This window comes from Myotis daubentonii, chromosome 5, assembly GCF_963259705.1.
Source record: "Myotis daubentonii chromosome 5, mMyoDau2.1, whole genome shotgun sequence".
NCBI lineage: Eukaryota > Metazoa > Chordata > Mammalia > Chiroptera > Vespertilionidae > Myotis > Myotis daubentonii.
Window position 1 is genome coordinate 108,841,016 of NC_081844.1, and position 111,170 is coordinate 108,952,185.

Consider the following 111,170-nt stretch of genomic DNA (forward strand, 5'->3'; position numbering starts at 1 on the left):
AGGACTTGGTTTTCTTGGAGTAAATCTCTATGTCCAGAGGAAAATGAATACCCTGCATTTAAGGTTTGCTGCTGCTGTTAGCTGCAGGGGGGCAGCTTTAGCCAGGCGAGCTTTCCCTGGATCGTTGCTTCTAAGCAATTCTTTACAATCCCGAGATCTTCAGTTTTCATAACTTTAAAGTCACTTTTTTTAGTTTCAGGGCACACAGTTTGCCTGTTACAGAACCATTTATTGTCTTAGAAACCTTATGAGTAAATAGGTTTTGTATTTTCATTCTGTTTTGGTAATGGAGTCAAATGTCATGAAGTGTTTGCCTAAAGACCGCGCCTTTTGCCCAGCTGGGTGTGTCTCAGCCTTTGGATATCCACCCAGGAATCAACAGGTCACCGGTTTGGCCCTAACCGGTTTGGCTCAGTGGATACAGCGTCGGCCTGCGGACTCAAGGGTCCCAGATTCAATTCCAGTCAAGGGCATGTACCTTGGTTGCAGGCACATCCCCAGTAGGGAGTGTGCAGGAGGCAGCTAATCAATGTTTCTCACTCATTGATGCTTCTAACTCTCTATTCCTCTCCCTTCCTCTCTGTAGAAAATCAATAAAATATATTTTTTTAAAAAAAGTGGTCACTGGTTTAATTCCTGGTCAGAGCATATGCCCAGGTTGCCCCGGGCTGCGGGCTTAATCCCCAGTAGGGGGTGTGCAGAAGGCAGCCAATGATGATTCTCTCTCATCATTGATGTTTCTATCTCTCCCTCTCCCATCCTCTCTAAAATCAATAAAAAATATTTTGTTTTTAAAAAGGACCTCACCCTTTAAGTGCCCAGAGTGAAACTGGAAGTAGAGATCTAGAGTAATCTAGTATTATAAGAAACTAGGGGCCCGGTGCACGAAATTCGTGCACTGGGTGTGTGTGTGGGGGGGGAGTGTCCCTCAGCCCAGCCTGCCCCCTCTCACATACTGAGAGCCCTCAGGCGTTGACCCCCATCACCCTCCGATCGCAGGATCGGCCCCTTGCCCAGGCCTGACGCCTCTGGTCTAGGCGTCCGGCCCGGGCAGCGGGGACCCGCAGCTGCAGCGGCCCCGCGATCGTGGGCTCCGCTTTAGGCCCAGGCAAGGGACCCGTAGCTCCCGGGACTGCCAGTTTCGACCGTGTCCGGCTCCCATCGTTGGCTCCACCCCTACTTCCTGCTATCACTGGCCAGGGCGGCAAAGGCGCCTGATTCTCTGATCATGGCTGGGGGGCAGGGCAAAGGCCCCCCAGCTCTTAGCTCCCCCCTGGGTTTCTGATCACTGTCAGTGGCAGGGGGCTTCTTCCTGCTTTCCCTTTCGCCTCCCTGCATTGTGCCTACATATGCAAATTAACCGCCATCTTGTTGGCAGTTAACTGTCAATCTTAGTTGGCAGTTAATTTGCATATAGCCCTGATTAGCCAATGAAAAGGGTAGCTCGTACGCCAATTACCATTTTTCTCTTTTATTAGTGTTGATAGTACCCTTGTCATTGTTGAAAAGGAATAGTGCTATGTTATGCTTCCATTTACTGTTAAATTGCATGGATAGGAGACACACCCCCAGCACCTGTGAAGACCATGCTGCAGAGGCCAACCCAAACCAGGTGTGTTGGGGGAGAGAACGCTGTGGTACCTACTGGGCGGAGCACAGGTGCCTTGGGAATTCCACACTTAGCTCTAGAGCAGCGGTTCTCGGCCTGTGGGTCGCGACCCCTTTGGTGGTCGAACGACCCTTTCACAGGGGTCACCTAAGACCATCCTGCATTATCAGATATTTACATGACGATTCATAACAGTAGCAACATTATAGTTATGAAGTGGCAACGAAAATAATTTTATGGTTGGGTCACAGCATGAGGAACTGTATTTAAAGGGCCTGAAGGTTGAGAACCACTGCTCTAGAGGGCGAGCCCCACTGGGATGGGTAGTTTGGGAAAGTACCTAGGAGTCATTTCTCTTAGATGCACTGCTCTCCCAACAAGGGCAGAGCTGACCAATACTATGGAATGGGCCAGAGCGACTCCTGACCAAACAGGTTCCGCCAGCTTTGGAGGCAGCTGTTCCCAGCTCAGCACAGAGGGGGGGCAAGGGGTCGCCTTGATGCCGAGCACCCACAGTGCACCAAGCTGTGTCCTGAGCTCCCTGCACAGACTCTGACACCTCACAGACATCGGAGCCTCTAACTGACCGGGGACGAGGCGCATGTTCAACCCAGGCTCCCAGAGCCGAGTGGGGAGCCCAGGCTCTTACACAGGCTGACCCCTAAGCTTGTGCTGCTCTTACTCAGGTTTCCCCAGGCGTCACTTCTATCGAAACGAAGCTGTCCAACCCAGTGGCTTCTCCGGAAAGGCTGGCTCTTCTTGCAAGGCCTCCCACCGGCACCTTTTTTTGGCCACCTGTCTCTCTACCTTCTCTATTGACCAGACTGTAAAGAAGCAGGAAATGTCACTCCAAGACGGACTGAACTGGCCAGGGCACGGACTGGTATTTGTAAGCAGCCAATGGCCAGCAGCTTTTCAGAGTTATCCTTAGTGGGCAATGTGTTAACTTGGCTTTATTTCTTTATGCTCACATTTTTAAAAGTCCACACAAACAAAACAAAACAGCTCAATAAAAAAGATCAGTTACCTGCCAACCTTTATTCAGGAAGTGAGAGTTACTCTGAAACAGTGCTTCAAACGGCGAGGCACCCCAGGCTTTTGTTCTGCCGTGTGCGGGTGCTGCCCGAGTCCCGCACTCCCACGTAGGCAGCCTGTTTATTAAGGTGTCATTCTGGTTGGCACAACATGGTGGTCACATCTCAGCTGGCTTTATTTTTACTTGGGCAGTGGCTAGAGAACGCAGGTACTTCATCAATCAGGCGGCGTGCTGGGGTCCTAGGCCAAGGTCTAAGTGCTGTGCTGTCCGTGGTCAAGCCCCCCCTGGGGTCTGGATTACATGCACGAAAGCCTTCGAGATCCCCCACCCGTCCCCAGTCAGGCAGCAAACAGTCTGCTCCACTAATGACAGAATTTCCTCCCCTTCCCCAGAATCTTCTGAGGAGGATGAAAACAGAAACTAAATCCAGACGAGGATGCTGGAAAGAGATACTGATACACAAAGGCAAACCCATGAGGCAGGGGGGAAGCGAGATGAGAGGTAAAGACAGGAGGTTAAACCATGCCGTCACAGCCAACTGAGAAAGCTGCTAAGAGACACATCGGATAAAAACAAAACCCACCCAGCTCCCTTCCTCCACAAGGTATTGTAATGCAGCAAACCTGTGACACTCCTCTTGTAGTAAGTACTGTTAGTATTCAGTACTTTAACAGTCATGGTGCATTCATATGCTTTTGCATAAATCAAAAAGAAACAGCAATCAACCCACTGGCAAAATCAGGATTAAAAAGTCCAATTTTTCCACAAAATACAGAAAGTTTCAGATTATTAAGTGGACAATAAGTGTTTGCAGCCCTGTATAGAGCTTTGGTTACCAAATGAAAAACAAAAAATAATCCTGACACAGGATGTTCCAAAAGCCTAATTCATGAAAAAGAGACAATTTATTCTATGTTTAATAAAATTTTTATTAAGGTGGTAACACAAGATAAATCATGCAGGAGCTCAGTAAAAACAAAAAATTAATATAAGGAATGGTAATTGGTGCTGCCAATTAAAAAATATGTCAATCATTTTACTATCCAAAGTGATTTGAAGAAGTTGGAATCTGAGCATGGACATGGTTGCAGCAATCTTGCGGACTGTAAACTAAAGTGATAGGTGACTCCTTGTGTTCTGGTCCTCAGAGGAGTTGAGTCATAGATCCAAAATCATCAGCAATATCCCTCGCATCCTGCACTCAGATGGCAGCCCAGAACCCCTGCCCACCGAGTCCTTTGACACCCAGGGGACAGTCTCAAACCGACACTTCTTAGCAGGGGAGGGGAGCAGGCACCTTTGGTGACTCTCAAATGAGACTCCGTCCACATTCAGAATCTTAACATCTGTGATGATGAAAACCATAGACTTGCATGTCATCCTTACCAGCCTTAAATGTAGTGTTGTGATGTCCAAGGGAGGGTTTTCATATCCGGTGGAAGAAATTTGAACAGATACACCAAATTGAACATAGTGTCTCAGATTTCAAACAAATATGACTCATCTTTTGGCAAAAATAAATATAGTGGAATGCAAGTTTGATAGATGAAAGAATATATAACCTACCAACTGTCAAGGAGTACGATTTCATTGCAGACACAAAGAATCAAAAGTTTCAAAGAATTTTTTAAAAAAAGAAGTTTGCACTATTTCTCACAAAATCTTCACTTTTGGAACTACCCCAATAGAAGCTACACACTGAATTTATTAATACAGCATTAAGTTTCTTTGTGTAAAAAAATCTTTGTACAGAGTAATAAAAAAAGATAAGGCAAGATGCATTAAACAGAAACCTTCTGGTTCTTTTCCTCTGGTTCTTCCAGAGCCACTGATGACTATCTGCAACGAGAGTGAAGTTTCTGATTTTCCGTGCGAGCATCTTGTGCCTTTGCTGTGGTAAGGGTTCTGTCCGAGCCCCTGAAGGACAGGTGCTGGTGATGGTCTGTGGCACTTACGCTGGCAGGCTGAGCTTCTTTCCCTTGAGCACTGGAATTGAGAGAGGAAACAAGATTACTGGCACTGACATGCTTGCGCTTTCCTTCCTCCCCTTCCCAGAGGTCAAGATACCACATAATCAGGTTCAAGGAAATAAGCTTTTGGCAACCAACAGGCATTGGATTTTGGTGTCAATAAACAAAGCCCGCTCAACTATGAAAATGTCATGCACACATATACTGGAATTTTCATGTACCTGGATGCCATAGCAATGACAGTTAAGAAATACAGAACTGACTGAAATTGTTGCTACATTAACAGCAGTTGTTATCATGACTTTCTTCCCTAATCAACATATATTAAGATGTAACTGTCACTATGCCTATAAAATTTGGACGTTAAAAAAGGGATAAGCCTGGCCGGTGTGGTTCAGTGGTTGAAGTCAAGCCAGGAAACTGAACTCAAGATACATGCCCGGGTTGAGGACTAATCCCCAGTAAGGGGGGCCTGCCAGAGGCAGCCAATCGATGGCTGATATGCATTGATGTTTCACTCTCTCTCTCTCTCTCTCCTCTTCCCTTCATCTCTCTCTAAAATCAATAAAAACATATTTAACAAAAAAGGGGGGGATAAGATACATATGCCCTGGTATCAGCAATAACACCACCACTAGGAACTTACTGTATAGTAACAGTTCTTAGCCTGGGGTCTACAGCTGGGTTCAGAGGCTCCTGAACCCCCTAAAACTATATGCATAAATATGCATACGCATTTTTTTCCTGAGCAAGGACGATAGCTTTCACCTGATTTTTGTGAAGGTCACATTCCTCCATTCACATAAATGCAAAAATGTACATATATAAGGATGCTGACTTAAGCACTGGATTTTAATAGCAGCAAAATAGCAGTGATAGTGTGAATATCCATGAACTGGCTGAGTTAAGGAAATTATGGTAATACACATAATGTTGAAAATCACATAGATTCTATTTACTGACATGAACAACTGTGAATGGGGAAAAGGCAGATTAGGTGTAGTTAACCATGTGTCTGTGTATACGCACAGAGAGATCTGGAATTCCATTTACTGAAACAGTAACAAAGATCTCTGAGTGGTAGGATTTCAGGCGACTGTTTTCAGAATTATTAGTTCTGACTGAATTTTTGACAATGAAAATAAGCCATTGTAAAAAATACAGCTACAGCCAAAAGAAGAAAGACTCAAAACCGGATCCAGAATGGAACTGGACAGTCCGTCAAATGCTTTTCCGCAGCCAGTTCTGCTCATCAAGCTAGTGCCAGAGCAAAAGCGTGCGGCTCGGGGCGCTGAAGGGACAGGCGGGCCCAGCGGCGTACCTTTTGTGATGTACAAGTAGAAGAAGTCGCAGTAGAGGATGGTCTGGACAACGCCGGCCACCACAGCGATGAGGTCAAAGAAGCCCTCAAAGTAGAAGCGCCAGATCCAGTTGACGAGATAGAGCGCCCGGTAGAGGCCCAGGAAGAACAGGTAGTGGGTGGTGATGGTCTCCGCCTCCCCGGTCTTGCTGATCATGAAGAGCTGCGGGAGGATGGCCACGGACTCCAGGTAGATGGAGAAGGTCCACAGAATCTGAGGGAAAGCACAGGCTTTCAGCACTAGCGCCCGCCATGGGGTCACAGGAAACACCTGGCTTCCCTGTGAAGAGCACAGGAAGCGGGAGTCTGGCGCCTGAGCCCAGGACAGAGCAGCTGAGCGATTTCCTGTCACAGACCCTCCCAATGACAAGCTGGGTCACCCTGGACACCTCTACCTCTTTGAATGCTCATCACCTCGTCTCTCCAGCGTCGCATTCTTCCCTGTACAAATCTCCGTGAATCATCACAGAGGATGTTTCTCCTGGGTAAGCTTGTCCCAGTCTGAATCTAGGGTCCCGAGTCAACCCTGCTTTCTGCCAGGGTGGACCACACTGATAACCAGGCCCCTTCCACTCCCTCACTGCCAATGTTCCTCCCCAACTGGTCTCCTTTCCAGACTATCCAACGAGTCTATTTTTCTTTTCTTTTTTTAAATATATTCTATTGATTTTTCACAGAGAGGAAGAGAGAGGAATAGAGAGTTAGAAACATCGATGAGAGAGAAACATCGATCAGCTGCCTCCTGCACACCCCCCACTGGGGATGTGCCCGCAACCAAGGCACATGCCCTTGACCGGAATCGAACCCGGGACCCTTGAGTCCACAGGCCGACGCTCCATCCACTGAGCCAAACCGATCAAGGCTATTTTTCTTAATTTTTAGGCTTTTTGGTGGGGTTACACCAAAGGAGGAAAGAAATTGGAGTTGTTATCATGCAAACTCTGCCCAACATGGTACTTTATTCATGCTGACGGCAGGACTCGGGAGCAGTCCTTGGAGTGATCACCAGCCCAGGCCTCCAGCACCCACCAGAGAACCAGGAGCAGCGCAGTAACTGAATCCCAGGTGCTGAGGGAAGGACTCGGCACTGAGGGGCAGCCACACCTCACAGTGCCAGGGCACCATGCACACCACTTCTAAAGTGGAGGAACATAGCAGCAGTGCTGCTTAGGGGTCACAGACAGAATCGACGTGTACATTCAGGGAAAACAAAGCTGGCTAGAGTGGGGAGAAGATCCTGTTCAGCAAACACGCAGACAGGCAGAGCACCGTGTCTGGTACCACAGCAGCCGAGTTCATGTTCTAAAGGGGTCAGGCAATAACCTGTCAGCTGACACCCAACTACCTGCGGCTTAACTTCTGCCCACCATGTATGTACACCAAATAGTTTCTGTTGCACCAGAAGCTTGCCAAACTGAAAAAGCACACCAAAACAAAGCAGCCCACATTATCTACAAACAGGCCTATTTCCCTGGGGAGCCAGACGTGAGCACTAAATAACCTCTTAACTAACCTCAAGAGGAGAGAAATCATGATTGACTAGAAACGAGAGTCCTCCCACAGGGACCACCAGGAACTCCACTCGGAAGGTATCGTGGTTTCCGTCGTAAGTTGCCTTAAACTTCATGTAGATCAGGTACACTGTGGCATAGGAGCAGGCAATGTAGATGACCTAAAGCAAAAGAAAAACACCAGGTCATCAATGCATCCAACTCCCTTGGTTTTCTAGTCATTCATACACACACACACACACACACTAGAGGCAGGGTGCATGAAATTCGTCCATGGTAGGGGGCGTGTCCCTCAGCCCAGCCTGCACCCTCAGGACAGACGGACATCCCTCGCACTCCGGGACGCTGCATGCACCAGTGACCATACTTTTCATACAGGTGAAAGGCATCTTGCTGTTGTATGGACAGCTACACTTTTTTGCCCTGATTATAAAAAGGAGTACGTAACATGATCCTTCTGAGGCAGCAGTACCATTTTCCCCGTCTTATGGGTGGAAAAACTGAAGCAGAGAAGTTTAAGTAATTGGCTTTGTCACAGTTATGTGTCAGAATCAGGGCTGACCACAAAATGTGCAAGTCCGAGTCCATGCATGTCATCACTGCATCATCCTGTTTTTTCAGTGTTAGAGCAGCCTTGCCAGGTTTTAATTTTTAAATTTAAGAGACTGTTCCCAATATATAGGGTAGGGTCCCTAGGCCTGGCCGGCGATCAGGGCTGATCTGTGGGGCGATAGGCGAGCGATACAATGGAGCCCCCCCCCCCCACTTGCCTTGGCTGGAGGCCTGGCACTGCCTGCTCGCCAACCCCACCCCCTGCCATCCCCACCCCCCACTCGCTCCTGCTGATCGCCTCCCTCTGTGCGTCTGCCCCCTGGTGGTCAGTGTACATCATAGTGACCAGTCAGTCCACCATTTGTTCAGCTGTTCGGTTGATTTGCATATTAGGCTTTTATTATATAGGATTGTTTCAATTTAAAAATTTAAATATAGCCCAGCCAGTGTGGCTACATTTGTTGAGTGTGGTCCCATGCACCAAGAGGCTACAGGTTCAATTCCCATCAGGGCACATGCCTGGTTTGCTGGCTTGGTGATTCTCCCTCATTGATATTTCTCTCCCTCTCCCTTTTTTTCTCTATAAAATCAATAAAAACATATTTTTAAAAATTTAAGTATAGTAAAAATCACTTTGGGGGGTGTATATAGTCCTATGAGTCATATACCCACCACCATAATAAAAAAACAGATCAGTACTGTCACCCCACAAAATTCCCTCATGCTGCCCCTCAGTGGTTAAGCCTTCCCCCCAGGCCTGACCTCTGGCAATCTCTGATCTGTCTTGGTCTCTGTAGTTTTGAGTTTTCTAGAATGCTGCAAAAATGGAATCATACAATATGCTGACTTTAAGACCAGCTTCTTTCAGTTAGCATTATGCATCTGAGATCCATCCATGTTGTTGGTATATTAATAAAACAAGTGACTCCTTTCTGCTGTTCAGTAGCAGTGGCAGCCTACTGTGTGAGTTACCAGTCTGTTCATCCACTCACCAGTTAAGGACAGGTGGACTGTTTCCAGCTTGGGGGATAAAAGCTGCTATAAACATTTGTGTACAGGCTTTTGTGTGATTTTTCATTTCTCTTGGGTAAATACCTAGGAATGGGATTGCTGGATCGTATCTTAAATATAAGTGTGAAATGCCAGAGAATGTATTTTTTTTTAATATTTTATTGATTTTTTTACAGAGAGGAAGGGAGAGGGATAGAGAGTTAGAAACATCGATGAGAGAGAAACATCGATCAGCTGCCTCCTGCACACTCCCCACTGGGTATGTGCCCACAACCAAGGTATATGCCCTTGACCAGAATCGAACCTGGGACTCTTGAGTCCACAGGGTGACGCTCTATCCATTGAGCCAAACCGGTTAGGGCCAGAGAATGTATTTTTAATACCATTTTGAACTATTAGAATGTAGCTTAAGAAAAAAAAAAAGCAATATCAATGCAGTTCAAAACCAATGTACTTTCTTTCAGCATCATGATATTTCTTAGTACTGCTTTTTAAAGATAAATTAATGTAACTCATCTTAAACTTTATAAAATGATGGTTTTTACTTAAATTATGTTACTTTAACACTGAACTTCAGATTGTTGCTATGAGACTTTGGTAACCTAACAAAACCAAAACCGAAAGTAAGTGTAGGCAGTAAAACACTGCTGCCTAGGATAGAAAGTGATTTCACCTGCATAGCAGTATAGCTGTTCAAGGTTTATAATTATGTAATACTAGGGGCCCCGATGCACGAAATTCATGCAAGACTAAGCCTTCCTTCCCCCAGCTGCCAGCACTGGCTTCCCTCTGGCACCCGGGACCTGGGCTTCCCTTCGGGCGCGGGCAGGCACCCGGGAACCGGGCTTCCCTCACAGCCCTGGCTTCGTCAGGAAGGTCATCCGGAAGGGCGTCCAGAAGGATGTCTGGTCTAATTAGCATGTTATGCTTTTATTATTATAGATGTTTCTGCACATTCATCCAACCCAAAAAACACCATATATTCATCCAACCCAAAAGAAAAGTCTGACATTCTGAAATGACACCAATTTTCAGACACCAGAATTTTAGGCTCAGAAACCAAATAGCAGATTTAGCCTGTGAGTAAAGACAACTGGATACCAGCTACTCCTCAGGAAGAGCACCTTGCACAACTTAATTAGGGGCAGCATTTGGGCAAATGATTTAACAGGACAATGAAAGCAATCATCAAGACCTTTTGTTTTGCTTCAAAACAAAACGAAAACATTAAACTGTCCCTGGCACCTCATCACGAGTTGTATTTGCAAATAGTAAGGTATTAAAATTGTTGATCATACCCATCCAAACACCAAAGAACTACCAAAGAAAAATCAAGGTTAATCTTATACTGTTGGAGTTTTCTCCACACACAAATATATGTATACATGTATATGAATAACATAATCTACATGTATAAACAAAATCAATGTACACAGAGTCCCCACCAGAACATCTGGCCGAGGAACACGTTGCCAGGGTTCCCGGCCAGCATCCAGGCTATGGCCTGACCAGGTTATGTCCATAAGGGAGAGCAGCCGCTGGGGAGAGCAGCCCCTTTTTCTCTACTCATCAGTGCTTTGGCGTTTAAAGTAAAAAGCTATGAGCACATAAAACTCGACTGTACTCGTCTGATTCTTAGGATGTGCTTGGAAAGTAGAACCAAGCAGGATTCTCCTGAAGGCTAGGTACCCTGAGGGGGAGGGAGGAGGGTTCTCGCTCACACACTTCTAATACCTGCAGTTTTAACTTGCATGGACAAGCAGGGACACAGGCATTTGTAAGTAAGCCAATTTCCTAAGGACTAAGCTCCCATCACTTAGTAATAAAGAATGGAATGATTACAGGCAGCTCAAATTTGCTTTTTAGTAAAGATGACAGACTCAAATATTGCTCTGTCTGCTTTGACCTGTGCTTATTAAAATGCTTTCGGACACAAAGTGTTGGGGAGTTGTTTCAAATACCACACCAAGCCCTAGCCGGTTTGGCTCAGTCTCGGCCTGAGGACTGAAGGGTCCTGGATTCAATTCCGGTCAAGGGCCTGTACCTCAGTTGCAGGCTTGATCCCCAGCCCTGGCCAGGGCTTGTGTGGAGGCAACCAATCGATGTGTCTCTCTCACATCCATGTTTCTCTCTGTCTCTCCCCTTCCCTTCCACCCTCTCTAAAAATTAATGGAAAAATATCCTCAGGTGAGGATTAACAAAAATAACAACAAAAAACCCAAAACATAAATACTACACCAATAAGCTTCAGCTTAAACATTACTTTCTTGGCTGTGCCAATAATCAAATGCCTACAACAGTGCCTGGCACACACACACTCACTAAGCACTTGAATAAATGAATGAATGAAATTAGACTCCTTTTCACATCCTGAGAGCCCCCTACTTTTCCTCCATAGTACCCATCACAAATCACAGCCATTCATTTAGCACTGGGATGACTGTCTACTCCAGTGGTCGCCAATCAGTGGTCCGCGGACCACTGGTAGTATGTGAGGTCCAAAAGGTTGGCGACCGCTGGTTTAAAGAAACCTTTGCTACAGTTCTCGGAGAGAATCTGCTGGTCTTGATTCACTGGCGTGGGCAGTAAGTGCCCCCGGTAGTGCCCAGAGCAGAAACATAGGCTAAAAAAAAGAAAGAAACCTTTGGAGCAGTGGTCGCCAACCGGTGGTCTGCAGACCACTGGTGATCCGTGAGGTCCAAAAGGTTGGCGAGCGCTGGTCTACTCTCCCCACCAGATCATGACTTGCTTCCTGCCCTGTCCTCAGTGCTAGGGAAATGCCCAACCCTGCAGGCAATCTGTTAGTATGAGTTCAATACTGCTTCTCCTAGTGTGGAGTGTGAGCCACCAGTGCTACACAGAATGTTAGGTATATGTAAACATTTTGTGTTTTAAGAGTTATACATTTGTTTTAATGTGAATTGGGGAAAATATACAGACACTAAAGGTAGCACCGATACTAATGTTGAGGATAAGTCAAAAGGTTTAAATACATATTTAGTAAATTATGGCACAGACATCATTTAAGCTTGGCAAAAATAATAAAGATGGCACATACAGCAAAAGCTTATGAAACATGGACTTAGTGGGGGAAATAAAAGTGGTAGAGGGTTAACGTAGTCCCTCAGGAGCAAAATAAGGCATTGCAGCGAGTAGCCTGTGCTTTCATTCCTTGTCCTGAACCGACTTGCTGGGTTTCCCAGGAATCTAATTTCCCTCTGCTTAAAAACATAAAAGTTACTCTCTCTCTCTCTCTCTCTCTCTCTCTCTCTCTCTCTCTCTCTTTTCCTAAAGAGTAATTTATTGATTTTTAGAGAGAAAGGAAAGAAGAGGGGGAGAGAGAGAAACATTGATGTGAGAGCACATCATCAATCAACTGCCTCCTGCACACCCCCTACCAGTGATGGAGCCTGCAACCCAGGCATGTGCCCTTGACCAGGAATCAAACTGGCAACATCTTGGAGATGATGCCCAACCAACTGAGCCAACTGGCCAGGGCTTACCCCTCTTTCTTGTAGGATTATCAAGAGCATTAGAAATTTGTCATACTCAAGGAACTTAAGATTTAAAAATTTCTAAGTTCAAAACATTTAATTAAATAGATACTGCTCTGAAATGGAAAAAATAATATACTCAGTGATGTTTCCATAGGTCTGTGAATTATGGATGAAATACAATCCACTGGATGCCATACCTACCTTCATAGATGTGTTATATAGTGAAATGAATGAAGTAAAAAGATCCAGGTATCGAGTTGTGAAGACCAGTGCAAAGAGAAGCTGGCTTTTTCCGGAAATACCTAAAGAAATGGAAGGGAAGTGTTAGAAAAGCCCGAAGAGCTCTGATGCATGTAGGTGACTGTGCGGAAAGCAGATCTGGAGAATGGGACACCAGGGGCCAAAGGCTAACGTCTGGGATGACTAAATAAATGAGATTTCCCTTTTCTTTCCCTTCACGTTCTTGAACATGCTCCTCTGGGGAGGTTCTAGCAACTGTTGTCTTAGTATGATGGGGCGACTCAGGAAAGTGTCTTAATTAGGCCAGAGCCAACATACCAGGGTGCACATTGTCCAAATGAACATTTATTTCTCTAATATGTCACTTTAGGTAGGACCAGATTTATTTCAAAAAGTCTGTTATTTAGTGTTGTAACTTTTCTGTCACCTTTAGCACCTCTCTTTCCATTAGGAAACAGGACCTCGTGGTGACAAATCTTTCAAGGATGGAGCTAGCCTCTCTGGTTGAGGCGACAAGGAACACTGCTTCACGTAAGAGTCTGACCATCAGCCCCCTGGTATGGCCTCCAAGGCCACTTCTTTTGTGAGGGCAGCACTTACTTCGACACATTACAATGTTTTAAAACTCCATCCCTTAGATTCATCGTACAACCAACCTCACACTCACACAGCCAGTCTTCCAAAGCAGCAGTCTTTTTTTTTTTTTTTTTAACCCCGTGAAACTGTTTCCACCTCCTACCACCACCCCACCTCCAGAGTACGGCTGTGGTACAGCTGGAGTCAGCTGGGGAAGTCCGCGTCACACACACAGCATACACTGGGCTTCTCCGATATCTACATTTGGCCAGATATTTGTGATGAAGGACGTGCACTAAGGGATTCCGATGTTGAAGACTGAGTGAATTAATTAAGGAAACAGAACCCATCCACCCTCATCAACACTGCAAACCTCACACCATTAGACTTATTTGAGCATGTGCAGATATGTTACTGCACACAAATTAGTAATACACCTACAGAATGTAAAATTCACGTTTTTAAAATCCTTGCCCAAGGATAGGTTTATTGATTTTAGAGACAGAGGGAGAAAGAGAGAGAAACATCAATTTGGTTGCCTCCTGCATGCGTCCCAACCGGGATTGAACCTGCAGCCTAGGTATGTGTCCTGACAGGGAATCACGCCCACAACCCCAACCAACTGAGCCACCTATCCAGGGCAAAATCTCATGTTAAAAAATAGTATTTTACCGAACAATTTTGCAGCTTGTTGAAATTAAATGCCTGGATCTAAGGATGTTACTTTCTATGTTTGAATAACTGCAGTTCTAGCCTATTCACAAAAACACCTAAATAGAAATGAATCCAGACCCATCAATAGTAACCAACCTCAAGGCTAAGAGTGGAGCTACAGACAGTAAGACTGCTCTTTTTGGCTTTTTCTCCCAGAAATGAGAAACTTTATTTTCCTACTAAAGTTCAATGTTCCAAAGGAGAGGAGAACCAACAACGCTGCCGCTGACGCAGAATATGAGAGAAGACAAGATGGGAAGGGGGAGAACAGGGGCTTCGTGATTCACATTTGGTGTTTGTTGGAGTCTTGAAAGATAAATGTTAGTGAACTTCCTATATGGTTCACTCCAATATTTTAAATAAAAAAATTATAGGATACATATGGGCACATTTTGCTGCAAAATGTTTATTCAAATGGAAAAAAGCCATTCAGACTTGAAATTTTGTCCTCCAGTTTCAACATTCCTACACTAAAAACCAGGGACTGTCATGTTGCTTTTTCCCACTCCCCTTTGCAACCCAACTTACTATCACTTCCTCTGGAAGTCATCTTTGAAGACCCACTCCTCAGTGCTGTTTATTACATAATGGGAACTGCTTCATGCCAGCTGCTACCCCAGCTCCTATTACAGTACTTATCAAATACAGGGTGATGACCTGGTCACCTGTCTCCCCTCTCCTCTGAGCCCCTACTAGACACGGACATCTTCAAAGGCCCAGGATGTGCCTTGTTCCATTTGGTATTATCTGTGTTGGGCACTAAGCCCGACACACAGCAGGCTAAGGAAATATTTGCTAAACCAATGAACAAATAGACAAAAGAAAATGGAATTCATTTTACTTTCATGTCATGGAGTAAATTCTCATTCTGTGGTATTTTGGGGTAATACTTCCAAAGAGTTTCTAAGTGATACTGTCTCTGTGACCGTAAATAGGCAATATGCTCTGGGCTCTGCCCTAATTTACTGCCACCCAGAGGGTGGGAGAGCCTCCTGAGCAGAGCATGGGGCAGAGACAGGGACGGGCAGCATGTGGCCTGGAGCTGGTCCCGCTGTGCAGAATCCAAGCAGGAACTGCTTCTGTGGAATTTGAGGACACTCACACAGTTCTCCTTTATTCTTTCTGGCCTGGGATCCTGATTAGGAAGTAGCAGCTTTGTATTTATTAGGTACAACAAACATCTTTATAATTATATAGTTTATTCACACACATTACAATTTTTGTTGTTCAGATTCCCTAGAATTGCTGGGATAAAATGTTTGCAACTTGAAGTGTGGCACACTGTCGAACTCCCCCTAGAAAGGCTGTGCCACCTTACACATTCACTAACACTGGATGAGAGTCCCCTTTATTTCACACCCTGCCTACATTAGATGTTGTCAACCCTGCCTTTCCCTTCTGTGAACTGCCAACTTTGTCCATTTTTCTAGGAGGTTTTTTTTTTAATTGTAGGAGTATCTTACGGGTTTTAATCCTCTGTCACTTTGATATCTTGCAGATTATTTCCCTCAGTTCACTGTCTTTTAACTTTGATGATATTATGAATAAGTTAATCTGGGGAGACGTATCTTCTTGCTTCCTCACCAGCCTGATTGGTCCCATCCAGAAGTAGGGTTTGAACGTACATTCAGGTCATCTTCTATGTCCATCAGCAAAGTCCTATACCTTTCTTCATAGAGGTTTTATACACTGCTTGTTGGGAAGTCAGGGATCCTTCCCCATATCCTTCCTACAACTTCACATTCACAGGATTGACTGCTTATATGGCTTAATACCCTGTATTTTTATCTTTAAATATATATATGTATGTACACACATCTATACTAGTATATTATTTCAACTAAATTGCAGCTTTCTTGAGCAGAAACTTTGATAGCTACAAGCTGCTGCTCTGAGTTGTGTCCCGGGTGCCTTGCACATAGTGGGTGGTCAATAAATGTTTAAGAGCAATGAATACTCAAGAGACTGGCTGGGAATGTGAGGCAAAAGCTTCTAGAAGTACTCAATGACAACAATAAAAGATGAGGTGTTTCCCATTTACTTCAAAAATAAACGGAGATTATGAGAAACGCAGGGACTCAGTACATTCCTGGCATGTTTGGTAGGATGAAAAGTCTACAACCCACAATCAAAGCAGTAGGTGGAGGAGGGCAGGGAGAGGCCAGGGGAGGATGGCTGGGGCACGTGGATCTCAGAAGGATTCCACTAATAATTTAAGTAAAACAGACACAGGACTACGAATAACTGTCAGCCTACAGGAAAATGTAGCTACAGACCCAGGCTTGTTCTCCGGAGGCTATGCCGGTCAGTGTTTAGGACAAGAATAAAGTGATAACTTGAGCAAACTGTGGATCCAGTTGCAACGATTGTTCAGGAATATGAGAAACCCACATTTCATGGGGGCACCCCTCTGTAATGACCATGGCAGACACAGACAAGGACAAGCCAATTCAAACAGACCTAGACCAAGATCTAAGATAGGTCCTTTTAACAGCTGCTCTCCAATTAGCCGGTCAGGAAAACAATCGCCCACTTCCTTACTAGCCTGCCTCATCCCTTACCTAAGAGAAAACACCCTCTGGTCTGTAACTGCAGGCATGTTCACAACAGGTGCCAAATTCCTAAAGTGAGCCCCAATACCAGTATTTTCAAAGTGAGAAACACAACCTGGATGTGCATGTCTCCTATTCCAGTTATTTGAGAAACTCATATCAAATTCTTACTCTTTCAAAAGTCTCTAAACAACTTTTATAATTTAGGATGGAAAAACCAAGCAGCTAGTCAAATTTAGCATTTAATTCTGAAAAAATAATCCTCACAATTTTGATTTTTAAAAGGTTAGGAAATCTTAAGTATAAGAACTAAAATGATCCTAAGTCCGACAAGGAAAATAGTTTAATAAGGCCCTATAACTACAGGCTTAACTGTAGGAATACTTGACAAACACACACGAATGGAACTCACCTATTTATCTCCCTAATTATTTTGGCTGAAATATTTTATATTTTCCTAAATGCTCCTAAATCTCCCAAATGAAAATAGTGAATATTAAAAACAAACAAAAGAACAAACTCATTTTTTCTTTATTACTCAAGGTTCCCTTAAGAATTTCCTAGCCCTGGCCAGTTTGGCTCAGTGGATAGTGTTGGCCTTCGGACTGAAGGGTCCCGGGTTTGATTCTGATCAAGGGCACATACCTTGGTTGCAGGCTCCTCCCCAGCCTGGGCCCTGATCAGGGCGCATGTGAGAGGCAACCAATCGATGTCTCTCTCCTATCTTTTTCACATGATGTTTCTCTCTGTCTCTCCCCCTCCCTTCCTAAAAATCAATGGAAAAATGTCCTCGGGTGGATTAAAACAGAATTTTCTATCTGGGGTTGTCCAACATCTTAGTTTACATACACGTTTAGGAGACATCATGCTTCAACTTCATGACTTGACAGAGGCAGGGATTCTGAGAAACATGTGAAAGAAAATGAAGAGACTCATCCAAAAAATTTGGAGTAAAAATAAAGATTAAAAGTAACATTTGCTGGGTGTGTGTGGGAGGGGTGTGCAAAACGGGAGGTGTTCTAAAGGTAGAAATTTCCAGTCACAAGGTAAGTAAGTCCCAGAGTGTAATGCACAGCACAGTGTCTATAGTTAACAAAACTGTGTTGTGTATCTGAAAGTTGCTAAGACAGCAGATCTTAAAAGTTCTCATCACAAGAAAAAAAAACTGTAACTACCTGTGGTGGGTGATGTTAACTAAACTTACTGTGATAATTACTTTGCAAAATACACATATATCAAATGTTGTACACAAAAAACTAACACAATATGTCAATTACATCTCAAAAAGCAGGAAAAATAATTTTCTGAGTGCAATGAAAAATGACCTAAGTAACTGGTCTGGCATCAAACATTTACACTGAAATGACTTAGGACAAAATACACAGATATTTCAAAATCCTTAATTGCGTGTTACCGATTGCCCGTTTTAATCTTGGCTCTACCACTGAGTGTCTCACCTCCCTAGACTCAGGTCCTCCTCCACAGAACGGAAGCAATAGCACCTGCGTCAGAAGGTTATTTTAAGCCTTAAACTTTAAGTAAACCAGACACAGCACTACTTTAAGGCTTAAAGCCTTAGGTGGTTCTCAACCTTCCTGATGCCGGGACCCTCTAATACACTTCCTCATGTTGTGGTGACCCCCAACCATAAAATTATTTTCGTTGCTGCTTCATAACTGTAATGTTGCTACTGTTATGAATCGTCATGTACATATCTGATATGCAGGATGTATTTTCATTGTTACAAATTGAACTTCATTAAAGCATAGTGATGAATCACAAAAACAATATGTAATTATAGATGTGTTTTCCAATGGTCTTAGGCGACCCCTGTGAAAGGGTCGTTCGACCCCCAAGGGGGTCCCGACCCACAGGTTGAGAACCGCTGCTTTAAGGCTGCAGGGATGAGCCACCTAAGGCACTCAGCTCACCGCCCAGCAGGCAAGTGCTCAAGTGTCCGCCCTCACAGCGATTACTCTGCTGTCATCGGAAATCACACAGCGGAGCCCCTCGGAACTACGCACAAATGGAGAGATCACCTCCAGCCTGGCACACTGGCTTCGGGACGCGGACTTTGTCACATCCATCTGGATCGCTCAAAGGTCTTTTTGGTGTTTGCTGACTTCCTGGATCTCAGCCTTGCTCCCGGGAGAGAGGTGAGGCCCGAGGACAGCGATCAAACGTGGGAGGTGACTTTAGATGGGGACATCTTTTAGGAATCAATCCGGTAAATGGAATCTCCGCCACCCGGGTCCTTGAGGACTCCGTCTTTTACTGCCTCCGCGACATTTAAGTTCTAGAAACCATCAAAAGTGACTTCACGGAGGCCGTGGCGCCAAAAGCAAGCACCAAGTAATGTAAAAAGCGGCCATTGTGGAACGTTTGGGGCTGGGAAAGCGCCGGAGACCCGTCGAGAAGGGCTGTCTCTGCCCCGGCACCGCAGGGGGTGGGCACCGGGAGGGAGCCGCCAACTCCCTCGTGACGTGGAGCGAGGATCCCAGCGACCACAGCGACCCGGGCGGCCCCCAAGCCCGTCATTAGATGGAGGCGCTCGGAGTCTGACAAACGAGTCCATTCCTCAAAGCGGCAGGAATGCCCCCCAAGAAAGGCGTGGGGGCCTCCCCCTCCCAGGCCAGGCCGGACCCGACCCCCGCGCCCAGAAGCCGGCCCTCCCGGGGGCAGGGTGCGGGGCCGGGTGACCTCCCTCCACGCCCGCGCCCGCACCGACCCGGCTGCCACGTCAGGCCCCGCCGGCCGCGGTCCTGCCCATCCTCCTCCCGCCCGTCCCAGGGACTCGCGGGGTCCCCGCACCTCGGGACGCCCGCCCAGGCCCCCGGAGAGGCGCCCCTAGAAACCGGGGGCGACGGACACGCCTGCCGGACTCCCCCCGCCCCACCCGCCAAACTTTTCAGGCAGAACAGGGACGCGCGCGGCCGGGGTTGACGCCTCCTCCGCCCCGAAGGCTGGGGTTCAAGTTCGGGAGCGGACCCGGCGGGGAGCGGGGCCCGGCACCACGCCGCCCGCCCCGGCCGCAGCGCCCACCGAGAGGGGTCGCAGGCCGCCCGGGGTCCGCCGCCCGCCAGGCCGGCCGAGGGGGGCGTGTCGGGCCGGCGTCGGCCCCGCGAGCCGTGGGGCGGCCGAGGTCGGCGGGTCCTCCGGGGCACCCGGCCCCGCGCCCGAGCCTGCCCGGGGCCTCGCCCGCCGCTCACCGGCGCAGGAGCGCGTCTTCCAGATCTTCAGCAGCAGGATGACGATGGCCGCCAGGTGGGACAGGTCCCCGGTCAGCCGGAAGATGTTCATGGCGGCGGCGGTCGGCGCGGCGCCCGGGGGCTCGGCGGCTCAGGCGGCGGCGGCGGCCCCTGAGAGGAAGCGGCGAAGATGGCGAGAGCGGGCGCGACGTGGCCGGGGACGTGGCCAAACTGCCGGCGCGCGCGCGGGGCAGCCTGGGAAAGCCGGCCGCCGCCAGGCCCCGCCCCGGCCCCGGCCCTTAAAGGGGACGCTCCGGAACGCGGGCCGGGCGGGGAGCACCCGCTCCCGGACTCGCGGCGGAGGACCTCGGCTTCTCGCCAACTCCCCGCTGCTGGGTTTCCGGCTTCTCCTCGGGTGCCAGCGATTTCCTTTAATTTTTGAAATGACACTCCCCTGTGAGCGATTTTCCCCTCCCGCTTATAGTAAGAGCTCTCAGGCTTACTGTATGAGAAAGTGTAACCACGGTTCTCAACCTGTGGGTCGCGACCCCTTTGGCGGTCGAACGACCCTTTCACAGGGGTCTCCTAAGACCATCCTGCATATCAGATATTTACATGACGATTTATAACAGTAGCAACATGACAGTTATGAAGTAGCAACGAAAATAATTTTATGGTTGGGTCACAACATAAGAAACTGTATTTAAAGGGCCAGAAGGTTGAGAACCACAATAAAAATGAATCCGTGGTGGCATCACAGAGGGTAAGGCCGATTTTGTGGGTGTCTGGGGAGGGAATCGCCAGCTCACTTAAGAGGAGGTCTGAAGGTTTTATCATTCTGGGGATCCCTTTGAGAAAGAGTGCAAAGTTAGGTAGAAAAGTGAACAACTCTGCAGGATGAGAGACTAAATCACAAGAAATTACCAATGGAATGAAGCTGACAAACAGAATCTCCTGCATAATTTGCGGGGTCCCCCCCCCGTGCAGAAACGTGGGGTCCCCGGGGGGAAAGCATGGGGAAATGCTGTTAAAGAGACTAAAATATAAGCTTTCCCCTGTCTTGCGGTCTCTCCCAACTTGGGGTGTTTCCTGTTTGCTATTTACTGCCATTCATTCTAAGTAAAGAAAAACTATCTAAATTGTGATGGTGAATTTTACTGTTTGTCTGTATATCCGGCAATGTCAGTTTCGAAATCAAGGATCAGAGCGTTCACTACGGAAGCGGGATCCCTGAGAGCACACAATCCGTACGGCCTGGCTTGTCCTTGGATGTCCGCGGACCCGGCTGGAAGAGATGGACACAGGACAGATGCCCGAAGGTCGGAAGGAGAAGAGGGGCCCCCCAGGTGCAGTGCAGGCCGAGGGAGCACACCGGTGGGTGTGGGGATCCCGGGTGGGCCAGCGCTGTTGCTCCAGGGAGCCCGGGCCCGCCGTGGACTTGGGTGGAGTATGCAGGGGGCCTGGTAGCTGCTGGTTCCCTCTCCCTCCAGCTGGCCTTGCTGGGGCGAGGCATCTCCTCTGTCCACACCACCACCTCAACCCCTGGCAGCGGGCACCCTCAAAGGTATGACCGACTCGGTGCCAGGATGTCCCTGGATCAGGGATGGGTGAGAGTCTTGACCACCCAACAGTGGGGTGGCCACTGCCATGCCCTGCTCATATAGGCCACAGGGCACACACGGCCAACCAGACCCCTGCCACACCTACACCCAGGCCCCCACCTCAGTGGAAGATGGCAGTGGTCACTGGGCAGGAGCAGAGAGAAGGAGGCCGGGTTGCCAGGGAGACAGGAGAGCCGAGAACCCATCCTGATGAGGCGAGAAGGCGGCAACAGTAGAACCACGCAGGGGCCACAGCTCTGTAACCCACTCTATTGTCTCACTGGACGTCACATGCAAAACACAAATTCAAAGATTAAACTATTAAGAATTTGAAGACGGTGACCCTAGAGCTTTAAGCCTTGAGTGTGGGGCCCTCTGTCCCTGAGAAAGTGGTCGCTTACCATGAAGCCAGACCTGCTGACAGATGCCACAAACAGCACAGAAGCCAGAAAATAACACAGTACTTTTATTTGTTTTTAAACACTGATATCATTTATTTAAAATACTAGAGGCCTGGTGCACGAAATCCATGCACGGGTAGGATCCCTAGGTCTGGCCAGTGATCAGGGCTGATCTGTGGGGCAACCGGTAGGGAGATGGGGACCCCCCCCCCACTGCTGGCACCTACCTTGGCTGGCCTGAGGCCTGTGGGCTGGGGGCAGCTCCTGCATTGAGCATCTGCTCCCTGGTGGTCAGTATGTATCATAGCCACCGGTTGTTACCCCCCTCATTCTACCGTTCGGTCAATTTGCATATTAGGCTTTTATTATATAGGATTTACTCCAAGAAATATACATATTAAAAAAATAAGGAAATTACAGCACTAAACCAGGCACCTTCGCCAAAATCACAGCCTCTTATTAGATTCCACTTCACTCTAAGCCTCTTCCAAATTCTCCGTCCTGGGCTGAAGACATGGCATGCGCCCCGAGGGTCAGTGCCAAGCACGCTCAGCGTGAGGCACCTTGTCCCTCTGTCTTGGAGTGCAGGCCCGTCCTTGTTCTACAGGGGTTTCCCCATCAGGAAGTTCATTTTAAACCTAAGCCAAAGGAGCGACTGTGGGCGAAGAGAGGACAGTCTTCACTGCGGGTACATCGCTTTCCTGTTCCAGCTCCCGGCAAGGGACTCTAGAATCCACCGGCTGGCGGTGGCTTCAGTTTAGTCCCTTGGATGATCAAAACCCTGCTTGGCCAAGGGCAGCTCCTGCAACAGCCGGGACCCAGGTCCCACTCCCACCGCTACCTCTGTGACTGCACGGCTCAAGGGAGGCCATGTGGGGCCAAGCAGCACAGGCACCTCACCCCGTTCCAGGAAAGACACTTGCCCAGGGAAACAGGTTCCCACATGGAAGCTTGAGTGAGAGACGGCGGTGTTGGGTGATTTGGACAAATCAGGCTAGTTTGGCGGAAGCTGTGACGTGCCCGAAGCGCCTCCGCTGGACTGCTGACGGCCACAGGCCAGCAGAGATGAGCGCGCAGTCAGACCGGCTCTTGGAAACCGGCCGGCCTCTGGCGCAAGGCCTCACGGTGCTTTTATTAATTGACCACCTCGCACACATACGAAATACTCTTGTTTCCTACAGTTTTGTCCCTGCACACTCTTTGGTCACCTCTTCACGTGATACTGATTGTGTGTGTGTGTGTGTCTGTGTATTGGGATTAACAGCTTTAATAATTCAGAACATTGTGATTTTCCCAGTTGTGTTGAGATCCAATGATATTGGCTTCAGGGCTGCAGCATAGTGACTCGATACTTGTATGGTGAGCGTGTGTCCCGGCGCCACGGGCTTGCCGGCTCCCCGGGACAGTCTTCCCCTCAGCGTGAGAAGGCCCTGCCCAAATGCACCCTGTCTGCTCCACCTGGGATCCCTCATGACTCAGCAGTTCAGCTCCTGAGTTGGCATTGGCAGCATCCGTTGACACAGCATTTTTCAGAAACATCACTTGGTGCTGAGTCTAAAGAAAGACTAACCAAGGCTGTGTGTGTGTCGGGCGGGGGGGGTGGGGGGGTTATTTCCTGAGCAAGTGAGACATGGCTCTTCACTCTGGCGCCAGGTGTAAATCTCATTTATGCTGGGGCTGCGCATGGGCAAGCATGGCCAAACAAATGGCTTTGTGTAGTGAGATGTTGCCAGATTGTATAAATATTTACATGCAGCCTATACCTGTGTGTTTCAGTAGGGGGACTGGGGGCTTGCCACTGTGTGTGTGTGTGTGTGTGTGTGTGTGTGTGTGTGTGTGTGTGTGTGTGTGTAAGTGAAAAGGGATTCAGAGCACTCAGCCACTTTCCATTCCTGGGAATAGATGCACAGAACAACCGGTGAGGACAATACAAAGTTAAACACTGAAAGGGTCCAAGAGCTTAGGAAAAGCTGCCTCTTCATCGCCCCTCCACTTAGGGCAGCGGTTCTCAACCTGTGGGTCGCGACCCCTTTGGCGGTCGAACGACCCTTTCACAGGGGTCGCTTAAGACCATCCTGCATATCAGATATTTACATGACGATTCCTAACAGTAGCAACATGACAGTGATGAAGTAGCAACGAAAATAATGTTATGGTTGGGTCACAACATGAGGAACTGTTTTAAAGGGCCAGAAGGTTGAGAACCACTGACTTAGGGGATAGTATGTGTTTATCTTTTTTGGTATGGAAGAGGCTTTCTGAGCTTTTTTTTTTTTTTATCCTTATCCAAGGATATTTTTTTCCATTGAATTTTAGAGAGAGTGGAAGGAAGGGAGGAGGAAGGGAGGGAGAGAGGGAAGGAAGGAGAGAGAGAGAGAGAGAGAGAGAGAGAGAGAGAGAGAGAGAGAAAGAGAACCTGCAACAGAGGTAAGTGCCCTTGACTGGGAATCTCACTCACATCCCTTTGGTGGTCTGGGCCAACACTCCAACCACTGAGCCAGACCGGACAGGGCTTTTTTTTTTTTTGGTAAAAAATTACAGCATGTTGGCTCATATCAACCTAGTCGGACCTAAGAGAGTGGTCATTTCTTTCCACTCTTTCTAGAGCTGATGAGGTGAGTTTCAGCCTGAGCACCATCAAGCCTTCGGAAATGTCCTGATATAAAACGACACTCTGTTGTCTCTCCTCGTTTCTCTTTCCCTGTAAGTTTGCTGGGAAGATGTCAATCTCAATGTGTGAGGTTATATCTGAGATTTAGTTCTGCATGTCATGTATCTGAGTCTATGATGTCTTCAGGAGGACTATGAATTATTCCGTGTGTGTACACGTATGCACATAAATGTATATGCCTCAATACACACACACACACACGCACACACAGTTTTGAGTAATATGCAATTATTTAAAGAGAATCACTTTCTGCAGATTTCTTCGCTAGTCAGAGTTACATCAGTCATTCTTTAAAGACTTGACCATCTGAGGTTTATTTTCTCATGAAGCAGATTGGATGGCTGATAGCAAACGCTTAGACATGGCAACAGAGATGACCTGTACCTCGCTCTCCTCTCTCTTCGCTTCTCTGGCCCACTGGCAAGTCCACATCTCTTTGCTCTGGAGAGCAGTCCCAGCAAGGCTGGAATCTCTAAGTATCATTTAAAACCTCATGTGGCAGGATTCCCACTGGCCCGCTCAGGCCGGGGACCCACTCAGATTCCAGCAAACTAGCCAACTGGGCAAGGACACTTGGTGGACGATGGCAGCCCAGGGTCCCTTGGGTTTCCTGGGGAGACAGGCACTGGGGGCCTGTGCAGATGAGGGAGACAGCGGTCAGTCCGCACACTCCGTGCCCTGGGCACTCTCACCCACTCCACTGAGGACATCGCAGGCGCCTCGGGCCTCGGGATTTGGGCCAGAAACACGATCTTCTTCAGTCCAGCCCACAGCTGGCTCTCTGAGTCCTCGTGTCAGGCCCCCAGGCTCCCCTTCTCCCAGGATGACGGGGAGGATGGTGTCTATTTCCGCAGGAGACGGTACCCACAGGGCTGATCACACAGCCGTCAGCACCAGTACCGCCCCAGCGTCTGCACTGTTCAGCTCTGAGTGATCACAGTCCGGGCCAGTCCAAGTCGGGAGGCCCCGCTCAGCCCTGTCTCACTCAGGAAGGTTCCTAAAGTCCCGTGGGCCAGGCCGCGTGGCTCAGGGGTTGAGCATCGACCTCTGCACCAGGAGGTCACGGTTCAGTTCCTGCTTAGGGTCCTTGCCTGGGTTGGGGGCTTAATCCCCAGTGGGGTGTGTGCAGGAGGCAGCCAATCAGTGATTCTCTCTCATCTCTTTGTACTTGTGTGCAAAGTCTAGAAACAGCTGGGCCAATGGGAAAAAGATATATTTAAAAGAAAAAAGAAGGGTTATTAAAAAAAAAAAAAAAAAAAAAAAGCCCTGTTGCACTCAAGGTCATCTGGTCCCATCCATTTTATTATATATATATATTTCTTTTTTGATTTTCCACTGGGGATGAGCCTGCAGCCCTTGACCGGAATCGAACCCGGGACCCTTCAGTCCACAGGCCGACGCTCTATCCACTGAGCCACACCAGCTAGGGCCCATCCATTTTGTATTTTTTACTTACTACATCATAAGCGTCCTCCCATGACCTTAACCACTCCTCACCATTCTAATCGCTGTGTCATGTTCCAACCTATGACTCTTGGGGAATCGTTCCTCTGATCCCCAAGCTTTTGGACATCCTGGTGGCTTCTGATGGACTCCGCAAGGAACCACCACGTGCCTCAGTGCCTCTTTGCACTTCTGACTATTTCTGTGGGGTCATTTCCAGTCTGGTCTTTCTCCTGGGGCCCCCTCTTCAGGGGGTTTCTGGGGGGTGGCTGAGGGGTGTCGCTCTGCGCTTGATGCTTTGGCCAGCTGCTGAGCTCAGAGCCACCACGTCTGCTCAAGCCATTTGCATTCCACGTCAGGAGGGAAGTGGTTCAGGGACCAACTAAGGCCACTTCGTGGAGACTGCCCCGCGCACTGTGGGGCGGACAGTGGTAGCTCTCACAGGGCAGGACCCAGCTCACCTCTGCTGTGGGGAGTCCCCACCTCCAGCCCAGAGGGCTCCCCCTTCCGCACCCTACCCAGTCCTTCCTGCCCCTGGACACTCCGCCTCCTTTTGTGGAAACCCTCACACCAACCCCACATGGCCCAAGATCACACAATCACCGCGTTCATCCAGCGCTGGGACGTCCAGAATCCAGGCAAAGTCTCTTCAGAGATTTCGGGGCCACTCTCAAGGTAAAGAGGTAGTTCGTTTGTACAACTAGACAGACCCCGACCCCGCTGGCCTGTGGAACAGCATTTGGTTCGTGGTGACTTGTGTCCCCCAGAAGACCGCGGGGGGTCCTGCCTTCTGTGACTGAGCGGCCCGTCCGGTGACTTTCCAGAACAAAGGCCGTCTTCATAAGAAGGCCACCAGCACCTTCCACCCGGAACTGCAGCCAGCCCCCAGCACGGCTCCCTGGCTGACACTGGAAACGAACCAAGCCCCTTTGTGGGTAACTAGAGCCGTGCTGGGTCCAGGATGGCTCAGAGCATGAACGCAGCAGCCATTGACACAGATGTTTTATTCCAGGGCTTGCAAACCCCCCGCTGGGCTCCCCTGGCCACGGAAACCTTTTCTTTGGTTCAGACTGAGCATCTTTTTTAAAGCTTTGAATTGGTTGCCAACATTTCAAATAAAAGTCTGGGTTTCTGGCTTCCTCTGAGAAAGCCCGAAGCGTGGGCACCACAGGGCGTGTCTTCCCATGTGGAGGCCAGCGGCCGGAGGCACGGAGGGCAGGAGGATGGGAGTCCCCTGCAGCCGGCATCCACTCCCCAGCTCCGGGCCCTTCCCATCCTTGTCCTTGTTTCCTTACACCCGCCCAGGCTATGTTTGCACTGCTCATCTGGCCTCCGTAGACTTTCATGCTGCCTGGTTTTAAGGGTCCAGATACAGGCGGCCAAATTGTTTAATAGGAAGAAGACAATAATCTTGGTAGCTCCCTGCCTTGAGGGTATTCGGTTTGATTTAATGGGCAGTTATTGAGCACTTGCTGTGTGCAAAGCCTAGGAACAACTGAGCTCATGGGAAACAAGCTGAGGACAGGGTTATCGGGGAGTAGACAGCTGGCCCCTGAAGCCTGGGTGTGTGAGGATTTGCCAAGGGAGGGTAAACAGTGCCCGCGGGGCTGTAACAGAGGCCAGTTAAGATAAGGACAGCAGGCCCTTCCGGCAGCTCCTTGTCAGAGGCCATAGCAGGTTCAGGGAGATGAAGAGAGAGAGAAAGGCAGACTGCCTGGTGCTGGAGGTGAATGGGTGGTGAGGAGGCAGAGGCAGCCAGTATAGACAACAGTCTGAACAATTTGGCTCCAGAGGGCACCAGCCAAGACTGTTCTAGAGGGGGCGGTGGGAGGAGGGGTGTTGGCAAGGAACGGGGAGAGTCAGTGGGGAGTGAGCTGTGGTCACGGGTGCACTCAGAGATGCCTGGGAGCTGGGGAGGCAGAAGCACAGCACAGCCAGAAAATGAGCTCTGAACTGGGGTAACGGGCAAGGCCTGAACAGCGTGGGAGGGAGGTGAGGGCAGGAGCGTGGCGATGTGCGGGCGGAGAAGTGAGGAAATCCTGCTTCACGGAATCCTTTCCCTCAGGAGCTCAGTCCAGTGATCTCTGAGGCCTCCTCGAAACCAGGACTATTCTACCCTTGGCCCCTGATAAGGGAGTGTGATGAGCTAAGTCGTGTCCCCTCCCCAAATTCAAATGTTGAAGTTCTAACCCACAGCACCTCAGAATATGACTGCATTTGGAGATGGGGTCTTTAAGGTGGTAATCAAGGGTAGGTGAGGTCACATGGGTGAGGCCCTAAACCAATGTAATTAGTGCCCTTAGAAGAGGAAGACACACAGGGATGCACACACACGGAGAAAAGGTCATGTGAGGGCTCTAGGAGGAGGGGGCCACCTGCAAGCCTTGGAGAAGAGCCTCAGGAAAAACCAAGCCGGCCTCCAGCTTGATCATGGACGTCCAGCCTCCAGCACAAGGAGAACATAGATCCCCACCATGTTATTGGGTGAGGAGTTGGTGGGGGATAGGGTGCACATATTGGCACACGTATCGGGCTTTGTACTGACTTAGTGTAGAACCACCATGAAATACAACCCTAGGAAACCAAACTCCGAGAGGCTGACCCCTAAGACGTGTGCACCCAGCATTACCCCCGGCACACAGGAGGCAGCCCAAAGGTATTGGCAAATGCATTTATGAAGGAAGAATTCGCTGAGAACATTAAAAGGCTGAATATCTACAACCACCTGCTGGCGGGTGTATTAGTCAACACTCTGTGTTGCAAGGGACAGGACCCATTCACACCAGCCTAAGCCAGAAATTTAAAATAAAAGTTAAGAATTTACAAATGGAGGGGGTGGGGGAGGTTTACAAATTGTCTTGGAAAGTGACACGTCCAGATCCTGCTTCAGGCATGGTTGGATCCAGCGACAAAGAGATGTATGGCGTGATCTCTCTTCTGCTCTCCGGCCTTGGCTTTCCACCCGGGCAGGTGCACTGCAGGGGTAGGTCCTGAACGCTCCCCCAGGCTTCCACCCTCTCTGTGCCCAGCGGTTCACCCCGAAGACAGAAACCCTCCCTTCCAAACAGTTCTAACTTCAGTCTTGAATTGGCCCTGAGCCACCAGGCCAGAGTCACGAGACCATCCTTATCCGGCACTGCTCCAGGGCATGGAGTAGGGGAGGGGTCATTTCCCAAAGGAAAACCAGGGCGCTCCCCCCAGCAGAGGGGACACTGATTTCCAGGCAGGCGCGGGCCACTGCTGCCCCCTGGGTTGAGTGTGTGTGCAGAGGCGACAGGGCACGCAGGGTGCCTAGGTAAGTGGGAGTGGGAAGCATGCCACCTGGAGGACAAGGGATAGAGGGGTCACGAGAGCCGTGCTGGGTCCAGGCGGGGCCAGGGGCGCAGAGGCGTTAAGGAGGCTGGGATCTGAAGCAGGTGCCCGGCCAAGGGGGCGTGCGGTGCATCGATTGCAAGAATGGCCCTGCTTCTTACCCTCCCTGGATCCCCTCAGTGTGCCTTCACAGCATCTCTCACCAAGCATGGAGTGTCCTTCCCTTCCCCCAGGCCTCGGGCTGGCTTTGTCACTTGCGTTGAGGAGACTGTGGTAGGAGGGACAGTATGCCAGTCCAGAGCTCAGGCCACCAGGGGACATCTGGGCCTTTGCTTGTCGCTCGGACCGCTGCCTCCACCCTGGGAACCATCCTGGCCATCCGGCTGGAGGACGAGAGGCCACACGAAAGCACCCAGCTGTCCCAGGACCGCCCCGGGCCTGGGAGGGCGCCCTGTGGGGCTGCCAAGCTGACCCCAGATGACCGCACACACACGAGTGAGTCCGCGGCCCAGCTCAGAGCAGTAAGTGGCTGCTGTTTTAAGCGACTGAGGTTTTTGTTTTGTTGTTGTTGATCCTCAGCTGAGGATACTTTCCCATTGATTTTTAGAGGGAGTGGAAGGGAGAGCCAGAGAGAGAGAAACATGGATGTGAGAGACACATGAATTGGTTGCCTCCTGCACATGCCCAGACCAGGGCCGGGGAGGAGCCTGCAATCAAGGTATGGGCCTTTGACCAGATGGAACCCAGGACCCTCGGTCCGCAGACCGACACTCTACTCACTGAGCCGAACCAGCCAGGGCAGCAGCTGAGTTTCAGGACAGCTGGTTCCATGGCATGTGTGGCCAATAGGTGACCGATGGCGGCAGGTGAAGCTGTGCTCCCTGGCCTGGGGCTGCATCTGCCACACGTTTCTAACTCGCAGGGAAATGCCACACGGGCTCCCGAGCTGCAGGTCGCCCCGTGCCTGGCCTGGGGGAGTCTCTATTCTCTGCGATCTCCTGTGGGCCTGCGCTGGCCTCCTGCCGCGCTTCCCAGACGCAGCTGTGGGAAGGCGTGGAAGTCACCCAGCGCGAGCGGCTGGGGAGAATGCGCCACCGGCCACCTCTGGCTCCGTCCGCCCGCCCTGGGATACGCCTTTCGGTTTAGAGATTCCTACGTGGTGGCTACCGAAGGGGAACCAGACGAAGAAAAGAACACCCATGGCCTCAGAGGGGCTGGGAGCCTGGCGGACGGGAAGGGTCAGAAATCACAAGGAGGGCCGGTCCCCATCTCTGCGGCCTCAGCGGGGGGGGGGGGGGGGGGGGGGTGGCTCCGAGGGACGGGCCTAGAGCCCGGCTCAGAGTCCCTGGGAGAAGGTTGAGGAGAGAGGCGACAGGGAGCTGCCCGAGGCCAGGGCCTGCCACCTGGAGCCCGGACAGAAGTCAACACGCCGTCCCGCCCGCGCACCCCTGCGCCCCGGTAGCTCCAGACTCAAGTACAGCTGCTGGGATCCCGGAAAGTCTGAGATGGTGTCCCTCCCCCCGAAGCCTGCTTTCCTCATGGCACCCGTTCCAGGGACCATCACAGACCCATCCGTCAGCCACCACGTCCTGTCCAGGCGGCACCCGGTCGTCTCCGTCTCTCCGCCCTGCCTCTGACACCCATCCCGCTGCCCGACTGCTTGGAAACTGAGGGACGTCCGCCCCCCAGATAAAGCCTCAATGCTGCCGCCCAGCATAGCGGATCTTCCTTGCCCAGCCTTTCGCTGTTTCTCCCTGCTCTCTCCTCCCTCCCACCCCCCGCCCCCGCCCACCTCTGGGCACCGCCAAGTGCTTTTTCCTCCAGCTTCCAGCAGCCCTGAGGCCCGGCTGGGAGAGGGGCCTGCAGCTCACAGTGCCTGGGGGTGGCTTGCTCAAGGGCCTCTGCCTCCCTCTCCAGGGTTCGGGTCCAGGAGGTCTGTGCCCCCCGATGACGACCCCCAGGGCCCGGTGGGAGCCAAGCCATGGAGGAGCAGACAGCAGAGGCCGCCAGGGCCCTGGCCACTCGCAATTCACGTGCAGGTTGCAGCCCCCCACCCGAGTCCCCTCCGTCCCGAGGGTTTGGGCGGCAGCCCTTGCTGGCCTGCCTGGGGGCCAGGTGGCGTGAGGTGCAGGGGGCCCGCGGAACCGGGGCACAGCCAGGCCAGGGAGCGATGGCGGCCCTCCCGGGGTCACCTTCCCTGCGAGTGTGCACGGTGGCTCCTGCACTCCGGCACTCAGGGCTGGGGCTCGGCCGGGAGATGGGGTCCCGCAGAACCCCGACCTTCGCAGTGGCTGACGCTCAGTGCTGAGGTAGCTGGAGACGTGGGCTCCGTGGGCACAGCAGCCCGAGGTCCCAGGCGGGAGGGGTCCAAGGGGTGGGCGAGGCTCCCGGGCCGAGGCCGCAGCCTCTGGTGTTCCTCTCCACACCCAGGCCGAAGGGGGCGCGGGCGCGCTGTCACCAGGCCAGGGGCGAAGCCATGCCCGAGCTGCGGGCACCCTCCCCGGCCTGCAGGTCGCCGAGGGCCCGCTGCGGGGGAGGAGCGGGGGGAGGGTTTGTCGGTGGTTCCGGGAGCCCCCAGCCCTTCACCCAACACCTGCCTGGCCAACTTCAGCACCGAGCAAAGCAGAGGCCTACACCCCTCCCCGGGGGGCGGGGGCACTCACTGGGGGGCTTTCCCAACACCCCGCGTCACAGAAGACCCCCTCCCTCTGTTGACCGCCGGCCCTGCCCCTCCCGGGGGCCGGCTCACCTCGAACTTGCTCATGAACTCCGCGAAGATGCCGAAGAAGGCCTCGGAGGTGGTGGCTTTGGAGTCCTCCCCGAAGAAAGCCAGCGCCTTGCCCAGCTCCTCCACGGCCTCTCGCTGCAGCCCGTCCAGCGCCCGCAGCGCCGGCTGCGCCGTCTCCAGGAAGGACTGGGGGCCTCTGCTCAGGAAACTGCCCACCTGCCGGGGCCCCCAGACACAGCCCGGCCGCCCGCCCGCGCTCCAGGCCTGTGCCCCTGAACTAGTCCTGAGCCCTGCCCCACCTGTCCTGCCGGGTCCTTTCCCTCGCTCCTCTGTCCAGCAGCGCTATCCCCCCCCCGCCCCCCATATCCCCCCGGACAGCTCTGCTCAGGTGGCACTACCCCTCTTTCCAGCCATTCCCGGGAGTGGCCCCTGCCCTCCCCAGGCCTGCCCCCCTCCCTCTCTTTCTATGGCATTTGTCACTCTCTGTGCCCAGTGGGAATGTCCCTCTCTCCCGACTGCCTGGGGCTGGCCCAGACCCGACAAGCCTCTTTCTTTATCTGGTAACTTAGGTCCGCGCTCTCCTGGGTCCAGGACCTGGAACAAGAGCCTAGGACGAGGGGCGCACAGCCTTGGCCCACGTGCTTGGCTTCTAAACAGCCCAGGATGGACCCTCTTGCAGCACCCGGGACACACAGCAGCCTCTGCCAGAACCTCTGTGGGGAGACGGTGGTCACCGGAGCCGGAGCCAGCTCCCCCCGAGGGCCCCCTACTACCCTGGGCCCCCTGGGCCACTGGGCCAGGCTGCCCGGAGGATACCGTCATGACGGCGGCAAACTTGTCCTCACTGGAGGGGGCCGTGCTCTGGCAGGCAGCCTGGATCTCGCGGACGGTGCCGTGCAGGTCGTCCAGGTCGCCGGTCAGAGCCCGCTGGTTCACTGCAGGGGGTGTCAGGGCCTCGTGGGGCCACACGCCCACCCAGCGGCAGGGCCCGCCTCCCACCCACCGCCCAGCCTACCTTTGGCCGCCAGGGGCACCGTGGGCAGGTCCTGCGCGAAGCCCAGGAGCTCGGGGAAGTGCTGGCTCAGCGATTTGGCGAGGATGTGCAGGAAGGTGAGCTTCCCGTCCACGGTCTTGGTGGAGTTCAGCTGCGAGTGACCCCAACACACACCCTCCTCAGGCCCGTCAGCTTGCTGACCACGCGGGACCAGGCATCCCAGCCCGGCTTCTCTCAGACCCGCCTCAGTCCCTGCCCTCAGCGCGACTCCGACACTCAGAACCCCACTGCTGTGTTCCGTCCTCCGGGGTCTTACCTGCTGGGGTGCCACAGGCCCTCCGGGAGCCTGGAGGTTCCCTGCCCAACTCTCTGGGGTCCCGGGAACCAGGCAGGGAGAGGCAGGCCCCAGGTTTCTCTGTCCTTGAGCATTTGCCTTGTCAGCAGGCAGAGCCCAAGCCTCCCTGACTCCCCGGGTTGGGGGGGTGCGAGGGGGCGGGGAGCATCACTCCCAGGCCTGCCCTCTTGTGGTTTTCCGAAGCGTCTGTGGCCCTGCTGAGCCTCAGACATCCTAAACCAGTGGTTGGCAAGCCACGGCTCGAGAGCCACATGCGGCTCTTTGGCCCCTTGCGTGTGGCCACGAAGTTTCAGTCGCACTGTACGTGCGCGCCCGCACGTGGTGTTTTGTGGAAGAGCCACACTCAAGGGGCCGCAGTTTGCCGACCACTGGCCTAAACCATTTCTACCTGCAAGTGGAGTTTTTCTTCCTCTTTTGTTAAACGGCAAAAGGCTCCCTGGGGAGACCTCCCAGGAACACTGGGGGGAGGGCTGGGTACTCATGTTTCTGATCCCAGATCTTGGGGTGGGGTGGCTGGGCTGACAGTGTGGGAGCTGTTGGGGGTACAGAACCTGCCAGGTGGGCGCTCCCCTTCCACTTGGAGTCTCCCCTCCCTGATCCCCCCCACATAGTTCCAGACCTGGAGGCTTGGCATGGAGCAGCACCCTCCCTCCCCCCAACCTTTGCCGCAGTCACATCCTGGCCCCTGGGCGGCCGCGGCTCCTCCTGGGAAAGGCCCCCTGGGTGCTGATGTTCCCTCCTCTGCTCTGCGGCCGCCCTGCCCCCCCCGCCCTGCCCCCCTGCCCCCCATGCCCCCCCGCCCGCCCTCAATGGCAGAGCAAGACAAGCCCCTCACCTCCGTCAGGAAGTTGATTTTGAAGCCTGTGGTCTTGTTGGTTTTGGGCTGTCCGTCGTTGAGATAGTTGCCCATGGCCAACACGAACTGTGGAAAGGAAGGTGGGCGGGCAGGTGCTCCTCCACCCCTCACCCCCTGGCCCTCAGCCCCTGGCCCTCACCCCCTGGCCCTCAGCCCCTGGCCCTCACCCCTGGCCCATGGCGGGAGCCCCAGGGGCAGAGGGGCAGATCGGTGACGGGGTGGGGGGGGTGCGCGCTGACCTCCAGGATCTTGGCGAGCTTTCGGCTGTTCTTGAGCTCCAGGGAGGCCTGGCGCAGGCACTCCAGGCTGGCCTGGATCTCCTCCGTCTTCTCCTGCAGCGTGGCCTGGAAGTGGAGGCTGCGCAGGCGGGTTTTGTAATCCGGAACCGACAGCATCTGCCGCGAAGGCCGGGCCGGAGTCATCCATCGGCCGGCACCGCCAGGAGAACCACCGCCCCATCGCAGCCTGGGGTCCCGGCTGGCTGCGGGGCCAGGTGTTCCCTTAGGACAGTAAGCCGGGCCCCTAGGGCCATGGTGGGCAAAGCGCGGCTTGTGAGCCACATGCGGCTCTTTGGCCCCTTGAATGTGGCTCTTCCACAAAATACCACGTGCGGGCGTGCACATACAGTGCGATTGAAACTTCGTGGTCCATGCGCAGAAGTCAGTATTTTGTGGAAGAGTCACACTCAAGGGGCCAAAGAGCCGCATGTGGCTCGCAAGCCGTGGTTTGCGGAGCCGCAGTTTGCCGACCACTGCCCTAGGGTCACGGGTATCCCATCTAGCTGGAGCCCAATGGAGCTGGCTCATAAAGGTGTAAATTGGCTGGTTGCCCTGCAACCTATGAACCAGGAGGTCATGGTCAGAGCACATGCCCGGGTTGTGGGCTCCATCCCCTCTTCGTGCAAGAGGCAGCTGATCAATGCTTCTCTCTCATCATTGATTTTCTATCTCTCTCTCCCTTCCTCTCAATATATTTTTTTAAAAAAAGAAAGAAAAGAAAGGTATAAACTGGTACTCAGAGGTGTGAGCGTGGGGGCGCATGTGGAGCAGGACCGACGGCCCCCCGGACTTCGGGAAGCCGGGATGGAGCGGGCGGCGCACCTGCAGGACGAACTGGTCGGGCTCGCTGAGGCGGCCGGGCGCCTCGCGGAAGGCCTGGTAGCGCAGCTCCTCGTCGGCGTCCGGCGCGAAGAGCAGCAGCTGCGCCAGGTGCGCGGGCTCCAGCCGCCCCGGCTCCATGCTCATCAGCACCTGCCGCAGCTCGGCCGGGCTCAGCTTCAGGTGCGCCAGCAGGATGGCTGCGGGGGCGCTCGGGTGAGCCGGGCGGGGCCTGGACATCCGCCTGAGCTGCTGGGTGGGCCCGGGGGTGGGGGGAGGACCAGGGCGGGCAGGAGCCGGGAGAGGTGGGCAAGGCGGGGTTCTCCGGGAGAGAGATCTGGAGCTGAGCGGGCCTGGCGATGGGGCCAAGGAACCTAGGAAGGGGCCTGGAAGCGGGACCAGAACCCGGCCAACAAGAGGGCGGACCTATGGGGGGGCCGGTCCGTACCTACCCAGGGGGGACCTGGCAGGATGTGGGAGCTGGGAGGGGCCTCTGCCCCGCTGGATGGCAGGAGTATGGGGGGGGGGAACGGGGGGGGGCTGGGAAGGGGGTTACAGCCTAATTTCTGTTTCCCGTCAGGGCGGCCGCCCCCTGCCCCCCGCAGCCCGGGGCCCCCGCCCCTCACAGGTGTTGTAGGCCTTCTTGTGGGACAGGACCTCCACCACCTCCCTCTTCCTGAAGGGCTCGGGCCTGGGCACGGGCTCTGGGAGGGAAATGACGGTTGAGCGAGGGAGTCCAGGCAAGGCTGCTGTGAGAGGACGCGGGGGGGGGGGGGTGGCCACCCCCACCGCCCAGGCGCCCCCTTTCCGTGGCCAAGACCGAATCAGCTCTGGGCCCCACTTGTGCACTCTCGGGCCCAGCCTAGCACTCAGCATGCACGGCGCGTCCCTCCCGTCCTCTCTGCCCGCCTGGCGGGACTGAGCTGCCCGGGTGAGGGGACCAACCCCTCTGGGACTTGCAGATGCCTCCTGGGTGGACACGGCCTTTCTCTGCCATCCGGGGACCACTGTCCACACAGGATCCCTGGATCCCTGCAACCCCCTCCCCACCCCCCCAACAACTACAGGGAGGGGCACAGAGAGGGCAAGGGGAGGGGCTGGGACACAGTGAGTGAACGGACCAGTGCAGTCCTCGGGGGCTCAGAGCCCTGGGCTGTCCCCGAGGGCAGTGGGTGGGTTGCCACTGCGACCCTGGGATGGGGGACCCCCGGGGCCCTCAGGCCACTCACTAGCCGGTTTCTGGGTGCCGAAGTGGAGCTCCAGGTCGAGGTATTTCACCATGTCACTCAGCTTATCATAGTCAGAGTCCTCCCCCAACTGCAAGGGAGGGCGGCTTGCAGTGAGAAGGAGTCCGGCAGCTGGGCTGCTGCCCCCCCCAGCCCCCACCCCCCCGCAGGGAGAGCCCCCTCGGGCGCTGGGATAAACCCAGGGCGGCCTGCAGAGAAGCCACATCACCCGCTCTCAGGTGCGAGCCGCTCCTCTGCTGGCCAATCACACGCTCGCCTGGAACCCCCAGCAGAGGCTTGCACTGTGTGGGGTGGGGCTGCAGGGCTGCAAAGGGGCCAGAGCCCCCAGGGGGTCTTCAAGGTGGCTGAGGGGTCTGGCCCTGCTTTGAGGTGTCCTTTGCAGGGAGTGAGCTGCCCCGTGTCCCTGATGCCGGGAAACGGAGCCAGGGAAATGCCGGGGGGCGGGGGGGTTGGCTAGACGCTGGACAGGGCCTCGTCCTCAATGCTGCTGCCCAGGCCACCCCCCTGCACATGGCCCCGGGGCCTCAGGCTGCCTACCTGACCCCAGATGGTGCCCTCCGAGTTCTCCACCTGCTCCCACCGAAGGCGCTTGACGCTCATGTGGCTGGTCTCGCTGCGGCGGTGGCCCAGGCCCCGGGACAGCATGGGGGGGGCACAGGGCACGGGTGGGGGCAGGGGTGGCGGGGGCGGTGGAGGGACCGGGTGGCTGAGTTGGGTGAGGGGCTTGGCCAGAGTCTGAGTGGGACCCCGGGGACCGTCCGGGGTGCGGGAGCTGGGCTTGGGGTCGTGGAAGGGCAGGGGTGGCGGCGGCGGGGGGCTGAGCGGGGGCGGGGGGATGTGGTCCGACATGGAGGAGTAGGTGAGGGAGCTGCCCTCCTCGCTGCTGCTGATGCACTCGCTGGCGCTGCTCCGCTCGTTGGTGACAAAGCTGCCCTGGTCGTCCTCATGGAAGCTCATCTGATGGGGACAGGGCAGGTGAGGGGGACCGGGCTGGGCCCGGGACAGCGGAGCAAGGGGCAAGCAGCGTGGGCAGCCTGGGCAGGGGATGGGACAGCCCAGGGACAAGGATGGGCTGGGCTGGTGGGAAGCCTGAGGCGGAGGGAGGGGTGGCCTGACAGTGTGTGTGTTGGGGGGAGCCTAGCACAGGAGGAGGTAACCGGAGACCAGGCCTATGTGCAGCCTCGGGTATGTACTGAGTGTCATACTTGAATCAAAGGGTGGGATAGCCCTGGCCCGTTTGGCTCAGGGGTCCCGGGTTCAAGTCCAGTCAGGGCACATGCCCGGGACGCGGGCTCGATGCCCAGTGTGGGGCGTGCAGGAGGCAGCCGATCCATGATTCGCTCATCATTGATGTTCTAGCTCTCTCTCTCCCTCTCCCTTCCTCTCTGAAATCAATTAAAATGTGTTTGTTTGTTTTTTAAGGGTGGGCTAGCTCAAGCCAGGGCGGGGGGGGGTGTGGGGGGGGTGGCTTGGGACAGGACCCAGGGCAGCGGGCTCTTGCAGGCCTCAGGGACCCTGCTCCCCTTGGAGACACCCCTTCACCCCCGCCCCCGGGCCTCCTCCCCCCACGCTCACCTCCTCGTAGTCGTTCTCGGGGCTCAGGAAGTCGTCCACCATGGTGACCCGCGGGCCCAGCTGCTCGCTCAGGGCGTCCAGGAAGCGGTCGGTGTCCCGGCTCCGCGCGGGCCCGGAGGCGGTGAAGAGCTTCCTGCGGCTGGGCTGGCGGCCCAGGTCCGGGCTGGGGGGGCTGTCGGGGTGCAGGGACCCGGGGCCTGGCTGCGGGGAGGGCGCCCTGCTGCTGTCCAGGCTGGCGTAGGGGTGGGACTCGGAGCTGCTGGGGGAGGCCGGGCCCTCGGAGCACAGCGGGTAGTAGCAGGGGGAGGGCCGGAGCCGCTCGCTGGGCCAGGAGATGCCGGACAGGGTCCTGGGCCCTGGGGTGGGGGAGGGCGCGTGAGGACCCAGCTTCACTCAGTGCCTGGGCTCCAGTGCAGGCTGGAGGGGAGGGCCCGGGGCAGGTTGCTGTGTGTCCCTGGGACCTTCCTTTCCCTCTCTGGACACGGCACAGAAAAACCGTGGGACCCCGCTCCCCCTGCTCTTCCCTGAGGGGGACCGAAGGTTCGAGGTGGGGGCACTGCCTAGGACAGGACAGACCCAGGGCCTCCTGGGAGTGACACCGGGGTGCCACTGGGCCCCACTGCACACAGCTCCGAGGGCCAAGGAGCCTTCTCCAGGCCCGGACCCAGGGTCATGGGCACCTCCCACACCCGCAGGCCCTCGGCTCCCAGGAGCGTCGCCAGGGGTCCTGCCTTCTGCACTTCAGCAGAGTTATCATGTGTGTGTGTGTATGTGTGTGTGTGTGAGTGTGTGCAAGAGTGTGAGTGTGTGAGTGTGAGTGTGTGTGACAGTGTGTGCGAGTGTGTGTGTGAGTGTGCGAGTGTGTGTGAGAGTGTGTGTGTGTGTGAGTGCGTGAGAGTGTGTGTGTGAGAGTGTTAGAGTGTGTGTGTGATTGAGTGTATGAGTGTGTGTGTGTGTGTGAGTGTGTGAGAGTGTTAGAGTGTGTGTGTGATTGAGTGTATGATTATGTGTGTGAGTGTGTGTGAGTGTGTGTGTGAAAGTGTGTGTGTGTGAGTGTTAGTGTGTGTGAGTGAATGAGTGTGTGTGTGAGTGTGTGTGAAAGTGTGTGTGTGTGAGAGTGTTAGAGTGTGTGTGATTGAGTGTATGAGTGTGTGTGTGTGTGTGTGAGAGTGTTAGAGTGTGTGTGATTGAGTGTATGAGTGTGTGTGTGAGTGTGTGTGAAAGTGTGTGTGTGTTAGTGTGTGTGAGTGAGTGTATGAGTGTGTGTGTGTGAGTGTTAGTGTGTGTGAGTGAGTGTATGAGTGTGTGTGTGTGCATGTGTGTGTGAGTGTGTGTGAGTGTGTGTGTGAGTGTTAGTGTGTGTGAGTGAGTGTATGAGTGTGTGTGTGTGTTAGTGTGTGTGAGTGAGTGTATGAGTGTGTGTGTGAGTGTGTGTGTGCGTGTGAGTGTGTGTGAGAGAGTGTGTGTGTGTGAGTGTGTGTGTGTGTGAGTGTGTGTGTGTGTGAGTGAGTGTATGAGTGTGTGTGTGTGTGTGTGTGTGTCCTGTGAGCAACCACCTTTCCGGCTGTGCGGTTCCCAGAGCGAGGCCGCTCTTACCTGTTACCCAGCAGCCACGTGCTGGCCGGGGCTCCTTTGGGGGCAGGCCTCTGCTTTTCTAGATCCACAGCAGGGGTGAGGCTCAGAGGGGACGCGGAGGGACAAAGACAACCCTGACCTTGATGGCCCCTCGCCGTGGAGGCTGCTGTGGTCCCGGAACTCAAGCCCATGGCCATGGAGCAGAGAGGGGGCTCCAGGGTTGGGCCTGGAGGCGGGCCAGCACCCAGCCAGCCGGGTGGGTAGAGCCCGTGCTGCCCTCAGGAGCGGGCGGCGGAGCGCCTACCTGCTGTGCCGGCCGGGCTGGGCGCTGGGGGGGAGGCTCGGGATCTGGAGGTGGACCCCCTCCTCCCTCCGAAGTTGCTGCTTAGCCTGGACTCCAGCTCCGCATACACAGCCGACATCTGCGGACAAGGAGGCGGGAGAGTCCAGCACCCTCCCTCCCCCACGTGACCCTCAGGTGGCCTCGCGGGCCAGGCCTGGGTGGTCCGAGAAGCAGGGATCTGCCGGGCCAGTGTGGCTCAGTGGTTGAGCGTCGACCTATGAACCTGGAGGTCATGGTTCAATTCCCGGTCAGGGCACATGCCCGGGTTGCGAGCTCGATCCTCGTGTAGGAGGCAGCCAATCCATGATTCTCTCTCATCATTCACATTTCTAACTCTCCCTCTCCCTTCCTCTCTGAAATCAATAAAAATACATTTTAACAAAAGAAAGAGCCCTAGCTGGCTTGGCTCAGTGGATAGAGCGTCGGCCTGCAGACTTAAGGGTCCCAGTTCAATTCCGGTCAGGGCACATGCCAGGTTGGGGGCTTGATCCCCAGTAGGGGGAGTGCAGGAGGCAGCCGGTCAATGATTCTCTCTCATCACTGATGTTTCTATCTCTCTCTCCCTCTCCCTTCCTTTCTGAAATCAATAAAAATATATTTTAAAACAAACAAATAAATAAAAACTGAAAAAAAGAAGCAGGGATCTGCCCCGGCCCCCCACGACACCACCAGGCGGGCACAGAGGTCTCACCATCTTGGGGTTGGGGGTCTCGGGGAGGGATGTGCCGTCGCCTGCCTGGCGCTCGCCCGGGATCAGAGGAAGAGGCACCTCAGGGCAGTCACTGGGACCTGCTGGGAGTCGGGGGCAGGAGGAGGGCAGAGTCAGGCACCAGCCAGACGAGGGGGCCCAGGAGAAAGAACCCGCTACCCGCTAGCCCTGCAGCCCAGGACGGCCGCCGCTCAGCCTGGGTCCCGGGGTTTCTCACTTGCAGGTGGGGAAACAGCCCAGGCCTCGCCCTCGAACCCTCTCCTGCTGCTGGGTCTGGCCCTGGGCCTACCGCAGGCGAGGCCGGCCTCCAGGCCCTGGGACCGCAGGCTGCGGCGGCACATGGAGGAGGCCCGCAGGGAGCTCCGCGGCTGGGGCTCGGGCACCGGCTCCGGCTCCGGCTCCAGGTCCAGCTCCGGCTCCAGGTCCAGCTCCGGCTCCGTCTCTGCTGTGGGACACGAAGGGGAGGTGGGCCCTTGCCCCTCAGCCAGACGAGGAGCAGCCAAACACAGGGAGGGCGAGGGCAGCAGCTGTGCCAGTCTGTGCCCCAGCCCTGCCTGGCTCTAGAACAGCTATGGAGGGGAAGCCTGGGGTGAGAGAGCGGTGCCAGGACAGGAGCAGGGATGGCGCCAGCCTGAGAATGGAGGGGGGAGGTGGCCACAGGGCCTTTTCTCATGAAACGAGCCTAGGGCCCCATCATCAAGGCCTCACCTCCTAGCACTGCTGCCTTAGGGACTGACGGGGTGGGAAGGAAGGTTCCAGGTCTAGGCAGATGTGTGAGACACCTGCACCCCGTTTCTTGCTAAAACCCTGGCCCCTCCCCCTGCTCACGGTGTGCCCCTGGGACTAGGGCTGGTGGGCACATGAGGGCCAGCACGTGGAGCTGCAGGCTGGGACCAGCAGGGGCAGAGCGGCTAAAACAAAGGCCCAGGATTTGCATCCCGTGGCTGAAACAATGAAGTGCATGGTGTCGTGGGCTCACGGGCACTGACTGGTGTCTGTGCCCAGCCAGGTGTGACCCAGCTGCACGCCCACAATCCGGGTCTGCAAACAGCGGCCACACGCGCTTCTCAATCTGTGACACGCTTCCTGAGGTGCCACACAGCCACCGAGACACAGGTGGTGAGCTGGGGGGGGGGGGGGTCTAAGGCTGCATTTGCTCCTTAAAGCTGGGAAGGCACATCCGTGAGGCCAAGCGTGGAGCCAGCTGTGTGTGTTGGGTATCAGCGTGGCACGTGGGCACATCTGTGTGTGGGGGGCCCAGGTCCTCTCTAATACAGTGGGGCCTTGACTTACGAATTTAATTCGTTCCGTGACGGAGCTCATAACTCAAATCACTCGTATGTCAAATCAATTGAGAACGAGTGAGACACGTGATGCTGGGCTGATGTTGTGGTGTTCACTGTGACGTTCGCTGCGCCAACTAGCGGTGGGGTATCTGAAGCTGGCTCATAACCCGAATTTTAGCTCGCAACTCAAAGCAAAAAATCGGCCGAGAGATGGCTCATATCTTGAAAAACTCGTTAGTCGGGACACTCGTAAGTCAAGGCCCCACTGTACCTAGCAGGTGAGAACAGGTGCCTGGGTGGGGTAGGGGCTGCTCACCTGGTGGGGCAGGGGGCGGGGCTGGGGAAGGGCTGCTCACCTGATGGGGCAGGGGGCGGGGCTGGGGGGAGGGCTGCTCACCTGATGGGGCAGGGGGTGGGGCTTGGGGAGGGCTGCTCACCTGATGGGGCAGGGGGGCAGGCTGGGGGGAGGGCTGCTCACCGGTCATGGCGGTGTAGCCCAGGAAACATGCGATCTTCTCATGGCAGAGCTCCTGCTCCTCGTAAGTCAGCAGCTGGTAGACGAACTGCCAGAGCACCTGCTTGGCGGGCGTGTCCAGCACCGGGTAGAGGTCGACGATGAGGGTGTCGATGTTCCTGGGGGAGGCGCAGGAGCCAGGGGTTCACTACTCAGGGCCTCACCTTAGGGAATGGGGTGGGGACGGATAAGGGGGGCACTTCCAGGCCACAGAGTTCGGGCTCCTGCCCTGCCCCCCTTCCCACTGCCAAGACAGAGAGCTGGGTGGGAAGGCAGGCCTGGGGACAACTGCCCAGATTCAAGTCCTGCCTCCACCACGTACCAGCCAAGTGACCTTTCTCAGGTTACTTAGCTCTCTGCCTCAGTTTCCTCATCTGTGAAATGGGGATAAAAATGACACCTCTTGCCCAGAGCTGTTGTGAAGGTTGGAATGCATGGCGTGCATTGGGAAAGCCGAGCCACTGAGCCGGGGATCAGCAATTGACGGCCTGTGGGCCCAAATCTGTGTTTGTGAAGCAAGTTCTATTGGAACAAGGCCTGCCTGTTTGCTTACAGATTGTCTATGGCTGTTTGCAAGCTACCACAGTGGAGTTGAATAGTTTCAATGCAGACTGTATGGCCCCAAAAGCCTGAAATATTGACTCTCCAGCCCCTCACAGAAATAGTGTGCTGACCTCTGCATTATGTGGAAAAAGTAAAACTGTGTCCTCACACAGGACCTGGCATAAAGATGAACTCCAGGTGGGTAAAAACCGAAGCGTGAAGATACCATTCTAAACTTAGCAGAAGAGAAAGCAGGAAAACATCTCTTGAGCTGCAATGGTTCTCAACCTGTGGGTCGCGACCCCTGAAAATACATCCTGCATATCAGATATTTACATGACGATTCATAACAGTAGCAAAATTAGTTATGAAGTAGCAACGAAAATAATTTTATGGTTGGGGGTCACCACATGAGGAACTGTATTAAAGGGTCGCAGCATTAAGAAGGTTGAGAACCACTAGAGGCAAGGAAGGACTTCGTAAAATGTCAATACTAACAGAAGTGGCAAATGGGAGGTGATAGGGACAATATTCAAAACCAACAAGGAACCAGTACCTCACATATACACAGAACTCCTGCAAATCCACAAGAACAAAAAGCCCAATAAAACAAAAATGGACAACAGGTCTGAACAGGTAACTTATGGAAAAGAAAATGAAAAAAGTTAATGAGGATATTAAAGGATGTCTAAAATAATTAGTAAGTAAAAACCCTTGCCAGGCTGGCGTGGCTCAGTGGTTGAGTGTTACCTATGAACCAGGAGGTCATAGTTTGATTCCCGGGCAGGGCACATGCCCAGGTTTCGGGCTCCATCCCCAGTGGGGGGCGTGCAGGAGGCAGCCGATCCATGATTCTCTCTCATCATGGATGTTTCTCTCTCCTCTCCCTTCCTCTCCAAAATCAATAAAAGTATATTTTTAAATAAAAACCAAATAAGATGTGACTTTATGACCAAAAAGACCAGCAAAAATAGACAGCTGGATAGTGCCATATGGCGGCGAGGACCCGGGGCTGGGGGAGCCCTCCTGCACCGCTGGTGCGGGTAAAACCAGCGCCGGGAAGCAGTTCGGCACAGCCTTGTCAAGCTCAGTAAACAAATACCTTAGCATCCAGCAATTTCGTCTCAGACATAAATTTCAATGAATGGTTCACAGCTCCCCGGGGATGAGCACAGAGACGTTCGGCACAGTGTTACTGCGCTGGAGCCGCGGGCGGCGGCCCCGTGTCCGCCGCAGGCGAGATAAAGAGAGGAGACAGTGGCTGCGGGCCCAGGGAACGTGGCTGCAGTGGAAACAGTGCGTTCAATGTCCGCAGAGCCACGTGGACAGATGCAGAGACAGGGCACTTGGTGGGAGAACAGCCAGACACAGAATGCAGCACAGAGCACATGATGATGTGAAATAAAAACACCACGCTGCCCTGACTGGTTTGGCTCAGTGGATAGAGCACTGGCCTGCGGACTGGAGGGTCCCAGGTTCGATTCTGGTCAAGGGCATAAACCTTGGTTGCAGGCACATCCCCAGTAGGGGGTGTGCAGGAGGCAGCTGATCGATGTTTCTCTCTCACTGATGTTTCTAACTCTCTATCCCTTTCCCTTCCTCTCTGTAAAATATCAATAAAATATATTTTAAGAAAAACAAAAAACACCATGCAGAACAGCAATGCCCATTGTTCAAGAACATCTTCAGAGGAAACGGTGCCCAGTAAACGCCGGGAGGGGCAAGGGAGAGGGGGTGGGGCCAAAAGGAAATGAAAGGCAGAAGCACCCACACGTCCATCAATTGATGGGTGGACCAACATAATGTGTTCTGTCCATGCAATGGAATAGTCTCAGCCATAAAAAAGAAACGAAGTAGATGCTATAACTTGGATGAACGTTGACAACACTCTAAGGCAGCGGTTCTCAACCCGTGGGTCACAACCCCTTTGGGGGTCGAACGACCCTTTCACAGGGGTCGCCTAAGACCATGGGAAAACACATATATAATTACATATTGTTTTTGTGATTAACCACTGTGCTTTAATCATGTTCAATTTGTAACAATGAAAATACATCCTGCATAACAGATATTTACATTATGATTCATAACAGTAGCAACATTACAGTTATGAAGTAGCAACAAAAATAATTTTATGGTTGGAGGTCACCACAACATGAGGAACTGCATTAAAGGGTCGAGGCATTAGGAAGGTTGAGAACCACTGCCCTAAGGGAAAGAAGTAGACACAAAAATCCACATATTGTACCATTCTGTTCATGTAAAATGAACAGGGAAATGATAGAGACAGCCCTAACCCATTTGGCTCACTGGATAGAGCGTCGGCCTGCGGACTGAAGGGTCCCAGGTTCGATTCCGGTCAAGGGCATGTACCTTGGTTGCAGGCACATCCCCAGTAGGGGGTGTGCAGGAGGCAGCTGATCGGTGTTTCTCTCTCATTGATGTTTCTAACTCTCTATCCCTCTCCCTTTCTCTCTGTAAAAAATCTATAAAATATATTTTTTTAAAAAGACAGCCCAGCTGGTGTGGCTCAGTGGTTGAGTGTCGATCTATGAACCAGGTCACAGTTTGATTCTGGGTTAGAGCACATGCCCGGGTTGCCGGCTTGATCCCCAGTGTGGGGTGTGCAAGAGGCAGCCGATCAATTTTTTTCTCTCATCATGGATGCTTCTCTCTCCCCCTCTCCCTTCCTTTCTGAAATCAATAAAAATACATTTTAAAAGAAGAAATTATAGAGACAGAAAGCGGGTTAATGGTTGTGCCCGGTGGGCAGGAGCAGAGAAGGCGGGCGACGGTGAAAGCGTGCAGGGTTCTTTTCAAGGTGATGAACATGTTCTAAAATTGAGTGTGTTTAGTGTGAACATACTAAAAACCAGCGCACTGAAGTCACACTCAGCTGGAGGAATTGCACAGCACGTGAAATATGTCTCAATACAACTCTTTAAACAAAAAGAGGAAAAGGATGAACAAGTGAGGAGCTTTGCACAGACCATGGCTGAGGAGGGTGATAACGCAGCCTGCTGCCCCTGAAGGTGCAAAAAGAAAAAGAAAGATACCCAACCACCCCCAACGCGGGCCCCGGGCGCTGGGCATCTTGGGGCCTTGCTGACCCTGGAGGCACCATCCCTGTGAGGGTCCCACCATCAACGCTGCAGGTGACCAGTCTACTCACGTTGCAGACCAGGCTGTCACCTGCCCAGCTCAGGGGCCAGGAGGTTCCAGAGGCAGAGTTTGCTCTGGGGCAGCCCAACTGTCCTCACCTGGGGACCCCTGCTTCCAGCTGCTGCTTTCTTTGAGCCTCCCCAGGAGAAGGGGGCGAGGAGGCTGAGCAGGTGAGTGGGGGCAGGATTTGGGGCCCACCCAGGGCAGGTCCCCACCCCTGCTCCGGCCTGGCCACCTGTGCTGGAAGAAGCTCTCAAGGGCCCGGCAGACCCCGTAGCGCTCGGGAGGCGTGAGCAGGCGCTCCAGCTGCTGGCTGAAGGTCCTCCCCTGCACGCGGATGCTCGCCGGCAGGATGTCCGCCACCCACTGCAGGGAGGTGAGCGCCGCCGACGGGCTGGAGGAATCCAGAGAATCGGAGTCTGCAGGGTCACAGGCAGGAGAGGCCCGGGTGACCCGGCGTCCCCAGGCCCGGGGCCCTCCTGCCTGGGTGTGGCTGTGGGCACCCTGCATCAGGAGGCACATCTGCGGCCGCAGCTGGGGATGGAGGGAGAGCCGGGCAGGTGCCTGAGACGGTCCCACTGGGGTCCACAGCACCAAGGGGGGATGCTGCGGGTTTGGGGGGTAAGCAGAGGGGGCCCCCAGGGTCTCTGTGGAGTGGGGGTCTCACCGCTGGGGAACGGGACGAGCCCCTCCTCTACCACCAGGGTGGGCATCGCGCCACTGCCCTGCAGCATGGACACCACCTTGTCATGGGAGCAGTTCCTGCCAAGCAGAGATGGCCCGGGAGGGCCTGGCCAGGTGAGCCCCGTCCACGGCCGCCCACCGGACACCCCTCCCCCCACCCGTCCTGGCTGCAGAGGCCACTCAGCAAGTCCCCAGCAGGGCCTCTCCTGCCAGGTCCTCTCCGCAGGAGCAGCTCCAGGGCACAGAAGGGCTGGCACCCATCCCACCCACCCCCAGGCAGGGCTCCCCCTACAGGACAAGACTTTGAACTCTGTGCCCGGCGTGGGGCTGGGGTGTTTTCTGGTGGAAGGATGAACTAATGTCCTGGAGAGGGTGGGAGAATAGATTCAGGAGTTCCCCCAGGATGAGGGGCAGACCCTGGGGACCCACTGGGCAGAGGAGTTCAGGACCAGGGCTGGGGTTCCCGAGAGGCAGCAGTTTTGGGGGACAGTTCTCTGCCAAGCTCTGGTGTCCCCAGCAGCCTCTGACCTCATGTCCAGTCCATTGAGGAAGAGGATCCGGTCGCCCGACCTGAGGGCGGCATTGTCAGCCGGGCTCCCTGGAGGCAAGAAGAGAGGCCGCTGGTCAGCCGGGGAGGGGGGGGGCGGGGGGCGCCTGCCTCCCAGGCGAGGGAGTCCGCATTAGACCAGCTCAGGCCCTGCGCCTCGCTCACGGCTCTAGCCCGGAGTGATTCCAGGCAGGTGGGGGCGCTGGGGCGGCCGGTCAGCCCTGAGCGGTTGGAGATGAGCTGAAACCAAGATCTGCGAGCAGCATCTCTGCAGCCTCTGCGCCCCCAAAGGACGCCACTCCACACAGTTGTCTGTCCTCCTCCGAAGGCCCACACCAAGGTTCCTCCCTGCCGTTGTCACCGGAGGAAGTGCCCCCTGGCGGCCGGGCTGGGCAGAGCAGCACACCTGGATTGTAACTGGCCCAGGCCAGGCGGCTCTGCCCACTCGTGGGGAGGCAGGGAGGTGGGGTGGGGGCGGCAGAGTTGGAAGAGACACATCCAAAGAGGAGAGATGACTCGTTTCCAGAGGACGCTCCCCAGAGAGCAGCTTCGGACCTTGTCCCAACAACAGTATGTCAACCACAGTGGTACCCAAATCCGAGGGGACCTGGGCGCGTCAGCCACCAGGGTCAGACCTGAGTATCCAGTGGCTGGCACGGTGGGGCAAAGGCCCTGACGCTTTCCCAGGAGGCAGAAGACACCCATCGTCCAGATCAGTGTGCCCGCAGACGTGAGAGGCAGGAGGGTGGAAGGACTCAGCCTCAGCCAGGCACCCATGGGACACCCATGGGGACGGAGCCCTAAGAGCACCACACTCACGTGCTGGGAGGGGATGGGTGCCAGGCAGAGCAGGTGACCCAGCCCTGGGGGTGGGTACAGGGAGGGAGAATTCAAACCCACACTGGATGGGCTGCCTCAGCAAGACATGGGTCTCTTCCCCCCCCCCCCCAGCCCGACCCCCACCTCCCACCCATTCCACTGGAGGGTGAGAAGGGGGAATTCCTGCTCCGCCTTCTGCAAGATGCCGCCATTCCGGGAGCAAGAAGGCAGGCGGGCGGGAGCGGGGGGGGGGGGGGGGGGGGACCGGCAGGGTGTGGGTCTGTCTGCCTGGCAATGCCCTTTCACAGTGAAGGTGGCCCCTGCACAGGGAGTGTGGTTTGGGCCCAGCCTGGGCAGACATCTGCTCCGTTCCGGCTGCCTGGCCCCGGGGCCCCGCCCTCCAGGTGGGCATGGGATGGTCTGGGCGGAGAGCTTGTTTCACTCGGTTCAGGGGTGACCCTGAGCTTGGACGGCGTTGCCCAGACCCGAGATGGATGATTTGGCTGCTGCCCTGGGACGCTCGCTTGGAGGACACAGGCTACATGAGGTGGGTACAGGGCGGGCGGGAGTCGGGGGTGCTGAGCGGCGGCCCAATGGGGCCCTTGGCCCCATCCTGGACAACCCGCCCAGCCCTCACCAGGCAGGACGGACTCGATCCAGACGGGCCCGTGGCCGCGCAGCGTGAAGCCGAAGCTCTTGTTGCCCTTGTAGACGCGGACCGTCCTGGGGAGAGAGAGGCGGGGGCGGGGGCGGCGGTGGGCAGCGGGCCCTGCCCTGGGATGCCGACAACGTCGGTTCACCCTAACCTCCCCTACACGGTCCCACGCCCCCGCCACGCCTCCCCCTCCCCCTCCCCTCCCCCTCCGCCCAGGTCTCCATCCCGAGCCGGTCCATCCCCCAGGCGGAGTCCGCCTCCCGCGCCCCGGCCCGGTACCTGCGCGCGCGCCCCGAGCCGGCGCGGCCGGCCAGCAGCGAGGCGGCCTTGCGCGGGGGCGGCTCGTCGGGGCGGCGCGGGGCGGCGCTGGCGCGCGTGGACACCAGGAGGCGCTCGGGCCGCTCCTCGCTGCGGCTCCGGCGCAGCCTCTGCGCGCTCTGCGCCCGCCGCGCGCGGCACAGCTTGCCCAGCAGACCCTGCGACACCACCTCGTCGAAGCGCGCCCGGTGCTTCTTGGGGATGAAGATCCTGCCGGGAAGCCAGCCGGGTCGGGGCGCGCCCCAGACTGCGCCCCGATCGCTTCCAACCCCGGCCCACAGGCATCCCCCAGGGTGGCCCAGGGCTCAGCCGCCGGCACCCTCTTGAGTCCGAACTGGCGCTCCCGGCCACACGAGACCACCGCGTCCGCTCGCTCCGGCTGGGACCGCCCTGTTATTACTCTGGCCTCCGAGACCTCAGCTCCCCAAAGCCTGGTCCCCTCCTATTCCTGCCTCTACTTTCTCCGCTCCGGCCTCTCCCTACTCCCTCAATCGTGCCCTTGCACCTGCCGGGCCGGCCCAGCCAGGGATCCCCAAACCCTTCTCCCAGCCTGACTCCAGGCACCTCCGCTGGAGAAAACAGACACCGTTCCTCCATCACCACCACCACAACCCCAGCCCCCAGCCCCCAGACCGTTTCTCTGGCCAGCGGCCCCATGGCTCTGCGCTGCCCCTTGATGTGCCAGACCACCGCCTCCAGGCCTCCTCTCACTTTCCCCCTCCCCCTCCCCCCTCCCCTGCCCTCAGTTCTCTTAGCGAAGCCAGCTCGCCCTTCCACACCAACACTGGCTTCCTCTAGCCTCCCTGCTTGAGCAAGTCCCTGCTGTCTGGCCACTATCTGGACGTGCTGAGAAGCAGGGGAGGCTCTCCAGGTCCCTTGTGGGGGGCCCACACCCCGCATGGTTCCTTGTACCATGGGTCTCTCTGTAACCTGGACGCTCTCTGAGGGCTGGGTCCATAGCGCAGCTTTAAGCAGGGGTGACCAGCCCCCAAGGCACATGGGAGGGGCTCAGTGACTCAGTAAACAGGGCGCCAGCGCCACGGGTGGTCCAACCAAACCCCTGAGATATGGCGGCAGTTGCCATCCGGGGGACTTGCAGGCAGGGGGTCGGTGGCCTTGCAGGCAGCTGGAATACTACCAGTCTGGGGTCACCCAGGGGCCCCCACCCAGTTCCCTAAACCGCTGTGGGTAGGATTAGCCAGGCCAGGCGGGCAGAGTAGCTCCCTGCTGGGAGGGAAGGGGTGTGAGCCCTCAGGGAGGAGGTTCATCCGGACCTGACTCCCCACCCCCCTCACCCCCCTCACCCCCCTCACCCTCCTCACCCCCCTGACGTGAGCTCTGCTCCTGGGTGCCCCAGGAGAACAGGAGGCCAGCATGAACGACCTACTCCTCTCTGCCAGGAGCAGCCCTGCCTGATCTGCTCAGCCTCGCCAACCACAGCAATCCCCCAGCCAGAGCCTCGGCCTCATTCCCCAGATGGCCACTCAAGGTCTCTGGAGCCCGACACCCCCATCTGCCTGGCCTTAGAATTCCCCACCCGCTCCTGCACCCACCACAGGCCTCCTGCTCAGGTAAAGGAGAGATGACTTTGGGCTCCAGTCCCAGGCTCCAGAAGGCATCCGCCTTGGGTCCCACCTGGGCAGAGGCCAGACGACCATCCCAGCTCTACCTCCAGCAGCAACTAGAGAGGACCCCGCCTGCCCCCCAGGTGGGCACCAGGGGGAATCACCAGGGCACAGGTGGGGGAGGCTGGGTGTCCTTGGGGCTGAGCCTGGTGAGGCAGATGCCCTTCCTGGCTGAGGGGGCCCGCCGTGCGGCTCAGGGTGGCCCGGGCACCCCAGCCCTGGGTCTGCTTTAAACCAACTCTCCCAGAAGAGCCGTGCGCAGTGGGGTCTCCTGGGCCATTGCGGCCCCTCACTGTGCCCCTGACCCTGACAGCCCGGCCTGGCTGCCCAGGACTCTCAGGGCCCTGCCATGCCATCGCTTCCCGGAGGCTGCAGGGCTCTCCCGGGGCCACATGAGGAGCTGCCCTCAGGGTCAGTGTGTCCGCTCCGCGGGCAGTCAGGTCTAAACCCACTTCCAGGTTCCTCCCAGGGCCCCCGAGCGTCCTCTCTCCCCACATTCCAGACCCGGCGAGGAAGGAAAGAGGGCTCTTCAACCGCAGCCCTCAGCTCCCGACCCCTAGGGCCCAGGGCGGGTCCCGGGCGCCCACCGGAACTCGCCCCCTTGTACCCCTCCTGTTTAAGTCCACCCCCCCCCAGCCCCGCGCCCCAGACAGGCACCGCGGGCGCCCGCAAGGGCAGGTAACCCTTCGGTGCCCACTCCACCCCCTCCCAGGCTGGCCCGAGCCGGGTCCGCGGCGCCCTGGGCGCAGGGCTCCAGGGGCGCACGGTTCCCGGGGCGCACGGTTCCCGGGGCGCACGGTTCCCGGGGCGCACGGTTCCCGGGGGCGGGGGCGCGGCGGGGAAACTACCGAAAGTGCCGGGAGAAGCCCTGGTCCTTCCCCATCTGGAGCTGGCGACGGCGGCACCGCAGGAGCGGACGCAGTGGGTAGCCGAGCCGCGAGCAAAGCGAGGGCGCCGCGACTCCGCGCTCCTCTGCCGGCCCCGCGCATAGGGCCCAGCGCACGCGGCCCCTCCCGCGGCAGCCGGCCCTCGGCCTGGCGCCCGCCCCTCCCAGGTAGCCCCGCCCCTCCCCGCCCCGCCCCTGGGGGAACCTTCCGCTAGCTCCCCGGGATCTGGGGCGGCTGGAGGCTGTGCCGCTGTCTCCTCCAGGCTTCGTCCGTCAGTCTCTCCCGAGCGCCCGGCTGCCCCGCACAGTGGCGAGTCCCCAACACCCGCTGCAGTGAGAATCAACCCCACCGTCCCAGGAAGTCCTGACTGTCTCCTGAAGAGCCCGGAAGGCTTCCCGGAGGGGGTGGCCGCTGCCTGAGCCTCCATGGCTCAGCAGGAGTTGAGACACAAAGAGGAAGCCCTCACTACCTACCCAGGGGCAAGCTCATCGGCAGGGGCTGGAGAGGGAGCCTTGGACGCCACTGGACTGCACTGAGACTGCACTCTGAGACGGGGAGCCATGGGAGGGTCCAGGGATTTAAGGGGAGGTGGAGGGACCAGAAGTTTGGGCACTCGGGGAGGGGGTGCTGGGAGGGGAGAAGGGAGGGATGGAACAAGTGTCTAGATTCTGAAAACAGAGGCAGGAGGGGTGTTGGGTCTGGGAGTGAATGGAAGGGAGGAGGGGCTGCCAGGCTGGGCCTCACCGCGATGAGTGCCTCTCACTGGAGGAGAGCCGAGGGGAGAGAGGACAGGAAACGGGGTCTGCCCAGCTCCCTCTTAGCCCCCCATTCCCATTCCTGACCCCAGCCAGGCTGCCCCCCTGCGGGACCTCTCAGGGCAGCATTTCTCAGGAGCCAGAGCTGTGTCCTCCCAAGCCTTGTCCCCCGCCCTCCCAGAGAGAAATGTCTGAGAACCCTCCCAGCTCCCTGGCGCCCCAGGGCCAGAGCCAGTTCTGGCTGATCCCGAACCAGGCCCGCCCGGAGGCCAGGGCGCTGTCTGCCTTGCTGTGGGCGAAGGAGATGCCCGCACAAAGCAAGTGCTCCTGCTCAGATCCACACACAGCCGGCCGTGCACCACCCGGGGCCAGCAAAGGAGCCAGCAGCTGGCACATCTGGTCAGATGACTCTGAGCAGCAGGGGGTGGCCAGGCGTCAGGCCACAGCTGGCCTCCCTGAGTGCCTACCCCGGGGGAGTGTGCCCCCAGAGACATCACTCTAGGACAGCCATTCTCGGGGGGGGAGGGCATTTGGTACTGTCTGGGGACAGTTTTGGTTGCCACCAAATGACAACTAGGAGAGGACTATGCTACTGGCATTTGTGGGTGGGGCCAGGGATGTCGCTAAACATACTACAACATACAGGACAACGGAGGATTATTGGGCCCCAGAGGTCAGTACTGCCACGGCTGAGAAACCAGCCTGGGGAGAAAGAGACGGTCCCCAGGGGAAACCACAGGAACTGACACAAATGAATGCTCAACACTGCCAGCCACACAGCGTCAGAAATCTCCCCCTACCTGCATGGCGGGGCCCTGAGCCTTGTCAGCAGCAGAGGGTGGAAAAGTGAGATCCCCCCCCCCCCCCCCCCGCCGTTCTCACTAACCTCTTTCTGTTTGGGTGGTAGACACACAAGGCAATGTACCAGCGACTGTCAACCTTTTTCATCTCATGGCACACAAACTCATGACCAATCTGCCATCTGACAGAAAACGAGGCATAATTTTGAATCATTCACACCAGATGGCCACTGTGTTGGCTGCTGTTGTTTTTATAATTTAACAATTGAAGGGAAAAGAGGTCAGTGCCCCCTGACTAGACAGTCAGGTGTTGCATGTTTTAAAAATTCTTGCGGCACACGGGTTGAAAATCGCTGCCATATACAGACGATGCATCATATAACGGTACGCCTGAAACCTATATAGTGTTATTAACCAATATCACCCCAAGAACCTAAATAACCTCCTTTCTGCTTGTAGATGGCAGAGTTCATTTATGCCAGTGGTTCTCAACCTTCTGGCCCTTTAAATACAGTTCCTCATGTTGTGAGCCAACCATAAAATTATTTTCGTGGCTACTTCATCACTGTCATGTTGCTACTGTTATGAATCGTCATGTAAATATCTGATATGCAGGATGGTCTTAGGCGACCCCTGTGAAAGGGTCGTTCGACCGCCAAAGGGGTCGCGACCCACAGGTTGAGAACCGCTGACTTACGCTATTTCTTACCAAGAACCCGGCTGGGGACCCATGTAGGTATCACCAACCCCCTTTCACAGGTAACCGGCAGAGGTCAATGAACCTGCTCAAGGTCGAGCAGCCAGCCAGTGGATTTGGGTTTGAGCTAGGTCTGTTGAGATTCTAAATTCCAGCTCCCTCCACCACCTCTGTTGCTCCCCTGCCCCCACCGCCCATGCCTGCCCCTCCCTCTCCCATATTTCCTGAAACACTAGCAGACCCCCCCCCCCCGCCCCCCAGGACTTAGCTTTCCTGTTCCCTCCTCACCACGTCACACTTTCCAAACGGCCTGGCCTGTCCTAATTAGAAAGCCATTTCATTACTTCATCGAGCTGGGATCCCTTTGGGGACAGACCCAAATTAGGCCTCAGCCACGGAATTAGCTGCTGCGCTAAAGGAAGATGAGCCCCTTCGCTGGCGTGGCTGCCACTGACCTGAATCCCCGAGGCCGAGGCCGTGCAGGCCCGAGGACTCCCTGAAATGGTGCGCAGGTGCACCATCTACGAGGTCGCCACCAGCCACGTGTGGCTATCGAGCACTTGAACTGTGGCTAGCAGCTCCCTAGTGAGACCGGGGAGCTGGATTTAAACCTCATGAAATTTCATTTTTTAAATAGCGGCACATGGCCAGTGGCTGCTGAACGGCACAGCCCAGCCTTCTGGTCTCCCTGCGCCTTCTCCTTTCTCCCCACGTCTCTGCTGCAGCCACTGGGGCCACCTTTGGTCTGATGGGTTCTAGCCTCTGTTGAGCTCTGACCTGTGACACACACACACACCCTCACGGCTACCCTTTGCTGCCCAACCTCTCATTTAAACGTGGTCTCTCACTGATGGGGGAGGGGAGGTCCCCAGGGCCACACTGTAGCTCGGAATGGCCTTTTACCCCATGTAGGATGGTTCACAGCCGGGCACTGTTGGGTACCCAGTGTTGGTACCCCTCGGCCTGGGGGACACTGCCCTTACTTTGGTGCTCAGGAGTCCACCCCTGTGGCTAGATGCCTGGCCCTGATGAACACTCCTTGGGGACCGTCCCCCACCTACACAGGACACACTGCCAGACCCCACCGGTCACTGTCTGAGCCGCAGACCAGCACCTGCTGCCTCCTCCTGGGAGCCCGCCCTGATTGCCCCATGAGGATCCAGCCCCGGGCTGTCTCCGCTGGCTCTCAGCCCTCGGAATCACAGATAACTGTGTCTGAGACTCCTTCACCACGTCCTGCTCCCTTGGGAAAGCGCCGCACGGATCACTGTAGCCCAGGCCACCGGGGCCTGGGGTGGGATAGGGAGGTGGGGGTGGGGATGGCTGAAGCCACACTGTCAGGGTAGCCCAGCTGGGCCCCGCCCCCTCCTCCACAGCCTCCCCAATTTTCCTGTCGCACTTCACTCGCGCTGACAACAGAGGCTGCTGTTTCATCCTCCCCAGCAGCGCCCCGGGGAGGCTGCGGGACGGCTTCCCCAGGTCCCGCTCCCGCTGCCCAGGCTCTCGGCTGCACGCTCTGCAGGGGGCGCCCCCCACCCTGGCTTTTCCCGGCCCGCGCGGGTCGCTCGGGGGCGGCTGCGGAGGGAAAGGCGCGGGGACTCCCCGGAGGCACACAGGCTGGCCCGGCAGAGGCGGCGGGGACAGACGCCAGGGCAGCAGCGAAGGGAGACGAGGGGCCTCCGGGGGGTCTGGCTGCTCGCAGGCTGGGGACGCGCGCCAGCTCCCCCGGGGACAGCCCGAGCGCCCTGGTCCTGGGCGCAGCCCCGTGGGGAGGGGCGGGGAGGGGCGGGGGGCTGCCCATCCACCTCCGCCCCGGGCGCCCTCAGCGCCGGCACAGCGTCTCCCCTGCAAATTCGGCTCCAGAAAGAACTTTTTCTTTCCTCTCCGGCTTCCCCAGCCAGCGGCGGGCCCCTAACTCACCCCAGGCAGCTCATGGTGGCCTCGCCGGCGGCCTGCGCTCGGCCGCGGAGCCCAGAGGCTGCGCCCGCCGCTGTGGGGGCGGGGGGTGGCCAGCGCAGTCGCTGACATTGGCCAGGCCCAGAGGGAGGGGCAGGCTTGGGGTGACTGGCAGCGAGGGGAGAGGGCGGGCTGAGCCCAGGAAGCGGGGCGGGTGGGGAGCAGGGGAGCAGTCGCTGGCTGGGGAGGCGGGTGGGGAGAGTCCCGCAGATCCCGGCGGGGAAGGCGGCACTCGGGCCCAGGGGGGCAGGTCCCAGCTGGGCGGGCAGGGCAGTGGCGCCCCTGGCGGGAAAGGCAAGGGGCGTGGAGGGGGCTCAGGGGACTCCCGGGCGCTCCAGGTGCGGGCCCACTAATTTAATATATATTATTAAATTATAGGAGGAATAAACTGCGAGTTTCCAAAGCTGAGCAGAAGAGCAGAAAGTGCACAGCTGACCCGGTTCGCGTTCCCGTGCCTGCCACTCGCTTGCTGTGTGACTTTGGGCCAGTCCCTTAACCTCTCTGAGCCTCTGAAATGGAAATAAGTGTTCCTGGGACCTTGACGCCCGGCTGGCATCGTCAGAGGGCAGAGAGCGACCCCTGGGGGACGGGTGCCAGGAGTGCACAGCCCTGGGCTCCGCACTGCGCCAGGCTGTCTCCTACAGAGCTGGCACTGCCTGGGTACCCTGCTGGTTTCTGGGACCTGGGTTTGGGATAGGGCAGGGCAGGCTCTGACTTGGGATCAGGGAGTGGGTCCCCTCTGTGCGGGTCTCAGCCCAGCAGCTGCCAGCCTTTCCTTCTCAATCAAAGTGATGCCCTGGCACTGGGCAGAGCCAACGGGCGCCCTTCTCAGGGTCACTTCTCACCTTTGCTCTGGGGCCGAAGGGGTGTTGGGGTCCGGTTCAGCCTGGGTGGCCGTGAGACCGCGGGCACCCCTGAGCGGACACACCCCGCCCCGGACCCAGGTACCTGAGGTTGTCCAGGAGGGGCCCTCGGGCCTCGCGGGGCAGGGCCAGGGTGAGCGCCCCCACCAGGTCCTCCACCTGCTGCTCCGCCGCGAACTGCTTCAGGGCAGCGAACACCTGCTCCTTGGCAGTGGGCTGGTCTCCCAGGATCTCGTCCACCTGCAAGGAGGGGCCTGTGACTGATCTTAGGGGACCCCGGGCAGCCGGGCGGGAATGATCGCCCCTCCCTTCCTCCCTCAGTTCACCCGCGCTGGGTGGTTGACCCGAGCAGCACCGCCTAGACCAGCAGCGAGCGAGTTGCCCGCATCACTCCCTGCGAAACCTCCACAGCCCTGTGGCGTGGGCGTGGCTACGACCTTCTCTTTACATCTAAGGAAACTGAGGCTGGCAGAGGCCAAGGGGACGCGCCCAAGGTCACGGGGTCAGGACTCAAGCCCAGGGACAGCCCTCCTGCTGAACAGTGTCCGGACGGAAGGCATCAGTACAGAGCTCACATGCGTGCCAGGCCTCAGTCATGGCTAGTTACTGTCATTGTACCACACGCTGCCTTCCACCGCGCTCGCTGAGACCCGCAGAGAACGTTCTGGCTCCACAGAATGCCTGGAGTGCGCGCTTAGCTCTTGAATTTGACTCCTTCCGCGCTCTCTGGACTTCTGTGTCCTTTGTCTCTGTGTACAAGCCAGCTGGTGCTAATCTACCCAGAGGAGTCTGTGCGGCGTGGAAATGGGCATGTGGCATTCAGCGGGGAGATAGTTGTAGGTTCTTGGCTGAACGAAAGGAAAACCCCAAATTAGGTGGGAGGCCATGCCCTGCCCATTACGTTGCAGCCGTGGCCGGTAGGGAGCTTGCCCGGGGCTTTGGCTCCTCAAGGAATGATGGGAGATGTGGGGACAGCAGGGCTTGCCCAGGGAGGTGGCGGGCCCCTCAGGATACCATTTATTTTCCTGGCCCAGCACTGCCTACACCCGCTCTCTCCACTCAACTGCCCTCCCACCCCCACAGGACCCCTCTTGCAGGTCCTGACAGCGCTGGGACCAAGGACCCCACGTGCTTTCATGACTCTCATGTCTTGGTTTCAGCCCAGAGCGGGCTCCTGAACCTCAGGACCGTGTGTCCAACGGCTTCCTCCTGGTGGCACAAGGGCGTTCAGGGCTTTCCAGCGGTGCTGACACAGGGACGCAGGGCATTGGAAGGCATCAGTGGGGTCCAGGTTCTGGGCGTGACTGAGGCCTGGCACATGCACACCACACCCAGCCCGAGCCCTCACAGAGCCTGGCACACAGCAGGCGCTCGGCGCTCAGGGGCTGTTTATGGAACCAAAGCAAAGAGCTGGACGTGGCCGGCCTTTCTCACGTTGCACTTCCTGCATCCCACCCTGCTGACCTCAGTTTCCCTGGCGGTGGGTAGGGCACCCTGTCCTCCTGTACCCACCATGCTGAGCAATGCGGGAGGGGCGGGGGGTGGCGGCTGTGAAATCAAAGTCAGCCGCAGCCCCGATTCAAAGGAGAACATGGCTGGCTGGGAAGCGGCTTTATGTAAGAAAGAGGAAAAAATAGTCGTTCCCTCCCGGGGCCTGGGCTACAGTGGCTTTGGTGTCAGCTCTTATCCAGCCACTCTCAACCTACATCTAAGCATGAGACGCCATCACGGGACACTGATGGGTTTTCTATTTAACATCAGGTTCTTCAAGGAGGAAAAACTGGGGCAGGAGGGTGTGGCGAGGACCCGGGAGCCGATTGCTGAGGGCCAGCGGGGGGCTCCGCAGATGCCCTGGATCTGCCCGAGGCAGTCTTTTCTGGGATTTGTCCTCAGCTTTTGGAGGGGCTTGGTGAGCCCTAACAAGAACCCACCACTTCCTTGTGCCCTCTTGCCAGAAAACAGAGCAGCCGGCTTCCTTCCTCTGCTGGTGGCCACCCGGCCCTGCTTCCTCGGCCATGTCTGCATGGCCACCCTGTCCTGCTGGGGGCTCTGATCACGCCACTCTCTGACTTTCCAGGGGTTGGATGGAGTCTGGGACAGGCCTTTGGTTCTATAGCAGATCACCTGGATTACAGCGGACATTACTAGTTGCTACAGTCTGAAGGTTTGTGTCCCCCCTCCCCCCCCAAAAAAATTCATATGTTGAAAACTTAATGTCTGATGTGGTGGTAGTAGGAGGTGGGGCCTTTGGGAGGTGATTAGGTCCTGAGGGTGGGGCCTTCACGAATGGCATTAGTGCCCTTATTTTTTAAAATATATATTTTTGTTGATTTCAGAAAGGAAGGGAGAGGGAGAATAAACATCAATGATGAGAGAGAATCATTGATTGGTTGCCTCCTGCACGCCCCCTACTGGGGATCAAGCCCGCAACCCAGGCATGTGCCCTGATCAGAATCAAACCCGGGACTCTTCAGTCTGTAGTCCGATGCTCTATCCACTGAGCCAAACCAGCCAGGGCAATGTGTCCTTATAAAAGAGACCCCAGAGAGCACCCAAGCCCCCTCCATCATGCGAGGACACATGTGAAGTCCGCAGCTCAGAAGAGGGACCTCACCACACCATGCAGGCACCCTGACCTCAGACTGCCATCCTCAGAACTGTGAGAAATAAATTCCCGTTGTGTGTAAGCCGCCTGGTCGTTGGTATTTTGTTACAGTAGCCCGAGTGGACTACGACACTAGGTTAGTCAGAGAGGCAATAGAAAGAATGATTAACTTCTATGCACACATGGGTGAAAGTCACAGATATAATGTTAAACACAGGGACCCCGGCACCACAGAGTGAGTATTGAGTAACTCCATTTATATGACGTTCACAGATGCAAAATCATCTATGACGAAGAAGTCGGAATAGCAGCTACTTCTCAACAGGGCGGAGAGACGAGGAAGGGGTGCGTAGGAACCTTCTGGGTGAGGGAATCACTCTATATTCTACATTCTGTTGTCTGTACTCTACTCATCTGTATTTTGGTCAGGGTGAAGTGGTTACAAATGCGTGTTCACATATACCAGTGGTCGGCAAACTCATTAGTCAACAAAGCCAAATCTCAGCAGTACAACGATCGAAATTTCTTTTGAGAGCCAAATTTTTTAAACTTAAACTATATAGGTAGGTACATTGTTATTAACTTAATTAGGGTACTCCTAAGCTGGCCTTTGCTAAAAACATCCTCAATCTGCGGTACATTCGCTGAGGTCAACGCCTTCCAATTCTCCCATCCACACTCGTCTTGTATACTTGTTTCGTCTATCTCCTTTCCGAAAACCGGCTTCTGTGCATGGGCCACGAAGTTTCAATCGCAATGTATGTGCGCGCCCGCGCATGGTATTTTGTGGAAGAGCCACACTCAAGGGGACAAAGAGCCGCATGTGGCTCGCGAGCTGCTGTTTGCCGACCACTGACATATACAATGCATCGAGCTGTTCACTTAATACACTTCACGGTGTTCCTGCATCCCCCTGTGTACCTCAGGAAAAGAGAAACGCAACCTGCACAAGTCACGCGAGCACAGGCACATTAGGTGCACACCTAGACGCTGGAGCGTCATATTTCTCATGGGTCTGTCCCTGGAACAGTCCTCAGCTCCAGGTTATGGGAGCCACGCCCTCCAGGCCCACGCTAGGCCCCGCCGTGCCCCGCCCACACGATCCTAACCCCGCCCATACCGGCCAAACCCCGCCCACACAAGTTAAACCCCGCCCACACGAGCCAAACCCCGCCCACACGAGCCAAACCCCGCCCACCCTACCTTGCGGCTGAACTCCTGGGCCTTGCGCCTGCGTTCCCGGTGCACGGCGTCGGGGCGCTTGCGACCCGCCAGGCGCAGCAGCTCACGGCCCAGGGAGAGGCCGCGGCCGGGGCGCGGAGGCCGCAGGGCCGTGGACGCGGGCGCGGAGCCGCCCCCCGCGCCGGGGCCGTAGGGGCTGGGGAGCACGCCGAGGCTGGGCGGCACGCGCGGGCAGCGCCGGGCCAGGCGCACGAGGCGCTCGCGGCTCAGGCCGCCCACCGCCAGCCCCTCCACCTCCAGGATCTGGTCCCCGGGCCGCAGCCCCCCGGCGTGCGCGCTGCTCCCTTCGGCCACCTCCAGGACGAAGCAGGGGCCGGAGCCGCCCAGCCGGAAGCCGAAGTCCTCGGGCCAGCCCTGGTTGGTGGCCGGCATGGCAGCGGTGGCCGTGCGACTGCAGAGGGAGAGACAGCACTGGGGGTTTCTGGTGACCCTGTCCGCGCGCGTCCAGGCTTCTGGCAGGGCTGACTGGGCTGTCTGGGGGCTCGGGAGGGAGGCATCCCAGGGCTCCCCATCCCAGACTATTGAGTGCCCCCCCCCAGGTTTGCTCACCTTCCTTACTGGTGACAGCAGGGCTGCAGGGACAGAGCGCGGTGCTTGCGGAACAGCCGGTGACACTGGCTTGCTGCTGGCCCCCTGCTGCTGGGGCCTTGGCATCAGTTACCCATGCGCCCGGGGGGACAGCTGGAGTTTCTAAGGCAAAGTGATCCTCTGAGTAACCCGAGAAGGCCCCAGTTACCAGGTGGACCAGCAGGAGGCTGGACAGCTTGGCCAGGGCCCAGAGTGGCCAGCCCCTGCTGCCTGGTCCTGGGGGTGAGCAGGGGTCCCCGGGGCAGGAATGGAGACGGACTGGAGCTGGGCCCTGATTCACAGAGCTTGGCGGGTGGATGGAGAGAATTCAACGGGGTTGTTTTGGGGTGAGGGTTGTCCCCAGGCCCAGGGCACTGATGAGGTTCAATAGGGCCTAGGGATTCAGTCCCCCAGAAAACACCACCGGAGCCCCACAGGCCAGGTTTTCTTGGCAGGGGACGGGAGAGCCAGGCCAGGAAAAAAAGGTCCGGATGGAAGAAAAGATGCTGATTTAAGTAATTTTGGAAACGGAGCCTGAAAAACTAAAGGCCAAATAGTGCACTCCAGTGGGTACAGCTGCTTCCGGTGGGATACAGGTTGACAATTCTGGAATCACACCAGGCCTGCATCCTGGAGTTGGACAACTAGGTAAGTGGATCGGGGAGCCGTGTTCTCTCTGTTGGGGTGGGAGGTTACCGCCATGCAAAGCGGGGAGGCCCGAATGATCCCTGGCGTCCTGGGTTGGCGTCCTACCCCTGCAGATGGGCGCACGGAGAACTATTTGCAGAGACGTACAGTCCGCAGGTCAGCATCTGAGCACGTTTGCTTGCTCTGTCAGCAGCCAGGGCCTCGACGCAAGGACACCCAGCAGCAATGAGCTATCCAGTGCCCCAGCTCGGTTTCCACATCACTTCCCAAGGAGAGCTGGAGAAATGATGGATTCCAGGGCTTGGGCAGGACCATACAAGAGGAGCCTGGAGCATCTTCTAAGGCCAGAGAGTAGGGAAGTGCCCCCCCACACACACCAAACACACACACACTGTCAAAGGGGCACAGGAGCCGACCGAAAAGGCTCCCAGAGACCAATGCTGCAGCAAGCAGGGCAACAACATACCATCGTGTCGGATTATAACCCAAAGTATAAAGTAAGTCTCCACCCGTCCACCCTGACATAGACAATTGATTAAATACATGAGGAGAGGAGACACATCTCCGTGCAGAAGAATTCCAGATAATTTACAGAGCTACAGGAGCTGGAGCATGGCCCCACCCATAAGTGTGGGCTGCACGCGGGACTTCCTGCCGAGGGGGACAGTGAAGGGGTGCGGGAGGGAGTATGGTTACAGTGGACAAACCTGATAAACATGACCCCCGTCGGTGGCCAAGGTCAACGTCAGGATGAATCCGGGTGGCGGCATGTACCCTTTGTTTGAGGCAATAGAATGCCACCGTGCTTCTGTGGTTTTCCTCCCAATAGCCCATCACCAGTCTAACTCTGAGGACCCCATGAAGTAAGCCTACAGTGAGGGGCACCCTGAAAATACCCGGCTCTTCAAAACGCAAGGTCATCCAAAACAAGGGAAGTCTGAGAAAGGGACAGAGGTTAAAGGAGCCTAAGGAGCCCTAGCTGGTTTGGCTCAGATAGAGCATCAACCCCGCAGACTGAAGGGTCCCGAGTTCAATTCCAGTCAAGGGCACATGCTTTGGTTGCAAGCTCGATCCCAGGCCCTGGTTGGGACACGGGCGGGAGCCAATTAATTGACACATCGATGTTTCTCTCTGTTTGTCTCTCCCCCTCCCTTCTACTGTCTCTAAAAATTAATGGAAAAATATCCTCGGGTGAGGGTTAACAAGAGAGAGAGAGAGAGAGAGAGAGAGAGAGAGAGAGAGAGAGAGAGGACCTACTGACCAAATGTGATGGGGGATCCTGGATAGGATCCTGGGACAGAGAAAGAACATTCATTGGGTAAAAATATAAGGAAGTCTGAGTCAGCTCATAATCATAATGGGTCAACATTCATTCCTTGGATGACAGATGTGCCCCAGGAGGACATTGGGTGCAGGGTGAAAGGGAACTGCCCTCGCGTCGTGGCTTTTCTGCAGATTTAAACTATTCTAAAATAAAAGTTTATTTTTAAACCCTCTTCTTAGGATGTGGGGGATGGGATGAGATAGACCAGAAGATATTCTTAGTAGGTCAGCATGTTTGAGCTGGCTGCTTTCCAAAGTTCGCTTTTACCCAGAGGGGTGAGTGCGCGCGAGCGTGTGTGTGTGTGTGTGTGTGTGTGTGTGTGTGTGTGTGTGTGTGTGTGTGTGTGTGATGTGTCTATATGTGTCCTCTAGTCTCACGTACATGAGAGATTCTGCTGGAGAGCTTACAGTATACCCTCATATTAAAAAGAAGAGTCCTAGCAGGTTTGGCTCAGTGGATAGAGCGTTAGCCTGTGGGCTTGGGGTCCCAGGTTCCATTCTGGTCAAGAGCACATACCTCAGTTGCAGGCTCCATCATGGCCAGGGCCCTGGTTCCCTGGTTGGGGCATGTGCAGGAGGCAAGCAATTGATGTGTTTCTTTCACATCCATGTTTATCTATCTCCCCTCCCTTCCACTCTCTCTAAAAATCAATGGAAAAATACCCTCAGGTGAGGATTAACAAACGAACAAAAAATGATAATAAATATCGCACCAATAGGCTTCAGCTTAAACATTACTTTCTTGGCTGTGCCAATAACCAAGTGCCTACAACAGTGCTCAGCAAACAGACACTAAGCACTTGAATGAATGAATGAATGAATGAATGAATGAATGAATGAAATCAGACTCCCTTTCACACCCTGAGAGCCCCATCCTTTTCTTCTGTAGTACCCATCACAAATCACAGCCATTTATGCAGCACTGGGATGACTGTCTACTCTCAATACGATTTTTAAAATTTGCATACAATATATTTTTATTGATTTCAGAGAGAAAGGGAGAGGGAGAGAGAGAAACATCAATGATGAGGGAGAATCATGGATCAGCTGCCTCCTGCACACACCCTATGGGATCGAGTCTGCAACCCAGGCATGTGCCCTTGACTGGAATTGAACCTGAGACCCTTCAGTCCACAGGCCGAGGCTTTATCCACTGAGCCAAACTGGCTAGTGCTTTGCTGTAACCTGTGGATTTTGACAAATGCGACATGTCACGTGTCCACCATTACTTTATCTTAGGGAGAGTTTCACTCCCCCTAAACATCCCCCTGCTTCATCTATTCAACCTCTCTGCTGCCCCAGTCCTCTGGCAACCACTAGTCCCTTTACTGTCTCTGTAGTTGCCTTTTCTGAATTGTCACATAAATGGAATCACTGAGCAATTATGCATTTAAGATTCACCCATGTTTTTGTGTCTTTCTAGCTCGTCTATTTTTGTATATCACCCACTGTATGTGTCACAATGTCTTTATCCATTCATCTATTGAAGGACATCTTGGTTGCTTCCAGTGTGGGGGGATTACGAATTAATCTATTGTAAATATTCACGTCCAAGTTCTTGTGTGGCCATAACTCTCAATCAGGTGGGTAAAGGTCTAGGACAGTGGTTCTCAACCTTCTGGCCCTTTAATACAGTTCCTCATGTTGTGAGCCAACCATAAAATCATTTTCGTTGTTACGTCATAACTGTAATGTTGCTACTGTTATGAATCGTCATGTAAATATCTGATATGCAGGATGGTCTTAGGCGACCCCTGTGAAAGGGTTGTTCGACCAACAAAGGGGTCGCGACCCACAGGTTGAGAACCTCTGGTCTAGGAGTATGATTGTTGTCTTATGTGGTGAGACAAAGTGGAGCTCTGTCGCGCTGTCCCCAATGTGTCTGTGTTTGCACTCCCACCAGCAGTGAATGGAGCTGCTGTTTGCCGCCTCCTTGCAGGCAGTTGATGTTCTAAAGGTTACACAGATCTCAGCCCGAATGTGGGTAGTTCATATTTTAATTTGCTCTTTTCTAATATTAAATGCTGCTGGGCATCTTTTCATCTGCTAATCTGCAATCTGTGTATCTTCTTTAGAGCGGTGTCAGATATTTTGACCATTAGACGTATTTTTTGTAGTTGTTGAGTTTTTTTAATTTCATTTTATTGTTGAGAGCATTACAGATGTCCCCCATTTTTCCACCCCCCTCTTTAGTTGTTGGGTTTTAGCATTTTTTTTTGTATACTTTGGATACAAGTTCTTTATCTATGCTTTACAAATACTTTCTCCCAGTGGGTAACTTGTATTTTTGTCTCTTAGCGGTGTTATTCACAAAGCAAAGTCTTTGATTTTAATAAAGTCCAGTTTATTAAACTTGGGGGGATTATGCTTTGGGTGTTGTATCTGGAAACTCATCACCAAACCCAAGGTTGTGTGGATTTTCTCCTAGTGCATTTATTTCTAGAAAACCCTGGAACACATCCAGCCCAACCATGGCACCCAGTCAAGAGCGTGTTGTGGTTGATCTGACTCTTCCATGAAGAGCTCTTCCGCCCTTAAATAATTCACAGAAATATGACGGAACACCTAAAGTGGGTCCTGCTTGTTACAGGACCAGTTGTTTTCCCGCGGATTCATATGTTGAATTCCTAACCCCCAGTACCTCAAAACGTGACCTTTTTTTTTTTAGATAAGACCTTTAAACAGGTGGTTAAGTTAAAATGAGGTTGTTAGGGTACCCTGATCCAACATGACTGGTATTCTTTTTTTAAAAAATATATATATTTTATTGATTTTTTACAGCGAGGAAGGGAGAGGGATAGAGAGTTAGAAACATCGATGAGAGATAAGGATCGATCAGCTGCTTCCTGCACACCCCCTACTGGGGATGTGCCTGCAACCAAGGTACATGCCCTTGACCGGAATCGAACCTGGGACCCTTCAGTCCGCAGGCCGACGCTCTATCCAGTGAGCCAAACGGGCTAGGGCATGACTGGTATTCTTACAAGATGAGAAAACTTGGGCACAAAGAGGCACCAGGATGCGCACACACAGAGGAAAGGAGTGTGAAGACACAGAGAAGGTGGCCATCTGCAAGCGAGGGGGGGAGGGAGAGGGAGACAGAGGGAGAGAGAGAGAGAGGCCTCAGGAGAAACCAACCCTGCTGACACCTTGATCTCAGACTTCCAGCCTCCAGAGCCGCGAGAGAATACATTTATGCTAATACCAGTCTGTGGCGTTTTGTTAGGACAGCCCGAGAAACGAAGGCGCTGCCGTAGAGACACTGCCTCTGCATGTGGCTGACAGACTTCCTTCAGGACGTGCAGAGCTGGGTAAGTGGCTCAGCCGCGGAGAGCAGACGAGGGCGGACCAGAATTGATGGGGAAAACCCGGACATCAGCTTCGAATTGGCTGGCGTCTTCCTCTCTCCATGCCAAGTCCACCCTGACACAGCCAGCCGCTCTGGATGGAGGAGAATCCCAACTGGGCATTACTGCCCTGCAGTCTCCTCAGGCGCGCCTACCCAAAGCCTCTGCCTAGGTCGGTATTGTGTCCTTAAGCCCAAAGGCAGGGGAGTAGGTGACCACCTGCTGGGGGGCTGGAGGGGCAGGTCCAGATGACTGTCCGTCCCTCTGTCATGACCAGCTGAAGGTGACCAATGACATCATGGCATCTTTCAGGGCAGGTTTGATGATTGGGATGGAGCCATGCTATGGCTTTCACCAAACTCAGATGGTGTATTAGTCAGGGTGACTAATGCTAGCTGCTGAAACAAACGGCCTCCAAGTTCCATTGATCACCTACATCACAGTCTGGTGTGGCTCGGGTAGCTTTCCTGGGTCCGCGGGGAGGGCTGCCTATGGCAGCTTCGTGCCATCTGTGGTGGGTTCTGAAGAGGAGTTGCCCTGATGACCGGCTGGTTCAGAGAGGCCACCAGAAGCGGGTGGGCTAGTCCCTTGCCATTACTGAGCCAGGATGGGGGCTCCTCGCTTCCCCAGGGGCAGTGCATGGATTCTGTGGGACGCTCGCTCCAGGCCGCTCCCAATGGCTCCCCTGGTTGAGCCTCCCTGGAGAGAGGAGCTGTTTGGCTTCCACGGCGGCGTTCTTCCCTAGCTCACCATCCTCGCTTGGCCTTCTTGGCCAGCTCCTCTTTTCCTGCTGGCCCCGTGATGCCGGCCAGCCTCTGCCTCTTCTCTGCTTACACCTTCTCGCTCTTCCCGAGGATTTGCATCGGCTCCGGGTGACCTTGTAGAGCTGCGCCACTGCAGCCTGGGGGCTAAAATCCCTCCTCCTTCCTTTGAATATACATTTCCTTGAGCTACACCAGGAGACGGCGGCCAGGAAGGAGTTTTATTAATAGATTTGCCTTTCAGTCTGGGAGGCGAAGGACATGCACCACAAGCATCCCACGTTTTCTCCTGCACCTTCATTCATCCTGAGCTTAGTCTCCATTTTGAGGGACATTTCTGACATCATTCCAAATATTACAACTTAGCGAGGGCCTACCCAGCATCCACACCCCTTTCTGGAATTACCCAGGCCTCCATCTGGAAACTGCCTCTCCCCCGAGTAGCTTGTGTGATTTGGGAGAAACTGGTCTCCCCCGCAGCTTCAGGAGGGGGGCACACTCCATTTTCCTGGCCCCATCACTGGTTCAGGATGAGTCTCAGCGTGCCAACTGGGAATGCCAGGGTAACCTCCCCCATCTCCCCTCAATCTAAGTGAATGTGGAAAAATGAAGCCCCCCGTGTGGCTGGCAGCCAGCCCATCACCAGGAGGCAAGCTGGTCTGGGGATAAAGCTGCTACTGCGGTGGCAGAGTGAGGGGCAAAGAAGAGCGTCCATGCGTAGTGGTGCCATGGTGCCCATCATTCCTGAAGCTGCCCCATTTCTGGACATTCCAGCGGCAGAAGCCAAGAAGTCTCCTTTGCTGTTTAATGCAGTTTGAGTTGGGCTTACAGAACGCTGATACCCCAAACCTCTTGACCCGTAAATACTTCCGACTTTGTTCTCCTGTATTGGTCACCTTTGTTAACCTTGAGGATGGCGTCTAGACATTTGTGGCCAATGTTGACTGAATGTGCTTTACACGCAGTTTCTCACTTAATCCTCATGACGCCCTTTGAGGCTGAGTCTCTCACCCTTACTTTACAGATGAGGAAGCTGAAACTCAGGGAGCTTAAGTAACTGGCCCAGGAAGCCAGGAAGCTAGATGAGGTAGATCCTGGACAGGAACCCGGGAAGCCTGATTCCTGAGCTCATACTCTTAACCACTACATGACTTCCCGTGCAATGTTTTCATTCGGAATTTCTTCCTGGAATTTTATTCACATCTGCTCTTCACGGAGCTCAGCGTCGGTCCTGATTGCTTGGTGTCGAGAGTGTTGAGAAGAAAGTTGTGACTCGGGGACACTCACCGGGCAGTGCCATGCATTTTGTCCCCACAGCTCTGCGACGGCATTCACAACCCCGTCCTTGACTTTCTCCGGCCTCTTTGTGGGTGACGCACAAAGGAAACCAGCACAGCACAGCCTGTGTACTTTCTATGAAGGGACAGGCCACCCTCCGTCAGTCAGCCCGGAAGCTCTGGCTTGTCTGCCTTTTCTCCAGGTGTCAGGTGGCTTCTTTCTTTTTCTTATGGATGTCAGAGAGGAGGGGAGAGGGAGAGAGAGAGAGAGAGAGACATCAATGGTGAGAGAGAATCATCGATCGGCGGCCTCCTGCATGCCCCCTCCTGGGGATCAAGCCCGCAACCCAGGCATGTGCCCTTGACTGGAATCGAACCCAGGACCCTTGAGCCCACAGGCTGACGCTGTATCCACTGAGCCACACGGGCCAGGGCGGCTTCTCTTTCCTGAAAGGCCTCGGAGGCCACCCTGAGGCAGCTCAGCGCGAAGTCAATGTCCAGGGCTGGCTGCTCCCTTTGCTCAGCACCGGACGACCAAATCCCAACTGCAAGTCTAATTCCTGGTCCCAATTAGGGTGGAAAACTAGCGTCTATGATGAGAGGCACTAAGATGGTGGCTGGCAATAGGACCTCCAGATTTAGCAAATAAAAATACAAGATACCCAGTTAAATTCGAATTTCGGGAAGAAACAGATAATTTTTTAAAATACATACTTTTTAATGATTTCAGAGAAGAAAGGAGAGGGAGAGGGTGATAGAAACATCAACGATGAGGGAGAATCATTGATTGACTGCCTCCTTACACATCCCACACTGGGGATCTAGCCCGCAACTCGGGCATGTGCCCTGACTGGGAATCGGGCCGTGACCTCCTAGTTCATAGGTCGACGCTCAACCACTGAGCCACTATGGCCGGGCCAGATCATTTTTAAGTGTAGTCCGCTTAAGTGCTCATTTGAGAGATACCACAGCTGATGGTGAACTGCGGTATTGGTGGCCAAAATAGAGCAATTGGGGGCGAGGAGAGAACAGTGCACTGAGTTAAGACCAGTTGAAAAGTGATCAGAAAATGGAGATTCTGCCCTGATTATCCCCCTTGGGCCCAGCCGCTGAACACAGTAGCTTCAAGGGGCAGCAATCAGGTAGCAAAGGCCAAGTGGAAATTTGGAAGTCTACGTTGGCCACACCTACATTATGCTCCGCACTGGGGCCCCACTTTCTGGCCAGAGGAATTTTTTTTTTTTAGTATTTGTATTGATTTCAGAGAGGAAGGAAGAGGGGGAGAGAGATAGAAACATCAATGATGAGAGAGAATCATTGATCGGCTGCCTCCTGCACACCCCACACTGGGGATCAAGCCTGCAACCCAGGCATGTGCCCTTGACCGGAATCGAACCTGGGACCCTTCAGTCCACAGGCCGATGCTTTATCCACCAAGCCAAACCGGCTAGGGCTAGGAATTTTTTGTTTTAGTGATACTCAGGATATGGATTTCCTTTGAGTATAATTCATCATTTTTCTTTCATTCATTCTACACGGTTTTATTGAGCATCTACTATGAACTAGTCATTAAAATAGTTGCCATTGATACAATAGTAAACAAACACAGACACAATCCTTGCCCTCCAACAAAAATACTTTTATGTTCCTTTAAATTTTTTTCTTAAATTTCCGTTGTAAAATTGCTCTCAACCAACAAATCAGATTTAAAACAAACATTGCACGCTATTTGACTGTTGCAAGGGGAGGTATGGTGTCTTGTATCCCATTTCCAAAGTATTGCTTCAGTCATTCTCGTAGGGACAAGAGATCGCTGATCCTGTCAACCGATCTTAAAAAACTGATACCACAGGTCCAGTTTCAGGGCCGGCGGGAGCGCTTAGGAATGCTCCTAAGAGGGATTCTTCGCTACGTGTTTCACAGGAGACAGTCCTGTCCAGCAAGCTCGAATTACCTTTTTAGTTTTAAACTGAACAGTGTGTATTTGCCAAGTGTCAAGGTTCAGACTTGGTGGTTTTGAAGAACAGAGGAAAAAAATTAAATGCCAGAAACACACAAGTTTGTGGAGCAGGAAATGAGGATGGTGGTTTCCAATCTGACTTTAAAATTTGATAAACTATGCAGTGTGCAAAGGAGACTACATTGTTAAGATATAAATACTTATGAAGCCTAACAAATAGATAAAAATATGTAAATAAGTACTTCAAAGTAACAAGAAAATGATAATCAACTCAAGTAAAAACGGCTAAGGACAACTGATAGAATTCACAATAAAGACAACTGGCCAATAAACACATAAAATGTTCAACATCACTAGGAATTGGCCAGTTGTAATTAAGACAGCCCAGCACAGTAATTAAGAACACTGATTGATTCTTGAGCTCAAGAATCTGAGTCTAAGTTTGATTTGTGGCTGGAAGGCTTTCTATCTCTATGACTCTAGGAAAATTATTTAACTTCTCATATCTCCATTTTCTCATTTATAAAAGTGGTATAACAATATTTACCTTGCCGAAACCGGTTTGGCTTGGTGGATAGAGCGTCAGCCTGCGGACTGAGGGGTCCCAGGTTCGATTCTGGTCAAGGGCATGTTCCTGGGTTGTGGGCACATCCCCAGTGGGGGATGTGCAGGAGGCAGCTGATCGATGTTTCTCTCTCATCGATGTTTCTAACTCTCTATCTCTCTCCCTTCCTCTCTGTAAAAAATCAATAAAATATATTTAAAAAAACAAACAAACAATATTTACCTCATAGAATTATTATAAAGATTTAATAGTAAATATTTAAAATTTTTAAAGTGCTTAGAATGATAACACAGAAAGTGTTACAAGTATTGGTTGAGTAAATAAAATTTAAAAAGCCATTTCACCCATCAGAATGGTAAATATTAAAGGAACTGATCTCTTAAATGTTGGCAAGGTTTTGGAGAAACAAGCCTCTCACAGACATTTGTAGCTGAAAATCAATTTAGTAATATTTTATTAAAATTAAAAATGCCTACATGTTCTTTTGGCACAGAAATTCTACCCTGAAAAATACACATACTTGTGTGTAATGAAGCTCAATTCCACTGCAGCACTGTTTGGAAGAGGAAAGAATGGAAGTTAACCTAAATGTGTAGTAATAGATGGTTGTACTAGAGGTTGCAAACTGATAGCCATTGGGCCAAATTCGTTTTGCAGGCGTGTTTTGCTCAGCCTCAGCAGTGTTTTCCAAATTTGAATTCGTTTGCCTGGCCGGTGTGGCTCAGTTGTTGAGCATCGACCTGTGAACCAGGAGGTCACAGGTTCTATTCCCCGTCAGGGCACATGCCCAGGTTGTGGGCTCCATCCCCAGGAGGGGGCATTCAGGAGGCAGCCGATCCATGATTCTATCTCATCATTGATGTTTCTATCTCTCTCTCCTTCTCCCTTCCTCTCTAAAATCAATACAAATATATTAAAGATATATATTAAACTTTTTTTAATTAGTTGCCAACATTAAAATATTAGATTTATTAAAAAACCGGTATTTTCTGGGTTGCAGGCATATCCCCAGTAGGAGATGTGCAGGAGGCAGCTGATCGATGTTTCTCTCTCATCGATGTTTCTAACTCTCTATCTCTCTCCCTTCCTCTCTGTAAAAAATCAATAAAATATATTTAAAAAAACAACAAAAAACCCCCCCAAAACCCGGTATTTTAAAAAACTTACAGCTCTGGATTCAAGTTAACAACCCTTTGGTCAGTGTAAATAACTATTTCTGCTTAGAACAAAACACACCTGCTCCACTTCATCACTCTCCTGATTTGTTACCTGTAGGCATCGGAGTTTGGGATTCTGGCAGGTGAGTTCTGGTTCAGCTAAGTAATGAAATGCATCTAGTGATGTAAATACAATGCAGTAGACATATACCAGTATGCAGTGGTGTGGAAAGATCATCAAGACATATTGTTGAGTGGAAAGCACGCCAGATGGAGAACTCTAACTTATAAGATGATGCAATTTCTGTAAACAGCAAATAATAATTAGTACATCAGGGGTGTTTCTGTTTTACTATGTTCCTAGTGCCTAGAACCGTGCCTGGCATATACGAGGAACTCAGCACATACTTGTTGAATACACACGTATAATTGTGTGAGAACGTTGGGGGATACACACTAAATAAGTGATTCTGTCGAGGGACCCGAATTTGGGAGAAGGGGTGGTCAAGGGGTGATTGCTGTTTTTTGTTTTGTATAGTTTGACTCTTACAAACACATGTTTCATTACTTCCATAAATTAAAAAATAGAACAAAGGCAACCCAGCACGATGTAACACAGGGATCAAAACAAGACTTAATTAGTCTCCGTGGAAACCATCCAGAAACGAATGAATGGGAATAAAAATAGAGTTCTGCAGTCATGAACAAGAAAAGCTAACTCCGAATACTTAACCTCCAACTCAGAACTAAGCAGCAGGGTGACGGCTGCGCGGGACTAATCAGACCGCCCCGGCTGTGACGAGGCCCCATCCACAGCCAGTCCTCCCGGGGAACATGGTCTGCTGCCCACCCCAACCCCAATTCCGTGGCTATAAGCTCGTGAAGGCCTTGCACACAGTGTGTCAGAAGGTGCCCAGCTTGGTAAGATTTTTAAAAAGAAGGAAAGAAAAAAAAGCGTTTCCTTTTGGGGTAGGCAGCAAAGGCAGACAGGAAACGAGTTTAAGGCCAGTGATGGAGATCAGACATTTCCCCTCAAAGGGAGGCTGGCCTGGCTCCGTTCGACCGGTGCCAGGAATAGACTGGCCTCGGCGGGCGAGAGCCAAAGGGCACCCGGCAGGGGCCGGCTTCTGGGCGCGGAGTGGAAGCAGCTCTTTTCACGGCTCCCCCCGGGTTCAGCTCTCATTAGACGGCGTTTCTTCTCTCCTCCAGGCTGCCTCGTCGTCAAGCGCCTGGCACCGCTCCCGGGCAGAGCGTTCAGGGTGGTTCCGAGACGGCGGGAGCAGAGCTCCCCACGGTGTGGTCGGCACAGCGCCAGGCCGACTGTCCGGCCGAAGACACCGCGTTTGAACCCGATGCGCGGGCCCTGGGGGGCGGGGCCCTGGGGGGCGGGGCCCTGGGAGGCGGGGCCCTGGGAGGCGGGGCCCCGCTCGGCTCTGCGCAGGCGCGGGTGGCTCGGGCCGCTCCGCCAGGCCCAGGGCGGCCTTTTTGTAAGATTTGTAGCAAACGCGCTCGGAAGTTCGACCTTCCAGCCTTTAGACGCCACCGCAGTCCCGAGGCGCCCAGTAGGGCAACAACGGACACCCTCGAAGAGGCGGCACACAAACCGCAGACTCCTGCCCGCCGCGGCCGCCCGCACTTCCGCCGGAAGTCGGTCTGCCCGCCAGCGTCGCGCGCTGACGTCACGGGTGCGACGGGATTTTGGGGGCGCGCCCTGGAGGCGCGGGTGCGGTGCAGCTGACGGTTGGCTGGTCGCCCTGGGAGGTAAGGCGTCCTCCGCTGGGCGCTGAGATGCCCCCGCCTAACCAGGGATGTCCGTCTGTCTGTGTGGCCGCCCTCCCCATCCTTCCCGTGTGTGTGTGTGTGGGAGGACGCAGCACACTTCCACCCCCCCGGGGCCGGGCACCCACATCGTTCCCTTCTGCACCCGCCCCCCAGGACCCGGGGAAAGCTCCTGCGAGGCCCACTGGCCGCGACCCTAGCATAGAGGGGAGCTTCGGGGAGGCCCTTCTGTCGGGTCCCCAACGTGGGCGCCTCAGGGATGGGTATCCGAGGCTCGCAGCGTACTTGTTCCCGATTAGCTCTGACTCCCGAAGTCTTCTAACCCCCGTTCACCCCGCGGGGCCTCGACTTCCCCGACGTCCACACTCTTTTCCACCGCGCATGCCCCCGGGCCTCCTGTGACGTGAGTGGTGCAGGCGAGTGTGGAACGGACCTGTCCCTGCAGCCAGATCCCGCCTCCTGGAGGAACCATGTCTCCTGCAGCTCCGGGGGTCACCTGTAGTTCCAGGCTCATGCCTCGGCGCCAGAGGAGATGCCGATGGAATTCCCTGTGAATGTTGGCAGGAGGAATGCCAGAGCTGCCTGCCGAAAATCATCCAGACAAGAAATATGTAGGCTGAGGACCCCGAGCCACCCGGTGAGGATTGCTGCTCTCTGCCCCCGTCCTTGCTCATGCGTAGCTTCCAGTTGGTTGTCTCAGTTGGAAGTCTGGCCCAGAATCGTATTAACGAAGGCCCAAAGTCACCACCTCCAGTTAGTTACTTAACACAGGCCTGTCCTTCGAGCACCCCTTCCTAGGCAGGCAGCCGGGTCCCCCGGATGCTTGGTCCCATGGCACCAACAGATCCTGCTGGCTACGGTCTGTGTTCCTATCTGTGTGAATGTTTATATTTAAGGAAGCAAAAGAATGGTTTGTTGCGGGGGTGGGGGGTGGGGGGTGGGGGGGTGCATGCATTCTGCCTATTCTTCCCCACTTTACTTTGGAATTTGCAGATAGGAGGTGCCCCAGAGCAGACTGCAGTGGTCTGACGAAGGAATTTTGACGGAGAGAGAGCACCCAGGCCTCCTGGGTTGTCCGACTGAAGAGGCAGCGTGTGCTGGAAGGGCTGATGGGTTTTGTTTGGGGAGCCATGCCGGGAGTTGATGTCTGAGAATATGAGCCATGGAAGGACTCCCTCAGCGGAGTCACACTCTCTCTGTTCCTTTGTAGCCCCAGGATGGACTTCCTGGTTCTCTTCTCGTTCTACTTGGCTTTGTTGCTGATTGGGGGCGCTCTGCTCTGCATCTGCTTGAAAACCCGTTACCTGAAGGGCCTGGCCAGAGGAGGTGCACAGGTAACAGTGACGCTGGGAGACCACTGGATCCGTCTGAACAGTTCACCAGTTTCCTGACGAAAGGAAAGATGCCATTTTTATTCGTTTGTTCACTTGTTCTTTCATTTCTGGCAGTCTCCATTTCTGGGTTTCCCCCCTCCTTATTGTTAAAAGTAATCTTGTATTGCTGCTTTGAGAGAAGGTAGCGTTCTTAAGGTTGCCTTTTTTTTTTTCTGGATCTGATGCCTGTAATTGGGCATGGATTTGAGCAGCGTCTGCCTGGAGGGGCCTGAGGGTGAAACGGGGGGACGTAGGAGCAGAAAGCTGGGCATTGGGCTGCCCACACTCCTTCGGGGATCTAAGTGAGCAAAATTAGGGTGAGCAACCCTTGGGAAGGGGTTGACTTGGAGGTGGAATTTGGAACGTGGGATTGAACCCAAGGCAGGGAAAGGAGTGGCGTTCCCAGCAGCATGACCTGATCCATCCACCCTTTGCTTGCAGACCCTGCCATGGCACCTTCTTTTCGGTGAGGGTGGAAATGGAGGACTTGGCTTCAAGGAAGGCCAGCGGGGAAAGCCACCCTCTTTATTCTCTCTTAAAGCTCTTCTCTGCCAATATGCAGAAGCGCACTATCACCAGTATTGTCAGCTGAACGGCAGCGTCTAATTGGGGGTTGGGGAGAATGAAAAAAGAAATTGAATGTTTCTCTTTTCTTTGTTTTAGATATTTTCCTGTATAGTTCCAGAATGGCTTCAGAGAGCCATGCTGAGATTGCTTCATTACCTCTTTCATACACGGTATTCTCTTCTGTTTTGATTACTTGTTGCGGTCCTGTAGCTTCAGGAAGCTCCTGTGGTTTCCAGATGCTACTCGCGTCCTGGGTTCAGAACCTCTCCTCATAGATAATCTGCCGTCCCTCTCTGGGGTTGGCCATGCATACCTTTAAAGGGAAGTATTTAAAGGGTGGGAAAATATTGATATGCATTTCTGTAAAAAGAAATATATTCTGATACTGAGATCTCAATTCCCAAGATAGATAATCATAATAATAGATAACATCTGAGTAGTGACCATGTACTAGGCACTATGCCAGATGTTTCACATAGTTTCTTATGTAATTCTGACCTGCACCTCACGCCCAAAGGAAGTAGTTGGCCCATGGTTACCTTTCGTTAGTACTGAATGATTTCTTCATGGAGAAGCCCCGGGAACAAGCCATGTGCCTACTTCCTTTCAGAAACCACACCTTCATCGTCCTGCACCTCATCTTGCAAGGAATGGTTTATACTGAATACACCTGGGAAATACTTGGCTACTGTCAAGAGCTGGACTTCTCCTTGTGTTACCTTCTTCTGCCCTATCTGCTGCTGGTTGTAAACCTGATTTTTTTCACCCTGAGTTGTGTAACTGATCCTGGTAAGTTGAGGTTCTTGGTATAGACAGCTCAACTGTCAGTCTTACTAACAGTGCTGCAAACAACTAGTAATCCCTGGCAGACCTTGAAAAGATTTGATATTTCGTGTCTTCATGATCTTTCCATTTTGAGTGTTGTCTAATTTTTTCCTTCTTTGACCCATGGGTTATTTAGAACAGTTAAAAATTTTCCATATGAATTCTTTAGTTTAAATTTTTGATACTTTCACTCAGTTGTGTTATATGGAGAGCTTATGGTCTGTAGGATACTATTTCTTTTGAAAATTTTATTGATATTTGCATTATGCCTAGGCATGTGGTTTTTGTAAATGGTCTGTGTGTGATTAAAAAAGAATTTGTTCTTGAAAGCAAAGAACTATATAAGTACACTAGAGGCCCGGTGCACGAAATTCGTGCACTTGGGGAGGGGTGGTCCCCCAGCCTGACCTATGTCCTCTCACAGTGTGGAAGCCCCACAATTGATGCCCCAAAAAGATAGGCCCCACCCACCAATCTGGGGCTCCTCGATGGATTGCTCCAAAGAGGTAGGTGGGAGCCGGAGGTCCCGCCTCTGTGCCATGCATGCAGTGTCAAGACCCCGCCCACCCGCACATGCAGCCTGCACTCCTGCTGCACATGCAGCCTCCTGGTGATCACTCGTTTCGGCGTGAGGGCATCACGACCACATAGGCTTTTATTATATAGGATTATATCAAGTTTGTTAATTATGTTCAAATCTTTTGTATTCATAATTGATCAATTACTGAGAGGTATGTTATTCTGATAATAGATTTCACAGATTTCTTCTTGTAAATTTTTGCTTAATATGTTTTGAAACTGGTGTGTGTGCATGTGTGTATGTCTATTAGTTATACATGTATTCTTGTTAGATGCATTCAAGTTTAGAATTAGTATTACCACTTCCTTGAATCACTTTTCAAAATATAATGAGCTTCTTTCATTGGTAATTGTTTTCAAGACTCTTTTGTTTGATATTAATGTTATTACACTATCTGTTTTTTGATTGATATTAACTCCCTTCCCATTTTTTTACTTTATACCTTTCCTGTCCTTGAAACATTAAATGTCCATCAGCGGATGAACAGATAAAATGTGGTATGCCTGTTTACGGGGCTGTTCTTCAGCGAGAAGAAGGGATGAAGTACTTGCACCTGCTGTACATGGGGGCACCTTGAAAATACTATGTTAGTGAAAGAAGCCGTGTACAAAAGGCCACATATTGCATGATGCTATATACAAAGTATCCAGAGAAGGCAAATCCCTGGAGACAGATGTAGGGTTAGTGGTTGCCAGAAGTTAGGAGATGAGAGAGAAATGGGGCTAAAGGATTTCTTTTTGGAGGTGATGTAAATGTTCTAAAATTATGGTGGTTGCACAATTATGAATGTACTAAAAACTATTGAGTTGTACATTTTAAATGGGTGATTTGGGTTTTTTACTATCTCAGGAAAGCTGTTAAAATGATGAGTCATTTATTAAACACGGCAGTTTTCATTGTGCTGTGTCAGGGCAGGTTTTGTGACTGTTCAGTCCTGTATTGCTTGAAGCTGACATCTGCCCTTACTTTTTCAGGCACCATCACAAAAGCAAACGAATCATTGTTTCTCCAAGTTTACGAATTCGACGAGGTGATGTTCCCGAAGAACGGGCGGTGCTCTACTTGTGACCTAAGGAAGCCCGCACGGTCCAAGCACTGCAGTAAGTGTGGCTCCGGCTGCTCCAGCCCCACCCTCGCACAGCAGGCACGGCTGCGTCTGTCGGAATATTACAGACTCCAGACGTGGGGCAGCCCCTGCTGGTAGGGGCCGCTTAGTGGTTTCTTTCAGATGCCTGGGGTGAGGGCTTGTATTCTTCTGTAATGAATGGGCAACCCTTGGCCCTGGGCATGGCAGCCTTCCTTTGCCCCGTGGACGCGCATGCTGCCCAAGAGAGGTTTCTGCAGGATACTGTGCTTGCAGATTTCAGTCTTGGCAGAGCCTGTTTCAGGGGCGCTACCAACATTCTCGACTAGAGTTATCCAAAAAATACAATGTGAGCCACATATATGATTTCAAGTTTTCTAGCAGCCACCTTACAAAAGTAAAATATGGGTGAAATTTGGCCTGGCCTGTGTTCTTAGTGGTTAGAGCGTTGGCCTGTACACCGAAAGGTCATGGGCTCAATTCCCAGTCAAGAGCATGTACCTGGGTTGCACATCGTTTCTCTCTCTTTCTCTTTCTCTCCTTTTCTCCCTCTCCTTCTCTCTTCTCTCCCTCTCCCCTCCCCCCCCTCCCCTCCCACCCTCCCTTCCACACTCTCTGAAAAGCAATGGAAAAATTATCCTCAGGTGAGGATAACCAAAAAGGTGAAATTAATTTTAATCATATAATTTACTCAACCTAACATACCTACAATGCTATTTTAGCAGTAGTCGATACAAAAAATCATTCATGCCCAGCTCAGTGGTTGAGTGTCAGCCTAGAAACCAGGAGGTCACGGACGGTTCAATTCCCTATCAGGGCACAGGCCTGAGTTGTGGGCTGGATCCCCAGTGGGAGGCCTGCAGGAGGCAGCCGATCAGTGATTCTCTCTCATCATTCATGTTTCTGTTTCTTTCACCCTCTCCCTTCCTCTCTGAAATCAGTTAAAAAATAGTATTTTTAAAAAATCATTCATGGGATAGTTTATATTCTTTTTTATACTAAGTCTTTGAATCTGATGTATATTTTATGTTTACAGCACCTCTCATCCAGACCCTAAATTTTCATTGGAAATACTGGATCTGTATTTAGATTTCATACAATTTACAGTTGGAATAGATTCACTTACCCAAGCTATTCCAAACATTTTTATAAGTTTTTCAGTGACTGAATTTTATAAGTTTTTTAGTTCCAAAAAGTCATTTCCTTTAATATCCATGTCTACATTAATATACTGGTTCATCTTTGTCAGAAGAATTGATTTGACTTTAAAGCAAAGGCATTAGTTTTGAAACTGACTAAGTAAATTCACTACCTCTTGCGTCATCTCAGTAGTATTCACATTGAACTCAAAAGGAATAGTTTACGATTGGAAAACATCTGTACCTTCATTGATGTCAACCAAGTATTTTTTTCAAGTGTTCCTCGTAGCCACATACCTAGCTCTCAGTACCCACCTGTGCCTAGGTTAGTGGCTGCTGTCCTGGACACTGCAGTCCTGAAAGCTTGGTGACAGCAGCCGCCACTCGCCCAGCTCAGACCGCCAGTTTGTAGAAATGTCAGTGGGTGTGCACGGGGTCATTGTCTCATCAAGAACCGCCGGTGTCTGTGCAGGTGTGTGTAACCGCTGTGTGCACCGGTTCGACCATCACTGTGTGTGGGTGAACAACTGCATCGGAGCCTGGAACGCCAGGTACTTCCTTACCTACCTCCTGACACTGACGGCGTCGGCTGCCGCCATGGCCGTGGTGACCACCGTGTTTCTGGTGCGGCTGGTGGTGTTGTCGGACTTGCACCTGGAGACTTACGTTGATGACCTTGGACAGTCCCAGGTTATTGGCACCGTCTTTCTTATTCAGGTAATTAGTTATTTAGGTAATTTTGTTGTGGGCTCTATATTTCTGACTTCCAGTTTCAAATTAGAAAAAGGACATTTGTTTTCCCAGTAAAAACATGAAGCCATTCCTTTTTAAAAATTTTATATATAATCTTTTTAAATTGGTAAATAATTCACATACCACAAAATTTACCCTTTCAAAATATACAATTCAGTGGTGTTAGTATGTGCAGGGTTGTGTAACCATCACTACTGATTTCGGAATATTGCGTCACGCCAAAAAGTATTTCCTCACCCTGTGTCTATCTGCAGTCACTCCCATTCCATTCTCCCCCCAGCCAGGGCCCCCACTCACTGACTTTCTGTCCCTATAGATGTACCTGTTCTGGCCGTTTCATATCAGTGGAGTTACACAACATGGGCCTTTCGGATTGGCTTCTTTCACAGAGCATAACTTTCTGAGGCTCATCCATGTTATAGCCTGAATCAGCACTTCATTTCTTGTGGCTGAAACATGTTCCATTGTGTGGAATGGCCGCATTTTGTTCCATTCATCAGTCGATGGACACTTGGGCGTTGTCGCTTGTCGGTTGTTTTTGAATAATGCTGCTGTGAGCATCTGTGTGCCAGTGTTTGGGTGGACGTAGGTTTTATTTCTCTGGAGCTGGACAGCGGAGAGTGGAGTTGCTGGGTCAGAGGGAAACTCTTCGTAACGGCCAGGTTGGCTCCCGAGGCAGCTGCATTTTACGTTCCCACCACCAGCCTGCAGGGCTCCAGCTTCTCCGCGGCCCCGCCAGCGCTTGTTGTTTCTTATGATAGTCATCCCAGCGCTTTTACCTCCTTGGACCAGAATCCACATTTTTTTTTTTTTATGAGCTATATGGAGGAAAGCTGCTACTTTCCAGCCTCTCTCCATCTTTTTTTTTTTTTTTTTTAATCCTCATAGAATATTTTTCCATTGATTTTTAGACAGAGTGGAAGAGAGAAGGAAAGACAGAGAGAAATATCGATGTGAGAGAAACACACATCGATTGGTTGCCTCCTGCAAGAGCCCCAACCAGGGCTTGGGCTTAGGGAGGAGCCTGCAACCGAGGTACGTGCCCATGACCAAAATCGAACACGGGACCCTTCAGACCGTTCGCAGGCCGATGCTCTATCCACTGAGCCAAACCAGCTAGGGCTTTTTTTTTCTTTTTTCTTAAATTATATTTTTATTGATTTCAGAGAGAAAGAGAGAGAGAGCAACATCAATGATGAGAGAGAATCATTGATCGGCTGCCTCCTGCACTCCCCACACTGGGGATCGAGCCTGCAACCCGGGCATGTGCCCTGAGCAGGAATGGAACCATGACCTCCTGGTTCATAGGTTGATGCTCAACCACTGAGCCCCGCTGGCCGGGCCAGAATCCACTTTATAGTCGCGCATCACATTTGAGTGTGTCTTTTCAGTCTGAAGCAGCGCCCCGCTTTTTTGTGTGAAATGGGCATTTAGTAGTCTGGTTGCCTATTAGAATGTTCCACGTTCTAGATTTGTCTGTTTCGGAATTGTGTCATCTAATCTTTCTCTTTTTCCTAATGGTAGTATATACTGGAAGTTAGTTCTAGAGCCTTGAATAGGTAAAGGTTAAATTTTTCTTTGCAAAAGTGCTTCCTAAGTTGGGACATGAGTTTCCTCTCGATCCCACCAGGCGGAGCCTAGGGCCAGGGAAGCCTGGGTTGGCCAGTCAGGGGTGGCCACCGGCTGTCCCTGCATTTGCCCCTCGGCAATGGCAGTCTGTGTGTCTGGTTTCAGTTTTGTATTGAGGACTTTCTTTAGGCTAGAATCCAAAAAATATGAATGCTGGGCCAAAGATTGCCAGCACTTATACTGTAAGTTTTCTAATACTAACATCTGTTGTCAGATTGCTTTTAAAAGCTTGATTGTAGAGCACTGTGTAAGTGATGGTTTCACAGCTCAGAGCAGGCATTGCGCTGCTGGCTGGGAGGCGCCTCTGGTTTGATAGGAAAATACGGTGTGCCTTTAAAAAAGTTGTGTTTCTTTCATTACTTTTGATTACTTCCTTTGTCATTCTCTTGTATATCTTCTTTTGTGAATGATGTTCTTTAACTGTCCTGTTTTTGTTTTGTTTTTTAAAAAATATATTTTATTGATTTTTTACAGAGAGGAAGGGAGAGAGATAGTTAGAAACATCGATGAGAGAGAAAATCGATCAGCTGCCTCCTGCACATCTCCTACTGGGGATGTGCCCGCAACCCAGGTACATGCCCTTGACCGGAATCGAACCCTGGGACCTTTCAGTCCGCAGGCCGATGCTCTATCCACTGAGCCAAACCGGTTTCGGCAACTGTCCTGTTTAATATTAGGACCAACTTTTGATTTGAGGTCTTTACATAATAACAGTAGTTTCTTCTTATTGTGTTTATTTTCTATTTGTGTTTTTTTATATAAAAAGTTTAAATATTCGTCATCTTCAAATTTGTTTTTTTCTTTGTAACTTCAGTTAGAAATTCTCTCCTATCAAGAGTTTTGATAATTGTTTGCTTCTCTTTTTCCCTAACTTTCAAGAATATTGAACTCTCAAATTTCTTTATTATAAAAAATAACATAAAAATTCAGGCAGTCAGAGGTGTTTAAAATAAAGGGGAAGGGGTGGGAATGAGTCAAGGTGGTCATAGGGTACAAACTTCAGCCCACAGATGAACAAGTCCTGGGGATGTACGTACAGCATGGCGACTCACTAACAGGAGTGTATTGCATATTTGAAAGGTGCTAAGAGACTAGCTCTTAAGAGTTCTCACCACAAAGAAAAATTGTAACTGTCCGGTGCTGGATAGGTTAACTAACCTTATTGTGGTAATCATTTCAATATATATACATATATAAAATCGTTACATTTTGCATTGCTGTTGTGCACCTTAAACTTTCACAATGTTACACATCAATTATATCTTAAAGCTGGGTGGGGAAGGAAAGAAAATTTAAAACATCTTGAAAAAAAATGAAATGAAAACATACCCCTCCCCTCCCAACACTTTCACTCCCCAGAGGCAACTTCTTTTGTAGTTTGGTGCGTGTATTTCAGGCTTTTTTCCTACGTTTGTTTATATTGCCATACGTGTCCATAGAGTCATTGGTGTGTTTGCACACATAGGGACCCATTGTGATCCTTACATCTTGTCTTTCTCCCTGGGCAATGTATTACCAACATCTTTTCCAATTTTGTTGGCTCCTTGTGATGCCATGGTTTGACTCCCAGAGTTTTACTCTTCCTCGGGGATGCACCTTTCATTTGTGTGCTTTGGGAAGAGGGACTGTTAAATTCAGTGCCACTGCAGTGAGCATCCTTGCACTGTATCTCCGGCCGTTTCGTTTTGAGAGAGAGAGTGATCTCTTCTGTCCATCTGGATTTTATGTTGATGCATGAACTAAGAGGTACACTTGTAAGTAGGTAAGTGGCATAGCACCATCTCCCGAGTATCTGTTCCCTTTTCCTCCAGTGCACACACTTCGCTTATCCCTGCTAAACTCTTGTATATACTAGGCTGCATTCCTGGGCTGTGGGTCAGTGCTGTGTATGGTTCTGATTTGTGTTCAGTGGGTAGATGTGCAGGGAGGTGGGTGAGCTGGGTGGCAGCTCCGACAGTCTCACGGACAAGACCAGGGCTGGCGGGTGCTGGCCCGCAGTGTGTCAGCCCGTGGCCTAATGTGCTGCTGTGGCTTTGCCCCCAGTACCTGTTCCTGACCTTCCCAAGGATTGTCTTCTTGCTGGGCTTTGTCTTGGTGCTGAGCCTCCTCCTGGGCGGCTTCCTGTGCTTTGCTCTGTACCTGGCCGCCACCAACCAGACTACGAACGAATGGTGCAGAGGTGACCGGGCCTGGTGCCAGCATTGCCCCCAAGGCGCCGGGGCCCCCTCCGTAGAGCCCCGTGTCCACCGGAACATTCACTCCCACGGGCTTTGGAGCAACCTCCGAGAGATCTTTCTACCTGCTGCTGCACATTATGAGAGAAAGAAGAAATGAGAGTGGAAGGGTGTTACTGCCTTTTAAATACAGTTCATTTTAAATATAGTTCATTTATTTATGCATATGGATACTTTCTAAGCATGTTTATTTTTCTTTCTGTTCTGTATAAATCGCCTTTCAGTGGTTAAGGAAGGGGAGAGAAAAGTAGGGCTTACTGAGTGCCTAATGGAAATCCTCCTTGGTCATCCTCTGCTCACTCAGCCTGTCGGAACGGAGCTTCTCTGGATTCCTGGTGACCTTGGTCTCTCGCTAGACTTGGCTCCTGGATAGGAGGGGCCCCGCGGCAGTGTCCCCTGGTGAGCAGGCGGGTCTCCGCAACTTGGATGTCCTCATCTCTCCCAGGGAAAGACGACTTTTTTTCTCCATTTCCTTAACCATACCAGCACCCTCACCCAGGCCTGTGGAGCTTGTGGCCTCCTGCCGGCCCTCCGCTGACCTCTTGTGGCCATATCAAGTATTTTCTGTCCTTTTAAAAAAAATTATTGATTGGTTTTAGGAAGGGGGAGAGAGATGGACAGACAGAAACATCAAGTTGTGGTCCCGCCTATTTAAGCATTCATTGGTTGCTGCTTGTATGTGCCCTGACCCGGAATCAAACCTGAAACTTTGAATTATTGGGATGAGGTTCTAACTGACCAGTGCCTGCCCTATTTTTAAATTCCTAACTAAGCACAAGTAATTCAGTACAGGGGAGAGTGCTGGAAAAAAGACTCATCGAAAGTGCCGAGGGCTGTTGGGACGGGAGCGCCGTTGGGAGCAGGGTACCCAAGATCCCCTCCCCGGCCACTGAAGGGGTTGGGGAGTAGGAACTCGGGCAGGAACTGGTCGGGAGGCATCGTTTGACCGCGTAGCCCCTGGAGTTGAGAGCAGATACAATCTTTAAAGTGAATTCCTGAGGCTGAGCCCGTGCCCTGCGCTACCCACTACGCTTGTTGGTGGGAAAGGACGGTGAAATCACACGTGGAGGTTTGAACCCGGGCTGAGGGGGCGAAGGGAGCAGCCGTCTGCCGTCTTGCGGGAGGCGGGGCGGGGCGGGGGAGCGCAGGACCCCAGGAGCACCGGTGGCCGAGACACGGCGGGGCCGCTGCGGGCGTCAACCTGCGCGCCCCAGGCCCGGAGGCGGTCTCGCGGCGCAGGGGCGGGACCTGCGGGGCGGGGCGGGGCGGGGCCTGCGCACCTCCGGCCGCGGCGGCGCCCTTCCGCACCGCAGGCATCGCCGCCAGGTGGCGCCCTCCCGAGCTGTTGACCCCTGCGGGCCGCCGTCGCCGCGCTCGGCATTCCCCCGCCGTTCGCCTCCGCGGCGTCGGGCTCCCGAGCTCTCGGCGGCGGCGCGGCGGTCGCACCCCTGGGTTCCCCGCTGGCGACCGGAGGAGATGGCCCCCTGAGCGGGCCCGAGCCGGGAGCGGCGGGCGGGCGGGCGCCGCGGCCCAGGCCCGGCTCGGCGGGCGGGGTGCGGGTCGCGGCCTCTTTGTCTCCAGGGCGGCGGGCGCGTCCGCGGGGCTCGGGGCGGAAGTCCCGCCGCGCTCGCGGCGCCCCGGACGGCGGCGGCCGCGCCATGAGCGACATCCGCCACTCGCTGCTGCGCCGGGACGCGCTGAGCGCCGCCAAGGAGGTGCTGTACCACCTGGACATCTACTTCAGCAGCCAGCTGCAGAGCGCGCCGCTGCCGCTCGTGGACAAGGGCCCCGTGGAGCTGCTCGAGGAGTTCGTGTACCAGGTGCCCAAGGAGCGCGGCGCGCAGCCCAAGGTGCGGCGGCTGGGCGGCCGGGGGACCGCGGCCGGAGGGCACTGCGCCCTCTCCCCGTCGCGACGGCGATGTTGGCCGGGCTCGCTCGCGCCCGTGGCCTGGCTCCTCCGCAGCCCTAACGACCTCCCCGGGTCCTGGGCATGGCCCCGCCGTGTGCCTGCTTGGCGCGGCGGTGACAGCCGTGCCGCCCGGCGTTAGGGAGACACCTTGAGGGCCCCGGGAGGGTGCGCAGTGCTGTGCAGTGGCCTTTCCTGGGAGTAACGGCAGAGGTGCCCTCCCTGGCACCGGGCTGGGGCGGGGGGGGGGGGGGGCGGTCCCCGGGGAAGGGAGCGGCTGTGTTCTTACTGTCTGAATGAATGTGCATGCTGAAGCCAAGTGTCTCATCGCTTCTCCCGGGTTTGTTTTTATAGAGATTGAATTCACTTCAGGAGCTTCAACTTCTTGAAATCATGTGCAATTATTTCCAGGACCAATCCAAGGACTCTGTCCGGCAGATTATTTTCTCGTCCCTTTTCAGCCCCCAAGGGAACAAAGCGGATGACAGCCGGATGAGCTTGTTGGGGAAACTGGTCTCCATGGCAGTGGCTGTGTGTCGAATCCCAGTGTTGGAGTGCGCGGCCTCCTGGCTCCAGGTACTTCTCTGGGAATAGCCTCCTCCCAGGCCCGGGAGGAATGTTCAACTAATTGGGTTTCTTGAGAGGCATTTGCCGCGTGCGGTCTGTCTGTCTGCTTGATGTCACTACCCGGTATGCTGATGCCCCAGGCCTGTCTTTACATACAAGTGGTAACCATTCTTGAGAAAACAGTAGCTGGTGATGGAACATTAATTTCAAAAAGAAAGGCTCTGTCTTTGGAACAAGTGAAAAATCCCTTTTCTTAGTTGGAAGTGATAGGTGGGGTGGTGAAAACTGCTCCGCATGCAGCCTCAGAGATAGGATTCGTTTCTTTGAGATCATTACGCGTCATTGTGGCACCTTTGCTTGTCTTCTATACAGTTCCGTCGTCGGCAGGGGTGTTGTTTGCATTGTCCTAGGATGACATTACAGAGTGGATGGCTGTTCTAACGGAGAGGGACATAAGAGCTTTCCAGAGTGTTTTTATTTATTTACTTTTTAGAGAGAGAGCAAGGGAGAGGGATCGAGAGATAGAAACATCGATGAGAGAGGAACATCATCGGTTGGCTGCCTCCTGCACGGCTGCCACTGAGGGTTGGGCCCGCAACCGAGGTACATGCCCTTGACCAGAATCAAACCTGGAACCCTTCAGCTGATGCTCTATCCACTGAGCCAAATCTGCTAGGGCTCTAGAGTGTTTTAAATATGAAAGGAAAAGTGTCTCTTTACAGTTGATGTTTTGTTAGATGGTATTTTGGAAGATACATTTTGTTTTCCTTTTTTGTTACTTAGAGTCTTTGAGAATTTGATAATCTACTTAGAGTAATTATTAACAGATTTTTTTAAAAATATATTTTATTGATTTTTTACAGAGAGGAAGGGAGAGAGATAGTTAGAAACATCGATGAGAGAGAAACATCGATCAGCCGCCTCCTGTACATCCCCCAGTGGGGAAGTGCCCGCAACCCAGGTACATGACCTTGACTGGAATCGAACCCGGGACCTTTCAGTCCGCAGGCTGACGCTCTATCTACTGAGCCAAACCGGTTTCGGCTATTAACAGATTTTTAAAAAATGTATTTTTATTGATTTCAGAGAGGAAGGGAGAGGGAGAGAGAGAGATAGAAACATCAGTGATGAGAGAGAATCATTGATTGGCTGCCCCCTGCACACCCCTCACTGGGGATCAAGCCTGCAACCTGGCATGTGCCCTTGACTGGAATCGAACTCGGAACCCTTCAGTCCGCAGGCCACTGCTCTGTCCACTGAGCCAAACCAGCTAGGGCTTGAGATTTATTAATATTCTCAGCTATGCTAACAGAATTTATTGCATTCAGTTTCACAAACCTGTTCATTCCCAAGTTCTTGAAATGATTTTTAAAAATTGTATTTAAATATTTTCCTTGTAACCTTTTTTTAAAAATCCTCACCCAAGGATATGTTTTTATTGATTTTTTGAAGAGAGAGAGAGAGCAACATCTATGTGAGGGAGAGACATCAATTGGCTGCCTCCTATATCCACCCCCACTGGGGATTGAACCTGCAACCTAGGTGTGTGCCCTGACCCAAATCAAACTCGGCAATCTTTTGGTGTATGGGGTGACGCTCCAACCAACTGAGCCACCGGGACAGGACATCTTGTAATCTTTCTTATCATTAAAATTTGTCTAGCGAGCCCTGGCTGGGTAGCTCAGTTGGTTGGAGCATCGTCCTCATACGCCAGGGTTGTGGGTTCGATCCCCGGTCAGGACACATACAAGAATCACCAAGTGGAACACTAAATTGATATTTTTCTCTAAAATTAATTTTTAAGATTTTTGGCTAGCAAAAAGATACATTTTTGTTTTTTGGGGGTTTTTTTTGTAGTACACAGGCAAATCTCAGTGGAGTCTGTGCCTTAAATCTCATCAGTATGATTTCTGGGGCATCTGAATTGATCATGTGCGCTGTCTTTAACCTCAAGATTACCTCTATCCCTTAGCCTAGTGAAGCCAAGCTTAGCCTCTTGTGACCATCACAGGATTTTCTCTCTCTCTCACGGCGCAGTCGTGCTGGCATTCTGGCAGCAGGAGAGCAGATTCGAGCAGCAGGACGGGGTCTCCGTGGTCTGGGTCGGGGTTGCCGCACTGGGAGGGGCTGCGGCCTCCTCCTGAGGAAAGGCAGAGGTGGGTGGTGCGGCGTCGTGGGCAGAGTTTAGCCTGAATGGACCGTCTGGCCCGCTGTCTCCATGCAGTTTGCCCTGGAGGCCACGATGGGGCCTGGGACTGTGGCGTCCCCGGCAGCCGGTGAACGTGGCAGTACTCACAGATCGGCGTCTGAGTGCAAGGGAGAGGGCTGGGGCGGGTGGGGGTGTAGGGCTGGGGAGTGTCAGGGAAGCCGTGGGAGGACAGAGCTGTGAGAATGGAGCGGCCGCTCTCACCCCAGAGAGAGTTCCCAGACTCTGGGGGCCCTTTAGGCGGTAGCAGCCGTTCATTTTCACCGTTGGAGTCTCAGCTGCAGGTTCACAGAAGGTGTCAGAAATGATGTTTTCCTAAGGGAACTTCGAAGCAAGGGCCAGCAGGCCTTTGACGGAGAGGGCAAGAAAATATATATCTTAGGCTTTGCGGATCTTGCCGTGTCTGTCACAGCAGCCTAGACATTAGGTGAGCCTGTCGCAGGGCTGTGTGAGGACCACCGCATTCACAGCAGCCGAGGGGTGCAGTTGGGCTGCGGGCTTGAGTTTGCCAACCCCTGCGGCAGAGCAGGCCCCCAGGTCCTTGCCCGCCGGAGGGTTCTGCCCGGGCTGGGGGCCGGTTTCACCAGATGTGCGCAGCTGCTGGTCGCCAGCCCGCGACCCCCGTGGTCACGCGCTGTGGCTTCTTTGCAGCGGACGCCCGTGGTCTACTGCGTGCGGCTGGCCAGGGCGCTGGTGGATGACTACTGCTGCCTGGTGCCCGGCTCCGTGCAGACGCTGAGGCAGATCTTCAGCGCCAGCCCTCGCTTCTGCTGCCAGTTCATCACCTCCGTCACCGCGCTTTACGACCTGTCCTCAGGTATGTAGCTCACCTTGACTCCCCGATGGATTTCGCCCCTTCTGCCCTTCCTCCCTCCTGTCCACACTCACAGGTATTTTTCCCTGAGCTTTTGAGTTCGTTGCCAACGTCAAGTGCGTAAGCACGTGCTTCCTCAGAACAGGCCCTTCACTTACATAACCACGACATGATGGCCGCACCTGAGAACGGAGTATCGAGAGGACACAGGTGGCTGTCTCTCAGGTGGCCTGTGTCAGACCTCCCTGGTGGTCTCATTATGTCTCCGGTAGCCTCCTGTCCCCCTGGGGGGTCGGGAGAACTCAGGACCCAGCTCAGGAGCATGCATCGCACGGAGCCGTCATGTCGCTTTGGTCTTTAAGTCTAGAACACTTCCCAGCGGTTAAAAACATGTCTTAGGGCACTGACTGTTTAAAGAGCTCGGGCCTGTTGTTTGGCAGAATGTCCCTCAATTTGGATTTCTTTGTTTCCTTCTAAGAAGATTCAAATGAAACATTTTTGGCAACGGGCCTTCCTCCGTGTGATGTGTCCTCAGTGCCTCGAACTAGGAGGTGGGCCCTCGGGCCTGCTCTCGGTGAGGTTTTTATTTTTATTTTTAATATATTTTTACTGATTTCAAAGAGAGGAAGGGAGAGGGAGAGAGAGATAGAAACATCAATGATGAGAGAGAATCACTGATCGGCTGCCTCTTGCACACCCCACACTGGGAATCGAGCCCACAATCTAGGCGTGTGCCCTGAACGGGAATCGAACTGTGACCCCCTGGTCCATAGGTTGACGCTCAACCACTGAGCCACACCAGCCGGCGTGGTGAGGATTTGGAGACTTCCTTAGCAAGATGCCAGGAGAGGTCCTCAGGTGGCCATTAGATGGCCTTTGAGTTCAGCTGGGAGAAGCCCTTGTCCTTGTGGTCAGATTTTATGCAGACTCCCAGTAAAGACACCCAATAAATAGCTTCCCAGCTCTGGTTGAACTGGGGCAAAAGCTGTGGCCCTGATTTCCACTTGGGGCAGTTAGGGCCTTGCCCGGGTGAGCAGCTTGCTCTGTAGAGCTGCTCAAAGCCGATTTTCTCTTCCAGGTTCCTGCTCTGCTCTTGGCTCTTGCCCTCAAGGACTGACAAACAGTCTCCATTAAAAAAAAAAGAAAAGAAAAGGAAGTTATTGATTTGAAAGAGGGGGGAAGGGAGAGGGGGAGAGAGAGAAACATAGATGTGAGAGAGAAACATCGATCGCTGACTCTTGCACACCCCCTCTGGGAGATCGAGCCCACAGCCGAGGCATGTGCTCTGACCAGGAATCGAACTGGTGAACTCCTGGTGCCTGGGATGATGCTCAACCAATTGAGCCACACCGGCCAGGGCAGCTGTCTGTTATCTTGATCTAGTAGCTAATAGCTGTTAGTAGTTGGGAACACTATTCAGGGCTTTGCTTTCCATTAGGAAAGATTTAGTTAAACCTAGTTCACCGCTTCCTAGTTGCCCTTTTATTTTTTTATTTATTTATTTTTTTAAAATATATTTTATTGATTTTTTACAGAGAGGAAGGGAGAGAGATAGAGAGTTAGAAACATCGATGAGAGAGAACCATCGATCAGCTGCCTCCTGCACATCTCCTACTGGGGATGTGCCCGCAACCCAGATACATGCCCCTTTGACCGGAATCGAACCTGGGACCTTTCAGTCCGCAAGCCGACGCTCTATCCACTGAGCCAAGCCGGTTTCGGCCCTAGTTGCCCTTTTAGTCTTCAGTTATTCTAGGCCAGTGGTCAGCAAACTGGGGCTCGAGAGCCACATGCGGCTCTTTGGCCCCTTGAGTGTGGCTCTTCCACAAAATACCACATGCAGGCGCGCACGTTTAGTGCAATTGAAACTTCGTGGCCCATGCACAGAAGTCGGTATTTTGTGGAAGAGCCACACTCAAGGGGCCAAAGAGCCGCATGTGGCTCGCGAGTTGCAGTTTGCCGACCACTGGTCTAGCCCAGCAGGGACAGAAATTGGCCTTAGTATTAGGAAGGGATTGACTAACATGGAAAAAGAAATGACGTTCGGAGAACACCACTAACGTTCTAGAATGGATGTGGGCCATGGTCTTTTTCTCTCAAGCCAGCTTGCCAGGCCGGCATGTCAGTACACCGTTCTGTGGAGTGTGATTGACATGAAAAGCTGTGCGCACTGAATGTATGCAACTGCTGAGTTGGAGAAGCGGGAATCCCCGGCGCACAGCGGCAGCCTAGAGGGCTGGGCCCGGGCTCTGCCATCAGAATGGCGAAGCTGCTGCCCCGGGCGCTTCTGGGGGCAGGAGAGATTCCCGGGGAGTCAGTGCCTTCAGGGCCACCCAAAGGGAGGAGCTCCCCGAACCCAGCAGGACCTCTGAGGCTCGAATGGAGCTGAGAGCTCAGGTCTGTGTGTAGGAAGGTCCTAGAGATTATATACTCGAGTGCACACATGTACACACAGGCTCACACGCGTACCCTGCCTTCAGGTTCTCAGAGGCGCCTCAGCTTAGGTCAGGTGCTGGGGGGGAGGAGGGAGAGCGTATGCCAGAGAAGTGAGTGTGAGACTGGTGTTTCCCAGGCAGGAGTGTCTCGGGGGGAATTGGGGATCACACACAGGGTCGCCCACTGTTTATGTTGTCACATAAGAGTCATAGGCAGCTGCTCCCTGCTGTTGCCATCACTTCATAGCAGAAGGAATCGGACTGGTGGGGGTGGGGTGCGGTGGCGTAACACCCAAACACAGGCAGCATCTCAGGGAGAAAGAGCCTCCGAGCCTTTCACCGACGTCTCCCCACCCCCACACTCTTGTCTGGCTCTGGCGGGGCTCTGTCCTGAGCTGAGGGGAGCACAGCCCACTCCCTGCGCAGCCACCGAAGGGCATCGCACACCGATCCCAGAGCCGCTGACCCCAGGGCCACGCCGTGTGGCCTCGTTAAGAGCCGGGCCACCTGGGGTCAGGTCTGGGCCCACCACATACGTTTGATGAGTCCTGGGGAAATTAGCATCGCTGTGCCTCAGTTTCCTCTGGGGTTGTTTGAGGGTTACATGTGTTCATCTGTGGAAGGGAATTAGACCGTTGCCGGGAACATCGTAAGCCCAAAGTCAATATCAGCGTTTGTTTTCATTGTTCTTCTCTGTCTAAGCCGTAGAACGCGCCAGGTCCTAGGGTCACAGGAGTTCAGGCTGTCGCTTAGACAGGGAGCTGAGGTGGCCCTTGGCAGCTGACATCACTGGCTGATCTCTGCTCCTCGAAGGCCACCGTAGCTCATGTGCCTGGAGGAGACGCCAACACCACAGCGAAATGCACTCTCCAGGGAGGGGTGAAGTGTGGTGTGAAGCTTGGACATGAGAGGTGTGGAATTTGATGTAAAATGACACACAGAACGAACTTCCCTCAAGGCGGTGAAGTTCTCGGGAATTGCCGAGTTCACGAGTATTTCTGAGCCCTGCCTCGGCCAGGCGGTCCTGTCACTAAGGCAGGAGTCCCAGCCCTCGTGGAGGGGATGTCCAGGGAACGGGACAGTAAACAGACGAGCAGGGAAGTAGATAATGTGGGTGTGGGGTGATGAGTACCGTGAACCTGGGGCTCCATCCCCCTCTGCCCACTTCTGTCCCTGGGGCCAGAAACCCTCCTGACTTGGCGTGTCTTTGCAGACGACCTCATCCCGCCGCTGGACTTGCTCGACATGATTGTCTCCTGGATCTTTGAGGACTCGAGGTTGATTCTCATCACCTTTTTAAATACTCCGATTGCAGCCAACCTCCCAATAGGGTTTTTAGAGCTCACCCCGCTCACTGGATTGATCCGCTGGTGCGTGAAGGCCCCTCTGGCTTATAAAAGGAAGAAGAAGCCCTCCTTGTCCAATGGCCACGTCGCCGCCAAAGCCGCCCCGGACTCGGCAGGGCTGGACAGGGACCCCCACCTCCTGTACTCCAAGCTGCACCTCAGCGTCCTGCAGGTGCTCATGGTGCTGCAGGTGCACCTCACCGAGAAGAACCTCTACGGGCGCCTGGGGCTCATCCTGTTCGACCACATGGTCCCGCTGGTCGAGGAGATCAACCGGCTGGCGGACGAGCTGAACCCCCTCAACGCCTCCCAGGAGATCGAGCTCTCCCTGGACCGCCTCGCCCAGGCCTTGCAGGTGGCCATGGCCTCCGGAGCCCTGCTGTGCACGAGAGGTGGGTGGCTCCCCGCCTCGGCCTTCCTGGGGGAGGGACACCACCGTCCGCCCCACAGAACACAGGGGCTCCTGGGCCGGTACCGAGCGCTGCCTCTTCTGGGACTTCTCCCCGTTAGTGAACGGGGGAGGAGGGGCGACTCGGGACATCCCCAGGCAGAGCACTGTGACCTGATGTCGCTCTGGCTCCTGGCCATCGCCGACAGGACAGGTGTGAGAGCTGAGTATCTTTCCTCTCAGGCAAGCTGCTTCTTCTGCAGAAGATTCCCTTTAATTCCTTTTCTATTGAGGCATAATTTACATGCAGTGAAATGCATAGATTGAAATGCATAAAGCATTCCCCTCCCCTGTTTTAAGGTTCCTTAATTCTGCATTTTAGTGCTTGATGGCTCAGGTGAATGGGCCTGTGCCGACGACACACCTGTGTTTTCCCTTTTTTTTTTTTTTTTTTTGTCATTGATTCCAGAGAGAGGAAGGCAGATGGGGAGAGAGAAACATTGATGTGAGAGGGAAACATGGCTCAGTTTCCTCCCATACGCGCCCCAACCGCAGATCAAACCTACAACTTGAATATGTGCCCTGACCAGGAATCGAACCAGCAACCTTTGGTGTTCAGGGCGACACTCCAACCAACGGAGCCACACCGGCTAGGGCTGTGCTCCCCTTTGAACCGTTGGCTCCCAGAAGCTGCCCGTGTCCCCAAGCTGTGGTCTCTGGTGACGGGTTTCCCTCCTATCAGGCTCTTGCCCTGGGCGGCTGATCTGCCCGGGAGAGCCCTGCCTCGGGGCCTTTCCCAGCTTCTGACACGTTGCGGATACAGCTGCCACTCCCCTAAGCGAGAGAGTCTATTTGGGGCCTGTTTGTTAAAGCAAACGCTGAGGAAAGAGAGAACACAGCTTCTGAACGATGCCAGGGGACTGCAGTATCGGGCAGCATTGCCGTCTCACTGGCCCCCTTCAGCAGCCACCAGAGAACATTCCATCCTGTTTTCCCCGTCCGTTCCTTAACGACCTATCTCCTTGGTTTCAGATGACCTGAGGACCTTGTGCTCCAGGCTCCCCCACAATAAGTAAGTGCCCTCTCAAGACTTCCGGTCGGGTGGGGGTTGAAGGGGGTGCAGGGCAGGGTGGACCCAAAGCTTCTGTATGTAAGGAGGCCCTTAAGGACTGATGATAAGCGGGGACAGATACGAGGACATAACCCAGCCGAGAGGAAGGCCAAGTCAGGGCCAATCAAAGGTAAAGAAGGCGAAAAGGTGGCCATCTTGCCGGAGTGGAGGAGAGAAGCCGGAACCAGCTTAGAGCGGCTCGATCACCGCGCTGTGCGTCCGCAGCTTTGTGTTGATGTTGGTGCGCGACGCCGGTGACGCTGAGCCGGGTCGCCCTTTGGGAAACAGTGCGGAGCCACAGCCCTCGGGCACAGTGTGTCGGTCAGGCCAGCGCCTGGGCGTCCTGCGGCACTGTCGGAGCTGAGCGTGGTTCTGTCTGGTTGGCTGTGGTGCTTGGGTCGTCTCTGCCTGGCTCTGAGCCTCGGTGGACCCCCTTGTAAAAGGGGGGCACTGACTCAGCTGCCTCCTGGGGTTGTAGTGAGGACCAAGCGGGGTGACACTTGTGAATGTCTTAGCATGGCCTGCGCCACCTGGGACTCTGCATAATGGGTGGCTGTCCTTTGGGGAAGCAGTGATCCTGGGGTGGGAAGCAGGAACTGTGGTCGCACAGCTGGGAAGAATTCCCGCCTCGCTGCTTCCTCTCAGCGTGACCTCAGGCAGGTTCCCTACCTCCCACCGCCTCCCTTCCCTGTCAAGTCCAGAAAGTGACTGCTCCAGCCGCATGTCCTGCCTCCTCCGTGGGAGCACTTGGAACAGTGCTTGTTTTGTTGAGTATCTAAGAAGGGTTAGCTGCTGTCACTTTTACTGCTGTTTCCATAATTTAGGGGTTCTACTTAATCTAATTAAGTAGACTCTAAGAAGCAGAAGTTATGCACAAAAATGTTTCATGCAACTGCAGTGTTATTAGCAGAAACCTGGAGGCCACCTGACGCTCCGACAGGCGGGGATGCAGTCACTGTAGTGTTACACCAGAATAGGCAGGTTTCCGCTAAAGGTCGTCATTGTGGCCAGTGGCTGGGGGAGTGTTAGTAAGTTTGTCGTGTTACCTCAGGATGGAACATTGTATTCACCAAAAGCAGACACTGTGGCAACTCACTGCGGAAATGTTTCTAGTTCAGCGGTTCTCAACCTGTGGGTCGCGACCCCTTTGGGGGCCGAACGACCCTTTCACAGGGGTCGCCTAAGACCATCGGAAAACACATACATAATTACATACTGTTTTTGTGATTAACCACTATGCTTTAATTATGTTCAATTTGTAACAATGAAAATACATTCTGCATATCAGATATTTACATTACGATTCATAACAGTAGCAACATGACAGTTATGAAGTAGCAACGAAAATAATTTTATGTTGGGGGTCACCACAACATGAGGAACTGTATTAAAGGGTCCCGGCATTAGGAAGGTTGAGAACCGCTGTTCTAGTTGAAAGCAGAGGCCAGGCTGGGAGCAGGAGGGAGCAGAGCCAGGAGCAGGCCTGTCCCGGAGGGGGCGGCCTGAGACGGCTTTCCAGTGGGGCATGGCCAGGAGTTGGTCCTTTGAGGCTGACGGCGTGGGGCTGAGGTCTGGCAGCTGGAGGTTAAGGAGCTCTGCTGATCCTGCTGGGCGAGGAGAATGAAGTCAGACAGGATGAAACTGGTCAGAGGAAGAAACCCTTCAAGGAGTGTCAGGAGGGAGTGACATTGAATTCGGGGGGCAGAGGATTTCTGGGAACAGAGCAAGGAGAACGCAGCTGGAGGAGGTGCTTGGCACCTCGGGTTTGGGGGTCACTGAGGGTGGAAGGGGGCTGGGTGGGGTGGGAGGGGATGCCCCTGAGGCCTGGGAGTGAAGGAGCCAGTGGCTAGGGGGTGGGAGTGGGAAGGGAGTGGCCCCTGCAGGAGTCAGGCTGGGTCCCGCCTGTCAAGGACTCTGGGTGTCCGGGAGCCCGCTTTTGTGTCGTTAAGAAGGACTCTGAGGACGCTGGCCTGCTGCCTGCTTGCTGCAGCCTCAGTCACGACGCCCCTAAGTGTAGACAGTTGAGGCTGAAGGCAGGCACCGAGGCTGCCCCTGTGGACTGCAGCCCCTCCCCCTGTCCTGTGCCCGCCTCCTGGGCACCTAGGGTTTCTCAGGTCCCTCCCCCGCATTGTCACCTTGTCACATGCAGGGTCCTGGCTTTTCCCCTGCTGGCCCTTCCTCTCTTTTCTGTCCGTCCCAGTCTCATCCTGTCACCCCCTCCTGTTCCTCCCCAGCCACAAACCACCCTCTGTCTCCCTGTTCTGTTTCCCCGTCTGGGAACCTGCGTGTTCTATCCCCGCCTCCGGTGCCTCTCGGTGCCTGTGTGAGGGCTGTGTGTGGCCAGGCCTCTCTCCCGCCTCCCCATGACACCAACTCCAGGGGCCGGGGCCAGCCCGACGCCGCGTGGCAGATGCCGCCATCTGGGATCCGCGTGCTAACCCTTCTCCTTGTGTTCGCAGCCTGCTGCAGCTGGTGATCTCGGGGCCCGTGCCACAGTCGCCCCACGCGGCCCTCCCCCCAGGGTTCTATCCTCACATCCACACGCCACCGCTGGGCTACGGGGCCGTGCCTGCCCACCCCGCCGCCCACCCTGCCCTGCCCACGCACCCCGGGCACACCTTCCTCTCGGGCATGGGGTTTCCATTCAGGCCCATCCGCTAGGCTGACCCCACCAACGCCGAGCGGCACCGTGCCTTCCACGCCTGGGCGGAGAGCCTTCCAGGGCGGGTGCGGCCCCTGAGGAGGGCCTCGGGGAGGCGGCCAGCGGCCCTTGCTCACCAGCACCGTCCGGGGCAGGAGATCTGTGACATCGCAGCCCAGGCGCCTCCTCCCTGGCTGCGTTGGTGAGAGTCCAGATGGACAGACGAAAGGAAATGAACGTGTCCAGCCCTCACGGAGCCACGCGGGCGTCTTTCAGAGATGCCATCCCAAGCGCCTGCTGTCTCGTGTGTCTGGGGACACGGGTGAGCGAAGCAGCGTTTGCACGTCCACTTGTCCGCTTCTTTCCTGTGATTGGGGTGTGCTCCTGCCGTAGACACGGGCCACCCCGTAGCTCCGTGAGCTCCCGGCCGAACCTGTGGTCTCCAGCTGACGCCGGCACCTGGCGCCGTTCGCGGGAACCTGTGGCGGTTGCCTGTCACCAGTGAAAGGGGCATCTCTGTTCCATTGGGGTCTAGTTTTCTTTCATATGTTCAAATAAATCTTTTCTAAACAGTTGTGTAGGCTTTATGGACTGTGTTTTAAGAACTTAGTGTAAGCTGCAGCGGCTTCCTCCTCAGCCCCACGACCCACGATCAGGGTGGGGAGGGTGGATACACTGCTAGCCGCCCCTTTTGACTGAAACCAGAAAGGCCCGTTCTTTTGTGTTCGATTCCATTACCCCTGTTTCTTGTTTATGGATAAACCCGCTGGGGCCAGAGCAGGACGGAAGGAAAGCACTTGCTCTTGGTGAGACACATCCACTGCCACTGGCTGGGTTTGGAATTTAATTCTGGTACCAAGTGTTCCTGAAAGGACAGAAACCCCCATGGCTACAAGACGGAGGGTGTTCAAGCTTCATCTAGAGCAGCGGTTCTCAACCTGTGGGTTGCAACCCCTTTGGCGGTCGAACGACCCTTTCACAGGGGTCGCCTAAGACCATCCTTCATATCAGATATGTACATTACGATTCATAACAGTAGCAAACATTACAGTTCTGAAGTAGCCATGAAAATAATTTTATGGTTGGGTCACAACATGAGGAACTGTATTTAAAGGACCACTGATCTAGAAGGTCGTCCGGCAGGTTGTTTGGCTGTCCAGTCTAATTAGCATATTATGCTTTTATTATTATAGATGGTGTGGAGCAATGCATACCACTGGCCTCCTCACCCATGATCTGCTAATTCAACCCCTGAAGCTTGAAAACAGTAGTTTTGATCACCATTTGGGAATTTTTGAATACAGAGGGCGGACGGGAAGTTTTAGTGAGGGAATTTGCACACCCAGTTTACTCAAAGTGTGCAATTCGGTGGCTGTCAGTATACTTCCAGAGTTGTGCAACCATCACCACTGTCTATTTTTATTTTTAAGAAATTAAATACTGTTGCCGAAACCGGTTTGGTTCAGTGGATAGAGCGTCAGCCTGCGGACTGAAGGGTCCCAGGTTCCATTCCGGTCGGGGGCATGTACCTGGGTTGGGGGCACATCCCCAGTGGGAGATGTGCAGGAGGCAGCTGATCGATGTTTCTCTCCCATCGATGTTTCTAACTCTCTATCTCTCTCCCTTCCTCTCTGTAAAAAATCAATAAAATATATTTAAAAAAAGAAGAAATTAAATATTGTTGAAAGTATCTGGTTTTTCCCCACTGACCCCTTCTAATCTGCCCTGTCCCCCACCCCAGGCCTTCACCACCCTATTGTCTGTGTCTGGGTTATGACCACTATCTACTTTAAAACGTTTCATCATCCCCAAAAGAAGCCTCACGCTCAGTAATCTCCCCCCCTCTCCTCCCAGCCCCTGGCAACCATCTGTCTTCTGTCTGCATGGATTGGCCTTTTCTGGCCATTTCGTATACACAGTCCTGCGAGCGGTCATTTGTGTTCGGCTTCTTTCACTGAGCACCATGCGTTCAAGGTTCCTCGGGCTGTGGCAGCGTCAGTCCTTCCTGACTTTTTCTTTGAATCCTCATGGGGGATATGCTTACTGATTTTAACGAGGGGGGAGGGACGGAGAGAACTATTGATGTGAGAGAGAGCATCGATTGGCTGCCTTCCAGACATGCCCCAGTTGGGGATCGAACCCACAGCCTAGGTATGTGCTCTGACCAGGAATCAAGCCTGCGACCTTTTGGTGCACAGGACGATGCTCCAATCAGCTGAGCCACCCGGCCGGGCAGCACTGCCTTCCTTTTAATGGCCAAGTGAGACCACTGTGTGAACATTCACCCATTCATTAGGAGGTGGACACTGGAACCTTTGGCTTTTATGAGTGATGCTGCTACAAACAAGGTTATGTTCCAATTCTCTTGGGTGCGCACGCACACACACACACACACACACACACACACACACACACACACATTTACATGGAAACACTGTGTACAGTATTTTTTAAAAATGTATTTGTATTGCTTTCAGAGGGGGAGAGAAACATCCTATATAATAAAAGGGTAATATGCAAAGTGACCCTAACAGCAGAACTGGTCGCTGTGACACGCCCTGACCACCAGGGGGCAGACACTCAACACAGGAGCTGCCCCCTGGTGGTCAGTGGACTCCCACAGGGGGAGCTCCGCTCAGTGACAGTGGTGGGAGCCTCTCTACCTCCTTGGCAGCACTAAGGATGTCCGACTAACGGCTTAGGCCTGCTCCCTGTGAGGGCTCCCAGGCTGCCAGAGGGATGTCTGACTGCCAGCTTAGGCCCGAGCGGGCCTAAGCTGGCAGGTGGACATCCCCCAAGGGGTCCCGGACTGCAACAGGGCACAGGCCGGGCTGAGGGACCCCTCCGAGTGCACGAATTTTTGTGCACTGGGCCTCTAGTCAATGATAAGAGAGAATCATCAATTGGCAGCCTTCTGCATACCCGCTCCTGGGGATTGAGCCTGAAACTGGGCATGTGCCCTTGATCGGAATTGAACCCGGGACCCTTCAGTCTGCAGGCTAGTGCTCTATCCACTGAGCCAAACTGGCTAGGGCCAGTATTTTTTAATACGGAAAATTCAGAAATAGTGTGAATAGCCATTAGCAGAGGACCAGCCATTCCCTAAGGACCCGGCAGGTTATGGCAATGGGTGAAGGTTCCAGAATTTGCCACCAGGGGGAGCTGGGCACTTTGCTTAGCTGGAGAGCACCTGGATGGTTGCTGTGCCTGGCACCCGGACCCAGGTGAGTGCTGCCAGGACCTCCGTTTTCAGGAGAAGATGGACATATATTTTTAAGCTGCATTTTCTAGACTTTAAAATGCCACCCTTGGTGTTAGAAGTCAAGAGGAGGGTGGAGGATGGGTAATAATCAGAAGAGGCTGCTTCGTGCAGTGACACGAGTGTGTGCAGTTTGTGTTGATTGATGTTGTACGCCGATGCACACTTTTCCACATGCTGTCACACTTTAATAAAAATGCCCTCCGCCCTGGCCGGTGTGCTCAGCGGTTAGAGCAGCGGCCCGCAAACCAAAGGGTTTCAGGTTTGGTTTCCAGTCAAGGGTGTGTACCTGGGTTGCAGGTTCAATCCCTGGCCCTGACTAGGGTGTGTGTAGAAGGCAACCAATTGATGTTTCTCTCTTGCATTGATGTTTCTCTCTCTCTTCCCCCTTCCCACTCTCTCTAACAATCAATGGAAACATCCTCAGGTGAGGATTAACAAAAGGAAAAGAAAAAAATACAGAAATCTTCCAGCTGCTTCAAAATGCAGTGTTTTAATGGCACCTATGCCTTCTTCGACTGAGGGAATGATGTTCAACATCATCAAGAATTTTTTTAAATGAAAACTAGCCCAGCCAGCATGGCTCAGTGGTTGAGCACCGACCTATCAACCTGGAGCTCATGGTCCGATTCCCAGTCAGGGCACATGTCCAGGTTGCAGGCTCCATCCCCAGTAGGGGGCGTGCAAGAGGCAGTGGGTCAATGATTCTCATCATTGATGTTTCTATCTCTCCCTCTCCCTCTCCCTTCCTCTCTGAAATCAATAAAAATACTTTTTTTAAAAAAAGAACTTATGAGGAGAAAAAGTCTATTACATTTATGCATGCTTATCATTTCTGTTGCCTTTTCTCCAATTCCTGAAGTTCCAAACTTCCCCTTGGTGTCCATCTGCATCTCTCAGAGTGGGATGCCGATAGATGCCACCTAGAAAGTGTCAAAGATGCCACCTAACCACGTGACAGCACCATTAGCACATTCATCGGAAACAGCGAGACGGCAGGAGAAATGGGAGTGGACTCAGAAGTTAGGAGATATGTCTGTTGCAGCGAAAGCCACATAGAACCATTGGACTTACCCAACTAGGTACATGTGTCACCTTGAACAAAGGTAAAGGGAAGGAGAGGAGGAGAAAGGGTGGCTGGTGTTTGGGCTGGGGGCCCAGGTGTGGGCAGGAGGAAGACTCCAGGGAGACTGTATGTTGGGGAAGACACTTTCCTGTGATTTGCATCATGGGAAGGCGAGCAACCAGCCCAGCGAAGGAAGCAGAGCCTGCACAGGAGGCAGAGGGGGAGCCCAGGCCCTTCTAGAACTCCTGGCGGCCGCTGGACAAGTGTCCAGTGCTGCCTAGACGTGTAGCAAGATGAGGGATTGGTGACATGGAGGTCACTGGCGACACTAAAGGGGGCTGTCTGGTGGGGTGATGGGGTGGAGGCCAGGTTGGAGGCGGGGAGAGGGGGGGCAGATGGGGATATGGACAGAACCTCGAGGGGACATCTTTCCAGGAAGAGGGGCCGCTAAGGGCAGGAGAGAGAGGGGCTGTGTGTTTTCAAGTTGGGAGAGGCTTGTCGCAGTTAGAACGCAGGTGGGGGGGGGGGTGAAAGATTCCAGGAGGGGATTCTCTCATCCTCCGGGCCTGGGTCTCCCAGGAGGCAGGAGGAGGCAGAGGTAGCTGGCTCGCCCTCCCAGGTGCAGGAGGGAGGTGCTCACTCATCCTTGGGCGCCTGGCGCGCACAGCGCTGTCCCACCCACAGGTGGAAGGTAACCATTTGCCTCAGCTTACCCGGCTGAGGGAACCCAGCTGTTTCCACCTCCAAAGCTGGGCGTCTGGGCTGCCCTCGGCCCCCCAGAGCCCCTACTCTGCTGGCGAAGTCACCCCTCCGAGAGGCAAGCTCTTCAGGGAAGCCCCCGCGGGGTGCCTGTGAGGCCAGAAGAGCCCAAAGGTGGACCAAGGAGGCCCAGTGCGCGTGAGGAGGGAGGCGCTGTGCCCGCGAGGCTCCGTCCCCCGCAGTGGGCATCCCCCCACTCCACCCAGGAGCAGTCTCTACCCCGGATCTTTGGGCGTCAGAGACTCTGAGATGTAATGAGAACGCGGGATCAGCGAGGTCTGCCCGAGGGCAGTGCCGCCAGGTGATGGGACCCCGAGACTGGCAGGTGAGGCCTCCGGAGGAGAGCGTGACGCAGGCAGGAAGCAGCTGGCGCCTCGGGGAGAGAGACCTGGGGAGGGGAGAACAAGGGGGGCGGAGGGCAGGGGGAGGGGGGCGGAGGGCAGGGGAGGGAGGCGGAGGGCAGCGGGAGGGGCGTGGACGGAGCCTGACCACCGGCCGAGCACACTGGAAAGGGGCGGGGGTCCGGAGAGGGACGAGCTTAGGTCGCCAGTTCATGAGGGCGGCCCAGCCCTCGGCGCAGGCTGGCACACACTCCCCGCCTCGCAGGCCTGCCCTCGCTCCCCGGGGTCCAGGCGGAGGTCCGTGGTGTGGACGCGGAAGCCCCTGCAGAGCTGATGCGCCTGGATGCGGCCCTCTCACACACTCAGGGTCATCTCATTGAGAGCTGATGGACCACCACTTAGACCCGGGCCGAGGCGCCCTGAGGCCGGGAGCCCCACCCCCACCGCCACCCACACCGCCATCCACCCCCCTACACCCTCCCACACACACCCCCACACACCGCGCAGCGCCTCTCGTTCTCCAAGCCCCGCGCGCAGCCACCGCCAGTCGCCAAGCCCTGCGCGCAGCGACTGTCGCCAAGCCCTGCGCGCAGACGCGCGCGCCCGGGGAGGCGGCGGTGCGCACTGCTCCCCACACCGTGGGGTCCCCGCCGCGCGCACCCCGCCGCGGGGGAGCTGCCGGGCCGAGAAGGGTTAAGCCCACCGAGCTCGTGGCGGCCTAGAGTGGCGGCGGCGGGGGCCGGGGCGCGGGGGCGCGCGGGCGGCGGGCGGGGGACAGGATGCGGATGCCGGGGGTACTTCCTGTGCCGGCCCCCGCCACCCCCGCCCCGGCCCGGCCGCTGCCCGCACCGACCGACGCAGGCCGGCCGGACGCACGCTCGGGCGAGTGGGCGAGCGAACGGGGACCCCCGCCCGGCCGCGCCGCCCGCCCCCCGCCCGCGGCCGGCGGTATCCGGGCACCTGTGGCGGCCGGCGGACCCCCGCCGGACCCGGACGGCCCCGGGCTGAGCCGAGACCGGTGTCGCCCGGCCCCTGCCGACCTCAGCCCGGCCACCCCGCCTGGTCCGCACCGGAGCTCGGAGCCGTGGCGCGCGCGAGGGTCCCGCCGGGCCAGCCCTGAGCCGGCGCTGGGTCCAGGCTGTCTCCTCCCGCCCGCGCCCCAGGGAGCCGACACCAACTTCTGCTCTTGAACTCGGCGCTGCCCCTTCCTTTGGCCCAGGGCGACCTCGGCAGCCCTGACAGCGGCCGACCCTCCCCGGTGCCCAGAAAGGCGCCCGGGTGCCCTTGCGCCTCCCCGGCTCCCGGATGGAGGCGCCTCGGGAAGGAGCCGGCTGAAGGCTCTCCACCTCCCCCGCGCGCTGACCACACCTCCCCGCGCAGGCCGTGCAGGCCGCGGGAGAAGCAGGAAATGCCGCACCAGGTGAGGCGGGAGGCCAGCGGGGCGAGCCGGCGCTTCTCTTCAGAGCTTTCGGCTAAGAGGGCTTGGGCTCCAAAAGGCTATTGGACCTGGGGTCATCCTGATCCAGGGGAGGGAGGACTGGATGTGGGGACCTCTCTGCACGGCGGGGAGGACTCCGAGAGGCAAGAACCCCGCAGACCTCAGGAGCCCGATGCGCAGGGCCAGGGGCAGCCGGCCGGCCACGGCTGGTAGCTCTGGAAGCTGCCTTCCGTGGAGCTGAGCCGGCACCAGGACACAGGTGGCCTGGACCCACGGCCTCTGGTCACCTGGGGACGCCGGGTGGATCCGGTCAGAGGCAGGAGACCAGAGTGAAGAGAGTTGTCAGGGCTTTGAGCAGGGTTGGGGGCCTGAGTTGGACAAGTCTGTTTCCTGCAAACTTCCCACAGGCCCCTGTGGGGGTCCGGTTCCCACCTGCCTCCCCTCCCCTCCCTAACCCTCCCCTCCCCTCCCCGGGAGGAGCTGGGCAGGGCTGTCCCAGGCGCGAGGCGCGTGAGCTCCCACAAACATCAGGGGGGGAAGGACCGCCGACCTCTGCCGAGCACCCCCCTTTCCCAGCTGCAGACACCGAACCTCCTTTCAACAGGGAAGGAGCTGTGGCTCTGGGGGGCTGACTCGGATCTGGGGGTTCCCTGGCAGTCAGTGCAGGGGCTGGGGCTCACAGCACCACTGCCCCCTGACGGCTTCCTTCCTTCCTCTTAGCACAGCCGGCTCCCGGGAGCCTTCGTCTGACCGCCAGGATGGAGCTGGGGCCGGGGCCCAAGACCTTCGCGCTGGAGCCCCGGTGTCTGGAAGATGGGGGTCCGGGGCCTGACACCCTCTCAGGTGAGAGGCTGGGGGGCCTCTGACCTAAACCAGGAGACGGTCCTCAGGCCCCCAGCCCCAGGCTGCCGTGAGGATAGGGGCCTGGAGGGCGGCGGGCAGCGTACTGTCTGGAAGGGCACCCCCTGGTTATTAGGAATCATTTCCTAGAAGGAAATTATTTCTTGGTTTCATTAAATCAGTATCTTCCTGGGAAAATGACCAGAAAGCAAAATTTTATAAATCAAACCTCTTCTTCCCATTCGAAAATGAACATGTGATGGTGAGGGCAGACTCGGGGATGGAGAAGGCCTCTTAGATCTCTGCCAGCCCAGTAGGGGCTCACAGTGAGGCCCTGCCTGGGGTCGCAGTGCAGGGGGTGACCCGGCCGGAGTGGGCCCTGGTCAGCAGGGCTTCCGCTCCCCTGGCTCCTCACCGGGCTGTGTGTCTGTCCTCTCCGTTCACAGGCTCCCCGGAGAGGGTTTGTCTCCTGGATGGAGACACTCGGAGGTTAAGGCACTGGCCGGTCCCCATGTTCACGTGGGGCTGTGAGTGCGTCCTTTCCCTTCCAAAACCCCAGCCTCAGACACTTCCGGTCTTTAGGCTGTTTCAGATGGAGCTGGTTGTAGCCTTGACACTTCCAAACTGGCTGTGAGTTTGCAAACTAGTTCCCCGCCCACAGGGCAAGGGACTCTTCAGGCATCTTCCATGTGCCAGGGCGCGTCCTGCTTCCCCGGGAAGCTGGCAGGGTGGGCATCCTTAAGCCGTTTACAGACAAGGGCGCTGCGCCTGCAGGAGGCTGGACAGCTGCTAACTCAGAGTCAGGGCGGAGGGGAGCCCTCGGGACTCAGGACTTCCCACTGGAACCTCGTGTTCTTGCTGGAACTTTAGTTTCTTGTAGAAACCACTTGTGGTAGCCTTCCAGCAGCTTTACAGAAATCCTTCCTATTTACAGAGAAAGCAAGTTTCATTCGTTTCAGGTGTGACCCTAACCGAGGTCAGAGTGCAGCTGGGGTGGAATGGCTGGCTCACTGATTCCCACGGGTGATGACTAGGCACCAGGATTTCTTGGGAAATGGCCGGGAGCCCGGGCACCCATGTCACTGCCAACCCCCAAGCATGGAGCCTATGGGGAGGGGGGAGCAGCCCAGAGAAGGGGTCAGGGACTGGGGTCCAGAGTGACGTGACTTTCAGTCTTTGAGGTGCATTTTTAAATATATACATTTTATTGATTTCAGAGAGGAAGGGAGAGAGAGAGAGAGAGTTAGAAACATCAATGAGAGAGAAACATTGATCAGCTGCCTCCTGCACGCCCCCTACAGGGGATGGAGCCCGCAACTTGGACATGTGCCCTTGACAGGAATCAAACCCGGGACCCCTCAGTCTGCAGGCTGACGCTCTATCCATTGAGCCAAAAGGGCCAGGGCTAGGGTGCATTTTTAAGTCCACCCTCACCTCTGGGCATTTCAGTTTCTGCCATGCTGCCATTGTCACCGATCCAGGGCTTTTGGGTCCCTCCTGAGGGTCTGGACCAGAGAGCTGCCTCTAGAGCAGTGGTTCTCAACCTTCCTAATGCCGCGACCCTTTAACACAGTTCCTCATGTTGTGGTGACCCCCAATTTCATTGTTACAAATTGAACATAATTAAAGCATTGTGATTAATCACAAAAACAATATGTAATTATATATGTGTTTTCCGATGATCTCAGGCGACCCCTATGAAAAGGTCGTTCGACCCCCAAAGGGGTCGCGACCCACAGGTTGAGAACCGCAGCTCTAGAGCTTTCTCTCCTGACTTCCTGCCATGTCCCCTCCAGGTGGCGGCGGTGGGAGTGAAAGCCAGGAGGAAGAGGCTCCAGAGAAGACCCGCCCACCACGGTCAGTCATCTCAGCCCCAAAGCGGGTCAGCAAGAGCACCAAGGAGGCCCAGCCGGCACAGCAGGCGCTGCAACCACAGCGGTTAGAACCGCAACCAGAGCTGCAACAACCGCCACAGCAAGAACAGCGACGACAGCTGCAGCCACAGAACCAGCCATCGGGACGCCAGTCAGCACTGCAGCCACCGCAGCAGCAGAATGGACAAGCACAGCTGCAGGAACGACAAGAAAAACACCAACCCCGGCAACATCCGCGACCGAAGTCACGGCTGCCGCTGGTGCAACAGGTGCAGGAGCAGCAAGCGCCAGGGCATCAGCAGGAACCGCCGCCGCCGCAGCGAGGACTCCAGGAAGAACCCCGGCCTGTGCCACCTGAGCCCCCGAAGCCACAACTACAGCTGGTGCAACCGCAGGAAGCGTCACACGCGCAGCAAGGACAAGAGCAGCCGCAGTTGGAGCAACAGCAGGAACGGTCAGGACAGCAGGCACAGCTGCAGCAGCAGCAGCAGAAGCCGGGCCAGTCACAGATACAGGCTCAGCTCCAGCAGCAGCTGTTGCAGCAGCAGCAGCAACAGTTACAGCAGCAGCAGTTGTTGCAGCAACAGCAGCTGCTGCAGCAGCAGCAGGAACAGTTACAGCGGCAGCTGTTGCAGCAGCAACAGTTACACCAGCACCTGCTGCAACAACAACAGTTACAACAGCAGATGTTGCAACAACAACAGTTACAGCAGCAGCTGTTGCTGCAGCAGCAAGAACAGTTGCAACAGCAGCAGCTGCAGCGCCGTTCACTGGAGCCAGAGGAGGAGGAAGAGGAGGTGGAGCTGGAGCTCATGCCAGTGGACATGGAGTCGGAGCAGGAACTGGAGCAGCAGCGGCAGGAGGTCCAGCGGCAGCAGGAGCTGGAGCGGCAACAAGAACAGCGGCAGCTGCAGCTCAAACTGCAGGAGCAGCTGCAGCAGCTGGAGCAGCACCTGCAGCAGCAACAGCAGCTGGAACAGCAGCAGGAGATGCAGCTGGAGCTGACCCCCGTGCAACCTGAGCTGCAGCTGGAGCTGGTGCCCACTGCGGGGGCAGGCCCGGCTTCAGGACCTGGCGCCTCGGGACCTGTCGTGGTGGGCCCCCCGGGCTACGTGGTGCTGCAGGAGCTCATGGTGCTGCCGGCCGTCGCCCCGCTGCAGCCAGCTGTGGCTCCACTGCCACCGGCCGTGGCCCTACCGCCACCAGCCGTGGCCCTACCGCCATCAGCTGTAGCCCTACCGCCACCAGCCGTGGCCCCCCTGCCTCCAGCCGTGGCCCTACCGACACCAGCCGTGGCCCTGCCGCCACCAGCTGTGGCCCCGCCGCCTCCAGCCATTGCCCTGCCAGCAGTGGCCCCGCCGCCGCCTCCGCCACTGCCGCCACCACCGCCACTGCCACCGCCGGCCGTGGCCCCACCGCCCCTGGCCGTGGTGCCCATCTCAGGCCCCGCGGGTAGTGCCGCCCTGACACCAGCCCGGCAGCGGCGCCGGCGGCGCGCCCGGGATCGGCCGACCATCTGCGGCGAGTGCGGCAAGGGCTTCAGCCGCAGCACCGACCTGGTGCGGCACCAGGCCACGCACACGGGCGAGCGGCCGCACCGCTGCGGCGAGTGCGGCAAGGGCTTCTCGCAGCACTCGAACCTGGTCACGCACCAGCGCATCCACACGGGCGAGAAGCCCTACGCCTGCTCCTACTGCGCCAAGCGCTTCAGCGAGAGCTCGGCCCTGGTGCAGCACCAGCGCACGCACACGGGCGAGCGGCCCTACGCCTGCGGCGACTGCGGCAAGCGCTTCAGCGTCTCGTCCAACCTCCTGCGCCACCGGCGCACGCACTCGGGCGAGCGGCCCTACGCGTGCGAGGACTGCGGCGAGCGCTTCCGCCACAAGGTGCAGATCCGCCGCCACGAGCGCCAGCTGCACGGGGCCGGCCGCGCGCGGGGCCTGGGGCTGCTCCGCACCACGCGCTCGGCTGCGGGCGGGCTGCGCACCGGGCAGGTGGCCGGGGGCAAGGCTCCGTGAAGGGAGGAGCCGGCTCGTCTGGTTGGGATGTCATGGCCCCGCTCGCTCTGGGGCACTTTGGGATCTCCTGGAATCGCGCGTGGAAAAGGCTTCCGTCTTTCCCCAGAATCAGCTGCGGGAGGGACACGTTCACCCTCAGAAACGCTCCGCGAGAGAAGCCAGCGTGGCTGGCACCGCACAGATGTTGCACGTCAGCTCACACACAGGCACACATTGCACTGGGTACCGAAGGCCGCCGACGTGCCACCCTGGGCACATTGGATTCTGAGATGAGAGCCACCCGAGAAAACTTTCAGGGGCCCATGGGACCGTTGGTGACAGTGGGCACGGATCGCACACTAACCAGGGGATCAAACATACCGGTAAAATGCACGGGGAAAGGACTTGATCCGGTGGAAATTACTTCAAGGAAATAGAGGAGAATGGCCCCCTGTCTGCACCAGCAGAAGGCGGATCAAGGCGCGACAAGTCCTCAGTGGCGTGTGCCCTGAAAATACTTTCTTCAGTGAAATTCGTCAGGGTGGCTAGAACCCCGACTTCAGCGTGTGTGTTCTTGAACACAGGGTCGGAGTGCCCGCTGGGCCAATGTGCAAACGCCAGGAAGTCCTGCTCTGGGCGGGAGGTGGAGCCTTCCGTCCAGGGCCGCCGGCTCCTCGCCAGCGTGGGAGGGAAGCTGTAGCCTCTGCTGTGTGTCCGCGTGTCCTCTTTTTAAAAGAAAAAAAATGTTTTTATTGATTTCAGAGAGGAAGGGAGGGGGAGAAAGGGATAGAACGTCAATGAGGAGAATCATTGATCAGCGGCTGCCTCTTGCACGCCCCCTACTGGGGATGGAGCCTGCAAACCGGGCATGTGCCCTGACCGGGCATGGAACTGTGACCTGGTTAATGGCCAATGCTCAACCACTGAGCCACACCGGAGGGGCAGCGCCCTCTTGAATAGAAGCCTATGGCTGAAGCAGAGGGCATTCTGGGAGAGCTGTCCAAGGTCCAAGGGAGGGATCCCCCTGGAAAGAGCTCTGGGATTCCCTCCTTTCCCTGCAGGCCTGTAGCTCTAGGCTTCTCAGACGTTTGCCCAGCAACTGAGGTTGGGGTTAGGGCCCTGGGGCACGGGGTCTCCTGGGCCAGGCTGTGCAGGGGGCTGGCCTGAGGAGACCTGCCTCATCATGGGGGGTCCAGGGAGAATGTTGGGGACAAGGACTGAGACATCAAAAATGCCCTTTACATTTACAGAATCGTCTGGGGGTCGCTGATGTCCATGGGAAGGCAGGCGGGTGGGGGGGGCTGCCCCCCACTGCCGCCCCCAGCGCTGCCTGCTCCTGGCGTCCTGTCCTACCTGTGGCTGCGTGCGTCCTGCCCTCTCTCCTCCCGGCTTCTCCTTTACTCACACAACCTGCTACATTCCACAAACGTGTTGGTAGGTGAGAAACAGAAAATAAACAAGTGGAGAAACGCATTGTCCTATCTGTGTATTTACCTCTGAAATTTTTTTTTTTAATCCTCACCTGAGGATGTTTTTCCATTGATTTTTAGGGAGAGGGAAAGACAGACAGAAACATCGGTGTGAGAGAAACATATTGATCGGTTGCCTCCTGCATGCATCCCAGCCAGGGATGAGAGCCTGCAACCAAGGTACGTGCCCTTGACCGGAATCCAACCCTGGACCTTTTGTTCCGCAGGCTGACGCTCTACCCACTGAGCAACACTGGCTAGGGCTTGCCTCTGAGTTTTGTAGAACATTTCCTGGTTGCCCTAGATGTCAGGAGCTCCTCACCCAGACTCTTCCTTCCAGCTGGAGCCCTGGGCTGGGGGTGGGCTTACTCAGTGAAACCCTCATGGGAGAGCTGGTGACCAAGGGGAGAGCTGGTGACCGAGGGCAGAGCTGGGGACCTAGGGGAGAGCTGGGGACCGAGGGG

The 111,170-nt window shown here is 54.6% G+C and overlaps 5 protein-coding genes and 1 pseudogene across 15 annotated transcripts; 4 read left to right on the forward strand and 2 right to left on the reverse strand.

Moving 5' to 3' along the window:
• Positions 1 to 3,549: 3,549 nt before the first annotated feature.
• On the reverse strand, positions 3,550 to 20,059 carry KDELR2 (KDEL endoplasmic reticulum protein retention receptor 2). Its single transcript, XM_059699311.1, has 5 exons — positions 19,838 to 20,059; positions 12,748 to 12,848; positions 7,489 to 7,647; positions 5,937 to 6,189; positions 3,550 to 4,631 (listed from the first exon to the last, which is right to left on the reverse strand). Exons 1-5 carry the CDS (start codon positions 19,926 to 19,928, stop codon positions 4,597 to 4,599), a joined length of 639 nt encoding a protein of 212 aa, XP_059555294.1. The 5' UTR covers positions 19,929 to 20,059; the 3' UTR covers positions 3,550 to 4,596.
• Positions 11,562 to 11,671, forward strand: LOC132236303 (small nucleolar RNA SNORA3/SNORA45 family; annotated as a pseudogene).
• Positions 20,060 to 30,534: 10,475 nt separating the features above from the next.
• GRID2IP (Grid2 interacting protein) lies at positions 30,535 to 61,053 on the reverse strand. Of its 6 annotated transcripts, none has more exons than XM_059699322.1 (22): positions 60,643 to 61,053; positions 56,920 to 57,074; positions 49,213 to 49,461; positions 48,916 to 49,001; positions 47,441 to 47,510; positions 46,896 to 46,990; positions 46,464 to 46,647; positions 42,488 to 42,642; positions 41,013 to 41,165; positions 40,706 to 40,803; positions 39,976 to 40,093; positions 38,097 to 38,452; positions 37,059 to 37,478; positions 36,504 to 36,591; positions 35,901 to 35,978; positions 35,278 to 35,474; positions 34,417 to 34,572; positions 34,157 to 34,243; positions 32,988 to 33,117; positions 32,789 to 32,907; positions 31,994 to 32,158; positions 30,535 to 31,770 (listed from the first exon to the last, which is right to left on the reverse strand). In XM_059699322.1, exons 1-22 carry the CDS (start codon positions 61,051 to 61,053, stop codon positions 31,699 to 31,701), a joined length of 3,642 nt encoding a protein of 1,213 aa, XP_059555305.1. In that variant the 3' UTR covers positions 30,535 to 31,698. The 6 variants fall into 6 exon arrangements, with proteins under 6 accessions (XP_059555305.1, XP_059555304.1, XP_059555302.1 ...); XM_059699321.1 differs by having other exon boundaries at positions 41,013 to 41,168; XM_059699319.1 differs by lacking the exons at positions 56,920 to 57,074; positions 60,643 to 61,053 and adding an exon at positions 51,725 to 51,926 and having other exon boundaries at positions 40,706 to 40,806.
• A 12,667-nt stretch (positions 61,054 to 73,720) lies between these two features.
• ZDHHC4 (zinc finger DHHC-type palmitoyltransferase 4) lies at positions 73,721 to 84,420 on the forward strand. Of its 3 annotated transcripts, none has more exons than XM_059699324.1 (8): positions 73,721 to 74,047; positions 74,511 to 74,702; positions 75,276 to 75,399; positions 76,102 to 76,175; positions 76,616 to 76,794; positions 78,385 to 78,510; positions 80,106 to 80,350; positions 84,059 to 84,420. In XM_059699324.1, exons 3-8 carry the CDS (start codon positions 75,283 to 75,285, stop codon positions 84,347 to 84,349), a joined length of 1,032 nt encoding a protein of 343 aa, XP_059555307.1. In that variant the 5' UTR covers positions 73,721 to 74,047; positions 74,511 to 74,702; positions 75,276 to 75,282; the 3' UTR covers positions 84,350 to 84,420. The 3 variants fall into 3 exon arrangements, with proteins under 3 accessions (XP_059555307.1, XP_059555308.1, XP_059555306.1); XM_059699325.1 differs by lacking the exon at positions 73,721 to 74,047 and adding an exon at positions 75,059 to 75,152 and having other exon boundaries at positions 74,429 to 74,702; XM_059699323.1 differs by lacking the exon at positions 73,721 to 74,047 and having other exon boundaries at positions 74,429 to 74,702.
• A 1,178-nt stretch (positions 84,421 to 85,598) lies between these two features.
• Positions 85,599 to 98,238, forward strand: INTS15 (integrator complex subunit 15). Of its 4 annotated transcripts, none has more exons than XM_059699329.1 (6): positions 85,599 to 86,099; positions 86,567 to 86,731; positions 89,580 to 89,745; positions 93,391 to 93,915; positions 94,944 to 94,983; positions 97,482 to 98,238. In XM_059699329.1, the coding sequence occupies exons 1-6, from the start codon at positions 85,908 to 85,910 to the stop codon at positions 97,681 to 97,683; spliced, it is 1,290 nt and encodes a 429-aa protein (XP_059555312.1). In that variant the 5' UTR covers positions 85,599 to 85,907; the 3' UTR covers positions 97,684 to 98,238. The 4 variants fall into 4 exon arrangements, with proteins under 4 accessions (XP_059555312.1, XP_059555311.1, XP_059555313.1 ...); XM_059699328.1 differs by having other exon boundaries at positions 85,599 to 86,069; positions 86,510 to 86,731; XM_059699330.1 differs by having other exon boundaries at positions 85,599 to 86,069.
• Positions 98,239 to 105,245: 7,007 nt separating this feature from the next.
• Positions 105,246 to 110,710, forward strand: ZNF853 (zinc finger protein 853). The gene is made up of 2 exons (XM_059699331.1): positions 105,246 to 105,369; positions 107,163 to 110,710. The coding sequence occupies exons 1-2, from the start codon at positions 105,285 to 105,287 to the stop codon at positions 109,256 to 109,258; spliced, it is 2,181 nt and encodes a 726-aa protein (XP_059555314.1). The 5' UTR covers positions 105,246 to 105,284; the 3' UTR covers positions 109,259 to 110,710.
• Positions 110,711 to 111,170: the final 460 nt, after the last annotated feature.

Coding starts and splice junctions, on each gene's coding strand:
- KDELR2 (XM_059699311.1), bottom strand. CDS start 19,928: ATGAACATCTTCCGGCTGACCGGGGACCTGTCCCACCTGGCGGCCATC. Junction 7,648..12,747: donor TATATAACACATCTATGAAG/GTAGGTATGGCA, acceptor CTTTTGCTTTAG/GTCATCTACATTGCCTGCTC. Junction 6,190..7,488: donor ATGATTTCTCTCCTCTTGAG/GTTAGTTAAGAG, acceptor GCTTTCCCTCAG/ATTCTGTGGACCTTCTCCAT.
- GRID2IP (XM_059699321.1), bottom strand. CDS start 61,053: ATGCCGGCCACCAACCAGGGCTGGCCCGAGGACTTCGGCTTCCGGCTG. Junction 37,479..38,096: donor CCGAGAACGACTACGAGGAG/GTGAGCGTGGGG, acceptor TGTCCCCATCAG/ATGAGCTTCCATGAGGACGA. Junction 34,244..34,416: donor AGCTCGCCAAGATCCTGGAG/GTCAGCGCGCAC, acceptor TCCTTTCCACAG/TTCGTGTTGGCCATGGGCAA.
- ZDHHC4 (XM_059699324.1), top strand. CDS start 75,283: ATGGACTTCCTGGTTCTCTTCTCGTTCTACTTGGCTTTGTTGCTGATT. Junction 76,795..78,384: donor GAGTTGTGTAACTGATCCTG/GTAAGTTGAGGT, acceptor TTACTTTTTCAG/GCACCATCACAAAAGCAAAC. Junction 80,351..84,058: donor GCACCGTCTTTCTTATTCAG/GTAATTAGTTAT, acceptor CTTTGCCCCCAG/TACCTGTTCCTGACCTTCCC.
- INTS15 (XM_059699327.1), top strand. CDS start 85,908: ATGAGCGACATCCGCCACTCGCTGCTGCGCCGGGACGCGCTGAGCGCC. Junction 89,746..93,390: donor GCTTTACGACCTGTCCTCAG/GTATGTAGCTCA, acceptor GTGTCTTTGCAG/ACGACCTCATCCCGCCGCTG. Junction 93,916..94,943: donor AGCCCTGCTGTGCACGAGAG/GTGGGTGGCTCC, acceptor CCTTGGTTTCAG/ATGACCTGAGGACCTTGTGC.
- ZNF853 (XM_059699331.1), top strand. CDS start 105,285: ATGGAGCTGGGGCCGGGGCCCAAGACCTTCGCGCTGGAGCCCCGGTGT. Junction 105,370..107,162: donor GGGGCCTGACACCCTCTCAG/GTGAGAGGCTGG, acceptor TGTCCCCTCCAG/GTGGCGGCGGTGGGAGTGAA.